This window comes from Diachasmimorpha longicaudata, unplaced genomic scaffold (assembly GCF_034640455.1).
Source record: "Diachasmimorpha longicaudata isolate KC_UGA_2023 unplaced genomic scaffold, iyDiaLong2 ctg00000106.1, whole genome shotgun sequence".
Classification (NCBI taxonomy): Eukaryota; Metazoa; Arthropoda; class Insecta; order Hymenoptera; family Braconidae; genus Diachasmimorpha; species Diachasmimorpha longicaudata.
In genome coordinates this window covers 1,856-146,034 of record NW_026973926.1, presented here as the reverse complement: position 1 = coordinate 146,034, position 144,179 = coordinate 1,856, and the positions used below count along the sequence as shown (strand labels likewise).

At 43.5% G+C, this 144,179-nt stretch overlaps 9 protein-coding genes and 1 long non-coding RNA gene across 11 annotated transcripts; 5 read left to right on the top strand and 5 right to left on the bottom strand.

Moving 5' to 3' along the window:
• Positions 1 to 60,507: 60,507 nt before the first annotated feature.
• On the bottom strand, positions 60,508 to 61,192 carry LOC135171803 (uncharacterized). Its single transcript, XM_064138359.1, has 3 exons — positions 61,154 to 61,192; positions 60,759 to 60,956; positions 60,508 to 60,648 (listed from the first exon to the last, which is right to left on the bottom strand). The coding sequence occupies exons 1-3, from the start codon at positions 61,190 to 61,192 to the stop codon at positions 60,508 to 60,510; spliced, it is 378 nt and encodes a 125-aa protein (XP_063994429.1).
• Positions 61,193 to 73,660: 12,468 nt separating this feature from the next.
• LOC135171804 (uncharacterized) lies at positions 73,661 to 84,636 on the top strand. Its single transcript, XM_064138360.1, has 2 exons — positions 73,661 to 73,949; positions 82,174 to 84,636. Exon 2 carries the CDS (start codon positions 82,196 to 82,198, stop codon positions 84,251 to 84,253), a length of 2,058 nt encoding a protein of 685 aa, XP_063994430.1. The 5' UTR covers positions 73,661 to 73,949; positions 82,174 to 82,195; the 3' UTR covers positions 84,254 to 84,636.
• LOC135171805 (ribonuclease H1-like) lies at positions 81,554 to 82,166 on the top strand. The gene has a single exon (XM_064138361.1). It carries the CDS (start codon positions 81,554 to 81,556, stop codon positions 82,070 to 82,072), a length of 519 nt encoding a protein of 172 aa, XP_063994431.1. The 3' UTR covers positions 82,073 to 82,166.
• Positions 84,637 to 90,669: 6,033 nt separating the features above from the next.
• Positions 90,670 to 100,709, bottom strand: LOC135171808 (uncharacterized). Its single transcript, XM_064138363.1, has 4 exons — positions 100,633 to 100,709; positions 91,161 to 91,647; positions 90,854 to 91,047; positions 90,670 to 90,779 (listed from the first exon to the last, which is right to left on the bottom strand). The coding sequence occupies exons 1-2, from the start codon at positions 100,633 to 100,635 to the stop codon at positions 91,282 to 91,284; spliced, it is 369 nt and encodes a 122-aa protein (XP_063994433.1). The 5' UTR covers positions 100,636 to 100,709; the 3' UTR covers positions 90,670 to 90,779; positions 90,854 to 91,047; positions 91,161 to 91,281.
• Positions 100,710 to 102,115: 1,406 nt separating this feature from the next.
• On the top strand, positions 102,116 to 103,153 carry LOC135171802 (uncharacterized). The gene has a single exon (XM_064138358.1). The coding sequence runs from the start codon at positions 102,116 to 102,118 to the stop codon at positions 103,151 to 103,153; it is 1,038 nt and encodes a 345-aa protein (XP_063994428.1).
• An 831-nt stretch (positions 103,154 to 103,984) lies between these two features.
• Positions 103,985 to 105,289, top strand: LOC135171801 (uncharacterized). Its single transcript, XM_064138356.1, has one exon. The coding sequence runs from the start codon at positions 103,985 to 103,987 to the stop codon at positions 105,287 to 105,289; it is 1,305 nt and encodes a 434-aa protein (XP_063994426.1).
• Positions 105,290 to 114,541: 9,252 nt separating this feature from the next.
• Positions 114,542 to 119,429, bottom strand: LOC135171800 (uncharacterized). Its single transcript, XM_064138355.1, has 6 exons — positions 117,560 to 119,429; positions 115,469 to 117,316; positions 115,149 to 115,404; positions 114,973 to 115,044; positions 114,694 to 114,928; positions 114,542 to 114,601 (listed from the first exon to the last, which is right to left on the bottom strand). The coding sequence occupies exons 1-6, from the start codon at positions 119,427 to 119,429 to the stop codon at positions 114,542 to 114,544; spliced, it is 4,341 nt and encodes a 1,446-aa protein (XP_063994425.1).
• Positions 119,430 to 119,628: 199 nt separating this feature from the next.
• On the bottom strand, positions 119,629 to 120,783 carry LOC135171799 (uncharacterized). 2 transcript variants are annotated; one of them, XR_010300636.1, is made up of 3 exons: positions 120,553 to 120,783; positions 120,209 to 120,438; positions 119,629 to 120,119 (listed from the first exon to the last, which is right to left on the bottom strand). It is a non-coding gene; the product is annotated as an uncharacterized LOC135171799 (long non-coding RNA). The 2 variants fall into 2 exon arrangements; XR_010300635.1 differs by having other exon boundaries at positions 120,209 to 120,321; positions 120,553 to 120,778.
• A 6,953-nt stretch (positions 120,784 to 127,736) lies between these two features.
• Positions 127,737 to 128,675, top strand: LOC135171806 (uncharacterized). The gene is made up of 4 exons (XM_064138362.1): positions 127,737 to 127,968; positions 128,030 to 128,293; positions 128,360 to 128,497; positions 128,594 to 128,675. The coding sequence occupies exons 1-4, from the start codon at positions 127,897 to 127,899 to the stop codon at positions 128,612 to 128,614; spliced, it is 495 nt and encodes a 164-aa protein (XP_063994432.1). The 5' UTR covers positions 127,737 to 127,896; the 3' UTR covers positions 128,615 to 128,675.
• An 8,107-nt stretch (positions 128,676 to 136,782) lies between these two features.
• On the bottom strand, positions 136,783 to 138,883 carry LOC135171797 (uncharacterized). Its single transcript, XM_064138354.1, has 3 exons — positions 138,690 to 138,883; positions 138,122 to 138,287; positions 136,783 to 137,991 (listed from the first exon to the last, which is right to left on the bottom strand). Exons 1-3 carry the CDS (start codon positions 138,758 to 138,760, stop codon positions 137,377 to 137,379), a joined length of 852 nt encoding a protein of 283 aa, XP_063994424.1. The 5' UTR covers positions 138,761 to 138,883; the 3' UTR covers positions 136,783 to 137,376.
• Between the last annotated feature and the right edge of the window lie 5,296 nt (positions 138,884 to 144,179).

Genomic DNA, 144,179 nt, shown 5'->3' with positions numbered 1-144,179 from the left:
CCTGGTCGCACTCGCAGTTGCGTGACTGGGCAAGGCCCCGGTCGTGAAGATAGGACCGGAATTGCCCATGCCCTGTCAGGACCTGCGAGACCCAGTGGTCGCACTCGACCCACTTAGCTTCCAGGCGCGCCGCAGTATCGGGGAAGAACGCGAAGGTATTCCTCCCTGTTGAAGCCCGCTCGAACCTACTCCGCCAGAGATTTCGCATCTCTGTTTTTATTTCCTCAACGGCCTCGATCGGGCGGCCGTTGTTACCAACGCGCGGATTCGCAGGGTCTATGTCAACATCTCCTATTCTGACCGGAAGGCCTTTCTTGGCTTGGTAGCGCGCTGCTCTTTCCCTCAATAATAGGTCCACAGGAAGCACCCCCGCCGCTGCGCAGAGTGCTTCGTGTGAAGCCGTCCTATACGCGCCAGTCACTGTCAGCAGCGCGCTCCTCTGCGCGGTACGGAGTTTCTTCATGTCGTACGGTGTGCACCGGTCCACCCACCCGTGGGCTGCATACGACGCGACAGCCTGAAAAACGCCCTGAAATACTAACTTAACCGATCGGTATCGGAGTCCCCAATGCTTGTGCATTAGGGCCGATAGCCGAGTGAAGAGGACCCTAGCTTTTTCCTGGATGTATCGTGTATGGGTCCGGACCCGCATGTTCCTATTAAAATGTACCCCGAGGTACCTGACGCTATCCTTAAACTGAACCTTCTCCCCGGAGAGCCTAATCTCGGGTGGGCGGATATCCAGCACCGGTTTCACGCGTCGGCGTGTCCTTCGCGCCCGATCCCACCTGTACCGCACCAGCGGCGCTCTCTTCTGCGAGTTGCATGACAGGACAATTGCCTCTGTCTTGCTCCTCGACAGTTCGAGCTTCGCTGATGCGCACCACGACGCGATGTGCTAGGCGACGGCTCGGCCTATCCTCTCTATTTCCTTACGCGAGTCGGCCGATACGACCGCGATAAGGTCGTCCGCGTAGGCGACTTCGATTTCGCCAAAATTCTGCTCGATGCTCTTGAGGAGGGCATCGAACATGAGATTCCAGCAAGCGGGGCCGAGGACTGATCCTTGCGGACAGCCCCGGGTGGCCGGCTTGGAAACCTCTTGGTCACTCCAGGCGATCTTGACAGTCCGATTGTCGAAGTAGCTCCGGAGCACTTCAAAGACATTCTTCGGGCAGTCTCGATCCGCCAAAGACTGGAGGACTAGGGGCCACCACACGTTGTCAAAGGCTCCTGAGATATCGAATAGGAGTCCAATGACGTACCTCTTGTCGTTACCGCGCTCGACTAATTCACGCAACTCTACTATCGCGTCTTCCGTGGATCGTCCAGGCAGAAAGCCATATTGACGTCCTGATATTTTGTCCTCGGTAAGGACTTTCGCCGTAAGGATCCCGTGAAGGACCTTTTCGAAAAATTTCCCGACAACCGACAAGAGGCAAATGGGACGGTACGATTTGGGGTCGGACACATCCCTGTGAACTCCTTTGAGGAGAGCACGAAGTGTGCCGACTTTCCAAACGGTGGGGAAAACGCCGTGCTTAAGGCAGGCGTTGAAGAGTCGCGTGAAGATGTGAGGCATCCTCATGACGGCGACTTTTAACACCCTAACTTCTACTAAATCGCATCCTGGGGCTTTGTCATTCTTAAGGGTCTTGACGAGACCCTTAAGTTGGTCGTCCGTCAAGTCTCGTGCGTCCTCTGTCTGGACCGTTAAGTTCCTCGCGCGTTCACGGATGTCAGTCTGTTCGGGTGTGTCTTCGTTGGGGTCATCGTCAGGTACGTGTGTGTCCAACAGTACCTCAGCAGTCTCACGCATTGTAAGTGTCGTGCCATTCGCGGTTCTAAGGGTGCTGAGTACCGTGCCTACACGCAATTTATCAGCGGCATATTTGTAATGGAAGCCCCAGGGATTCGCGTTGCTTTCCGTTGTTATGTAACCGCGCCAGCTATTTTCTTTACATGTCCTAAGTAGCCTGGTGTACGACCGCAGGACTACACGATACCTATTCTGTTTAATTTTTCGCGCGTCAGGGTTAGTCTCCCTTCGGTAGCCGTTTCGGAGACGACTGACCAGTTTGCGTTTGCTGGTCAGCTCCTCGGTCCACCACGGATTCGCGCGACGGTAATGTCTGCGGCGCGGCATCGAATCTTGGCAGGCTTTGGTGAGTACGTCACCCAGTACTTCTGCCATTCTCTCAACATCCGCTGTAGAATCCAGCGGATGGTCCACGAGTTTCTCACGGGCCTCCTCATCGAGGGTCGCCTCGAACTTTTCCCAGTCGGCCCGACGAACGTTGAACCGCATGGTAGAGCCCTCGCCGACTCCCGAGTTATTGACGCGCTGTGAGGAACTCCGGATCGCTAAGCGAAAGAAAACCGACGTGTGGTCACCGGTGGACCACTCGTCCTCCAACCTCCATGCACGTATGAATTTATACATGCCAGGGGTGGCCAGTGTGACGTCGATGAACGACGTACCCGCGGCACTCCTGAAGGTTGGGCCCTGCCTAGCATCATTCGCGATGCGGAGACCGAAAGACTCGATGAGCTCGCCCAGGAGGACACCACGGTCAGTGGTCCTGGGGCTCCAAAGGGAGTGTTGGGCGTTGGAATCGGCCGCCACCAGAACGCGGCGACCCCTGAGACAGCTAAGAACCTTTTCAAGCTGCCTCAGGTGGATTTCTATGTCGTCCGAGTATTGAAAATAACTGGAGACGACGAAGAAGGATCCACCGGGGACGCGGGCTTCAGCACAAACGCAATGTGCATTACTTAATTGGGACACGTAAGCAATCTCCACGATGGAGTTGCACGCAACGACGGCCGCCCACGGTCGCTCCGTTGAGCTCGCGGCAATACGCATTCCGACTCCTAGGCCGCGGATGGCCCAGGTGTTCGCCTCACGAATGGCATACGGCTCTTGGAGCAACAATATGTCCAGACGCTCTTTGCGAATTAACTGGAAGACCTCCCCGGTTACTGCAATTGAGCGGGACATGTTCAATTGCAGTATTCTAACGTCGCGTTGCGCGCCCGGTCCCTCGATCGCAGGGGTCCGGGGAGGATGACCTATTGGAACGGGGGGTACCGGTGAGCCTCCGGTCGCGACGCGATGACTATCGATCCTACTTAAATTAACTTGGCACTCGCGGACCCTACCTAATAAATGAGTGGACTCACCGGTTGATGATCTTGAAGATCCCGGCGTTGGCTGGCTCGGCTGCGCAGTCAATCCCTCGTTGTGTGCGAAGTCCTCGACGTCCTCGTGGACAGCACGAAGGCTGGAACCTTTCCCTCGTCGGGAGGGCAGTACCCCGGCGCACGGCGGGCGACTACGAACCCTTGAGGGCACCACCCTCCTTGGGTCCCTCGATGTAGTCGCTGGTGATGTTCCTCTGGCATGCTGGGAAGCGATGCGCAGACTTCGCCGCACGACGGACGCATTATCGTGCCCCCCCGGAGATCCGATTGGGGGCAGCTTAGACTCCGGAAATTTCTTGCAATAATGCTCTGCCATGGTTGAAGTTGACGAGACGGTCGCCGGCCGTGCCAAAAGGCATGAGCTGAAAGGCTGAAAAGTAAAAGAAAAGAATGAATAAGAAGATTAGGATTAGGTGGGACGATTCCCCGCGGCCCGAGCTGGGTAGCTCGAGACGCTGGGCGCCGTCCCTGGGAGGGGGCCTTCCGGTTCCCGCCGAGCTGGGGAGCTCGGATCAGGGCCCGGTGGAGGCGCTGAAGGAGTGCTCCCCCTCGACTCCCCTCGAAAGAGGAGCAGAGAGGGAGCAGACCCACAGAAAGGGGGAACCCACCCATCCCACCCGACGACCCACCCCGCGAACCGTCCCTTTCCCGAGGGATACCCGCCCCCACCCCCTGAGACCCAACCCCACGTGTGGCGTCGCGTTTTCGCCGGCCTCCACCGTTGCGGGAGGATCCGACTACTAACACGTGGCTGGAACAAGTTGCGAGAACCGCAATGTCCATGCCCTTCGCACTGCGAAGCAGCCAGTCCCCCCTCCCCCGCACCACCCCGCGAACCGTCCCTTTTCCGAGGGATACCCACCCACTCCCCCTGACCCAGCCCCCACGTGTGGCGTCGCGTTTTCGCCTTGCCTCCACCGTTGCGGGAGGTTCCGACTACTAACGCGTGGCTGGAACTACTTGCGAGAACCGCAGCGTCCATGCCCTTCGCACTGCAAAGCAGCCAGTCCCCCCGAACCCCCACCCACGCGTGGAATTGCCCGTCCACCAACCGATTCCGCCCTCCACCACGTGGAACCACCCCTCCACCGGCCAATTTCGCCCTCCCTCGCGTCTCCCGAAGTCCGGCCCACCCCACCGCGACCCTCCCCCTCCAAACCCCCCAATAGGTAGGGCTCGCGGCCCTCCACCCGCCGATCTCGCCCTCCACCACGTGGACCCGCTCCTCCACCACGTGGAACCACCCCTCCACCGGCCGATTTCGCCCTCCCTCGCGACCCAATTCGCGACTCCCCCCTCCTCCGAAACCCCCCCTGGGCACAGGGGTTCACCCTGCACCCGCAACCCCCCCTTGGTATAATTATTGAGACCCCCCAAAAGGGGGATCCCAATCCTTACACCAAGTTCGACTCAGGGACCGCGGGGTCGTCACACCCCGTGTGTAAGGGCGGTTTTACCCGCCATTACACCCCCTGCGGAATTTCGTTAGGGACAGTCGGATACTCGTCAATCAACATGAAAGCTGTGTTTATAAGCGTAATTTGATGTCAGGAACGCAAAATGACCGACATTTTGACTCGCCAATTACCCGCTGGCCGGTTTTCGAGGGGAATTGAGAATGTGGACCACCATTTTGACGTACCAACAATGATCGTATCAACTTTTTCTCTGTCAATATGTTGTCTTGGTTATTCAGGAACGAATGGGTATACTCGTTTTTCGTATTTGAGATATTATCTATGTGACCATTTCGATTGTTGAAAAATTTTCCATGTCCCATGACGTAGGATTTTTCAATTCTTGCGCTTCGAAATTTTTCGTTAGGGACAGTCGGATACTCGTCAATCAACATGAAAACTGTGTTTATAAGCGTAATTTGATGTCAGGAACGCCAAATGACCGACATTTTGACTCGCCAATTACCCGTTGGCCGGTTTTCGAGGGGGATTGAGAATGTGGACAACCATTTTGACGTACCAACAATAATCGCATCAACTTTTTCTCTGTCAATATGTTGTCTTGGTTATTCAGGAACGAATAGGTATACTCGTTTTTCGTATTTGAGATATTATCTATGTGACCATTTCGATTGTTGAAAAATTTTCCATGTCCCATGACGTAGGATTTTTCAATTCTTTCGCTTCAAAATTTTTCGTTAGGGACACTCAATGCGGTATTATGAAAACAACCTTGCCAGGTTATGGTTTTCGGAAACCTCGCATGGCCTATTAATCTACTCTATTTACATAATAACAAACACTTAGGCCATTACCCACTGCCAAGGGGGGGGTTGGAAAAATCCATACTGTCGGCCGGTTCAGATGGCCGAAGGACACTTTGCAACCATGACGGCGCCAGGTCACAAGTGACTGACGCAGGCATGGCTCCCGCGGGGAACCTCGGGGCGGTGGTCCTTGGTGTCAGCCTGACACCCAGAATGTGAAAGGTGGATAAGGGTATTTGGGATTAAAAGAAATAGAGTTAAAGTAGTAGAATTAAAGTCATAGGATAGAAGAAGAGGAAGAAAGGAGAAGAGGTGAATTTAATTCTCATTCATATCTCCAACCGGGACGGGGTTACCCGGAGAAGGTTACCGGGTTCCTGTCCCACGACTCTCGTCTCCGACAACGAGAGCTGGTTGGTCCCATTCATTCCTTCACTCATCGTCGCCGCGACTTCTTATTTCCGCGTACGCTTCCACGCATTTCAGCCACATACATTCCCTGCAAAAATCCGCGAACACGGCGAATGACTCCCTGGACGACACTAGCGCTTGTGCCGCCTGGGGCCATGGGCGATTCCCGATTATTCCCGCGATGCACTCCCGCTGTGGTGCATATATCGGACAGTCCATAATAAAATGCTGGACTGTGTCTTCAGCCTGGTCGCACTCGCAGTTGCGTGACTGGGCAAGGCCCCGGTCGTGAAGATAGGACCGGAATTGCCCATGCCCTGTCAGGACCTGCGAGACCCAGTGGTCGCACTCGACCCACTTAGCTTCCAGGCGCGCCGCAGTATCGGGGAAGAACGCAAAGGTGTTCCTCCCGGTTGAAGCCCGCTCGAACCTACTCCGCCAGAGATTTCGGATCTCTGTTTTTATTTCCTCAACGGCCTCGATCGGGCGGCCGTTGTTACCAACGCGCGGATTCGCGGGGTCTATATCAACATCTCCTATTCTGACCGGAATGCCTTTCTTGGCTTGGTAGCGCGCTGCTCTTTCCCTCAATAATAGGTCCACAGGAAGCACCCCCGCCGCTGCGCAGAGTGCTTCGTGTGAAGCCGTCCTATACGCGCCAGTCACTGTCAGCAGCGCGCTCCTCTGCGCGGTACGCAGTTTCTTTATGTCGTACGGTGTGCACCGGTCCACCCACCCGTGGGCTGCATACGACGCGACAGCCTGAAAAACGCCCTGAAATACTAACTTAACCGATCGGTATCGGAGTCCCCAATGCTTGTGCATTAGGGCCGATAACCGAGTGAAGAGGACCCTAGCTTTTTCCTGAATGTATCGTGTATGGGTCCGGACCCGCATGTTCCTATTAAAATGTACCCCGAGGTACCTGACGCTATCCTTAAACTGAATCTTCTCCCCGGAGAGCCTAATCTCGGGTGGGCGGATATCCAACACCGGTTTCACGCGTCGGCGTGTCTTTCGCGCCCGATCCCACCTGTACCGCACCAGCGGCGCTCTCTTCTGCGAGTTGCATGACAGGACAATTGCCTCTGTCTTGCTCCTCGACAGTTCGAGCTTCGCTGACGCGCACCACGACGCGATGTGTTCGGCGACGGCTCGGCCTATCCTCTCTATTTCCTTACGCGAGTCGGCCGATACGACCGCGATAAGGTCGTCCGCGTAGGCGACTTCGATTTCGCCGAAATTCTGCTCGATGCTCTTGAGGAGGGCATCGAACATGAGATTCCAGCAAGCGGGGCCGAGGACTGATCCTTGCGGACAGCCCCGGGTGGCCGGCTTGGAAACCTCTTGGTCGCTCCAGGCGATCTTGACAGTCCGATTGTCGAAGTAGCTCCGGAGCACTTCAAAGACATTCTTCGGGCAGTCTCGATCCGCCAAAGACTGGAGGACTAGGGGCCACCACACGTTGTCAAAGGCACCTGAGATATCGAACAGGAGTCCAATGACGTACCTCTTGTCGTTACCGCGTTCGACTAATTCACGCAACTCTACTATCGCGTCTTCCGTGGATCGTCCAGGCAGAAAGCCATATTGACGTCCTGATATTTTGTCCTCAGTAAGGACTTTCGCCGTAAGGATCCCGTGCAGGACCTTTTCGAAAAATTTCCCAACAACCGACAAGAGGCAAATGGGACGGTAGGATTTGGGGTCGGACACATCCTTGTGAACTCCTTTGAGGAGAGCACGAAGTGTGCCGACTTTCCAAACGGTGGGGAAAACGCCGTGCTTAAGGCAGGCGTTGAAGAGTCGCGTGAAGATGTGAGGCATCCTCATGACCGCGACTTTCAGTACCCTAACTTCAATTAAATCGCATCCTGGGGCTTTGTCATTCTTAAGGGTCTTGACGAGACCCTTAAGTTGGTCGTCGGTCAAGTCTCGTGCGTCCTCTGTTTCGACCCTTAGGTTCTTCACGCGTTCGCGGATGTCGGTCTGTTCCGGTGTGTCTGCGTTGGGGTCGTCGTCGGGTACGTGTGTGTCCAACAGGACCTCAGCAGTCTCACGCATTGTAAGTGTCGTGCCATTCGCGGTTCTAAGTGTGCTGAGGACTGTGCCTACGCGCAATTTATCAGCCGCGTATTTGTAGTGAAAGCCCCAGGGATTCGCGTTGCTTTCCGTCGTGATGTATCCGCGCCAGCTATTTTCCTTAGATGTCCTAAGTAGCCTGGTATACGATCGCAGGACTACACGATACCTACTCTGTTTAATTTTTCGCGCGTCAGGGTTAGTCTCCCTTCGGTAGCCGTTTCGGAGACGACTGACCAGTTTGCGTTTGCTGGTCAGCTCCTCGGTCCACCACGGATTCGCGCGACGGTAATGTCTGCGGCGCGGCATCGAATCTTGGCAGGCTTTGGTGAGTACGTCACCCAGTACTTCTGCCATTCTCTCAACATCCGCTGTAGACTCCAGCGGATGGTCCACGAGTTTCTCACGGGCCTCCTCATCAAGGGTCGCTTCGAACTTTTCCCAGTCGGCCCGACGAACGTTGAACCGCATGGTAGAGCCCTCGCCGACTCCCGAGTTATTGACGCGCTGTGAGGAACTCCGGATCGCTAATCGAAAGAAAACCGACGTGTGGTCACCGGTGGACCACTCGTCCTCCAACCTCCATGCACGTATGAATTTATACATGCCAGGAGTGGCCAGTGTGACGTCGATGAACGACGTACCTGCGGCACTCCTGAAGGTTGGGCCCTGCCTAGCATCATTCGCGACGCGGAGACCGAAAGACTCGATGAGCTCGCCCAGGAGGACACCACGGTCAGTGGTCCTGGGGCTCCAAAGGGAGTGTTGGGCGTTGGAATCGGCCGCCACCAGAACGCGGCGACCCCTGAGACAGCTGAGAACCTTTTCAAGCTGCCTCAGGTGGATTTCTATGTCGTCCGAGTATTGAAAATAACTGGAGACGACGAAGAAGGATCCACCGGGGACGCGGGCTTCAGCACAAACGCAATGTGCATTACTTAATTGGGACACGTAAGCAATCTCCACGATGGAGTTGCACGCAACGACGGCTGCCCACGGTCGCTCCGTTGAGCTCGCGGCAATACGCATTCCGACTCCCAGGCCGCGGATGGCCCAGGTGTTCGCCTCACGAATGGCATACGGCTCCTGGAGCAACAATATGTCCAGACGCTCTTTGCGAATTAACTGGAAGACCTCCCCGGTTACTGCAATTGAGCGGGACATGTTCAATTGCAGTATTCTAACGTCGCGTTGCGCGCCCGGTCCCTCGATCGCAGGGGTCCGGGGAGGATGACCTATTGGAACGGGGGGTACCGGTGAGCCTCCGGTCGCGACGCGATGACTATCGATCCTACTTAGACTAACTTGGCACTCGCGAACCCTACCTAATAAATGAGTGGACTCACCGGTTGATGATCTTGAAGATCTTGAAGATCCCGGCGTTGGCTGACTCGGCTGCGCAGTCAGTCCCGCGTTGTCTGCGACGTCCTCGACGTCCTCGTGGACAGCACGAAGGCTGGAACCTTTCCCTCGTCGGGAGGGCAGTACCCCGGCGCACGGCGGGCGACTACGAACCCTTGAGGGCACCACCCTCCTTGGGTCCCTCGATGTAGTCACCGTAGATGTTGCTCTGGCATGCTGGGAAGCGATGCGCAGACTTCGCCGCACGACGGACGCATCATTGTGCCCCCCCGGAGATCCGATTGGGGGCAGTTTAGCCTCCGGAAAAGATTTGCAAAGATGCTCTGCCATGGTTGAAGTTTGTTGACGAGACGGTCGCCGGCCGTGCCAAAAGGCAGGAGCTGAAAAGCTGAAAAGTAAAAACAAAAGTGAAAATAAGAGGATTAAGGATTAGAGGGGGCGGTTCCCCGCGGCACCGAGCTGGGTAGCTCGGGACGCTGGGTGCCGTCCCTGGGAGGGGGCCTTCCGGTTCCCGCCGAGCTGGGGAGCTCGGATCGGGGCCCGGTGGAGGCGCTGAAGGAGTGCTCCGCCTCGACTCCCCTCGAAAGAGGAGCAGAGAGGGAGCAGACCCACAGAAAGGTGGAACCCACCCATCCCACCCAACGACCCACCCCGCGAACCGTCCCTTTCCCGAGGGATACCCACCCACTCCCCGTGACCCAACCCCCACGTGTGGCGTCGCGTTTTCGCCGTTCTCCACCGTTGCGGGAGGTTCCGACTACTAACGCGTGGCTGGAACAAGTTGCGAGAACCGCAATGTCCATGCCCTTCGCACTGCGAAGCAGCCAGTCCCCCCTCCCCCGCACCACCCCGCGAACCGTCCCTTTTCCGAGGGATACCCACCCAGTGACCCAACCCCCACGTGTGGCGTCGCGTTTTCGCCGGCCTCCACCGTTGCGGGAGGTTCCGACTACTAACGCGTGGCTGGAACTACTTGCGAGAACCGCAGCGTCCATGCCCTTCGCACTGCGAAGCAGCCAGTCCCCCCGAACCCCCACCCACGCGTGGAACCACCCCTCCACCAGCCGATTTCGCCCTCCCTCGCGTCTCCCGACGTCCTGCCCACCCACCGCGACCAAATCCGCGACCCTCCCCCTCCGAACCCACCAGTAAGTAGGTCTCGCGCCCCTCCACCCGCCGATTTCGCCCTCCACCACGTGGACCCACCCCTCCACCACGTGGAACCACCCCTCCACCAGCCGATTTCGCCCTCCCTCGCGACCCAATTCGCGACCCCACCCCCTCCGAAACCCACCATGGGTACAGGGACTCACCCTGCACCCGCAACCCCCCTAGGTATAATTATTGAGACCCCCCAAAAGGGGGATCCCAATCCTTACACCAAGTTCGACTCAGGGACCGCGGGGTCGTCACACCCCGTGTGTAAGGGCGGTTTTACCAGCCATTACACCCCCTGCGGGATTTCGTTAGGGACAGTCGGATACTCGTCAATCAACATGAAAGCTGTGTTTATAAGCGTAATTTGATGTCAGGAACGCAAAATGACCGACATTTTGACTCGCCAATTACCCGCTGGCCGGTTTTCGAGGGGAATTGAGAATGTGGACCACCATTTTGACGTACCAACAATGATCGTATCAACTTTTTCTCTGTCAATATGTTGTCTTGGTTATTCAGGAACGAATGGGTATACTCGTTTTTCGTATTTGAGATATTATCTATGTGACCATTTCGATTGTTGAAAAATTTTCCATGTCACATGACGTAGGATTTTTCAATTCTTGCGCTTCGAAATTTTTCGTTAGGGACAGTCGGATACTCGTCAATCAACATGAAAACTGTGTTTATAAGCGTAATTTGATGTCAGGAACGCCAAATGACCGACATTTTGACTCGCCAATTACCCGCTGGCCGGTTTTCGAGGGGGATTGAGAATGTGGACAACCATTTTGACGTACCAACAATAATCGCATCAACTTTTTCTCTGTCAATATGTTGTCTTGGTTATTCAGGAACGAATAGGTATACTCGTTTTTCGTATTTGAGATATTATCTATGTGACCATTTCGATTTTTGAAAAATTTTCCATGTCCCATGACGTAGGATTTTTCAATTCTTGCGCTTCGAAATTTTTCGTTAGGGACAGTCGGATACTCGTCAATCAGCATGAAAACTGTGTTTATAAGCGTAATTTGATGTTAGGAACGCCAAATGACCGACATTTTGACTCGCCAATTACCCGCTGGCCGGTTTTCGAGGGGAATTGAGAATGTGGACCACCATTTTGACGTACCAACAATGATCGTATCAACTTTTTCTCTGTCAATATGTTGTCTTGGTTATTCAGGAACGAATGGGTATACTCGTTTTTCGTATTTGAGATATTATCTATGTGACCATTTCGATTGTTGAAAAATTTTCCATGTCCCATGACGTAGGATTTTTCAATTCTTGCGCTTCGAAATTTTTCGTTAGGGACAGTCGGATACTCGTCAATCAACATGAAAACTGTGTTTATAAGCGTAATTTGATGTCAGGAACGAAAAATGACCGACATTTTGACTCGCCAATTACCCGCTGGCCGGTTTTCGAGGGGGATTGAGAATGTGGACAACCATTTTGACGTACCAACAATAATCGCATCAACTTTTTCTCTGTCAATATGTTGTCTTGGTTATTCAGGAACGAATAGGTATACTCGTTTTTCGTATTTGAGATATTATCTATGTGACCATTTCGATTGTTGAAAAATTTTCCATGTCCCATGACGTAGGATTTTTCAATTCTTTCGCTTCAAAATTTTTCGTTAGGGACAGTCGGATACTCGTCACTCAACATGAAAGCTGTGTTAATAAGCGTAATTTGATGTCAGGAACGCAAAATGACCGACATTTTGACTCGCCAATTACCCGCTGGCCGGTTTTCGAGGGGGATTGAGAATGTGGACAACCATCTTGACGTATCAACAATAATCGTATCAACTTTCTCTCTGTCAATATGTTGTCTTGGTTATTCAGGAACGAACAGGTATACTCGTTTTTCGTATTTGAGATATTATCTATGAGACCATCTCGATTGTTGAAAAAATTTTCCAAGTCCCATCCGTGGTTCTTTTCGATGCTTTCCCTTCGAAATTTTTCGTTAGGGACAGTCGGATACTCGTCAATAAACATGAAAGCTGTGTTTATAAGCGTAATTTGATGTCAGGAACGCAAAATGACCGACATTTTGACTCGCCAATTACCCGCTGGCCGGTTTTCGAGGGGAATTGAGAATGTGGACCACCATTTTGACGTACCAACAATGATCGTATCAACTTTTTCTCTGTCAATATGTTGTCTTGGTTATTCAGGAACGAATGGGTATACTCGTTTTTCGTATTTGAGATATTATCTATGTGACCATTTCGATTGTTGAAAAATTTTCCATGTCCCATGCCGTAGGATTTTTCAATTCTTGCGCTTCGAAATTTTTCGTTAGGGACAGTCGGATACTCGTCAATCAACATGAAAGCTGTGTTTATAAGCGTAATTTGATGTCAGGAACGCAAAATGACCGACATTTTGACTCGCCAATTACCCGCTGGCCAGTTTTCGAGGGGGATTGAGAATGTGGACAACCATCTTGACGTATCAACAATAATCGTATCAACTTTCTCTCTGTCAATATGTTGTCTTGGTTATTCAGGAACGAACAGGAATACTCGTTTTTCGTATTTGAGATATTATCTATGAGACCATCTTGATTGTTGAAAAAATTTTCCATGTCCTATGACGTAGGATATCTCGATTATTTCGCTTCGAAATTTTTTGTTAGGGACAGTCGGATACTCGTCACTCAACATGAAAGCTGTGTTAATAAGCGTAATTTGATGTCAGGAACGCAAAATGACCGACATTTTGACTCGCCAATTACCCGCTGGCCGGTTTTCGAGGGGGATTGAGAATGTGGACAACCATCTTGACGTATCAACAATAATCGTATCAACTTTCTCTCTGTCAATATGTTGTCTTGGTTATTCAGGAACGAACAGGTATACTCGTTTTTCGTATTTGAGATATTATCTATGAGACCATCTCGATTGTTGAAAAAATTTTCCAAGTCCCATCCGTGGTTCTTTTCGATGCTTTCCCTTCGAAATTTTTCGTTAGGGACAGTCGGATACTCGTCAATCAACATGAAAGCTGTGTTTATAAGCGTAATTTGATGTCAGGAACGCAAAATGACCGACATTTTGACTCGCCAATTACCCGCTGGCCGGTTTTCGAGGGGAATTGAGAATGTGGACCACCATTTTGACGTACCAACAATGATCGTATCAACTTTTTCTCTGTCAATATGTTGTCTTGGTTATTCAGGAACGAATGGGTATACTCGTTTTTCGTATTTGAGATATTATCTATGTGACCATTTCGATTGTTGAAAAATTTTCCATGTCCCATGACGTAGGATTTTTCAATTCTTGCGCTTCGAAATTTTTCGTTAGGGACAGTCGGATACTCGTCAATCAACATGAAAACTGTGTTTATAAGCGTAATTTGATGTCAGGAACGCCAAATGACCGACATTTTGACTCGCCAATTACCCGCTGGCCGGTTTTCGAGGGGGATTGAGAATGTGGACAACCATTTTGACGTACCAACAATAATCGCATCAACTTTTTCTCTGTCAATATGTTGTCTTGGTTATTCAGGAACGAATAGGTATACTCGTTTTTCGTATTTGAGATATTATCTATGTGACCATTTCGATTGTTGAAAAATTTTCCATGTCCCATGACGTAGGATTTTTCAATTCTTTCGCTTCAAAATTTTTCGTTAGGGACAGTCGGATACTCGTCACTCAACATGAAAGCTGTGTTAATAAGCGTAATTTGATGTCAGGAACGCAAAATGACCGACATTTTGACTCGCCAATTACCCGCTGGCCGGTTTTCGAGGGGGATTGAGAATGTGGACAACCATCTTGACGTATCAACAATAATCGTATCAACTTTCTCTCTGTCAATATGTTGTCTTGGTTATTCAGGAACGAACAGGAATACTCGTTTTTCGTATTTGAGATATTATCTATGAGACCATCTTGATTGTTGAAAAAATTTTCCATGTCCTATGACGTAGGATATCTCGATTATTTCGCTTCGAAATTTTTTGTTAGGGACAGTCGGATACTCGTCACTCAACATGAAAGCTGTGTTAATAAGCGTAATTTGATGTCAGGAACACAAAATGACCGACATTTTGACTCGCCAATTACCCGCTGGCCGGTTTTCGAGGGGGATTGAGAATGTGGACAACCATCTTGACGTATCAACAATAATCGTATCAACTTTCTCTCTGTCAATATGTTGTCTTGGTTATTCAGGAACGAACAGGTATACTCGTTTTTCGTATTTGAGATATTATCTATGAGACCATCTCGATTGTTGAAAAAATTTTCCAAGTCCCATCCGTGGTTCTTTTCGATGCTTTCCTTTCGAAATTTTTCGTTAGGGACAGTCGGATACTCGTCAATCAACATGAAAGCTGTGTTTATAAGCGTAATTTGATGTCAGGAACGCAAAATGACCGACATTTTGACTCGCCAATTACCCGCTGGCCGGTTTTCGAGGGGAATTGAGAATGTGGACCACCATTTTGACGTACCAACAATGATCGTATCAACTTTTTCTCTGTGAATATGTTGTCTTGGTTATTCAGGAACGAATGGGTATACTCGTTTTTCGTATTTGAGATATTATCTATGTGACAATTTCGATTGTTGAAAAATTTTCCATGTCACATGACGTAGGATTTTTCAATTCTTGCGCTTCGAAATTTTTCGTTAGGGACAGTCGGATACTCGTCAATCAACATGAAAGCTGTGTTAATAAGCGTAATTTGATGTCAGGAACGCAAAATGACCGACATTTTGACTCGCCAATTACCCGCTGGCCGGTTTCGAGGGGGATTGAGAATGTGGACAACCATTTTGACGTACCAACAATGATCGTATCAACTTTTTCTCTGTCAATATGTTGTCTTGGTTATTCAGGAACGAATAGGTATACTCGTTGTTCGTATTTGAGATATTATCTATGTGACCATTTCGATTGTTGAAAAATTTTCCATTTCCCATGACGTAGGATTTTTCAATTCTTGCGCTTCGAAATTTTTCGTTAGGGACAGTCGGATACTCGTCAATCAACATGAAAGCTGTGTTTATAAGCGTAATTTGATGTCAGGAACGCAAAATGACCGACATTTTGACTCGCCAATTACCCGCTGGCCGGTTTTCGAGGGGAATTGAGAATGTGGACCACCATTTTGACGTACCAACAATGATCGTATCAACTTTTTCTCTGTCAATATGTTGTCTTGGTTATTCAGGAACGAATGGGTATACTCGTTTTTCGTATTTGAGATATTATCTATGTGACCATTTCGATTGTTGAAAAATTTTCCATGTCCCATGACGTAGGATTTTTCAATTCTTGCGCTTCGAAATTTTTCGTTAGGGACAGTCGGATACTCGTCAATCAACATGAAAACTGTGTTTATAAGCGTAATTTGATGTCAGGAACGCCAAATGACCGACATTTTGACTCGCCAATTACCCGCTGGCCGGTTTTCGAGGGGGATTGAGAATGTGGACAACCATCTTGACGTATCAACAATAATCGTATCAACTTTCTCTCTGTCAATATGTTGTCTTGGTTATTCAGGAACGAACAGGTATACTCGTTTTTCGTATTTGAGATATTATCTATGAGACCATCTCGATTGTTGAAAAAATTTTCCAAGTCCCATCCGTGGTTCTTTTCGATGCTTTCCTTTCGAAATTTTTCGTTAGGGACAGTCGGATACTCGTCAATCAACATGAAAGCTGTGTTTATAAGCGTAATTTGATGTCAGGAACGCAAAATGACCGACATTTTGACTCGCCAATTACCCGCTGGCCGGTTTTCGAGGGGAATTGAGAATGTGGACCACCATTTTGACGTACCAACAATGATCGTATCAACTTTTTCTCTGTGAATATGTTGTCTTGGTTATTCAGGAACGAATGGGTATACTCGTTTTTCGTATTTGAGATATTATCTATGTGACAATTTCGATTGTTGAAAAATTTTCCATGTCACATGACGTAGGATTTTTCAATTCTTGCGCTTCGAAATTTTTCGTTAGGGACAGTCGGATACTCGTCAATCAACATGAAAGCTGTGTTAATAAGCGTAATTTGATGTCAGGAACGCAAAATGACCGACATTTTGACTCGCCAATTACCCGCTGGCCGGTTTCGAGGGGGATTGAGAATGTGGACAACCATTTTGACGTACCAACAATGATCGTATCAACTTTTTCTCTGTCAATATGTTGTCTTGGTTATTCAGGAACGAATAGGTATACTCGTTGTTCGTATTTGAGATATTATCTATGTGACCATTTCGATTGTTGAAAAATTTTCCATTTCCCATGACGTAGGATTTTTCAATTCTTGCGCTTCGAAATTTTTCGTTAGGGACAGTCGGATACTCGTCAATCAACATGAAAGCTGTGTTTATAAGCGTAATTTGATGTCAGGAACGCAAAATGACCGACATTTTGACTCGCCAATTACCCGCTGGCCGGTTTTCGAGGGGAATTGAGAATGTGGACCACCATTTTGACGTACCAACAATGATCGTATCAACTTTTTCTCTGTCAATATGTTGTCTTGGTTATTCAGGAACGAATGGGTATACTCGTTTTTCGTATTTGAGATATTATCTATGTGACCATTTCGATTGTTGAAAAATTTTCCATGTCCCATGACGTAGGATTTTTCAATTCTTGCGCTTCGAAATTTTTCGTTAGGGACAGTCGGATACTCGTCAATCAACATGAAAACTGTGTTTATAAGCGTAATTTGATGTCAGGAACGCCAAATGACCGACATTTTGACTCGCCAATTACCCGTTGGCCGGTTTTCGAGGGGGATTGAGAATGTGGACAACCATTTTGACGTACCAACAATAATCGCATCAACTTTTTCTCTGTCAATATGTTGTCTTGGTTATTCAGGAACGAATAGGTATACTCGTTTTTCGTATTTGAGATATTATCTATGTGACCATTTCGATTGTTGAAAAATTTTCCATGTCCCATGACGTAGGATTTTTCAATTCTTTCGCTTCAAAATTTTTCGTTAGGGACAGTCGGATACTCGTCAATCAACATGAAAGCTGTGTTTATAAGCGTAATTTGATGTCAGGAACGCAAAATGACCGACATTTTGACTCGCCAATTACCCGCTGGCCGGTTTTCGAGGGGAATTGAGAATGTGGACCACCATTTTGACGTACCAACAATGATCGTATCAACTTTTTCTCTGTGAATATGTTGTCTTGGTTATTCAGGAACGAATGGGTATACTCGTTTTTCGTATTTGAGATATTATCTATGTGACAATTTCGATTGTTGAAAAATTTTCCATGTCACATGACGTAGGATTTTTCAATTCTTGCGCTTCGAAATTTTTCGTTAGGGACAGTCGGATACTCGTCAATCAACATGAAAGCTGTGTTAATAAGCGTAATTTGATGTCAGGAACGCAAAATGACCGACATTTTGACTCGCCAATTACCCGCTGGCCGGTTTCGAGGGGGATTGAGAATGTGGACAACCATTTTGACGTACCAACAATGATCGTATCAACTTTTTCTCTGTCAATATGTTGTCTTGGTTATTCAGGAACGAATAGGTATACTCGTTTTTCGTATTTGAGATATTATCTATGTGACCATTTCGATTGTTGAAAAATTTTCCATGTCCCATGACGTAGGATTTTTCAATTCTTTCGCTTCAAAATTTTTCGTTAGGGACAGTCGGATACTCGTCAATCAACATGAAAGCTGTGTTTATAAGCGTAATTTGATGTCAGGAACGCAAAATGACCGACATTTTGACTCGCCAATTACCCGCTGGCCGGTTTTCGAGGGGAATTGAGAATGTGGACCACCATTTTGACGTACCAACAATGATCGTATCAACTTTTTCTCTGTGAATATGTTGTCTTGGTTATTCAGGAACGAATGGGTATACTCGTTTTTCGTATTTGAGATATTATCTATGTGACAATTTCGATTGTTGAAAAATTTTCCATGTCACATGACGTAGGATTTTTCAATTCTTGCGCTTCGAAATTTTTCGTTAGGGACAGTCGGATACTCGTCAATCAACATGAAAGCTGTGTTAATAAGCGTAATTTGATGTCAGGAACGCAAAATGACCGACATTTTGACTCGCCAATTACCCGCTGGCCGGTTTCGAGGGGGATTGAGAATGTGGACAACCATTTTGACGTACCAACAATGATCGTATCAACTTTTTCTCTGTCAATATGTTGTCTTGGTTATTCAGGAACGAATAGGTATACTCGTTGTTCGTATTTGAGATATTATCTATGTGACCATTTCGATTGTTGAAAAATTTTCCATTTCCCATGACGTAGGATTTTTCAATTCTTGCGCTTCGAAATTTTTCGTTAGGGACAGTCGGATACTCGTCAATAAACATGAAAGCTGTGTTTATAAGCGTAATTTGATGTCAGGAACGCAAAATGACCGACATTTTGACTCGCCAATTACCCGCTGGCCGGTTTTCGAGGGGAATTGAGAATGTGGACCACCATTTTGACGTACCAACAATGATCGTATCAACTTTTTCTCTGTCAATATGTTGTCTTGGTTATTCAGGAACGAATGGGTATACTCGTTTTTCGTATTTGAGATATTATCTATGTGACCATTTCGATTGTTGAAAAATTTTCCATGTCCCATGCCGTAGGATTTTTCAATTCTTGCGCTTCGAAATTTTTCGTTAGGGACAGTCGGATACTCGTCAATCAACATGAAAGCTGTGTTTATAAGCGTAATTTGATGTCAGGAACGCAAAATGACCGACATTTTGACTCGCCAATTACCCGCTGGCCAGTTTTCGAGGGGGATTGAGAATGTGGACAACCATCTTGACGTATCAACAATAATCGTATCAACTTTCTCTCTGTCAATATGTTGTCTTGGTTATTCAGGAACGAACAGGAATACTCGTTTTTCGTATTTGAGATATTATCTATGAGACCATCTTGATTGTTGAAAAAATTTTCCATGTCCTATGACGTAGGATATCTCGATTATTTCGCTTCGAAATTTTTTGTTAGGGACAGTCGGATACTCGTCACTCAACATGAAAGCTGTGTTAATAAGCGTAATTTGATGTCAGGAACGCAAAATGACCGACATTTTGACTCGCCAATTACCCGCTGGCCGGTTTTCGAGGGGGATTGAGAATGTGGACAACCATCTTGACGTATCAACAATAATCGTATCAACTTTCTCTCTGTCAATATGTTGTCTTGGTTATTCAGGAACGAACAGGTATACTCGTTTTTCGTATTTGAGATATTATCTATGAGACCATCTCGATTGTTGAAAAAATTTTCCAAGTCCCATCCGTGGTTCTTTTCGATGCTTTCCCTTCGAAATTTTTCGTTAGGGACAGTCGGATACTCGTCAATCAACATGAAAGCTGTGTTTATAAGCGTAATTTGATGTCAGGAACGCAAAATGACCGACATTTTGACTCGCCAATTACCCGCTGGCCGGTTTTCGAGGGGAATTGAGAATGTGGACCACCATTTTGACGTACCAACAATGATCGTATCAACTTTTTCTCTGTCAATATGTTGTCTTGGTTATTCAGGAACGAATGGGTATACTCGTTTTTCGTATTTGAGATATTATCTATGTGACCATTTCGATTGTTGAAAAATTTTCCATGTCCCATGACGTAGGATTTTTCAATTCTTGCGCTTCGAAATTTTTCGTTAGGGACAGTCGGATACTCGTCAATCAACATGAAAACTGTGTTTATAAGCGTAATTTGATGTCAGGAACGCCAAATGACCGACATTTTGACTCGCCAATTACCCGCTGGCCGGTTTTCGAGGGGGATTGAGAATGTGGACAACCATTTTGACGTACCAACAATAATCGCATCAACTTTTTCTCTGTCAATATGTTGTCTTGGTTATTCAGGAACGAATAGGTATACTCGTTTTTCGTATTTGAGATATTATCTATGTGACCATTTCGATTGTTGAAAAATTTTCCATGTCCCATGACGTAGGATTTTTCAATTCTTTCGCTTCAAAATTTTTCGTTAGGGACAGTCGGATACTCGTCACTCAACATGAAAGCTGTGTTAATAAGCGTAATTTGATGTCAGGAACGCAAAATGACCGACATTTTGACTCGCCAATTACCCGCTGGCCGGTTTTCGAGGGGGATTGAGAATGTGGACAACCATCTTGACGTATCAACAATAATCGTATCAACTTTCTCTCTGTCAATATGTTGTCTTGGTTATTCAGGAACGAATGGGTATACTCGTTTTTCGTATTTGAGATATTATCTATGTGACAATTTCGATTGTTGAAAAATTTTCCATGTCACATGACGTAGGATTTTTCAATTCTTGCGCTTCGAAATTTTTCGTTAGGGACAGTCGGATACTCGTCAATCAACATGAAAGCTGTGTTAATAAGCGTAATTTGATGTCAGGAACGCAAAATGACCGACATTTTGACTCGCCAATTACCCGCTGGCCGGTTTCGAGGGGGATTGAGAATGTGGACAACCATTTTGACGTACCAACAATGATCGTATCAACTTTTTCTCTGTCAATATGTTGTCTTGGTTATTCAGGAACGAATAGGTATACTCGTTGTTCGTATTTGAGATATTATCTATGTGACCATTTCGATTGTTGAAAAATTTTCCATTTCCCATGACGTAGGATTTTTCAATTCTTGCGCTTCGAAATTTTTCGTTAGGGACAGTCGGATACTCGTCAATCAACATGAAAGCTGTGTTTATAAGCGTAATTTGATGTCAGGAACGCAAAATGACCGACATTTTGACTCGCCAATTACCCGCTGGCCGGTTTTCGAGGGGAATTGAGAATGTGGACCACCATTTTGACGTACCAACAATGATCGTATCAACTTTTTCTCTGTCAATATGTTGTCTTGGTTATTCAGGAACGAATGGGTATACTCGTTTTTCGTATTTGAGATATTATCTATGTGACCATTTCGATTGTTGAAAAATTTTCCATGTCCCATGACGTAGGATTTTTCAATTCTTGCGCTTCGAAATTTTTCGTTAGGGACAGTCGGATACTCGTCAATCAACATGAAAACTGTGTTTATAAGCGTAATTTGATGTCAGGAACGCCAAATGACCGACATTTTGACTCGCCAATTACCCGTTGGCCGGTTTTCGAGGGGGATTGAGAATGTGGACAACCATTTTGACGTACCAACAATAATCGCATCAACTTTTTCTCTGTCAATATGTTGTCTTGGTTATTCAGGAACGAATAGGTATACTCGTTTTTCGTATTTGAGATATTATCTATGTGACCATTTCGATTGTTGAAAAATTTTCCATGTCCCATGACGTAGGATTTTTCAATTCTTTCGTTTCAAAATTTTTCGTTAGGGACAGTCGGATACTCGTCAATCAACATGAAAGCTGTGTTTATAAGCGTAATTTGATGTCAGGAACGCAAAATGACCGACATTTTGACTCGCCAATTACCCGCTGGCCGGTTTTCGAGGGGAATTGAGAATGTGGACCACCATTTTGACGTACCAACAATGATCGTATCAACTTTTTCTCTGTGAATATGTTGTCTTGGTTATTCAGGAACGAATGGGTATACTCGTTTTTCGTATTTGAGATATTATCTATGTGACAATTTCGATTGTTGAAAAATTTTCCATGTCACATGACGTAGGATTTTTCAATTCTTGCGCTTCGAAATTTTTCGTTAGGGACAGTCGGATACTCGTCAATCAACATGAAAGCTGTGTTAATAAGCGTAATTTGATGTCAGGAACGCAAAATGACCGACATTTTGACTCGCCAATTACCCGCTGGCCGGTTTCGAGGGGGATTGAGAATGTGGACAACCATTTTGACGTACCAACAATGATCGTATCAACTTTTTCTCTGTCAATATGTTGTCTTGGTTATTCAGGAACGAATAGGTATACTCGTTGTTCGTATTTGAGATATTATCTATGTGACCATTTCGATTGTTGAAAAATTTTCCATTTCCCATGACGTAGGATTTTTCAATTCTTGCGCTTCGAAATTTTTCGTTAGGGACAGTCGGATACTCGTCAATCAACATGAAAACTGTGTTTATAAGCGTAATTTGATGTCAGGAACGCAAAATGACCGACATTTTGACTCGCCAATTACCCGCTGGCCGGTTTTCGAGGGGAATTGAGAATGTGGACCACCATTTTGACGTACCAACAATGATCGTATCAACTTTTTCTCTGTCAATATGTTGTCTTGGTTATTCAGGAACGAATGGGTATACTCGTTTTTCGTATTTGAGATATTATCTATGTGACCATTTCGATTGTTGAAAAATTTTCCATGTCACATGACGTAGGATTTTTCAATTCTTGCGCTTCGAAATTTTTCGTTAGGGACAGTCGGATACTCGTCAATCAACATGAAAACTGTGTTTATAAGCGTAATTTGATGTCAGGAACGCCAAATGACCGACATTTTGACTCGCCAATTACCCGCTGGCCGGTTTTCGAGGGGGATTGAGAATGTGGACAACCATTTTGACGTACCAACAATAATCGCATCAACTTTTTCTCTGTCAATATGTTGTCTTGGTTATTCAGGAACGAATAGGTATACTCGTTTTTCGTATTTGAGATATTATCTATGTGACCATTTCGATTTTTGAAAAATTTTCCATGTCCCATGACGTAGGATTTTTCAATTCTTGCGCTTCGAAATTTTTCGTTAGGGACAGTCGGATACTCGTCAATCAGCATGAAAACTGTGTTTATAAGCGTAATTTGATGTTAGGAACGCCAAATGACCGACATTTTGACTCGCCAATTACCCGCTGGCCGGTTTTCGAGGGGAATTGAGAATGTGGACCACCATTTTGACGTACCAACAATGATCGTATCAACTTTTTCTCTGTCAATATGTTGTCTTGGTTATTCAGGAACGAATGGGTATACTCGTTTTTCGTATTTGAGATATTATCTATGTGACCATTTCGATTGTTGAAAAATTTTCCATGTCCCATGACGTAGGATTTTTCAATTCTTGCGCTTCGAAATTTTTCGTTAGGGACAGTCGGATACTCGTCAATCAACATGAAAACTGTGTTTATAAGCGTAATTTGATGTCAGGAACGAAAAATGACCGACATTTTGACTCGCCAATTACCCGCTGGCCGGTTTTCGAGGGGGATTGAGAATGTGGACAACCATTTTGACGTACCAACAATAATCGCATCAACTTTTTCTCTGTCAATATGTTGTCTTGGTTATTCAGGAACGAATAGGTATACTCGTTTTTCGTATTTGAGATATTATCTATGTGACCATTTCGATTGTTGAAAAATTTTCCATGTCCCATGACGTAGGATTTTTCAATTCTTTCGCTTCAAAATTTTTCGTTAGGGACAGTCGGATACTCGTCACTCAACATGAAAGCTGTGTTAATAAGCGTAATTTGATGTCAGGAACGCAAAATGACCGACATTTTGACTCGCCAATTACCCGCTGGCCGGTTTTCGAGGGGGATTGAGAATGTGGACAACCATCTTGACGTATCAACAATAATCGTATCAACTTTCTCTCTGTCAATATGTTGTCTTGGTTATTCAGGAACGAACAGGTATACTCGTTTTTCGTATTTGAGATATTATCTATGAGACCATCTCGATTGTTGAAAAAATTTTCCAAGTCCCATCCGTGGTTCTTTTCGATGCTTTCCCTTCGAAATTTTTCGTTAGGGACAGTCGGATACTCGTCAATCAACATGAAAGCTGTGTTTATAAGCGTAATTTGATGTCAGGAACGCAAAATGACCGACATTTTGACTCGCCAATTACCCGCTGGCCGGTTTTCGAGGGGAATTGAGAATGTGGACCACCATTTTGACGTACCAACAATGATCGTATCAACTTTTTCTCTGTCAATATGTTGTCTTGGTTATTCAGGAACGAATGGGTATACTCGTTTTTCGTATTTGAGATATTATCTATGTGACCATTTCGATTGTTGAAAAATTTTCCATGTCCCATGCCGTAGGATTTTTCAATTCTTGCGCTTCGAAATTCTTCGTTAGGGACAGTCGGATACTCGTCAATCAACATGAAAGCTGTGTTTATAAGCGTAATTTGATGTCAGGAACGCAAAATGACCGACATTTTGACTCGCCAATTACCCGCTGGCCAGTTTTCGAGGGGGATTGAGAATGTGGACAACCATCTTGACGTATCAACAATAATCGTATCAACTTTCTCTCTGTCAATATGTTGTCTTGGTTATTCAGGAACGAACAGGAATACTCGTTTTTCGTATTTGAGATATTATCTATGAGACCATCTTGATTGTTGAAAAAATTTTCCATGTCCTATGACGTAGGATATCTCGATTATTTCGCTTCGAAATTTTTTGTTAGGGACAGTCGGATACTCGTCACTCAACATGAAAGCTGTGTTAATAAGCGTAATTTGATGTCAGGAACGCAAAATGACCGACATTTTGACTCGCCAATTACCCGCTGGCCGGTTTTCGAGGGGGATTGAGAATGTGGACAACCATCTTGACGTATCAACAATAATCGTATCAACTTTCTCTCTGTCAATATGTTGTCTTGGTTATTCAGGAACGAACAGGTATACTCGTTTTTCGTATTTGAGATATTATCTATGAGACCATCTCGATTGTTGAAAAACTTTTCCAAGTCCCATCCGTGGTTCTTTTCGATGCTTTCCCTTCGAAATTTTTCGTTAGGGACAGTCGGATACTCGTCAATCAACATGAAAGCTGTGTTTATAAGCGTAATTTGATGTCAGGAACGCAAAATGACCGACATTTTGACTCGCCAATTACCCGCTGGCCGGTTTTCGAGGGGAATTGAGAATGTGGACCACCATTTTGACGTACCAACAATGATCGTATCAACTTTTTCTCTGTCAATATGTTGTCTTGGTTATTCAGGAACGAATGGGTATACTCGTTTTTCGTATTTGAGATATTATCTATGTGACCATTTCGATTGTTGAAAAATTTTCCATGTCCCATGACGTAGGATTTTTCAATTCTTGCGCTTCGAAATTTTTCGTTAGGGACAGTCGGATACTCGTCAATCAACATGAAAACTGTGTTTATAAGCGTAATTTGATGTCAGGAACGCCAAATGACCGACATTTTGACTCGCCAATTACCCGCTGGCCGGTTTTCGAGGGGGATTGAGAATGTGGACAACCATTTTGACGTACCAACAATAATCGCATCAACTTTTTCTCTGTCAATATGTTGTCTTGGTTATTCAGGAACGAATAGGTATACTCGTTTTTCGTATTTGAGATATTATCTATGTGACCATTTCGATTGTTGAAAAATTTTCCATGTCCCATGACGTAGGATTTTTCAATTCTTTCGCTTCAAAATTTTTCGTTAGGGACAGTCGGATACTCGTCACTCAACATGAAAGCTGTGTTAATAAGCGTAATTTGATGTCAGGAACGCAAAATGACCGACATTTTGACTCGCCAATTACCCGCTGGCCGGTTTTCGAGGGGGATTGAGAATGTGGACAACCATCTTGACGTATCAACAATAATCGTATCAACTTTCTCTCTGTCAATATGTTGTCTTGGTTATTCAGGAACGAATGGGTATACTCGTTTTTCGTATTTGAGATATTATCTATGTGACAATTTCGATTGTTGAAAAATTTTCCATGTCACATGACGTAGGATTTTTCAATTCTTGCGCTTCGAAATTTTTCGTTAGGGACAGTCGGATACTCGTCAATCAACATGAAAGCTGTGTTAATAAGCGTAATTTGATGTCAGGAACGCAAAATGACCGACATTTTGACTCGCCAATTACCCGCTGGCCGGTTTCGAGGGGGATTGAGAATGTGGACAACCATTTTGACGTACCAACAATGATCGTATCAACTTTTTCTCTGTCAATATGTTGTCTTGGTTATTCAGGAACGAATAGGTATACTCGTTGTTCGTATTTGAGATATTATCTATGTGACCATTTCGATTGTTGAAAAATTTTCCATTTCCCATGACGTAGGATTTTTCAATTCTTGCGCTTCGAAATTTTTCGTTAGGGACAGTCGGATACTCGTCAATCAACATGAAAGCTGTGTTTATAAGCGTAATTTGATGTCAGGAACGCAAAATGACCGACATTTTGACTCGCCAATTACCCGCTGGCCGGTTTTCGAGGGGAATTGAGAATGTGGACCACCATTTTGACGTACCAACAATGATCGTATCAACTTTTTCTCTGTCAATATGTTGTCTTGGTTATTCAGGAACGAATGGGTATACTCGTTTTTCGTATTTGAGATATTATCTATGTGACCATTTCGATTGTTGAAAAATTTTCCATGTCCCATGACGTAGGATTTTTCAATTCTTGCGCTTCGAAATTTTTCGTTAGGGACAGTCGGATACTCGTCAATCAACATGAAAACTGTGTTTATAAGCGTAATTTGATGTCAGGAACGCCAAATGACCGACATTTTGACTCGCCAATTACCCGTTGGCCGGTTTTCGAGGGGGATTGAGAATGTGGACAACCATTTTGACGTACCAACAATAATCGCATCAACTTTTTCTCTGTCAATATGTTGTCTTGGTTATTCAGGAACGAATAGGTATACTCGTTTTTCGTATTTGAGATATTATCTATGTGACCATTTCGATTGTTGAAAAATTTTCCATGTCCCATGACGTAGGATTTTTCAATTCTTTCGCTTCAAAATTTTTCGTTAGGGACAGTCGGATACTCGTCAATCAACATGAAAGCTGTGTTTATAAGCGTAATTTGATGTCAGGAACGCAAAATGACCGACATTTTGACTCGCCAATTACCCGCTGGCCGGTTTTCGAGGGGAATTGAGAATGTGGACCACCATTTTGACGTACCAACAATGATCGTATCAACTTTTTCTCTGTCAATATGTTGTCTTGGTTATTCAGGAACGAATGGGTATACTCGTTTTTCGTATTTGAGATATTATCTATGTGACCATTTCGATTGTTGAAAAATTTTCCATGTCACATGACGTAGGATTTTTCAATTCTTGCGCTTCGAAATTTTTCGTTAGGGACAGTCGGATACTCGTCAATCAACATGAAAACTGTGTTTATAAGCGTAATTTGATGTCAGGAACGCCAAATGACCGACATTTTGACTCGCCAATTACCCGCTGGCCGGTTTTCGAGGGGGATTGAGAATGTGGACAACCATTTTGACGTACCAACAATAATCGCATCAACTTTTTCTCTGTCAATATGTTGTCTTGGTTATTCAGGAACGAATAGGTATACTCGTTTTTCGTATTTGAGATATTATCTATGTGACCATTTCGATTTTTGAAAAATTTTCCATGTCCCATGACGTAGGATTTTTCAATTCTTGCGCTTCGAAATTTTTCGTTAGGGACAGTCGGATACTCGTCAATCAACATGAAAGCTGTGTTTATAAGCGTAATTTGATGTCAGGAACGCAAAATGACCGACATTTTGACTCGCCAATTACCCGCTGGCCGGTTTTCGAGGGGAATTGAGAATGTGGACCACCATTTTGACGTACCAACAATGATCGTATCAACTTTTTCTCTGTCAATATGTTGTCTTGGTTATTCAGGAACGAATGGGTATACTCGTTTTTCGTATTTGAGATATTATCTATGTGACCATTTCGATTGTTGAAAAATTTTCCATGTCCCATGACGTAGGATTTTTCAATTCTTGCGCTTCGAAATTTTTCGTTAGGGACAGTCGGATACTCGTCAATCAACATGAAAACTGTGTTTATAAGCGTAATTTGATGTCAGGAACGCCAAATGACCGACATTTTGACTCGCCAATTACCCGTTGGCCGGTTTTCGAGGGGGATTGAGAATGTGGACAACCATTTTGACGTACCAACAATAATCGCATCAACTTTTTCTCTGTCAATATGTTGTCTTGGTTATTCAGGAACGAATAGGTATACTCGTTTTTCGTATTTGAGATATTATCTATGTGACCATTTCGATTGTTGAAAAATTTTCCATGTCCCATGACGTAGGATTTTTCAATTCTTTCGCTTCAAAATTTTTCGTTAGGGACAGTCGGATACTCGTCAATCAACATGAAAGCTGTGTTTATAAGCGTAATTTGATGTCAGGAACGCAAAATGACCGACATTTTGACTCGCCAATTACCCGCTGGCCGGTTTTCGAGGGGAATTGAGAATGTGGACCACCATTTTGACGTACCAACAATGATCGTATCAACTTTTTCTCTGTGAATATGTTGTCTTGGTTATTCAGGAACGAATGGGTATACTCGTTTTTCGTATTTGAGATATTATCTATGTGACAATTTCGATTGTTGAAAAATTTTCCATGTCACATGACGTAGGATTTTTCAATTCTTGCGCTTCGAAATTTTTCGTTAGGGACAGTCGGATACTCGTCAATCAACATGAAAGCTGTGTTAATAAGCGTAATTTGATGTCAGGAACGCAAAATGACCGACATTTTGACTCGCCAATTACCCGCTGGCCGGTTTCGAGGGGGATTGAGAATGTGGACAACCATTTTGACGTACCAACAATGATCGTATCAACTTTTTCTCTGTCAATATGTTGTCTTGGTTATTCAGGAACGAATAGGTATACTCGTTGTTCGTATTTGAGATATTATCTATGTGACCATTTCGATTGTTGAAAAATTTTCCATTTCCCATGACGTAGGATTTTTCAATTCTTGCGCTTCGAAATTTTTCGTTAGGGACAGTCGGATACTCGTCAATCAACATGAAAACTGTGTTTATAAGCGTAATTTGATGTCAGGAACGCAAAATGACCGACATTTTGACTCGCCAATTACCCGCTGGCCGGTTTTCGAGGGGAATTGAGAATGTGGACCACCATTTTGACGTACCAACAATGATCGTATCAACTTTTTCTCTGTCAATATGTTGTCTTGGTTATTCAGGAACGAATGGGTATACTCGTTTTTCGTATTTGAGATATTATCTATGTGACCATTTCGATTGTTGAAAAATTTTCCATGTCACATGACGTAGGATTTTTCAATTCTTGCGCTTCGAAATTTTTCGTTAGGGACAGTCGGATACTCGTCAATCAACATGAAAACTGTGTTTATAAGCGTAATTTGATGTCAGGAACGCCAAATGACCGACATTTTGACTCGCCAATTACCCGCTGGCCGGTTTTCGAGGGGGATTGAGAATGTGGACAACCATTTTGACGTACCAACAATAATCGCATCAACTTTTTCTCTGTCAATATGTTGTCTTGGTTATTCAGGAACGAATAGGTATACTCGTTTTTCGTATTTGAGATATTATCTATGTGACCATTTCGATTTTTGAAAAATTTTCCATGTCCCATGACGTAGGATTTTTCAATTCTTGCGCTTCGAAATTTTTCGTTAGGGACAGTCGGATACTCGTCAATCAGCATGAAAACTGTGTTTATAAGCGTAATTTGATGTTAGGAACGCCAAATGACCGACATTTTGACTCGCCAATTACCCGCTGGCCGGTTTTCGAGGGGAATTGAGAATGTGGACCACCATTTTGACGTACCAACAATGATCGTATCAACTTTTTCTCTGTCAATATGTTGTCTTGGTTATTCAGGAACGAATGGGTATACTCGTTTTTCGTATTTGAGATATTATCTATGTGACCATTTCGATTGTTGAAAAATTTTCCATGTCCCATGACGTAGGATTTTTCAATTCTTGCGCTTCGAAATTTTTCGTTAGGGACAGTCGGATACTCGTCAATCAACATGAAAACTGTGTTTATAAGCGTAATTTGATGTCAGGAACGAAAAATGACCGACATTTTGACTCGCCAATTACCCGCTGGCCGGTTTTCGAGGGGGATTGAGAATGTGGACAACCATTTTGACGTACCAACAATAATCGCATCAACTTTTTCTCTGTCAATATGTTGTCTTGGTTATTCAGGAACGAATAGGTATACTCGTTTTTCGTATTTGAGATATTATCTATGTGACCATTTCGATTGTTGAAAAATTTTCCATGTCCCATGACGTAGGATTTTTCAATTCTTTCGCTTCAAAATTTTTCGTTAGGGACAGTCGGATACTCGTCACTCAACATGAAAGCTGTGTTAATAAGCGTAATTTGATGTCAGGAACGCAAAATGACCGACATTTTGACTCGCCAATTACCCGCTGGCCGGTTTTCGAGGGGGATTGAGAATGTGGACAACCATCTTGACGTATCAACAATAATCGTATCAACTTTCTCTCTGTCAATATGTTGTCTTGGTTATTCAGGAACGAACAGGTATACTCGTTTTTCGTATTTGAGATATTATCTATGAGACCATCTCGATTGTTGAAAAAATTTTCCAAGTCCCATCCGTGGTTCTTTTCGATGCTTTCCCTTCGAAATTTTTCGTTAGGGACAGTCGGATACTCGTCAATCAACATGAAAGCTGTGTTTATAAGCGTAATTTGATGTCAGGAACGCAAAATGACCGACATTTTGACTCGCCAATTACCCGCTGGCCGGTTTTCGAGGGGAATTGAGAATGTGGACCACCATTTTGACGTACCAACAATGATCGTATCAACTTTTTCTCTGTCAATATGTTGTCTTGGTTATTCAGGAACGAATGGGTATACTCGTTTTTCGTATTTGAGATATTATCTATGTGACCATTTCGATTGTTGAAAAATTTTCCATGTCCCATGCCGTAGGATTTTTCAATTCTTGCGCTTCGAAATTCTTCGTTAGGGACAGTCGGATACTCGTCAATCAACATGAAAGCTGTGTTTATAAGCGTAATTTGATGTCAGGAACGCAAAATGACCGACATTTTGACTCGCCAATTACCCGCTGGCCAGTTTTCGAGGGGGATTGAGAATGTGGACAACCATCTTGACGTATCAACAATAATCGTATCAACTTTCTCTCTGTCAATATGTTGTCTTGGTTATTCAGGAACGAACAGGAATACTCGTTTTTCGTATTTGAGATATTATCTATGAGACCATCTTGATTGTTGAAAAAATTTTCCATGTCCTATGACGTAGGATATCTCGATTATTTCGCTTCGAAATTTTTTGTTAGGGACAGTCGGATACTCGTCACTCAACATGAAAGCTGTGTTAATAAGCGTAATTTGATGTCAGGAACGCAAAATGACCGACATTTTGACTCGCCAATTACCCGCTGGCCGGTTTTCGAGGGGGATTGAGAATGTGGACAACCATCTTGACGTATCAACAATAATCGTATCAACTTTCTCTCTGTCAATATGTTGTCTTGGTTATTCAGGAACGAACAGGTATACTCGTTTTTCGTATTTGAGATATTATCTATGAGACCATCTCGATTGTTGAAAAACTTTTCCAAGTCCCATCCGTGGTTCTTTTCGATGCTTTCCCTTCGAAATTTTTCGTTAGGGACAGTCGGATACTCGTCAATCAACATGAAAGCTGTGTTTATAAGCGTAATTTGATGTCAGGAACGCAAAATGACCGACATTTTGACTCGCCAATTACCCGCTGGCCGGTTTTCGAGGGGAATTGAGAATGTGGACCACCATTTTGACGTACCAACAATGATCGTATCAACTTTTTCTCTGTCAATATGTTGTCTTGGTTATTCAGGAACGAATGGGTATACTCGTTTTTCGTATTTGAGATATTATCTATGTGACCATTTCGATTGTTGAAAAATTTTCCATGTCCCATGACGTAGGATTTTTCAATTCTTGCGCTTCGAAATTTTTCGTTAGGGACAGTCGGATACTCGTCAATCAACATGAAAACTGTGTTTATAAGCGTAATTTGATGTCAGGAACGCCAAATGACCGACATTTTGACTCGCCAATTACCCGCTGGCCGGTTTTCGAGGGGGATTGAGAATGTGGACAACCATTTTGACGTACCAACAATAATCGCATCAACTTTTTCTCTGTCAATATGTTGTCTTGGTTATTCAGGAACGAATAGGTATACTCGTTTTTCGTATTTGAGATATTATCTATGTGACCATTTCGATTGTTGAAAAATTTTCCATGTCCCATGACGTAGGATTTTTCAATTCTTTCGCTTCAAAATTTTTCGTTAGGGACAGTCGGATACTCGTCACTCAACATGAAAGCTGTGTTAATAAGCGTAATTTGATGTCAGGAACGCAAAATGACCGACATTTTGACTCGCCAATTACCCGCTGGCCGGTTTTCGAGGGGGATTGAGAATGTGGACAACCATCTTGACGTATCAACAATAATCGTATCAACTTTCTCTCTGTCAATATGTTGTCTTGGTTATTCAGGAACGAACAGGAATACTCGTTTTTCGTATTTGAGATATTATCTATGAGACCATCTTGATTGTTGAAAAAATTTTCCATGTCCTATGACGTAGGATATCTCGATTATTTCGCTTCGAAATTTTTTGTTAGGGACAGTCGGATACTCGTCACTCAACATGAAAGCTGTGTTAATAAGCGTAATTTGATGTCAGGAACACAAAATGACCGACATTTTGACTCGCCAATTACCCGCTGGCCGGTTTTCGAGGGGGATTGAGAATGTGGACAACCATCTTGACGTATCAACAATAATCGTATCAACTTTCTCTCTGTCAATATGTTGTCTTGGTTATTCAGGAACGAACAGGTATACTCGTTTTTCGTATTTGAGATATTATCTATGAGACCATCTCGATTGTTGAAAAAATTTTCCAAGTCCCATCCGTGGTTCTTTTCGATGCTTTCCTTTCGAAATTTTTCGTTAGGGACAGTCGGATACTCGTCAATCAACATGAAAGCTGTGTTTATAAGCGTAATTTGATGTCAGGAACGCAAAATGACCGACATTTTGACTCGCCAATTACCCGCTGGCCGGTTTTCGAGGGGAATTGAGAATGTGGACCACCATTTTGACGTACCAACAATGATCGTATCAACTTTTTCTCTGTGAATATGTTGTCTTGGTTATTCAGGAACGAATGGGTATACTCGTTTTTCGTATTTGAGATATTATCTATGTGACAATTTCGATTGTTGAAAAATTTTCCATGTCACATGACGTAGGATTTTTCAATTCTTGCGCTTCGAAATTTTTCGTTAGGGACAGTCGGATACTCGTCAATCAACATGAAAGCTGTGTTAATAAGCGTAATTTGATGTCAGGAACGCAAAATGACCGACATTTTGACTCGCCAATTACCCGCTGGCCGGTTTCGAGGGGGATTGAGAATGTGGACAACCATTTTGACGTACCAACAATGATCGTATCAACTTTTTCTCTGTCAATATGTTGTCTTGGTTATTCAGGAACGAATAGGTATACTCGTTGTTCGTATTTGAGATATTATCTATGTGACCATTTCGATTGTTGAAAAATTTTCCATTTCCCATGACGTAGGATTTTTCAATTCTTGCGCTTCGAAATTTTTCGTTAGGGACAGTCGGATACTCGTCAATCAACATGAAAACTGTGTTTATAAGCGTAATTTGATGTCAGGAACGCAAAATGACCGACATTTTGACTCGCCAATTACCCGCTGGCCGGTTTTCGAGGGGAATTGAGAATGTGGACCACCATTTTGACGTACCAACAATAATCGCATCATCTTTTTCTCTGTCAACATGTTGTCTTGGTTATTCAGGAACGAATAGGTATACTCGTTTTTCGTATTTGAGATATTATCTATGTGACCATTTCGATTGTTGAAAAATTTTCCATGTCCCATGACGTAGGATTTTTCAATTCTTTCGCTTCAAAATTTTTCGTTAGGGACAGTCGGATACTCGTCACTCAACATGAAAGCTGTGTTAATAAGCGTAATTTGATGTCAGGAACGCAAAATGACCGACATTTTGACTCGCCAATTACCCGCTGGCCGGTTTTCGAGGGGGATTGAGAATGTGGACAACCATCTTGACGTATCAACAATAATCGTATCAACTTTCTCTCTGTCAATATGTTGTCTTGGTTATTCAGGAACGAACAGGAATACTCGTTTTTCGTATTTGAGATATTATCTATGAGACCATCTTGATTGTTGAAAAAATTTTCCATGTCCTATGACGTAGGATATCTCGATTATTTCGCTTCGAAATTTTTTGTTAGGGACAGTCGGATACTCGTCACTCAACATGAAAGCTGTGTTAATAAGCGTAATTTGATGTCAGGAACACAAAATGACCGACATTTTGACTCGCCAATTACCCGCTGGCCGGTTTTCGAGGGGGATTGAGAATGTGGACAACCATCTTGACGTATCAACAATAATCGTATCAACTTTCTCTCTGTCAATATGTTGTCTTGGTTATTCAGGAACGAACAGGTATACTCGTTTTTCGTATTTGAGATATTATCTATGAGACCATCTCGATTGTTGAAAAAATTTTCCAAGTCCCATCCGTGGTTCTTTTCGATGCTTTCCTTTCGAAATTTTTCGTTAGGGACAGTCGGATACTCGTCAATCAACATGAAAGCTGTGTTTATAAGCGTAATTTGATGTCAGGAACGCAAAATGACCGACATTTTGACTCGCCAATTACCCGCTGGCCGGTTTTCGAGGGGAATTGAGAATGTGGACCACCATTTTGACGTACCAACAATGATCGTATCAACTTTTTCTCTGTGAATATGTTGTCTTGGTTATTCAGGAACGAATGGGTATACTCGTTTTTCGTATTTGAGATATTATCTATGTGACAATTTCGATTGTTGAAAAATTTTCCATGTCACATGACGTAGGATTTTTCAATTCTTGCGCTTCGAAATTTTTCGTTAGGGACAGTCGGATACTCGTCAATCAACATGAAAGCTGTGTTAATAAGCGTAATTTGATGTCAGGAACGCAAAATGACCGACATTTTGACTCGCCAATTACCCGCTGGCCGGTTTCGAGGGGGATTGAGAATGTGGACAACCATTTTGACGTACCAACAATGATCGTATCAACTTTTTCTCTGTCAATATGTTGTCTTGGTTATTCAGGAACGAATAGGTATACTCGTTGTTCGTATTTGAGATATTATCTATGTGACCATTTCGATTGTTGAAAAATTTTCCATTTCCCATGACGTAGGATTTTTCAATTCTTGCGCTTCGAAATTTTTCGTTAGGGACAGTCGGATACTCGTCAATCAACATGAAAACTGTGTTTATAAGCGTAATTTGATGTCAGGAACGCAAAATGACCGACATTTTGACTCGCCAATTACCCGCTGGCCGGTTTTCGAGGGGAATTGAGAATGTGGACCACCATTTTGACGTACCAACAATAATCGCATCATCTTTTTCTCTGTCAACATGTTGTCTTGGTTATTCAGGAACGAATAGGTATACTCGTTTTTCGTATTTGAGATATTATCTATGTGACCATTTCGATTGTTGAAAAATTTTCCATGTCCCATGACGTAGGATTTTTCAATTCTTTCGCTTCAAAATTTTTCGTTAGGGACAGTCGGATACTCGTCACTCAACATGAAAGCTGTGTTAATAAGCGTAATTTGATGTCAGGAACGCAAAATGACCGACATTTTGACTCGCCAATTACCCGCTGGCCGGTTTTCGAGGGGGATTGAGAATGTGGACAACCATCTTGACGTATCAACAATAATCGTATCAACTTTCTCTCTGTCAATATGTTGTCTTGGTTATTCAGGAACGAACAGGAATACTCGTTTTTCGTATTTGAGATATTATCTATGGGACCATCTTGATTGTTGAAAAAATTTTCCATGTCCTATGACGTAGGATATCTCGATTATTTCGCTTCGAAATTTTTTGTTAGGGACAGTCGGATACTCGTCACTCAACATGAAAGCTGTGTTAATAAGCGTAATTTGATGTCAGGAACGCAAAATGACCGACATTTTGACTCGCCAATTACCCGCTGGCCGGTTTTCGAGGGGGATTGAGAATGTGGACAACCATCTTGACGTATCAACAATAATCCTATCAACTTTCTCTCTGTCAATATGTTGTCTTGGTTATTCAGGAACGAACAGGTATACTCGTTTTTCGTATTTGAGATATTATCTATGAGACCATCTCGATTGTTGAAAAAATTTTCCAAGTCCCATCCGTGGTTCTTTTCGATGCTTTCCCTTCGAAATTTTTCGTTAGGGACAGTCGGATATTCGTCAATCAACATGAAAGCTGTGTTTATAAGCGTAATTTGATGTCAGGAACGCAAAATGACCGACATTTTGACTCGCCAATTACCCGCTGGCCGGTTTTCGAGGGGAATTGAGAATGTGGACCACCATTTTGACGTACCAACAATGATCGTATCAACTTTTTCTCTGTGAATATGTTGTCTTGGTTATTCAGGAACGAATGGGTATACTCGTTTTTCGTATTTGAGATATTATCTATGTGACCATTTCGATTGTTGAAAAATTTTCCATGTCACATGACGTAGGATTTTTCAATTCTTGCGCTTCGAAATTTTTCGTTAGGGACAGTCGGATACTCGTCAATCAACATGAAAGCTGTGTTAATAAGCGTAATTTGATGTCAGGAACGCAAAATGACCGACATTTTGACTCGCCAATTACCCGCTGGCCGGTTTCGAGGGGGATTGAGAATGTGGACAACCATTTTGACGTACCAACAATGATCGTATCAACTTTTTCTCTGTCAATATGTTGTCTTGGTTATTCAGGAACGAATAGGTATACTGGTTGTTCGTATTTGAGATATTATCTATGTGACCATTTCGATTGTTGAAAAATTTTCCATTTCCCATGACGTAGGATTTTTCAATTCTTGCGCTTCGAAATTTTTCGTTAGGGACAGTCGGATACTCGTCAATCAACATGAAAACTGTGTTTATAAGCGTAATTTGATGTCAGGAACGCAAAATGACCGACATTTTGACTCGCCAATTACCCGCTGGCCGGTTTTCGAGGGGAATTGAGAATGTGGACCACCATTTTGACGTACCAACAATAATCGCATCATCTTTTTCTCTGTCAACATGTTGTCTTGGTTATTCAGGAACGAATAGGTATACTCGTTTTTCGTATTTGAGATATTATCTATGTGACCATTTCGATTGTTGAAAAATTTTCCATGTCCCATGACGTAGGATTTTTCAATTCTTTCGCTTCAAAATTTTTCGTTAGGGACAGTCGGATACTCGTCACTCAACATGAAAGCTGTGTTAATAAGCGTAATTTGATGTCAGGAACGCAAAATGACCGACATTTTGACTCGCCAATTACCCGCTGGCCGGTTTTCGAGGGGGATTGAGAATGTGGACAACCATCTTGACGTATCAACAATAATCGTATCAACTTTCTCTCTGTCAATATGTTGTCTTGGTTATTCAGGAACGAACAGGAATACTCGTTTTTCGTATTTGAGATATTATCTATGAGACCATCTTGATTGTTGAAAAAATTTTCCATGTCCTATGACGTAGGATATCTCGATTATTTCGCTTCGAAATTTTTTGTTAGGGACAGTCGGATACTCGTCACTCAACATGAAAGCTGTGTTAATAAGCGTAATTTGATGTCAGGAACGCAAAATGACCGACATTTTGACTCGCCAATTACCCGCTGGCCGGTTTTCGAGGGGGATTGAGAATGTGGACAACCATCTTGACGTATCAACAATAATCGTATCAACTTTCTCTCTGTCAATATGTTGTCTTGGTTATTCAGGAACGAACAGGTATACTCGTTTTTCGTATTTGAGATATTATCTATGAGACCATCTCGATTGTTGAAAAAATTTTCCAAGTCCCATCCGTGGTTCTTTTCGATGCTTTCCCTTCGAAATTTTTCGTTAGGGACACTCAATGCGGTATTATGAAAACAACCTTGCCAGGTTATGGTTTTCGGAAACCTCGCATGGCCTATTAATCTACTCTACTTACATAATAACAAACACTTAGGCCATTACCCACTGCCAAAGGGGGGGTTGGAAAAATCCATACTGTCGGCCGGTTCAGATGGCCGAAGGACACTTTGCAACCATGACGGCGCCAGGTCACAAGTGACTGACGCAGGCATGGCTCCCGCGGGGAACCTCGGGGCGGTGGTCCTTGGTGTCAGCCTGACACCCAGAATGTGAAAAGTGGATAAGGGTATTTGGGGTTAAAAGAAATAGAATAGAAGAAGAGGAAGAAAGGAGAAGAGGTGAATTTAATTCTCATTCATATCTCCAACCGGGACAGGGTTACCCGGAGAAGGTTACCGGGTTCCTGTCCCACGACTCTCGTCTCCGACAACGAGAGCTGGTTGGTCCCATTCATTCGTTCACTCATCGTCGCCGCGACTTCTTATTTCCGCGTACGCTTCCACGCATTTCAGCCACATACATTCCCTGCAAAAATCCGCGAACACGGCGAATGACTCCCTGGATGACACTAGCGCTTGTGCCACCTGGGGCCATGGGCGATTCCCGATTATTCCCGCGATGCACTCCCGCTGTGGTGCATATATCGGACAGTCCATAATAAAATGCTGGACTGTGTCTTCAGCCTGGTCGCACTCGCAGTTGCGTGACTGGGCAAGGCCCCGGTCGTGAAGATAGGACCGGAATTGCCCATGCCCTGTCAGGACCTGCGAGACCCAGTGGTCGCACTCGACCCACTTAGCTTCCAGGCGCGCCGCAGTATCGGGGAAGAACGCGAAGGTATTCCTCCCTGTTGAAGCCCGCTCGAACCTACTCCGCCAGAGATTTCGGATCTCTGTTTTTATTTCCTCAACGGCCTCGATCGGGCGGCCGTTGTTACCAACGCGCGGATTCGCAGGGTCTATGTCAACATCTCCTATTCTGACCGGAAGGCCTTTCTTGGCTTGGTAGCGCGCTGCTCTTTCCCTCAATAATAGGTCCACAGGAAGCACCCCCGCCGCTGCGCAGAGTGCTTCGTGTGAAGCCGTCCTATACGCGCCAGTCACTGTCAGCAGCGCGCTCCTCTGCGCGGTACGGAGTTTCTTCATGTCGTACGGTGTGCACCGGTCCACCCACCCGTGGGCTGCATACGACGCGACAGCCTGAAAAACGCCCTGAAATACTAACTTAACCGATCGGTATCGGAGTCCCCAATGCTTGTGCATTAGGGCCGATAGCCGAGTGAAGAGGACCCTAGCTTTTTCCTGGATGTATCGTGTATGGGTCCGGACCCGCATGTTCCTATTAAAATGTACCCCGAGGTACCTGACGCTATCCTTAAACTGAACCTTCTCCCCGGAGAGCCTAATCTCGGGTGGGCGGATATCCAGCACCGGTTTCACGCGTCGGCGTGTCCTTCGCGCCCGATCCCACCTGTACCGCACCAGCGGCGCTCTCTTCTGCGAGTTGCATGACAGGACAATTGCCTCTGTCTTGCTCCTCGACAGTTCGAGCTTCGCTGATGCGCACCACGACGCGATGTGCTAGGCGACGGCTCGGCCTATCCTCTCTATTTCCTTACGCGAGTCGGCCGATACGACCGCGATAAGGTCGTCCGCGTAGGCGACTTCGATTTCGCCAAAATTCTGCTCGATGCTCTTGAGGAGGGCATCGAACATGAGATTCCAGCAAGCGGGGCCGAGGACTGATCCTTGCGGACAGCCCCGGGTGGCCGGCTTGGAAACCTCTTGGTCACTCCAGGCGATCTTGACAGTCCGATTGTCGAAGTAGCTACGGAGCACTTCAAAGACATTCTTCGGGCAGTCTCGATCCGCCAAAGACTGGAGGACTAGGGGCCACCACACGTTGTCAAAGGCTCCTGAGATATCGAATAGGAGTCCAATGACGTACCGCTTGTCGTTACCGCGCTCGACTAATTCACGCAACTCTACTATCGCGTCTTCCGTGGATCGTCCAGGCAGAAAGCCATATTGACGTCCTGATATTTTGTCCTCGGTAAGGACTTTCGCCGTAAGGATCCCGTGAAGGACCTTTTCGAAAAATTTCCCGACAACCGACAAGAGGCAAATGGGACGGTACGATTTGGGGTCGGACACATCCCTGTGAACTCCTTTGAGGAGAGCACGAAGTGTGCCGACTTTCCAAACGGTGGGGAAAACGCCGTGCTTAAGGCAGGCGTTGAAGAGTCGCGTGAAGATGTGAGGCATCCTCATGACGGCGACTTTTAACACCCTAACTTCTACTAAATCGCATCCTGGGGCTTTGTCATTCTTAAGGGTCTTGACGAGACCCTTAAGTTGGTCGTCCGTCAAGTCTCGTGCGTCCTCTGTCTGGACCGTTAAGTTCCTCGCGCGTTCACGGATGTCAGTCTGTTCGGGTGTGTCTTCGTTGGGGTCATCGTCAGGTACGTGTGTGTCCAACAGTACCTCAGCAGTCTCACGCATTGTAAGTGTCGTGCCATTCGCGGTTCTAAGGGTGCTGAGTACCGTGCCTACACGCAATTTATCAGCGGCATATTTGTAATGGAAGCCCCAGGGATTCGCGTTGCTTTCCGTTGTTATGTAACCGCGCCAGCTATTTTCTTTACATGTCCTAAGTAGCCTGGTGTACGACCGCAGGACTACACGATACCTATTCTGTTTAATTTTTCGCGCGTCAGGGTTAGTCTCCCTTCGGTAGCCGTTTCGGAGACGACTGACCAGTTTGCGTTTGCTGGTCAGCTCCTCGGTCCACCACGGATTCGCGCGACGGTAATGTCTGCGGCGCGGCATCGAATCTTGGCAGGCTTTGGTGAGTACGTCACCCAGTACTTCTGCCATTCTCTCAACATCCGCTGTAGAATCCAGCGGATGGTCCACGAGTTTCTCACGGGCCTCCTCATCGAGGGTCGCCTCGAACTTTTCCCAGTCGGCCCGACGAACGTTGAACCGCATGGTAGAGCCCTCGCCGACTCCCGAGTTATTGACGCGCTGTGAGGAACTCCGGATCGCTAAGCGAAAGAAAACCGACGTGTGGTCACCGGTGGACCACTCGTCCTCCAACCTCCATGCACGTATGAATTTATACATGCCAGGGGTGGCCAGTGTGACGTCGATGAACGACGTACCCGCGGCACTCCTGAAGGTTGGGCCCTGCCTAGCATCATTCGCGATGCGGAGACCGAAAGACTCGATGAGCTCGCCCAGGAGGACACCACGGTCAGTGGTCCTGGGGCTCCAAAGGGAGTGTTGGGCGTTGGAATCGGCCGCCACCAGAACGCGGCGACCCCTGAGACAGCTAAGAACCTTTTCAAGCTGCCTCAGGTGGATTTCTATGTCGTCCGAGTATTGAAAATAACTGGAGACGACGAAGAAGGATCCACCGGGGACGCGGGCTTCAGCACAAACGCAATGTGCATTACTTAATTGGGACACGTAAGCAATCTCCACGATGGAGTTGCACGCAACGACGGCCGCCCACGGTCGCTCCGTTGAGCTCGCGGCAATACGCATTCCGACTCCTAGGCCGCGGATGGCCCAGGTGTTCGCCTCACGAATGGCATACGGCTCTTGGAGCAACAATATGTCCAGACGCTCTTTGCGAATTAACTGGAAGACCTCCCCGGTTACTGCAATTGAGCGGGACATGTTCAATTGCAGTATTCTAACGTCGCGTTGCGCGCCCGGTCCCTCGATCGCAGGGGTCCGGGGAGGATGACCTATTGGAACGGGGGGTACCGGTGAGCCTCCGGTCGCGACGCGATGACTATCGATCCTACTTAAATTAACTTGGCACTCGCGGACCCTACCTAATAAATGAGTGGACTCACCGGTTGATGATCTTGAAGATCCCGGCGTTGGCTGGCTCGGCTGCGCAGTCAATCCCTCGTTGTGTGCGAAGTCCTCGACGTCCTCGTGGACAGCACGAAGGCTGGAACCTTTCCCTCGTCGGGAGGGCAGTACCCCGGCGCACGGCGGGCGACTACGAACCCTTGAGGGCACCACCCTCCTTGGGTCCCTCGATGTAGTCGCTGGTGATGTTCCTCTGGCATGCTGGGAAGCGATGCGCAGACTTCGCCGCACGACGGACGCATTATCGTGCCCCCCCGGAGATCCGATTGGGGGCAGCTTAGACTCCGGAAATTTCTTGCAATAATGCTCTGCCATGGTTGAAGTTGACGAGACGGTCGCCGGCCGTGCCAAAAGGCATGAGCTGAAAGGCTGAAAAGTAAAAGAAAAGAATGAATAAGAAGATTAGGATTAGGTGGGACGATTCCCGCGGCCCGAGCTGGGTAGCTCGAGACGCTGGGCGCCGTCCCTGGGAGGGGGCCTTCCGGTTCCCGCCGAGCTGGGGAGCTCGGATCAGGGCCCGGTGGAGGCGCTGAAGGAGTGCTCCCCCTCGACTCCCCTCGAAAGAGGAGCAGAGAGGGAGCAGACCCACAGAAAGGGGGAACCCACCCATCCCACCCGACGACCCACCCCGCGAACCGTCCCTTTCCCGAGGGATACCCGCCCCCACCCCCTGAGACCCAACCCCACGTGTGGCGTCGCGTTTTCGCCGGCCTCCACCGTTGCGGGAGGATCCGACTACTAACACGTGGCTGGAACAAGTTGCGAGAACCGCAATGTCCATGCCCTTCGCACTGCGAAGCAGCCAGTCCCCCCTCCCCCGCACCACCCCGCGAACCGTCCCTTTTCCGAGGGATACCCACCCACTCCCCCTGACCCAGCCCCCACGTGTGGCGTCGCGTTTTCGCCTTGCCTCCACCGTTGCGGGAGGTTCCGACTACTAAAGCGTGGCTGGAACTACTTGCGAGAACCGCAGCGTCCATGCCCTTCGCACTGCAAAGCAGCCAGTCCCCCCGAACCCCCACCCACGCGTGGAATTGCCCGTCCACCAACCGATTCCGCCCTCCACCACGTGGAACCACCCCTCCACCGGCCAATTTCGCCCTCCCTCGCGTCTCCTGAAGTCCGGCCCACCCCACTGCGACCCTCCCCCTCCAAACCCCCCAATAGGTAGGGCTCGCGGCCCTCCACCCGCCGATCTCGCCCTCCACCACGTGGACCCGCTCCTCCACCACGTGGAACCACCCCTCCACCGGCCGATTTCGCCCTCCCTCGCGACCCAATTCGCGACTCCCCCCTCCTCCGAAACCCCCCCTGGGCACAGGGGTTCACCCTGCACCCGCAACCCCCCCTTGGTATAATTATTGAGACCCCCCAAAAGGGGGATCCCAATCCTTACACCAAGTTCGACTCAGGGACCGCGGGGTCGTCACACCCCGTGTGTAAGGGCGGTTTTACCCGCCATTACACCCCCTGCGGGATTTCGTTAGGGACAGTCGGATACTCGTCAATCAACATGAAAGCTGTGTTTATAAGCGTAATTTGATGTCAGGAACGCAAAATGACCGACATTTTGACTCGCCAATTACCCGCTGGCCGGTTTTCGAGGGGAATTGAGAATGTGGACCACCATTTTGACGTACCAACAATGATCGTATCAACTTTTTCTCTGTCAATATGTTGTCTTGGTTATTCAGGAACGAATGGGTATACTCGTTTTTCGTATTTGAGATATTATCTATGTGACCATTTCGATTGTTGAAAAATTTTCCATGTCCCATGACGTAGGATTTTTCAATTCTTGCGCTTCGAAATTTTTCGTTAGGGACAGTCGGATACTCGTCAATCAACATGAAAACTGTGTTTATAAGCGTAATTTGATGTCAGGAACGAAAAATGACCGACATTTTGACTCGCCAATTACCCGCTGGCCGGTTTTCGAGGGGGATTGAGAATGTGGACAACCATTTTGACGTACCAACAATAATCGCATCAACTTTTTCTCTGTCAATATGTTGTCTTGGTTATTCAGGAACGAATAGGTATACTCGTTTTTCGTATTTGAGATATTATCTATGTGACCATTTCGATTGTTGAAAAATTTTCCATGTCCCATGACGTAGGATTTTTCAATTCTTTCGCTTCAAAATTTTTCGTTAGGGACAGTCGGATACTCGTCACTCAACATGAAAGCTGTGTTAATAAGCGTAATTTGATGTCAGGAACGCAAAATGACCGACATTTTGACTCGCCAATTACCCGCTGGCCGGTTTTCGAGGGGGATTGAGAATGTGGACAACCATCTTGACGTATCAACAATAATCGTATCAACTTTCTCTCTGTCAATATGTTGTCTTGGTTATTCAGGAACGAACAGGTATACTCGTTTTTCGTATTTGAGATATTATCTATGAGACCATCTCGATTGTTGAAAAAATTTTCCAAGTCCCATCCGTGGTTCTTTTCGATGCTTTCCCTTCGAAATTTTTCGTTAGGGACAGTCGGATACTCGTCAATCAACATGAAAGCTGTGTTTATAAGCGTAATTTGATGTCAGGAACGCAAAATGACCGACATTTTGACTCGCCAATTACCCGCTGGCCGGTTTTCGAGGGGAATTGAGAATGTGGACCACCATTTTGACGTACCAACAATGATCGTATCAACTTTTTCTCTGTCAATATGTTGTCTTGGTTATTCAGGAACGAATGGGTATACTCGTTTTTCGTATTTGAGATATTATCTATGTGACCATTTCGATTGTTGAAAAATTTTCCATGTCCCATGCCGTAGGATTTTTCAATTCTTGCGCTTCGAAATTTTTCGTTAGGGACAGTCGGATACTCGTCAATCAACATGAAAGCTGTGTTTATAAGCGTAATTTGATGTCAGGAACGCAAAATGACCGACATTTTGACTCGCCAATTACCCGCTGGCCAGTTTTCGAGGGGGATTGAGAATGTGGACAACCATCTTGACGTATCAACAATAATCGTATCAACTTTCTCTCTGTCAATATGTTGTCTTGGTTATTCAGGAACGAACAGGAATACTCGTTTTTCGTATTTGAGATATTATCTATGAGACCATCTTGATTGTTGAAAAAATTTTCCATGTCCTATGACGTAGGATATCTCGATTATTTCGCTTCGAAATTTTTTGTTAGGGACAGTCGGATACTCGTCACTCAACATGAAAGCTGTGTTAATAAGCGTAATTTGATGTCAGGAACGCAAAATGACCGACATTTTGACTCGCCAATTACCCGCTGGCCGGTTTTCGAGGGGGATTGAGAATGTGGACAACCATCTTGACGTATCAACAATAATCGTATCAACTTTCTCTCTGTCAATATGTTGTCTTGGTTATTCAGGAACGAACAGGTATACTCGTTTTTCGTATTTGAGATATTATCTATGAGACCATCTCGATTGTTGAAAAAATTTTCCAAGTCCCATCCGTGGTTCTTTTCGATGCTTTCCCTTCGAAATTTTTCGTTAGGGACAGTCGGATACTCGTCAATCAACATGAAAGCTGTGTTTATAAGCGTAATTTGATGTCAGGAACGCAAAATGACCGACATTTTGACTCGCCAATTACCCGCTGGCCGGTTTTCGAGGGGAATTGAGAATGTGGACCACCATTTTGACGTACCAACAATGATCGTATCAACTTTTTCTCTGTCAATATGTTGTCTTGGTTATTCAGGAACGAATGGGTATACTCGTTTTTCGTATTTGAGATATTATCTATGTGACCATTTCGATTGTTGAAAAATTTTCCATGTCCCATGACGTAGGATTTTTCAATTCTTGCGCTTCGAAATTTTTCGTTAGGGACAGTCGGATACTCGTCAATCAACATGAAAACTGTGTTTATAAGCGTAATTTGATGTCAGGAACGCCAAATGACCGACATTTTGACTCGCCAATTACCCGCTGGCCGGTTTTCGAGGGGGATTGAGAATGTGGACAACCATTTTGACGTACCAACAATAATCGCATCAACTTTTTCTCTGTCAATATGTTGTCTTGGTTATTCAGGAACGAATAGGTATACTCGTTTTTCGTATTTGAGATATTATCTATGTGACCATTTCGATTGTTGAAAAATTTTCCATGTCCCATGACGTAGGATTTTTCAATTCTTTCGCTTCAAAATTTTTCGTTAGGGACAGTCGGATACTCGTCACTCAACATGAAAGCTGTGTTAATAAGCGTAATTTGATGTCAGGAACGCAAAATGACCGACATTTTGACTCGCCAATTACCCGCTGGCCGGTTTTCGAGGGGGATTGAGAATGTGGACAACCATCTTGACGTATCAACAATAATCGTATCAACTTTCTCTCTGTCAATATGTTGTCTTGGTTATTCAGGAACGAACAGGAATACTCGTTTTTCGTATTTGAGATATTATCTATGAGACCATCTTGATTGTTGAAAAAATTTTCCATGTCCTATGACGTAGGATATCTCGATTATTTCGCTTCGAAATTTTTTGTTAGGGACAGTCGGATACTCGTCACTCAACATGAAAGCTGTGTTAATAAGCGTAATTTGATGTCAGGAACACAAAATGACCGACATTTTGACTCGCCAATTACCCGCTGGCCGGTTTTCGAGGGGGATTGAGAATGTGGACAACCATCTTGACGTATCAACAATAATCGTATCAACTTTCTCTCTGTCAATATGTTGTCTTGGTTATTCAGGAACGAACAGGTATACTCGTTTTTCGTATTTGAGATATTATCTATGAGACCATCTCGATTGTTGAAAAAATTTTCCAAGTCCCATCCGTGGTTCTTTTCGATGCTTTCCCTTCGAAATTTTTCGTTAGGGACAGTCGGATACTCGTCAATCAACATGAAAGCTGTGTTTATAAGCGTAATTTGATGTCAGGAACGAAAAATGACCGACATTTTGACTCGCCAATTACCCGCTGGCCGGTTTTCGAGGGGGATTGAGAATGTGGACAACCATTTTGACGTACCAACAATAATCGCATCAACTTTTTCTCTGTCAATATGTTGTCTTGGTTATTCAGGAACGAATAAGTATAGTCGTTTTTCGTATTTGAGATATTATCTATGTGACCATTTCGATTGTTGAAAAATTTTCCATGTCCCATGACGTAGGATTTTTCAATTCTTTCGCTTCAAAATTTTTCGTTAGGGACAGTCGGATACTCGTCACTCAACATGAAAGCTGTGTTAATAAGCGTAATTTGATGTCAGGAACGCAAAATGACCGACATTTTGACTCGCCAATTACCCGCTGGCCGGTTTTCGAGGGGGATTGAGAATGTGGACAACCAACTTGACGTATCAACAATAATCCTATCAACTTTCTCTCTGTCAATATGTTGTCTTGGTTATTCAGGAACGAACAGGTATACTCGTTTTTCGTATTTGAGATATTATCTATGAGACCATCTCGATTGTTGAAAAAATTTTCAAAGTCCCATCCGTGGTTCTTTGAGATGCTTTCCCTTCGAAATTTTTCGTTAGGGACAGTCGGATACTCGTCAATCAACATGAAAGCTGTGTTTATAAGCGTAATTTGATGTCAGGAACGCAAAATGACCGACATTTTGACTCGCCAATTACCCGCTGGCCGGTTTTCGAGGGGGATTGAGAATGTGGACCACCATTTTGACGTACCAACAATGATCGTATCAACTTTTTCTCTGTCAATATGTTGTCTTGGTTATTCAGGAACGAATGGGTATACTCGTTTTTCGTATTTGAGATATTATCTATGTGACCATTTCGATTGTTGAAAAATTTTCCATGTCACATGACGTAGGATTTTTCAATTCTTGCGCTTCGAAATTTTTCGTTAGGGACAGTCGGATACTCGTCAATCAACATGAAAACTGTGTTTATAAGCGTAATTTGATGTCAGGAACGCCAAATGACCGACATTTTGACTCGCCAATTACCCGCTGGCCGGTTTTCGAGGGGGATTGAGAATGTGGACAACGATTTTGACGTACCAACAATAATCGCATCAACTTTTTCTCTGTCAATATGTTGTCTTTGTTATTCAGGAACGAATAGGTATACTCGTTTTTCGTATTTGAGATATTATCTATGTGACCATTTCGATTGTTGAAAAATTTTCCATGTCCCATGACGTAGGATTTTTCAATTCTTTCGCTTCAAAATTTTTCGTTAGGGACACTCAATGCGGTATTATGAAAACAACCTTGCCAGGTTATGGTTTTCGGAAACCTCGCATGGCCTATTAATCTACTCTACTTACATAATAACAAACACTTAGGCCATTACCCACTGCCAAGGGGGGGGGTTGGAAAAATCCAAACTGTCGGCCGGTTCAGATGGCCGAAGGACACTTTGCAACCATGACGGCGCCTGGTCACAGGTGACTGATGCAGGCATGGCTCCCGCGGGGAACCTCGGGGCGGTGGTCCTTGGTGTCAGCCTGACACCCAGAATGTGAAAAGTGGATAAGGGTTTTTGGAATTAAAAGAAATAGAATAGAAGAAGAAGAAGAGGAAGAAAAGAGAAGAGAAGAAAGAGAAGAGGTGAATCTAATTCTCATTCATATCTCCAACCGGGACAGGGTTACCCGGAGAAGGTTACCGGGTTCCTGTCCCACGACTCTCGTCTCCGACAACGAGAGCTGGTTGGTCCCATTCATTCGTTCACTCATCGTCGCCGCGACTTCTTATTTCCGCGTACGCTTCCACGCATTTCAGCCACATACATTCCCTGCAAAAATCCGCGAACACGGCGAATGACTCCCTGGACGACACTAGCGCTTGTGCCGCCTGGGGCCATGGGCGATTCCCGATTATTCCCGCGATGCACTCCCGCTGTGGTGCATATATCGGACAGTCCATAATAAAATGCTGGACTGTGTCTTCAGCCTGGTCGCACTCGCAGTTGCGTGACTGGGCAAGGCCCCGGTCGTGAAGATAGGACCGGAATTGCCCATGCCCTGTCAGGACCTGCGAGACCCAGTGGTCGCACTCGACCCACTTAGCTTCCAGGCGCGCCGCAGTATCGGGGAAGAACGCGAAGGTATTCCTCCCTGTTGAAGCCCGCTCGAACCTACTCCGCCCGAGATTTCGGATCTCTGTTTTTATTTCCTCAACGGCCTCGATCGGGCGGCCGTTGTTACCAACGCGCGGATTCGCAGGGTCTATGTCAACATCTCCTATTCTGACCGGAAGGCCTTTCTTGGCTTGGTAGCGCGCTGCTCTTTCCCTCAATAATAGGTCCACAGGAAGCACCCCCGCCGCTGCGCAGAGTGCTTCGTGTGAAGCCGTCCTATACGCGCCAGTCACTGTCAGCAGCGCGCTCCTCTGCGCGGTACGGAGTTTCTTCATGTCGTACGGTGTGCACCGGTCCACCCACCCGTGGGCTGCATACGACGCGACAGCCTGAAAAACGCCCTGAAATACTAACTTAACCGATCGGTATCGGAGTCCCCAATGCTTGTGCATTAGGGCCGATAGCCGAGTGAAGAGGACCCTAGCTTTTTCCTGGATGTATCGTGTATGGGTCCGGACCCGCATGTTCCTATTAAAATGTACCCCGAGGTACCTGACGCTATCCTTAAACTGAACCTTCTCCCCGGAGAGCCTAATCTCGGGTGGGCGGATATCCAGCACCGGTTTCACGCGTCGGCGGGTCCTTCGCGCCCGATCCCACCTGTACCGCACCAGCGGCGCTCTCTTCTGCGAGTTGCATGACAGGACAATTGCCTCTGTCTTGCTCCTCGACAGTTCGAGCTTCGCTGATGCGCACCACGACGCGATGTGCTCGGCGACGGCTCGGCCTATCCTCTCTATTTCCTTACGCGAGTCGGCCGATACGACCGCGATAAGGTCGTCCGCGTAGGCGACTTCGATTTCGCCAAAATTCTGCTCGATGCTCTTGAGGAGGGCATCGAACATGAGATTCCAGCAAGCGGGGCCGAGGACTGATCCTTGCGGACAGCCCCGGGTGGCCGGCTTGGAAACCTCTTGGTCACTCCAGGCGATCTTGACAGTCCGATTGTCGAAGTAGCTCCGGAGCACTTCAAAGACATTCTTCGGGCAGTCTCGATCCGCCAAAGACTGGAGGACTAGGGGCCACCACACGTTGTCAAAGGCTCCTGAGATATCGAATAGGAGTCCAATGACGTACCTCTTGTCGTTACCGCGCTCGACTAATTCACGCAACTCTACTATCGCGTCTTCCGTGGATCGTCCAGGCAGAAAGCCATATTGACGTCCTGATATTTTGTCCTCGGTAAGGACTTTCGCCGTAAGGATCCCGTGAAGGACCTTTTCGAAAAATTTCCCGACAACCGACAAGAGGCAAATGGGACGGTACGATTTGGGGTCGGACACATCCCTGTGAACTCCTTTGAGGAGAGCACGAAGTGTGCCGACTTTCCAAACGGTGGGGAAAACGCCGTGCTTAAGGCAGGCGTTGAAGAGTCGCGTGAAGATGTGAGGCATCCTCATGACGGCGACTTTTAACACCCTAACTTCTACTAAATCGCATCCTGGGGCTTTGTCATTCTTAAGGGTCTTGACGAGACCCTTAAGTTGGTCGTCCGTCAAGTCTCGTGCGTCCTCTGTCTGGACCGTTAAGTTCCTCGCGCGTTCACGGATGTCAGTCTGTTCGGGTGTGTCTTCGTTGGGGTCATCGTCAGGTACGTGTGTGTCCAACAGTACCTCAGCAGTCTCACGCATTGTAAGTGTCGTGCCATTCGCGGTTCTAAGGGTGCTGAGTACCGTGCCTACACGCAATTTATCAGCGGCATATTTGTAATGGAAGCCCCAGGGATTCGCGTTGCTTTCCGTTGTTATGTAACCGCGCCAGCTATTTTCTTTACATGTCCTAAGTAGCCTGGTGTACGACCGCAGGACTACACGATACCTATTCTGTTTAATTTTTCGCGCGTCAGGGTTAGTCTCCCTTCGGTAGCCGTTTCGGAGACGACTGACCAGTTTGCGTTTGCTGGTCAGCTCCTCGGTCCACCACGGATTCGCGCGACGGTAATGTCTGCGGCGCGGCATCGAATCTTGGCAGGCTTTGGTGAGTACGTCACCCAGTACTTCTGCCATTCTCTCAACATCCGCTGTAGAATCCAGCGGATGGTCCACGAGTTTCTCACGGGCCTCCTCATCGAGGGTCGCCTCGAACTTTTCCCAGTCGGCCCGACGAACGTTGAACCGCATGGTAGAGCCCTCGCCGACTCCCGAGTTATTGACGCGCTGTGAGGAACTGCGGATTGCTAAACGAAAGAAAACCGACGTGTGGTCACCGGTGGACCACTCGTCCTCCAACCTCCATGCACGTATGAATTTATACATGCCAGGGGTGGCCAGTGTGACGTCGATGAACGACGTACCTGCGGCACTCCTGAAGGTTGGGCCCTGTCTAGCATCATTCGCGACGCGGAGACCGAAAGACTCTATGAGCTCACCCAGGAGGACACCACGGTCAGTGGTCCTGGGGCTCCAAAAGGAGTGTTGGGCGTTCGAATCGGCCGCCACCAGAACGCGGCGACCCCTGAGACAGCTGAGAACCTTTTCAAGCTGCCTCAGGTGTATTTCTATGTCGTCCGAGTATTGAAAATAACTGGAGACGACGAAGAAGGATCCACCGGGGACGCGGGCTTCAGCACAAACGCAATGTGCATTACTTAATTGGGACACGTAAGCAATCTCCACGATGGAGTTGCACGCAACGACGGCCGCTCACGGTCGCTCCGTTGAGCTCGCGGCAATACGCATTCCGACTCCTAGGCCGCGGATGGCCCAGATGTTCGCCTCACGAATGGCATACGGCTCTTGGAGCAACAATATGTCCAGACGCTCTTTGCGAATTAACTGGAAGACCTCCCCGGTTACTGCAATTGAGCGGGACATGTTCAATTGCAGTATTCTAACGTCGCGTTGCGCGCCCGGTCCCTCGATCGCAGGGGTCCGGGGAGGATGACCTATTGGAACGGGGGGTACCGGTGAGCCTCCGGTCGCGACGCGATGACTATCGATCCTATCGATCCTACTTAAACTAACGTGGCACTCGCGAACCCTACCTAATAATTGAGTGGACTCACCGGTCGAAGTTCTTGAAGATCCAGGCGTTGGCTGGCTCGGCTGCGCAGTCAATCCCTGGTTGTCTGCGACGTCCTCGACGTCCTCGTGGACAGCACGAAGGCTGGAACCTTTCCCTCGTCGGGAGGGCAGTACCCCGGCGCACGGCGGGCGACTACGAACCCTTGAGGGCACCACCCTCCTTGGGTCCCTCGATGTAGCCGCTGTAGATGTTCCTCTGGCATGCTGGGAAGCGATGCGCAGACTTCGCCGCACGACGGACGCATTATTGTGCCCCCCCGGAGATCCGATTGGGGGCAGCTTAGACTCCGGAATAGATTTCATATAATGCTCTGCCATGGTTGAAGCTTGACGAGACGGTCGCCGGCCGTGCCAAAAGGCAGAAGCTGAAGAGCTGAAAAGTAAACGAAAAAGAATGAATAAGAGGATTAGGGATTAGATGGGGCGGTTCCCCGCGGCACCGAGCTGGGTAGCTCGGGACGCTGAGCACCGTCCCTGGGAGGGGGCCTTCCGGTTCCCGCCGAGCTGGGGAGCTCGGATCGGGGCCCGGTGGAGGCGCTGAAGGAGTGCTCCGCCTCGACTCCCCTCGAAAGAGGAGCAGAGAGGGAGCAGACCCACAGAAAGGGGGAACCCACCCATCCTACCCGACGACCCACCCCGCGAACCGTCCCTTTCCCCAGGGATACCCACCCACTCCCCCTGAGACCCAACCCCGCGTGTGGCGTCGCGTTTTCGCCGGCCTCCACCGTTGCGGGAGGTTCCAACTACTAACGCGTGGCTGGAACAAGTTGCGCGAACCGCAATGTCCATGCCCTTCGCACTGCGAAGCAGCCAGTCCCCCCTCCCCCGCACCACCCCGCGAACCATCCCTTTTCCGAGGGATACCCACCCACTCCCCCTGACCCAACCCCCACGTGTGGCGTCGCGTTTTCGCCGGCCTCCACCGTTGCGGGAGGTTCCGACTACTAACGCGTGGCTGGAACTACTTGCGAGAACCGCAGCGTCCATGCCCTTCGCACTGCGAAGCAGCCAGTCCCCCCGAACGCCCACCCATGCGTGGAATTACCCGTCCACCAACCGATTCCGCCCTCCACCACGTGGAACCACCCCTCCACCAGCCGATTTCGCCCTCCCTCGCGTCTCCCGATGTCCTGCCCGCCCACCGTGACCAAATCCGTGACCCTCCCCCTCCGAACCCCCCAGCAAGTAGGTCTCGCGCCCTTCCACCCGTCGATTTCGCCCTCCACCACGTGGACCCACCCCTCCACCACGTGGAACCACCCCTCCACCAGCCGATTTCGCCCTCCCTCGCGACCCCCCCCCCACCGAAACCCCCCCTGGGTTCAGGATTTCACCCTGCACCCGCAACCCCCCTAGGTATAATTATTGAGACCCCCCAAAAGGGGGATCCCAATCCTTACACCAAGTTCGACTCAGGGACCGCGGGGTCGTCACACCCCGTGTGTAAGGGCGGTTTTACCCGCCATTACACCCCCTGCGGGATTTCGTTAGGGACAGTCGGATACTCGTCAATCAACATGAAAGCTGTGTTTATAAGCGTAATTTGATGTCAGGAACGCAAAATGACCGACATTTTGACTCGCCGATTCCCCGATCGACCGTTGAATCGGGATAATCTACAATCGAATGTTTTTCCAGTAACGATATCACCAACGATTGACTTAATTTCGGAGATTGTACAATATTTTCTCCGAAATTTGTTTATTGCTTTCTAGAAATGAAGTTCGACACCCATCTATCTATTAACTACTCACTTACATACAATTTTTATTTTCTGAAGTATACATACAATGCCGGGCGCGCCAAGTGGACTTTTTTCTGAAAATCGAATTGGCAATTGGCGACGCTAGTTACCGTTGGTGGCGCTAGTTTTTTCAAGATGGGCAGTTTAGCAATCACAGATCTATTAAAGTCTGCTCACACATGGACATATGAGCGCATGTATCATTTATGTGTTTCAGACTCATTGATCAGACTTGAGCCGACAATTTGCAGAGGACGTTTTGTTATTTAGCGTTTAGAATGGCGATTTGCTATTCATAAATGTTCCTGGATTCATTCACTTGAGATATCAGGTTCCTCTAACCAATATGAATTGTGAACGATGTGCTTGGCGTATTTTTTATTTCAAGTTTTTTTTGTAAACAAAAGTAACCATATTTTTTTTGTAAAATAGGATCAGCCAATAAAACGTCAACTTGGCGAAATTTTTTCACAAAAGTTTTTTTGTGATTTTTTTATAGGATTTCACTCATTTTTGCAAAGCATAACAATCACTTGCAAAATAATATGTTTAAATAAAACAATTATCCATTAATAGAATTTCTCCTCAATTTTTTAGTTCTCTATATTTTATTTGGAATTACATCGGAATAAAATCATCTATAATAGTCTTTAAATGGTTGAATCGCATAAAAAAATTTTAGGGAGAGTCATGTCTTCTCAGATTAGTTTCCCCGAGAGGTACTCACGTATCAACCCGTCGTGAAGGGTCTGAGTCAAATTTTAGACAAATACACCAACTTTCATCGCTGGCTTCAACATATGTATTTCTTAGGGACTTGAGGACTGGACCCGACTTTCGCCAACTAGAATTTTGTGTATATCCCTAAGATAGGTTCACCACATTCCGCAACTCAAAATCATATATGTTAAATTTACCACATCTATTACACATGGCATTCTCGTGAAGAAAAAAATTACGTTCCTGCAGTTTTACCCAAATTAATATTTTTTCGAATTTTCATTCTTTTTTTCCAAAAATAATATATATACATCTTTTGCGTTCCGCGGCCATCGAACTTTTGAAATAACTGCATCATCAATGGATATCCAATCATTTTTGTTATCTCTTAATAAGCAAGCATAGTGATCGCAATGAGTAGCACAATGCAGTATAGCACTATTAACATAATATTGATTACTCGGAACAGAACCACAAGTTATCGGCACTGCCTTCAGTTTCCAATTCTGCATTTTCTGCTTAATATTTTTCTTATTTACATTAAATACAGGGTGTCCGAGATAAAATTGTACACCCAAATAACTATTGAATGTGGGTAGTCGAAAAATCTTTCGAATAGAAGTTGTAGGGCTCCAAGTGGGAAAAATAATGAGATATGTTTTGAGCATTTAAGTCTTCATGTTCTTATGCTACAAGCATAAGTTAATTTTTTTCATATGGGATCAAAAATTTTCTTGTAACAAAAGTTGTTGTACTCGATGAGATGAATCTAATGATGTTACACATAATGTGTTTTTTATGCTTTCTGAGCTCCAAAATACTAAAAATGGAACTTGTCAACGATATTCCAAATTCAGACACGATAAACAGAAAAATCAAGGAGAAAGAAAAAGGCGCCAACGGATTGTTCTACTAGAAAGACGTTACAACAAGTGCTCAATGTTCCCACCATTCACTTCAAGACACAACTCAAGTCGACTTCGGAAACTCTGCACAACATTTCGAAGCGCTTGTTGAGGAATGTTGGCAATAGCGCCTCTGATACGTGTTTTCATGTCTTCTGCAGTCGTTGGTCGATTTTTGTAGACTACATCTTTAATGTAGCGCCATAAATAAAAATCAAGTGGAGTTAGATCAGGTGATCGCGGAGGCCAAATAACAGCACCACCTCTGCCGATCCAACGACGAGGAAACAGAACATTGAGATAATTCCTTACACAAAGGGCAAAATGCGGTGGCGCACCGTCTTGTTGGAACCACATTCTTAGTCTTCTGTCAAAGTGTACATGTTCCAATAAAACTGGGAGGTCATCTTGTAAAAACTGTAAATAGCGTTGACCGGTGACTGTTTGGTTGAAAAAATACGGCCCAATCACTTGCCCATCATCAATGCCACACCACACATTTACATTCCACTGATGCTGGTGGTCAACGTGCTGAGTCCAGTGAGGATTTTCCATAGACCAATAATGGGCATTATGACGGTTTAACGCGCCAGTACTTTTAAACGTCGCTTCATCACTGAAAAGGACATTTTGGAAAAACTCGGGACTTTCGTTCAAGATCCCTATGGCCCAGTGTCAAAAAGCAACACGATTCTGTCTATCTTGTGCAGACAGTGCTTGTGTCAATCTGATATGATATGAATAGTAACGGTTCGATTTCAAAATATCGTGAGCTGTGCTTCGTGGAATACCTGAATCTCTCTCCATCTCTCTTAAAGAGATGTGACGGTTCATGTGAACCATGGCCAAAACGGTAAGCGTACGAGGATTGTCAGGATTCATCCGTTGTTGTCGTTGTCGTCGTAGCAGAACTCTTCCTCTTCGACAATTTCTCTCGATGATCCGAATGCATGAAGCTGCGGGATGACGTAATCGGTTTCGGTACCGTTGTCGATACAATCAAGCGGCCGCGCGATATGCACCTCGGCAATCTCCCAAAACCAGTAGAATATCCACAACTTCATTTGCGGAATAAACCATGCTACGCGAAATCACTCAAAAATAATCTGAACTCAATAATGACCCGATTCGTACTAACGAAGAAACAATAAACACTAAGGTACACCAGATAGCTCTGGTATTTACACTTTGGTGTTTACTGGTTCTTATTAAAGGCCACTTTCTGTTTATCGTGTCTGAATTTGGAATATCGTTGTCAAGTTCCATTTTTAGTATTTTTGAGCTCAGAAAGCATAAAAAACACATTATGTGTGACATCATTAGATTCATCTCATCGAGTACAACAACTTTTGTTACAAGAAAATTTTTGATCCCATATGAAAAAAATGAACTTATGCTTGTAGCATAAAAACATGAAGACTTAAATGCTCAAAACATATCTCATTATTTTGCCCACTTGGAGCCCTACAACTTCTATTTGAAAGATTTTTCGATTACTACCCGTATTCAATAGTTATTTGGGTGTACAATTTTATCTCGGGCACCCTGTATATTCAATTGTATAATAAGTACGGCAGATGTTGAATTTATTCTCGTCTTTCGAGTAAAGTTGACATAATCGGCGCAATGATCACAAAATTGAATGGTGTCTTTCCATTTGTCGAAAGTTAGTTTCACTAAATCGTTCAAATCAACAGTATTTTCCAAATCGCTCAGCGAGAGTGTAATGAAGAAACTAACTTCATTCGAAGTTTTTATATAGTTGCATGACTTACAATGATCTAGATGAGTGAATTCTATTTGAGTCGGTTTTTGCATCTCATCTATTTTCTTAATAACCGTTTCGAGAAACAATACAGGGTTTTGCTCGGTATCACAGCAGAATTGATTGCCAATTGATTGTATCAACTTTGTTGCATCCAGAACTTGTAAACCACTATTGTACTGTTGTAAAAATGTTCGCATTCCTAAAAATCCACAGTTCATTATTCGTGAAAGTCCGCAGCGCATCACAGAAGAATGGAAGATGCATTGAATTACTGTATTGGCAAAACTGGAAGCTCCATTGGCATTGCTTAAACCGATAACTGACGATTTGATAGTGATTTTCTTGTTTTCTATTTTTATATCACCGATTACTCCTGTTTCAAATGCCCATTGAAAATGCCACACTTTCGGAAAGTATTTAACAGATACCGATATTTGTGGTAAGTCAGGTCTATATTCTTTCCTTAGTCTATTATACTCTTGTATTGCTATACACGAAGCTTTAATGGAGAATGGATCAAAATTTATTAAATGAACACCTTCCAGTGTTGTGACCCTGGATAAAGCAACATAGCTTTGTCCAGCGGAGAATACAGTGTTGCCAATATTCATAACAGCATTATGTAACCTTAAACCTTGACTTTTGTGTATTGTAATACCATAAGTCAGGCTAATTGGAAATTGCTTTCTTGTTATGTATACACCATCCATAATTTCAAATTTGACCTCCATCCTTTCTATGTCATGGGTTTGTCCCGAATCTAATTTTACGGTTACTGCTTTTGGATATTCTTTTCCTTTCATTATTGATTTTGAAATTGATTGTACAACCGCAATAGTCCCATTGACTAAACCGATGGTGACATCAATGTTTCGTCTAATCATACCTTTTGCGCCTATTTTAAGAGTTATGCATTTCGCTAGTCCTGCAGATGAACGATCATCTTGTTCAGCTTTCTCGAGAATCTTCACAGCCTTATTACGCAAACGCATTGCGACAATCAACTGAATCTTCAGCAGTCAATATTATTTCATCTGACCCAAGTTCTTGCAGCATTATAGTATTCAAACAATCACACTGCTTGCATGTAGCAAACAAACATACTGTATCAACGGGTAATGATTTGATGTATTCTGCTAAAAAACGTAGGCGTTCTGCAAGATTTGATGATTGAATATTGTGTTTACGTGACTGTAATAATTTGCTATCTTCTCCAGATATATCACCAACTCTCAGGCGGGAAAGTAATTCTCCATAAACACGGTCTTTTTTCTGACGCATGTTAATAGTCAGTTCGTCATAACTGAATAAATCCAACCAGAGATTCACACTTATCATTGATCCTAATCTCTTTTCAATTTCTTTTGATGATAGCTGTATATACGTCGGATCTTGTAAAACTGGTGGAAGTTGTAATAAATCACCAAACACAAGTATATGTTTTTTGCCAAACCATCCATCGGTTTCGTCAAATGTGCTAAAGATTTCCATCAATCGTTGGTTAATATACATAAATGTGATATTAGACACCATTGATATTTCATCAATGATAATCAACTCAACATCACGCATTTCTTCACGCATGAGTTTCAGAACGTTATCTGACAACTGTTTGTATTTAGGTGTATCACCATGCTCTATTGGAAGTTGAAAGTACCTATGAATAGTCAAACCATTGATATGAAAAGCTTCGATACCTGTGGGCGCGGTAACTGCGGTCTTGCCATTCATTTCTTGATTAATCCAGGTACGACTGACATCTATAAGGAAACTTTTACCCGTTCCACCTTCACCACTTACATATAAACGTAGTGTTTCATTTTTTGACGAAAGAGTTTGTGTTACTTATTCAAATATTCTATGCTGGTCTACGTTCATTTGTGATATCATGGTAGGCAAATCTGTGTTTTTCGCTACTCGATTAGCAATATCTTGAAATTCTTGCATAGCAGCTTTCCCCTCTTTGAGTTCACACCCCATCTGAGCAATGGGCAACTGGCTATCAGCTTCATCATTTTCTTTGTTTAATTCTTCCTTGACTTTTTCAGAAATGAAATCCAAACCTCGTTGATAATCATCCAGATGATGATGGTATTCACAAGCTTTAAGAACTACGTCTTTTTGCTGTTCAAATACATCTGTGAATGATTCGAAACCTTTCTTCAAGTCATCGGTATCTTTCCATGGTTTGAACAATAACAATAAAGCGTAAAAAAAATTTTCTGGTTGAGTATTTACATTATACCTTGTAACGAGATTTTTCCTCGGGGTTGAGAAAAACCCGTTAACTGCCCTTTCCCCTGGATTCGCAAGCAACATTTGTTGGGCGCCAGCCGTCCTTTTTACCGGGGACGACAAACCGGAGTCTCAATAAATTAATTCTTAACATAAACCAAAATTTACGGTACGAAAAACGTATGACTTTGCCTACGAATCCATGGGAAGACCTTGAATACCCGCGCTGCTCAGGGGGTAGGTTGTGGAGAGAGGGCGTAGTCCGGATGGAGGTGGTTTGTCGGACTTTCATCCGCAAAAGAAAATAACAAAAGCCCTAAAACTTTGAATGAATAAATTTAATTATTGCTTTTGATAATATTTCAATTAATTCTAATACATTATTTTAAGAGATCATCATGACCAGAAACAAAAAAAAAACTATTATCTTGTAAGGAATCTTAAATAACCATAAGTGATACATCACAATCTCTTTTAAACACATACGAGTCCGCCGAGAGAGATAACGCAAAGACGAGGCTCGAAATTTTTAATTTTCAACGTAATTAACCCTTTGAATTGTTTTCTCTCTGAATCACTCAGAGCAAATCCCTACTTCGAATTAACTAATTATCAAATCCTTATAACGAAACGGATCTCCCGGAAATCTCCTCCACCAATGGGGAGGCATCGTAATTCCCTAAATCTCTCTAAATTACTTCAGAGGATAAAAAAAAATATTCTCGTGATGATTCCTTATGGGTATCACTCACGCATCGCGATTACCTTCCTAGCTAATCGCCCTGCACTCGATCAGCACCGTTCACTCTCACTACGACACGCACCTTTCGATAGTCTAACCGACTCTATTTTTCCTGTCTATCAAAAATCCTACCGTGAGTTTCGGAGTCCAAAATCGAACTGTAATTATTCCTAAAGTCTGTGCCGTCCGGCACCATTTTTTTGGGCGATTCCCTCTCCGCCTCCCCTCGCCCAAGGGAGACGGCAAGAACTCTCTCCGCTTCCCGTCGCCCAGGGAAATGGCATATTTCCATATACACAAGATCTTATCCTCTAAAAATAATATGAATTAATTTTAACGGCACCGAGATGAGGAGTTAATCAAAATAAAATCGCAAATACTGTCTTTACTTCTATCCTAGCTATTAATGATGCAATCTCACCTGTGGCTCGTTACCCACGTGTTTTGTTGTCGACCGGCGACGACCGGCAAATATCCACCGGATAGCCTCTCTCACCCTATTCCTCGAACCCAATTCGTTACCGGTAGTCTCCAGGGTGTCTCCTTGAATTGGTACCGCGTCGTCGAGAATATTCACCACGTAATTACACTTGAATTTTACTGTTATTCGCACCTCAATCTTTGGCGTCCGTCACACGTGTTTTTCCGCAACGTGTAATAAATTTATTTAGTTTATGCGATTTAACGAATAATTTAGAAAAATATTAACGGTCAGTACAAAAATAACAACTCATCCATTCAAGTTAAATATTAGCCCACTGGCTTCAGATTTATTTAATCTCTTATTCCTTTTAATTAAAAATAATGGTTACTCACTTGAATATAGCTCATAGAGCACATAGTTTTTTCTCTCATACTCACATACACAGCTATTAATATATGACAATCATACCTATCTCCATACGTCAAAATATTTTTCCGTGGAAGGGAAACTTCGTCAATAAAAATTAAACACACAAATCAATAGCTCCGCGTATACAAAAATATAGTCACTGATCAGTCCTCGCAACTAAGTCGTCGCCTAAATATATAAAATAACGCAGAAGGCTCTCGCTTTCCCAACCCTACCAATATTCGAATATAATGGTGAGCGGATTTGGGAGAATGACCAGACTGGTCGGTAGTCGAGCGGCGAGAGAGCGATCTTCCTACGTCCGATTGTCACCAACCCATCAGGTATCCAGCGCCGTTATCGGTGATGTCTGGAAATGATGATGAATCTCCTCCCTTAGGAGGCGGCATTCTCGTAATAATTTAAAATCATTACATGATCCCCCTTTATCTCCAGGAAGGTAATGACTGGAGATAAATCCTTGTCTCGATGACCACACCAGGCTCGGGTTCCGTTAGTGGGTAACGTCCAATGACTTTCAGCCTGAAAAACAGTATAATACGTGGCAAGACAATTTTCAACTGTATTTGTATTTCTGGCTGCCTCCGAAAGGTTCCATTACATCTGATGGTTTCTCCATTCAATCACGGATTCCATACAAAAGACTCAACCAATTGGGCATATTCCTCAGATTTTCCAAACCGATGGGGGTAGTGGAAGGGTCTCAAATAAGACACCATTAAATTTGTCATGTAAACTTCGAAGGATTGGGGTGTCAACGATTTCAGGAACAATTGTCCGAATTCTGATTCCATGGTGAATGAGGTCATTGACAAGAGTCCGGGTCGTAACAACGACTCCAGCTTCGGTGGCGGCGTAGACGGACGGGTCAATCTTGTCATCGTAGGCTGCACCAATCGCAATATTGATAATGACTCGACGTTGTCCCTTCTCGTTGGGCGCATTTGGACTAATCAATCCCACGGTCCGATATAGCGTGCTCTCTCCTCTATGCAGTTTCCGTCTTTAGGTGACGTCCACAAGCCTTCTAAGAGATCCAACTTTCTCCCATCCGTTCATCCACCCAAATAACCACCACCATTCACGAATTTACATTCAAAATATATCTTGACCGGCTATACTGTTACGTCCAATTATTATGACGTATGATTTTTAACTGCTTTTTCCAACGCAACCGGTTGGAGGGAAATTCTCTCCTCTGTATTATTTATTTTTACCGGGTGTTTTAAATTTGTTTTAATCCTACCTTAATTTTTCGGTTGTTGCAGTTTTTCTTTTAGCCCAGTTAGGAAATCCCTCGTTGAAGGAGTGATTTTAAATAAACGGCGATCCTTGCTGCCAGGAGCTTGGGTCTGCTGGTGATTGGCCACGTAGTCGGTGGTGAAGTATCCCTGCGTCTGGGGATGTAGTTCAGTTCTAGGTGTCTCCTGTTGGGGTTCGGATGCTGGTTCACGAGGTTGGGCCAGTCTGAAATTTCCCTGGCGATCTCTGGTGACTGCGATGTTGAGGGTGTCACTTCGGGTTATTGTCGGTACTGAAGTACTAGTTCCGAACAATGTATCCAAATCCACTTCTTGTGGATTTCTATAGATCGCGGCCAACTTTCGAAGCTGGTATTTTCTACCCGCACGTCTGGTCCTCTTCGGCATGGAAAGGATTGTGTGGGGAGCAGCGAGGGGTTGGGACGGGATATTAAAGAGTGAGCAATCTTCTGCTCCAATCTTTTAGTGGAGTAGGACCTTGATTGAGCACTCTTCTGCTCTAATCAATTAGGCTAAGGGGTTTTAATGCGAGCAGTATTCTGCTCCGCAATAAATTAGGGAGATTTAATGCGAGCAGTATTCTGCTCCGCAAGAAATGATGAATTCACCACGGTGGTAGGATTAAGAGTGAATTTTATTATTTAAATCGGGGGTTTTTATATAAAATCTGCATCCGGTTGTGCATCAGCAAAAGCATTTTTCGTCAGCGAAAAATATTCGTCCGGTGTATTTTGTCAGCGCAAAATCTTTGTCCGGTTCGTTTTAGTTAATTTAGCATTTTTTTTTCTTGGCACGTGCAGTGTCATATTCGGTAAAATTGTGCGCTGGCAAAAACATTACAATATAATTCCTTATTTATATTAGGTTTATAACATTCTTTAGATTTATTGTTATTAGCTCAATTGTTACTTAATTCTACTTCTTACCAACTAGAGCGAGGGTAAATGGTTCCGTACGTCGATAATTAGACTGTCGGTAAAGGTATTCGACGGTCGGTATCTTCGGATGTGGGTAAAACAGTCATAACAGCTTTAAGGGTAACCGGCTCCAAGCGTCGATAACTGGACTGACGGTAATCCGATTCGTCGGTCGGTATCTCGGTAGTGGGTAAGCAGTCGACGAAGTGTGAGGACGTGACAATACTACCTCGTCTCTCAATTCCTATATAATACAGGTTTCCGATTGGTGAAAATCTTAGTCTACTCCTATTTTATGTGTGGATTGCTTAGTTCATTTATCTATTAATTCTCAATTTTATTTACTCATTTTTTTTTTTTTTTTTTTTTATCATTTGTATTATTACTATAACTATTGATGCAATGGGCTCAGAATCTGCCTCAGCAAGCCGACTCCACATACTTCCTCAAACTCGTACGGTTATATGTCCCTCGTAATTCACCCGAAGTCTCCCCATTTTCCAGCACGAAAGCATTACATCCAATTATTTTTTTAATCCTATACGGGCCTTCATAGAGGTGAAAAAATTTATGGATAACCCGGTCGGTATTACTGGATAAGTGTGGGACCCTAAGCAGCACCTTATCCCCGACTTTGAGATCTATTGGAGGCTGAATTTTGTGATATTTCTCTCTCTGTTCAAATTTCGTTTTAATTCTCTCTCTAGCCTGCAAAATCATATGATCGTGTGAAATAGTAGATTGAGAATCCGGGTAAGAGATCAATTCGCGAACTTTATCCTTGATCATCTTTCCATAATGCAACTCGTACGGTGTGAAACCGGTAGTACAATGAGTAGTATAGTTCAGGTATTTTTCGATTAGAGGAACCACCTTAGCCCAGGAGGTGTGCTTATCGGAACATAAGAGCCGAAACATTCTTCCTAACTCACGCATTACCCGCTCAGTGGGATTTGATTGAGGATGTCGAATGGAACAGAAACTCGTCCTAATGTCATTGGCATTCAATTGCAGTGTCCAGGCGTTGGCTCGGAATTGGGTCCCATTATCCGCCAGTATTCTCTCGGGTTTGTTTACCTCCCGACAATAATTATTTAAAATTTTGTTTAATACCGTTTTAGTATTGGCTTTCCTGATGACATATAATTTCACCAGCTTGGAAAAGGCATCCAACACGACAAAAATATACTCAACACCGCCCACCGAGCGTGGTAAGGGTCCGTAGAAGTCTACCGTTGCTAATTCTCCGGGTCGATCTGCCCTAACACACCCATATTCCCCCTCAACACGGTGGTTTAAATGTTTTGTGCGCTGGCACAAATCACAACCGATCACGACTCGCTTGATATCTTTGGTCATATTCCTCCACCAGAAATTTCTTTGGACCTGGGTTTGCGTCTTAAATACTCCCCCATGTCCAATACGTTCATGTTCCGAAACGGTTATCAAATGTTTTAACTGCGGTGGAATTATAACTCGCCAAGTTTCACTATGCCTAGCTTTGTGAAACCAGACCCCCTCATGCTGGTGAAATAAATCCCCATTATCCGTACTTGTCTTTCTTTTTACATACTCAATGCCCTCTGTATCCGCCCTCTGAGCCCCTCGCAGATTTTTCAAGTGCCGATGGATATCAGTTCTCAACTTTAAATAGCTAATAGATACTAGGACATTGTTGACACCATCATTATTTCTGACATCATCACAGCATAAGATTTCTGAGATGGAAAAAGTATTCGAGTGCTGCACATGAAATTTACTATCTGGGTTTCGACTGAAAAAATCAGCGACCACGTTATCAACGCCTTTGCAGTGCTCCACCACAAATTCGTACTCCTGTAAAGACAAATTCCATCGAGATAGTCGAGCAGTGTGATATGGCGACGTGCTCAAGAATGTCAAAGCCTTATGATCAGTGATGATCCTGAACATTCTGCCAATCAAGTACACCCTAAACTTCTCTACAGAATATACCACGGCCAGGAGTTCTTTCTCCGTAGTAGTGTAATTAGGCTCTGCACGTGTCAACCCTCTACTCACTAACGAGATGACTTGATGATATCCCGCATTATCAATTTGGTATAATACGCCGCAAATTCCTATGTCCGAACCGTCTGTTTGCACCCGAAATTCTCGCTGTAGATCATAATGAGATAAATAAATACAGTTTACAAAATTATTTTTTAAATCCCTAAAGGCCCTGTCCTGTCGTTCAGTCCACGTCCACGGTGTATCTTTCTTCAATAAGTCCCTAAATGGGTCGACGAACTTGGCATGTGCCACACTAAATTGTCGATAGTAGTTGCATACTCCCAAAAATTGCTGCAACTCAGTGCGATTTTTAGGGGCATCAAACTCCTCTATAATCTTCAATTTCCCATTGTCAGGACGTATGCCTTTACTAGATAATATAAAGCCCAAAAAAGGCACTTCCTCCCGATAAAATTTTGCTTTTTTCAATTTGATCGTGAAATTGAATTTTTTTAAACGTTCGCAAACAAGATTTAGATGATTCGTATGTTCTGCGATATCGGGTGATGCTATCAGCAAATCATCAATATAATAAGTCAAGAATTCATTAAATTCCTCTCCTAACGCGAGGCTCAGAGCACGAATAAAGCCACTTCCGGCTGTCTTGAGACCAAATGGAATTCGCGTGAACTGATACAGCTTTGATCCATGTAAGAATGCGGTATATTGACGGGAAGTTTGTTCCAAGGGCACTTGCCAGTATCCGCTGGTTAAATCAACTGTACTAAATACCTGACAACCATTAAATTTCTGCATAAGCTCTTGAATAAGGGGGGGTGTTTCGTTGTCTCCTTCGATTACCGCATTAATGAATCGAGCATCCAGGCATACCCGTATCTCACCGTCCGTTTTTTTTACAATTCGCATAGGGTTGCAATACTGACTAGTGGATCGTTCTATAACCCCCATTTCTCGCATTCTACTAATTTCATGATCAACTGCTCCTCTCAATGCCAAGGGGACTGGGTATGACTTTCTGACTACCGGCTTATTTGCAATTACTTTAATACGATGTTCATATACCGTAGTACACCCTGGCTCATCTGAGAATAATTCCGCATGTCTCTCCCGCAATTCCTTCTCCATCCCCGACTGGCCCGGATCCAATGTCGTGGAATCTATAACGCACGAGCCGGGATCACTATATCCGTCATCCGCGTGTAGGTCAATAATATAATCATCTATCCCCACTTCCTCATAATTATTTCCCTCAAACATGTGACCTTCGATGGTCCCTATACTAATATAATTCACTTGATCTGATGGCCCCCGCTCGAACGACACTGATCCCGTAGCCAGCCTAACACCTTGTAATAATAAACAACTCTGCGAGTAATCAATAATTGCCCGATTTCTTCGACACCAGTCGCTCCCTAACAATACCTTCTGATTTAAACCTGGTATAACAAGGACCGGATACTTCATTACGACTTTATCAATACACATGGGAAGTAATATTTGTTGATGTACTGTAATGGATTTCTTGCTTATAGCTAACGTAATTTTGACTCCCGCGACGGGTAATACTTCGAATTTATGTGAACCACTTATCTGCCGATAAAACTCTTCGGACGCGGCAGTTATTTGACTACCTGTGTCGAGGAGAGCTTCTACCTTTTCTCCCATGATATCGACATATACATGTGGACACGCTTCAAATTTAAATTTTTGTTTGAGTGGACCTCTCGCTCCCTCAAATTCCTCCCTAATCTCATCCACAAAATCCACAAAATTACCAGAAGGTGAAGGCTTCGTTTTTTCGGTATTATTAATATTAACTGAACTCTCATTAGGGTCATAATTGGATGTGAATAATCCCGGTTCATTAACGTAATTAATATTTTGTAAGAATCCCGTGGACTGTCTCCTCACATAGCCCTCACTATGTGCGTGATTTACCGGTGGTAGATTTGGTGGGGGAAAGCGCGTGTCCGGGAGGATCATCGCTGAGGCACCCGCTTCGGGATTGTTATTCCAACGATTTTGCTTGTATCCCCCATGCCCTTGATACGGTTGTTTTGGTCTAGAGTTTCCTCGAGAATTATTCCACTCATTTCGTGGGGTATTGCTATTTCTAAAACCTGGTTGATTTTGTGCCTGAACTCGGCCTTGTGGTATCCACTCAGGACCCTGAAAATGATTTGTATGTTCTACTCGATTGGTTGCCATTGTCTGCAGGCTTAAATTGTTAAAACTCAACTGTGTTATATCTAGTTGGGATAGTGCTTGTGTTACTGCCTGCGTATCTAAATAATTGACTGTTGCTAATGCAGTTTTTACATCATCTGGCATTTGTTGAATGATAGAAAAATTAACTTCGTATTCAGAGAGAGGGGGATCAAAAAATTTAGCCTTATTTTTTTGCGAATAAAAATACTCCTGAAACGTTCCATCATTATTATTATATCGACGAACCAGCCACTGACTTTTCCATGCAACTTTCATAGGCACCGAATAAAATTGCTCTAAAAATTTCACCTCGAAATCCGCAAATGATTGTATGTCCGATTTATATGATTGGAACCAGTTCTTTACTCGTCCCGTTAAAAAATTTTCAAGATAAATTAATTGGAACTCCGGCTGAATGCCTTTTAAAAGTAAATAATTCTTCACTTCCTGAATAAATTCCTTTGGATTTACTCTCGCGCTGAATTGGGGAATATTCGGATTCATTTGTAAATATGGTAACTGACTGGCCAAACCTCTAACAATGTCATCATTAAGGGAACCTGATGGCCGTTGTTGTTCTATCTGCTGTGGAGCGGGAGAATTTTGTATAGCCTGCTGTGCCGTCCTCTGAGCCCCCTGCAACAATTCCTCAGCGTACGCCTTCTGAGCTTGTAATGTTTGATTTTCTTTAGCCATGTCCTCGATCTGCTTTTTTCGTTTATCCATTTCCCCGACAGCTCTCTTTACTTTGGCTTGCTCCTCGGCTAGCATTTTTTTCAACTCCTCCATTGTTGGTTCCATTTTTATTTCCTTGTGACACCGTGCAGAATTACTATTAATGTATGACAATAATGATTTCTTTAGCAGCGGTGAATTTGCTCCCTTTCTTATTTTTCTATCAGTTATCAACCCGGGATTTAGAACCGTTTCTTTATTTGACCGAGTAACTCGACTTGATGTCAGCGTTGTTGACATGAACGACTTCTAATTATTCAGGATTCTCTAGCAAGGTCAAGAGTATTGTGCCGTTAGTTGGGCGCCATTTTTAATAAATTTATTTAGTTTATGCGATTTAACGAATAATTTAGAAAAATATTAACGGTCAGTACAAAAATAACAACTCATCCATTCAAGTTAAATATTAGCCCACTGGCTTCAGATTTATTTAATCTCTTATTCCTTTTAATTAAAAATAATGGTTACTCACTTGAATATAGCTCATAGAGCACATAGTTTTTTCTCCTCATACTCACATACACAGCTATTAATATATGACAATCATACCTATCTCCATACGTCAAAATATTTTTCCGTGGAAGGGAAACTTCGTCAATAAAAATTAAACACACAAATCAATAGCTCCGCGTATACAAAAATATAGTCACTGATCAGTCCTCGCAACTAAGTCGTCGCCTAAATATATAAAATAACGCAGAAGGCTCTCGCTTTCCCAACCCTACCAATATTCGAATATAATGGTGAGCGGATTTGGGAGAATGACCAGACTGGTCGGTAGTCGAGCGGCGAGAGAGCGATCTTCCTACATCCGATTGTCACCAACCCATCAGGTATCCAGCGCCGTTATCGGTGATGTCTGGAAATGATGATGAATCTCCTCCCTTAGGAGGCGGCATTCTCGTAATAATTTAAAATCATTACAAACGTAATAATCACAATAGGCGAGTTGTGGTCGTGCTCGGTATTAATGACGCTGGTGTCTCCGTGTCAACCAGAGGCACGCGCCAACCGCATTCAAAAATTTTAATGGGCTTACTCTACCCTCCTAGAATCTCTGGATCGGGAGATGATTTTTCATTGTTATTTTCCTTTTTATCTCTAAACATATTATCCACGGGACGTGATTAGATCCTTTTGGTTGTTTTCTCGAGGATCAGAGGAAAGTGGGAACCCTAATCTTTATTCTAAATTCTAACTCCTTATGATTTATTTAAAATTCAGTCTTTTGGCTATCCTAGGGGTTACTAGGGCTGCTCTAGGCCCCTAGGTCTGCCACCCTTAACCCAAAACGTATCTCCCCCTCCCTCTTGATCCCTAAATCGAGCGGTATTTTTCGTACTCCTACACCTATCCAAAAAAATCTAAACGGGGGGAGTGATCCTCAGGGAATTCCACGTAGCTCGCTAAATTTGGCTCATAACCGGGGATTCCCTTCGGTCCCCGCATCCCTAACGTTCCCGATTCTACTAACTCCTATTACCCCTTTCTCTATAATTCTCGGGTTTTTACCCGCATGAGCTGGGGAGTTGTCCTCCCGGTTACCCTAATGCCCTATTTCGTAACCCTAATTCATCCCTAAGCCTCTCTTGCACTCTCTCCCTCTCTCTCTCTCTCTCGGCGCACTCACCCCTTTCTGGATATCCCCTTCGGATCCGGGAGGTTTGAAGGAATTCTTGAGAATTCCTTACAACCTCCAGTGATTTATCAGGCAAAGTTTCGCGCTTTTTTTAAGAAATAACCCGGATTTCACTGTGTAATATTCAACTTCTGTTTTTGGTTCACTTCTAGGAACTTCATACCACTTGCAAAAATCATACAGACACACAGACTCCAATTTTACAGGTCGTTTAGGGTAATGATCATCCACGACAGATGGACAAAATATATCTGTTGAATTTCCGTTCAGGTTCTTTATTTCGGTATAGTTCTTGACTTTCCGACTTCGAATCATTCTCACGTCAAGCCATTTTATAGTTGTATCAGGATCGGTTCCATACAGTGAAATCCCTAGTAATGTATCTGCAGCTTCAAGCGGTCCGAGCTCACGATTTTGGAGACCTCGCATTCCCAGATTCCATAATGTTTGCCTAACCGTTTTTGTAGATACAACGTCTTGTATGACAGTTGATGTCTTCGATGTTTCATACTTTGTCGAATATTTTCTGCAGTACTGTGTTAGTAACGATGAGGATTCTCCTATAAATTGGATATCCATATTGCCTTCCCATGCCGTTAAAATGGTTGGATTATAATCATTAATATCAACTTCTGATTCAGTACGCGAGAGATAATAAAACCGCGATTGGCTTTCAGTTTTTTTCGGCCAGCTATTGATACAGCTGGATCACGTAATACAAAATGGTCAGTTACGGGTCGTGGAAATCCGAATCGACATTTTGTTGCCACTTTTCCAGAGGCTAGTTTTTTGGACCGTAAGCAATAACTTTTATGTTTATGTTTTTGATGTGTTGTAACACGCCTGTATAAAATCGGAGAAATATTCGCATTTGGTTGCTGGCAGGTAGCATATTTCATTATGAATTCAGCGACTTCTTCATTAGATTTTACTCCCACAATGGGTGAATTTTTAATCCAAATCACTAAGTGAAAATGTTGTACACCGCGCCCTTGATATTCTCGTCGCCAGAAATAGTGCTCAATTTCACAAATGGGATGGCCGCTTGACGTTAGAAAATCGAGCATGGCGTGGAATTTATTATCGATAAATCGAGAAACAGAGACAGGATCAGTGGCGATAACTTCACCACCAGACAGTTTATCTAATCGTGGAGAATTTATTTTACGGACATATAGAATTAGATCTCACCAGAGCCATTCAGCAGGACTTAATGTGAGAAACCATGTAGTTGGTCCATAATGCCTGGCCATACAACTCAAATTGTTACGTGGTTTCCTCCAAAACTGCTCTGAGTTGCGAAGTCGTTCGAATACTGTATTCATATTCGTTTCAAGATCTCCTGTGCATATTCGATCCAAATAACTATGTGCCGTATATTTTTGTCGTGGGTTTGTTACATGGAGAGTATGATAGATGCCATTATTGATTTGACGAATATTAGCATTATTCAATAGATAGAATAGATACTGTTGATTTAGTCGGAATCGTGGGTCTTTTGAACATAATCTTAATTTGATATATTCCGCATCCACCAATGTTTCATTTCTCATTTCTCCCTGACCATTAATGCCATGTGGATATAGATTCGGGAAACACAATAAATCCAAGTTTTCAGCATTATAATTTAGTGGTCTCTTATTTACTTTTTTCATCTGATATAAATTACAAGATGTATCATTAACTCTTTTATCATGCATCGGATAAAATGTATACTGCTCTATATGATCGGTATTATTTTTAATTTGTGTCAGCATTGGTGATGGTTTCACAGGACCCTGTTTAAATTCTTCATCTTCATTTTTGTCACTAATTTTAGCATTGCTTGATTTTGATTAGCGTTGAAAAGATTTTTTCCCTTCAGATTCATTATCCCTATGACAGTCAACATTCATTTCATCATCACCTTCTGCTTCACTTTGGTCAGATTCGATTTGAAATTCGACGTCATTTTTTGTTAACCATTTCATCAGATTTTGAGCTGATTCCGGTCAATGGATTTCACGGTATAATGGATTTCTACTTTGTAGCAATTTCAATGCTTTGAATACTTTATCGAGACTCACCAATTTTTGCCCAACGGTATGTGTTTTTGTAGGAATTCCACGAATTACTATATATAATTCATGATTTTCATTTGTAGGATCAGTAGTTGATGCTATTTTTTCAAGAGTTTGTTCCAAAGGAAGTGGTAAATGGAAACATTGACCTACCAATTTTTGGATTTTGTTGGTGACTGGTACATTTTTTTTCATGACTGTGCCCGCCCGTTGTACTACTTGAAATACTTTCGCTCGTTGAATGATGATTTTCTCGTATGTATTCAAATTACTTATTTTATTCGGGACATCCTCGACAGCGAGGTTATTTAATATACAAGTTGCAGGTAGTCGATTTAATCGAAATTTGTTCAGACAATAATCACATATGTATTCACTCGCGTATACATTGTTTTCATCGATAAATCTCAGTAAATAATCCCAGTGATAATTTGCTATTTCTTTTCGTAAGTTTTCTATGACTCTAACAGACCGCCTACATAGCAGCTTCTGACATGAAATACATGGGAATTCAGGGACATCCATGGACCGTTTGTTATGGGCTATAAAAGCCCTCTTATAATCTACTTGAATTTGATCTTCATTTAGAGGGTTGGTTCCAACAGTAGAGGATAGAAATGATTGTCCAGTCTGTTTCATATCATCTGACATTTTTCTCAAACTGTCCAAATTAGAAGTTTCGAAAGCGCAATCTATGCGACCAATTTCACCAAAAAGCTGTTGTATTTTATAAAGAAGCCTTATTATATTTCTTACGGCGGGATAATGAGGTGCTAACATCTTTTCTGCAAAAAAATCAGACTTACACGAACACTGGTGTACGTAACAGTGAGCGGGATGGCCTAACTTATCCTCAGAATGGTGGAAAAAACTGCTTTCAAAGAACTTTGGGAAACTACTTAAGGTCTGACCTGCCAAATGTTGCAAAAAAATTTCGTAGTTTTGTAGTATATTTTCATTTTTTATGGGTTGACAATAAGAATCGCAACGCCACATTGCCGCAATTCTCTTGTGCACACTAAGAGGCAAAATATTCGTAGCTTGCCCTTTTGCATTCCTAGTGATAATATGATGTTTTAAATCAGTAAAACAGTACATCATTTCATAGAAGTATGCTTCCGTAGCAGATGTATGTCTAGACTTCCCACATAAGTCAAATGTGATATCCAAAACCCATTATCAATAACTTCTCCCGCATTCCCCATAGATACTAACCGACAGGAAATACATTCCTCAAATAATAAACACCACGTCCACCAAAAATCGGTTTCACCACCTCGGCAAGTGCATTCACCCCAACAAAAAGTATGACACATACCAGAGCATTGAACTCCACCGCGGAAATCATGCACTGTCAAAACTGCTGACTGCCAAAACCGCTGACTTGACAGGTCGATCCCCTCTAAGAATTGGTAGTGGGAAAACCACGCCATAATTTCCACCAATTAGAAATCAATTCGTGTAACCACCACGAACCGATCCGCTCCCCAAAATCAAAAATCGAAAGCAGTCTAGAAGCAACCGTCGGAGCGATAGTTTGACTTGGTGGAAATTACTTTCCGGAATCGATCTGTCTCTTTCGGGCCTCCCATACTATAATTCGCGATAGAGTCGATATAGTGCGCGGTAATCTATTCCACCATAATAAATAGCTAAACGGCCGGAAGTGTACAGGGATACTGCATCCTTTAATCGAAAGTAGGAGTGTTTCTTGCAATTTTAAGAGGACCAATTAATCAGTTTCCGTGGTTGTGGACATTCTCAAAAACTTATCCAAAAACATTGTGCATTAATTATAAGCGAGTGGGTGAACGTGGCATGAATAAGAAGTATTCATGATAGGATCAGAGGCCATTCTGATTCTGGTGAAGAAAGACGATTGTGTCACCGAAGGATCCACACATCCCCAATACATAAGGGATAGTATACATTTACACACTTGAACTGTGAGTCTAATAAAAATAATTATATTCTTCGCCAATTCCAAATTAATTGGCTAATCAACTCTCTAAGAACCTATTCGGGGATAAATATTTTACCGTTATTACTTTCTCGTCAAATAAAATTTACATAAAATTCTAGATAAGAATTAATTGTTGTTAATTGTAATTCAAAAAGGTTCGTAATAGAGAATATCATTCTTGAGAATAAAATTTACTCGGAATCATTTGATTATTCCTGATTCCTTTATTCCCCTTTCCCTTTTCATTTAGATTAACAACATAATTAAGGTAAGAGCGAAAAAACTAAACCTAGCGTCGTCCAAACAAAATCTCAAATATAAAAATACTTAGCTTCATTCCATATTTTCAATTTAGCTATTTCATATTTTTATATCAAAATTTCTAGTTCTTGTTTTCCGCAAATCACTCAATTACATAACAGTTGTCCTCCGACGCTGACAACGTCTCCGGACATAACAGCTAGAATTTCATGGCGCAGTCGGTAGGACCGTTCTAGGCTTCCTTTCACTCTTACCGCCAAATTTATAATAAAGAATTTTCCTCAGATATCGAATAAATTCAGTTTCCTTTTCAAATCATTCATTAAATTTTCTTTTGAGATCGACTCCTTCCTACCTAGAGTAGGAATTCTTTTATTCCTTTCTGAACAAACTCGGCTTATTCTATTGGAAAATTCATCCTTTTATTTTTTCTCGTGAAAATTAAGCTATACATATTTTCAGCATCAAATGCAACAATTTCAAAAGTTTTAAAGAAGGAGGTAGCCTAAATTCTATTCGAGATTTTGCTATCACAAACAAATTTTCATTTACTTATTTTTATTTATTTTTGACCTCCTTCAAAACGATTTTTCAATGGCTAATAGTTCCGTCAATATCACCTATACAGGTGATTCAAATGCCACAGGGCTTGTTGGGAACCATGAAGATTATATTAAAGCAAGAGATATCGCTAGTAGTATACCAATTTTTTCCGGTACCTCCCAACACGCTTCCCTAGATGAATTTGAATATGCTGTTAGAGCAAATCTATCATCGATTCCTACTGAAAATGGTAGAAAAGAGGAGTACATTCTTCAGATATTGAAACGCCTCCTACCCCCCGCTAAGTTCGCCGTATCGAACAAAACCCTGAACTCCGTTGAAGACATCCTCAAAATCCTTGTCAAACGATTCCGAGGTCAATACGGTTTCACTTATTACGTTAACCAAGTCCGTGGTCTATGCAAATACGCAAACGAACCCCTAGAATGCTTCTTAGAAAGATTGGCAGCTTTGGTTCAATTTGGGTTGCGAACACTCGAAGGTGAAACAGAGAATAAGAGAGGTGTTCTGGAAGAATACCTGAACAATGAGGCTCTGGCCAGGTTTAAAGAGTATGCAACACCTGGAGTTAAGGATACGATACGTCGGCAGAAATGTAAAAAAATTGATGATGTACTGAGGGTACTCGATTCAGAAGAGTTCCGACCGAGTATGACCTTGCCTGCACCTGAGATACAAGACCAAAACCAATACCGGTACGTGACGGAGTATCCTTCAGTTGGGATACACAATGATATGTGGGCGAATGAATCAACACCGCAGTCATTCAAGGCGTATCCTCAAGCACAAACGTCAAGTCCTCGATATGCAGTCCCTCAGCATCATCAGGGACGTTATGGCAACACTCCATATTTTACACCAACACCCAGTAGAGGCTATGGAAACCCAGGATTTCAAGTCAACTATGATGGGAGAAATCAGCCAGTCAACAAGGATCTGGTAGCTTCGCTGCTGCAAGACTATCTGCCTCCGAGACGTCCGCCCGGACCGTCAAGGGGATCAGCGAACTCAGAACCATTTTCATCCAGGGGTCCATTTTCACCACCTCGCCTCAACGGGGGTAACGCTATCGCCATGGCAGGAGGATCAGAGGACAACCCGGCTCTCCAAGAGCTACTCCAACAGCTCGAGCGACAACAGTCCAATGAAGATTTAGCCGATGGAGCCTCAGCTGAACTCAGTCTTCACCAATTAGCTGCAATCTTGACTGGATCTTCGCAACCACCGAAAGAGCCTGTTCCTAAGAGGGAGCAGAGGAGTGAGCGACGAAACGATGACCTGGCTGAAATAAAGCAGCTCCTCCAAACTCTAGTATTGAAGATGAACCAACCGCCCGCCATACCCAATCGAACACGAGATAATTCTCGAGAACGGGGTCGGACAGATTATCACCAGAGATCTGGGGGAAATCAAAACCCACAAGTCCTGAACTCCACTGTGACACCTGGACTTCCCATCCAGGCTTTAAACGAGTATCTGACTCGTCAAGCGGGTGCGATGACGAGCGACCAGGGTCAGAACCAATACCATACCCTGACGAGCACCCACCGCAACCACCAATAAAGGAGATGGTCCTGTGTGGCCCCAAGCGAGGTCCCCATATTCGGATTCAGGGTCCATACCTGACCAACGATGGGATCAGTGCCCTGGTGGACACGGGGGCTTCCATAAATCTTATAGCCATTCAGTCGTTACAACCAGAGGTCATCGTGGATATAAGAGAGACGTGTAAAATTGTGGGGCTCTCCAATGATGTTATGGAATCGTTGGGGACTGTCATGCTACCCCTTCACCCAAAGGTGAAAATTAAATTCCACGTCATACCTCACCAACCTGGCGGATATGGAGCAATTGTTGGTGACGATATGCTGAACAAGCTGAAGGCGCATCTATCTTTTAGCACACGAACCATAACATTCAACATATCTCCGTTAAAACCTCTGCATATGTGTGTCCCGAGTTGTCCCACAAGAAAAGAGTGCAGGATATCTCTGACCGGGGGTGGACCCAGAATCAACTTACGAGTTAAAAACTTAGTGGGGAACTCACACCAATTCCTGATAGACACCGGAGCGGAGATAAATCTCATCGAGCGACGCGCAATTAAACCTGGTGCCAAGATCGAACCTCCCATCGTGAGGTATTTAACGGGGGTAACAGAAGATGCATTGCCAACGTGTGGTTTGATTCGCCTCAGAATCCTAGGAGCGGAGGTCCCCTTTCACATAATTGATGGCGAATTACCAGTGCAAGGATCCGGACTTCTCGGCCTAGAATTTCTGATTCAGGAAAAGGTAGACATCCGGTATCTTCAGAGGACCATCACTACCGAGAGAAGACCGAATCTACCCATTCATTGGTTCGATTACCACCGACCATACGGACCTAAGATAATTCCTGCCAGAACGCGGATGGTCATAGGAATCCCAATACAAAACCCAGATTTAGAAGTTGGATACCTACCCAAGGTCGATACACCTCAGGGAATATATCTAGGCCGAAGTGCAGTGACCGTCACAAATGGAATAGCCTGTGCAGTAGCCATTAATACCACCGAAGACCCCATCGAACTCAACATTCCCCCACAACGGATAGAACCCTTTGATGAGGAAATTTACTGCCCTGGAACCGACGTCACAGTTTGCAATATGGCAATATCCTCAGAAGAAAATGAAAGTTTACACCAAAGAGCAGCTGACATTGTTCGAGCGTTACCTGAACAAGAGCTCAAACTCTTTGAGAGGAAGAAAGTGATCGACTTGATTAAAACATTTGATGATGTCTTTCACCTCCCGGGAGATCAACTAGGGAAAGCTAGACACTTCAAATGCAAAATCCGTACAATAGACAACAAGGCTATCCATAAAAGGCAATATAAATTCCCTAAACAACACAAGGATGAGATCAGGACTCAATGCAAGACACTGGAAGAGCAAGGTATCATACGGCCGTCTGTCTCCCCCTACAATTCTCCACTTTGGATTGTCCCCAAAAAAGCGGACTCCAGAGGACGGAAACGATGGAGGATGGTGATCGATTTTCGGGCTTTGAACCAGAAAACCATCGGAGACTCTTACCCACTGCCTGACATCTCGGAAATCTTATCACAGCTTGGAGGAGCGAAATATTTCAGCGTTTTCGATCTTGCAAGTGGTTTTCACCAGATCGAGATGGATGAAGCAGACAGCGAAAAGACCGCTTTCACGGGTCCCGACGGACATTATGAATACGCCAGAATGCCGTTTGGCTTACAAAATTCCCCACCGATCTTCCAGAGGATGATGGACCAGACTCTCGCAGGTTTGAAGGGCACGGAGCTTTATGTGTATCTGGACGATATTGTTGTCTACTCCAGAACATTTGAAGAACACACCCATAGGCTTCACAACCTGTTTGAATGCCTTCGAGACAAGGGACTTACCCTCCAACCTGACAAATGCAAATTCTTCATGAAAGAGGTAGCCTATTTAGGACATATCATTGATGAGGAGGGGATTCATCCTGATCCCTCCAAGGTTAGAGCTCTAGTGGAAATGCCCAAACCAATCAATCAACACGGGATTCGGAGATTCCTAGGTTTCAGCAATTACTATCGTAGATTCGTTAAGGACTATGCTGAAAAATCGGAACCTCTGACCCGGCTACTGAAGAAGGACTGCCAATACCATTGGAGAACGGAACACGATGAAGCCTTCAATTTCCTAAAACATGCCCTTACTGAAGATTCCCTGCTGTACCATCCAGATATGAACGAACCTTTCATAGTGCACGTATCGAGCACGGAAAAGGGACTAGGGGCAATATTGAGCCAAAAAGACGAAGAAGGGGATGAACACCCGATCCTCTATGCATCCAGAACCTTGCGAGGAGCTGAAAGTCGCTACACATCCGCAGAGAGAGACTGCCTAGCTGTGGTATACGCTCTAGGGCAGTTCAAACCTTACATTTATGGAGTGCCTTTCACCATTATCACGAATAGTCCAGCCCTCAATTGGCTGCGAGATTCCAGCAATCCCACCTCCAGACAAGTTAAATGGAAAACTTATTTGAACGATTTCGACTTTGAGGTGGAAATAAAGAAGCAGAAGAAGGCACAACTGGCCGATGCATTTGCCGAGAACCCATTGGAGGACGACCAGCCTGGTGAAACTGTGCTTATTGTTTGTCTACCGGCAACCAATGCATCACGTCCAACCCTTAAACCATCAAGAACAGTGGGAAATCCCAATCTACGGGTTCGTTTCAAATCGCAGCCTGAGGTCATCCAAACACCAGTCCCTGGTAGTTCAGTTGCAGAACGAATTAAAACAAGGAGAATGACCGACCTCGCCACGGGCAGGAGAGAACCTATCTCTTATCGAGATAGTCGTCAGTATCAGTCCGCACTAAAAAAAAAAATAAATCCGAGTGGCAGCGCTACGCCAGAAAAGACTCCGGAAAACCTCGATACCGATGCCACAACAGTTACACCTAGTTCAGCGGAAATAGGGAACGAGTCAATAGTCGAAAGCACAACACCAACCCCCTCTGCCCCAGGAAGCCCGGAATCAGGAAGGGATAGCACGGAAACGATTCACCTTGACAAGGAAAAGGAATACTCCAACTCTGACACCCCAATCCTGAAAGAGAATGATTCCGAAGACACAGAAGACTCCCGAGGGTCCACCGAGAGACCTGATGAAATGAACATCTCTCTGGAAGGAGAACCAATGGAGGAGGACGTGTTTGAAGAAAGAGAGCAACTGGACGGCCTGAATCAAGGAATAATTGAATCAGAATCTTTAATGGAAGAACAGGACGATGACCCTGAAGAACCATCAGAAGCTGAGATAAGTAGGCTCAAGGGCTTACAGCTATTCGAAAAATTCCTAGAAAAAGCTGAAGAGTCACAAAATGAAAGTCTACCAGAGTGGGACTATTACCAACCACCCCCTCTATACCAGCTGAAAAGAGCAAATCTGAGCCCAGGTTTCCTCGACGAGCTGAACGCTTCTACCCAGCTGTTCGACCAGAAGATAGCAGATCTCGAAGAGCGATCGAAACCCTTGATCAATTTGTCCGATGAGTTCGAGGAGGACGACACAGCGTCACCGGGGGTGAAGGTTAAATCCACAAAGCTTTCCCATCTAATAGCAGAGCAATTAGAGCCCTCACTCATCACACCGTCCCCCTTTTCCTCTCAGGGTACCTCCCGAGAACAAGTGAAGACGGACATCATAAAAGACGATAAGCTCAGCATTCCCCACGATGAGTCCTATCAAGCTGCACCCAACATTCACGAAACAAGAGATGGGCTTACGTTCTCGAAGGGAAACCTTGCACATTTTCTGGCCGCGGATGCAGAGCCAACTAAACAGAACACAAAACTTCTCAGAGATCTGAACCTCATAAATTTAGAGCATATCAAAAAGCTTAAGCCTCTACCAGGTCAGGTAATAGTCACCAAATGTGGAAAATTCTACACGTTCACACTAATAGTGAAGCAATGGCACTTTGAGAAAGTCAAGAACAAAAACCTCAAACTCTGTTTGAAGAATCTACACCAGGCCTTGATAAAATACCAAACAACAACGGTTAAAATGGTAAATCAGGGAGATGAAATCGATGAAGACATCCGCCTTCGATTCTTCTTAGAAAGGGAATTCTACGAACAACCGATCGACATAACCCTGTGCCATGGAACCATTGGAATGCCACCGGTAGCCCTGAGACAGGAAATCATCAAGGAATGTCATGAAACTCTGCCAGCCGGCCATAAAGGGATCGTCAAAACATTCCACCGAATTAGAGAACGATTTTACTGGCCAGGAATGAAGCAAGAGGTTGAAAGGTTCATCAAGAAATGCAGAACCTGCCAACTGGAAAAGATACGACGCGTAAAATTCCGACAACCAATGCTGATCACGGAAACACCTAGTGAATGCTTCGAGAGAATCTCGATTGATACCGTTGGTCCACTCCCAACGACCTCGAAAGGGCACAATCACATCCTTACGATCCAGGATAATTTTGCCAAGCATTGTGTTGCCGTACCCCTTAAAGATATCAAAGCCCATACCATCGCACATGCTATAGCAACCAAGTACGTAGCACAATATGGTTGCCCGAAGATCATTCTCTCCGACAAAGGCACAAGTTTCCTCAGCAAGCTTTTCGCTCAGTTAAGCAAAATCATGAGGTTCCACCACATCACTACTTCAGGTTATCGGCCACAATCCAATGGAGCTTTAGAGAGAAGCCATCATTCCCTTGTAGAATATCTTAAGGCATACACCAACGAGTTCAACGAGTGGGATGAACTGCTACCCTTTGCTATGTTGTCGTACAACACCACGGTTCATAGCGCAACAAATTTTACCCCTTTTGAATTATTATACGGCAAACCAGCCAGGATACCCTCCAATCTTAATGAGACAGACCAGGGGAAGGAAACCTACTCGGACTACATGATTGAGCTGATTACTAAATTAGAAAGAATCCATGAAATCGCCTACCTACATCTTCAGGAATCGAAATTCAACTCAAAAAGGATTTATGATCTAAAAGCAAGACCTTTAGAGTTAAAAATCGGCCAGTTCGTGTATGCCGAGAAAGAACCAAAAACCGGAAAATTGGATCAAGCTTATACTGGGCCCTATGAAATTGTAGACATCACCGCAAAAGGGAATGTATATCTTGAGACAGAAGATGGGCACAGGTTCATGAAACATCCCAACAAGCTGAAACCATGCGAAGAAGATTAGGAAAAGAAAAAAAAAAAATATGACAATATCAATCTCTGGTTACAGGAACATGCCCCCGAGAGAAATCCAGATTCAAAAGAAAACTTGGATCACGGCCTATATCGATGGTTCATGCTCATACAATGGCACCACCAACGCCATAGCTGGAGTAGGGGTCTGGTTTGGAGACAGACACCCCCTGAATACCTATCAGACCCTGAAAGAAGAAAGAGCCACCAATATCACGGCGGAAACCGCAGCGGCCATAGAAGCTTGCAGAATATGCATCAGGCATGACATAAAACGAGTCAAATTAATAACCGATTCTAAATACCTGATCGACTGCATGACCAAGCATTTGCCCAAATGGAAGCTGAATGGTTGGCTCAATGCAAAGAGCAAACCAGTCGTCAACCAGAAATTATTGAAGGAATTAGATACCCTGACTCAACAACTAGAGGTCCAATTTGAATATACACCTGGGCATAAAGGAATCTATGGAAACGAAAGAGCTGATGAACTAGCTAAAGCAGGATCAAAAATCTACGCATCCACCTAATGCGAAGCAAAGCTGTCAATAAAAGAAAAAAAAAAAACACAACACAAACCTCAATAGACAAACATATAGATTTGTGACCCCAATTTTTCCAACCCTTTCAGATCCATCATAACCGGGCCCAAGATGACCAGCATCCCATTGATGGTAATAATCGGGAGTATAAGTTTCCTGGTGAGAATAGCCATAACGGAACGGCTCTATCGAAAAGATCCCCTTGCATATAATCCGGGAATCTACTATGAGAAAATCGATCAAATAAGGAGAATAAACCGGAACTGGCGACTAATGTTGACCATCGATCTAGAAGGCTTATCAGGTCAACCTTTACCCGGACAGATTATGATCGAGAAACATTACAAAGACTGTGCTGCTCACCAAGAACCACGGAATTGCCGACAAGCCCTAGGACTAGACAAAATGAATGACCTCGCAAAGGAGCTTCGATATATCCAAGAACATGGACAACAGGTTTTACAATCCAACCCAGCGCACATGCGAGCACCATCCCGAACAGCCAGGGCGCCGTTCTTCGGCTTTATCGGAACAATTGCCAGAAAAGTTTTCGGAACAATGGACTATAACGACCACGAACATATTACTAAAGAAATTAATCGATTATACCAAGACCAACGCCAAATAACACATCTGATTGAAAATTCCACACACCTGATTCAGGCTGAGATAAACTCGATGAAAATGATTAATAACAAGAACATTTTAAGGATGAGACAAGCGGAGGAACAACTGGACCGGCTGACCAACAAATCAAATAACATGATTACACACATCAACTCTCTGGAATACCTGCAACATTTGACACAAATAGCAAATGAAGCAGAGTATGGCGCCCGGAAATATCTAGAAACTACTCACAAAGTGGTGCAAGCAGTTGAGGAAGCAAAACATGGGAAACTAAATCCAATGCTAATAAACAACGAACAAATTAAAAACGCCGCTCAAGAAATAGAAAAGGCTGCAGAGGATAGTCTCTTCCCCATCAACAAAGAGAAACTAGACATAACCCTTTTAGCCCAGATAAGCAAGATGGAAACAGGACACAGCAAAAGAAAATTTCTAGTTATTCTGAATATACCCCTACTAGCAAGAGAATCAATGGATCTATTCAAAATCATATCATGCAAAGTTCCACAAACAGTGCAAAGAAACAAAACAGTTGCAGCATATATCCAACCCGAAAAGGAATACATCATGACCTCCAAAATCAGTCCAAAATTCGCCCTCACTGACGAAAGCTACCTGAGAACCTGTATCCCCCTAGAAAACTGCCTTGCTTGCCCCAAAGGATTGCCAATGCAAAAACCGGGAGCAACCCCGAGTTGCGAGTATCAACTCCTCACCAACGCCGATTTAAACCCAACACCAAAAGCATACCAAAATTGCAACATACGTCTGAGCAACAACTTGAACACCCAATGGACAAAATTAACCCACAGTGAAGGATGGTTATACTCAGCCATACAACCAGAAAGGCTAGAGATAACATGCCAGGGGCTGGAAGTCGAATCGACCATCATCAATGGAACAGGAATCCTTCACCTCAACAACAGATGCTCGGCAGAAACAAAGACCATCATATTGGAAGGGACCGGCCTCATCGAGTCCCAACTACCAACAATTCATGGCATACCCATCACCATGAATATCACCGAAATGGCTCCTAGTCTGAGTGACGCACCAAAGAAGATGGGTATGCTTACCCAAGTTGAACATCATGCCATCCCAGATATCGATAACACCAAAATGTTCGATGAATCTATGCAGCAGACCATTGACGCAGCAAAGAAAATAGGCCTACACCACCAAGAAGAATACACACACCGCATATTCACAGCCGCAAACTGTAGTATCACAGGTATTCTCTCCGTGGTCACCATTATCGCAGGAATTGTGGCATACACAAGAGGGTGGAGTATATTACCGCTGCTAAGCTACTGCTGCCGCAGAAACAGGATAAAAACCACCAGAGAACAACAATGCAAAAACCAGAAACGACCAGCCATTGAACGATTCGAGGAGGTACCAATGGCCACTATCAGCATGCCCGCCGTAAGAATAGCCCCCGCGCTACCAGCACTCCCACCACCAATCCGAAAAGAGAACCAGGAGACCTCCCCACCAGAATCACCTCAACGGACAGGCGTAACTATCAGCTACATCTAATAAAACATCAGAATAAATGAAGTAACAATAATAGTATCAAAGGCAATAACAATCAAAAACAACCAAAAAAAAAAAAAAAAAAAAAAAAAAAAAAAAAAAAAAAAAAACACGTGTGTAAGAGGAAATCCATAGCCACTGACAAAACCATTTATTTTTCAGAAAATAATTATAATAATATGATCAAACACTCGTGGTATATCCAAACACATCCAAAACTCGTAGTAAGCAACAGAAACACTCCGAAATCGGGGATAGAGTCTCCATAAACATCGTCAATACTGGGCCGACTTTCGGCCGACAGTCCCAAAAATGCCTCCATTCGATGCATAAGATCCTCACACTGCTATGGCCTGCTGTCCCAGAAATAGTAGAAGAATCCCTCATCCCCAATCACCCCTCCCAAACCTCAGACCACCCGATCAAGCTAAAACCGCGAAAAAGAACAGGGATTGTGAAACAAAACAAAAAAAAAAAAAGAAAAATGAAGTAAAAACAGCAAAAGAACATCTTACCTGCCAAACCAAAAGTACCCCCACATCTCCTCCGATGACTCTCATACCAAGGATAAAAATCATCCGGTCCTGGTGGGCGAGTTAAGACGCGCGACACCTTCTTCCGACACTTGTTACAGATAAAAACCTTATCCAGATTTAAAATCCGTAGCCTATCCCAAGAAACGTCACTTTCATCCATCAGATCACATCCCAGCAGCTTGTTTATCCGGGACACCTCCCTCATCAAAATCGGTCCATGCCCAGAGTTCTCGTTCCTATCCGCGCCAGTGTTATCCAAAAACGCATGGATCATCTCATGAAAGAGGGTGCGAACTAACACTGTCCTACACAACCCCGCGGAGAACATGAACTCTTGCAAATAAATTATCTTCGTCGTAAAATCTGTATAACCGAAACAGTCCTTCTTTCGGTTAGATCGAAGATAGGTGAATCCACGCACCCCACCTCCAAAAAACTGCTTATTCAAAACTCCACTCAACCTAAAAATATCAGGATTCTCTCCCAAAACCATATCGACATATGGCAAAAGACCAAGAGACACTTTCACCCCATCAGGTCCAGGTTGATCACACCGCGACAACAAAACTCTCAACTCCCGAGGAGCATTTCGAATACGACGGCCTTTCGAAGGCATATTAACACTCCTGCCACGAGAAAAGACAGCAGCAGACTGATCCAAGAGTACCCAAAGAACTGTCACAGAAACTCATTACACCGGATGCACCATGCCAATCTGCAGAAATTTGATCGCAATCCCCGACCGAACGAGACGAAACAAACAGTACCCACGATCCGAACAATCGCTGACAAGAGATAAACAGGAAACCCAATAGATCAAGTTACACCCGACTATGTGAAATTGCAGACACTTCTCAAAATCAATTCCAACCCAGTGCAATAATGATTCCGAGCGGGGGCTGTGATATCCAAAACCCATTATCAATAACTTCTCCCGCATTCCCCATAGATACTAACCGACAGGAAATACATTCCTCAAATAATAAACACCACGTCCACCAAAAATCGGTTTCACCACCTCGGCAAGTGCATTCACCCCAACAAAAAGTATGACACATACCAGAGCATTGAACTCCACCGCGGAAATCATGCACTGTCAAAACTGCTGACTGCCAAAACCGCTGACTTGACAGGTCGATCCCCTCTAAGAATTGGTAGTGGGAAAACCACGCCATAATTTCCACCAATTAGAAATCAATTCGTGTAACCACCACGAACCGATCCGCTCCCCAAAATCAAAAATCGAAAGCAGTCTAGAAGCAACCGTCGGAGCGATAGTTTGACTTGGTGGAAATTACTTTCCGGAATCGATCTGTCTCTTTCGGGCCTCCCATACTATAATTCGCGATAGAGTCGATATAGTGCGCGGTAATCTATTCCACCATAATAAATAGCTAAACGGCCGGAAGTGTACAGGGATACTGCATCCTTTAATCGAAAGTAGGAGTGTTTCTTGCAATTTTAAGAGGACCAATTAATCAGTTTCCGTGGTTGTGGACATTCTCAAAAACTTATCCAAAAACATTGTGCATTAATTATAAGCGAGTGGGTGAACGTGGCATGAATAAGAAGTATTCATGATAGGATCAGAGGCCATTCTGATTCTGGTGAAGAAAGACGATTGTGTCACCGAAGGATCCACACATCCCCAATACATAAGGGATAGTATACATTTACACACTTGAACTGTGAGTCTAATAAAAATAATTATATTCTTCGCCAATTCCAAATTAATTGGCTAATCAACTCTCTAAGAACCTATTCGGGGATAAATATTTTACCGTTATTACTTTCTCGTCAAATAAAATTTACATAAAATTCTAGATAAGAATTAATTGTTGTTAATTGTAATTCAAAAAGGTTCGTAATAGAGAATATCATTCTTGAGAATAAAATTTACTCGGAATCATTTGATTATTCCTGATTCCTTTATTCCCCTTTCCCTTTTCATTTAGATTAACAACATAATTAAGGTAAGAGCGAAAAAACTAAACCTAGCGTCGTCCAAACAAAATCTCAAATATAAAAATACTTAGCTTCATTCCATATTTTCAATTTAGCTATTTCATATTTTTATATCAAAATTTCTAGTTCTTGTTTTCCGCAAATCACTCAATTACATAACAGTTGTCCTCCGACGCTGACAACGTCTCCGGACATAACACAAATAAGCCATCATTTTGTTCATTAGCCTTTGAACTTGTTAAATAGTGATCTGCAGTACGTTGCACACTTGATGACAATCCATTAAGTGTTCTCACAACTTGTTTCCTTTTGTCTAAACACCATTTCACAATTTTTCCTGCTTCCACTCTGCTGTCTGCGGGAATTTTATTATCAGTTGTGCTAATTATGTATGTCAGCTTTTCGATGTATTTTTCAGCAGACTGTTTTAGTTTGACAGTTTCTACTTTTGACTCATTCTGATCTTTCACTTTTGTACTCTTCTTTTTAAGAGAGATTTTTCTAGATTTCAGCAGTCGTTTCTTCCGAGGAATAATGTCTTTTTTATGAATGACTTTACGCTTCACATTTATCGACGAAGTTATTTTACTGACGTTATTATCGGTATCCTTCAGAATGACTTTATCGTGAATCTTGACACCGATAGGGGGACCAGGTTCAGATTTGATTATTTGCTCGTGGATTTCTGAATTTATCTGTTGGCAACTGCCTTCAGAATAATCATTTGATTCCATTTTCGATGTTTGTGTTTGCTCATCGGTAAAATCACGAAGATATTCCCTTGATGTTTCTTTGGAATTCTTGATATCATATTGGACACTAGATATGAGAGATTCTCCTCTGCGATGACAAGTAATATTGGTTTATAACTGGAAGATACGTTGCCTATATGCAATACGTTCTTTCCGTTGAATTTCATGCAGAGAAATATCTTTGGAGTTGTTGTAATTAGAAGTACTAAGAAAACGAGTAATTTCTGTTTACTCAAACATAGTAACAAGATGTTCCCGCATCTGGGGAATACCATACTTAATTAGTTGTGGTTTCTCACGGAAGAGTAAGGATACGGCCAAAGCAATCGCAAATACACCGCAATCGGTGCCATTTGTTTGTTGTTGTACAGTTCTAAAATAAACCGTTCTATCAGTTACTTCATAGAATGGATATAAATTTTGCAAAAAACTTTTATGATCTTTATGAAGCAACTGTGTATTTAAAGAATCATAGATATTAATGTGATTGCCGTCATAAAAACTACAAATCCAGTGGCCAGAATCTGGCTTACCGCTATTGCTGTATAATATTTGAATATGTTTTTGGCCTACTGGTATTGGCTGAATTAGTTCAGGCCGTTCTAAATATATGGTATCCTGATGACGATAGTCCGAATGATTTGCTAGAATTTGACCGAAAAAAGTTATATGCTGATCCTGCAACTGTTGATTTTTGCGGATTATGTTCAATGACTCATCCGATAACGATTCATAATCAATTCGTGAATTCTTTCTCCGTTTTGTTCGATTTCCAGTGTATCTGTCTGACGATAATTTATCAATGTTACGTTTCATTGTACTATCAGCAGGTCTCTCATCATTTATTATATGACATGTCTTATTGCTCTTCGTTTTCTTACACTTACTTATTTTCACATTCTTCATAGGTCGATGATCATTTGGTGTTCCGATCACCTTTTCTTTGTATTGAAACGGACGTCCAATATCTTCACTCCGTGAATCAAGTGACAGTGGATCAAAATCTAATTTAAACTTCTTACACGACAACGGTCTTACATTAATAACAGGAAACCGAGATATTCTGCTCTGCTGAAATATCTGTAACAAATGTTGACGCATTTCTGCTGTATTATACGTAATTTGTTCCGGATCATCCCCAAAGGCTATCGAAACTGCAAACGCTATTGCAAAGACTCCACAAGTTAACAAATTAAACGAAATATAACAAATGAAAAAGAACGAAACACGAAAGCTCTCAACCGCGACTAAATTATGCAAATGTTTTTTGGGGTTAAGACAAAACGAGAGGAAAATCACTGCATGTACACACTCACACAACACACACACTAAGTGTGATACACTTTACACAATAACAGACACTCTTCTAATCTAATTAAACTAAAATATTTGACACTGCAGCAAGATTAACCGCTTATTTTGTTTATTGATTGGCAATGGAAAATCTTTTGCCTGATACAACATTGCCATCAATAATCGATGAAGTACATGCTGCCATCTATTGGTCCGTTTAACCGAAATGTTAGACAGATGGCGCTAGTTTCGAGGTGGCGAAATTGGCGGGATTTTCAAATATTTTTCGGATACGTTGAATATTGTTGTACATTTTGTAATTAGTTTTATTCTTTTCGTGCGAATGTAAGTTAAGGAATCAAGAAATTACGAACCATTGTTTATGGTAATATATATTTATCTTATTCATTTGTTGTGTGTGTGTCTCTGTGTGTTGTGTGTAGAATTATTCCAATTTTTTATAAATGTCTATAATTTTTTACAGCAGTAGTTTTAGTCATTTTTTTCAACGATATTTTATTATAATAATATTTTCTATTTTTATGTTCATTTTTAGGTAGTTTAGTGTGTGTTTGTATTTGTGTGTTGTGACCTTTTGTCTAATTATTAATTCTCAATTGTTAATTAGAGGACGGGTCAAATACTAAATAAAAAGGGGCAGAGGCTGTTACAGTGAATATATTTATTTAATATAATAATTCAGGATTGTACAAAACTTGGTCGAAAATACAATGATTGAAATAATGCCTGTTTCTGGGAATTCGCAGGAGTGAGGGGCAGGCAGGTCACTTGTTGGACCACTTTTGATATTATACAAAGAAAAGGCGGTGGCTCTACATTTAAGAAAAAGGGAGAGAATTGATGGAACCAATAACAGTAATATAAACAATAATAATAATGATCTTATTGATCTAAAGAAAGAACAATGTGAATTACCACCGTTGGAGGGGTTCTGGGAAACGTAACTGGGGGAAATGATGCCGCTGGGTAATGAGGGGAAAGAAAAGGTACTCACTCGGCCAATGATGTTGTCCTGATTTTCCCCGGTTTTCCTCTCTGGGTTTTTTTTAGGGGGTGTCCACCCATTTCCGGGGGTCTGTGGGATTGAGCCGGGTCCAGAAGAGCCTCTCTTTGAACTCGGGCGATCCTGGGTCACTTGACTATCTTTCCGCGATTGATTTTATTAATTATTGAAAAACAATGTACTGCTCTTAGCGACAGCTGAACGACGAGTGGGGATCGATTAGCCGCTCTAGGATCTCCTCGAAGTATTCGGGGGTCCTCGGCCTATATTCGTCCATTTCCGGGGTGTAATATTCGCCTTCCCCTGATCAACCGATCGATGCTTGTGGGCGTCTTCGTGGGCCGAGGGGCGGCGGGGAGACGCACTATGCAACGTGCGTGTGCGCCCATTGTCCTGAGTCGCGTGTTGAACAGGGGACTGCGGCGGGGGGGGGGGGGCGCTACGTCATCCACTTCCTCCTTGAGCGTGAGCGTGATGAGTAGCGGACCGCGGGAAGGAGGGGGAAGACCTACGTCATCCTATCCTCCAGTGGTGATTCTCTCCGACGGTTCTCGCCCTGTCCGAGCCCGGTGAGTAGGGGATCGGGGGAGGGGGAAGGACTTATGGGAAGAGGTTCTCCAACGGTGTGCAAACGAATGAGTAAATACTAATAGAATAGAATAGGGGCCGTGCGGAGGGGGGGGGGTGTTAACATAACCTTTAAGGTTTGTTGCCTCGTCACAGTGTGTAAAAGTACGTTTTTTTCCATGTTTTTACAACATTTTTTTACATTAGTATTTTAACATTCATTTTTTGTTTTTTTTTGTTATTTTTAACATTATTATAAGTTTTTAACATTTTTTTATATAATAACTAACTAAATTTAAAGTATTTAAGGTTCAAGTACGCAAAGGAATCCATTCGCTCAGCCATTTAATTTATAATACTGGTGAGGCGCCTTAATATATAGATATGAAAACCTGAAAGAGAGAAATAAAGTTAAAAATATTGATTATTAATTAAATTTCAAGGAAATGGGGCAATTGAGACTTACTTGGATCTAAGAAAATATGAAAAATATGCTATGATATCAGAGAGGGTAGGAGCTAATAAAAGCAAGACTCAGTATTTTATCCACAATTGAAATAAAACACTGAGCCTTTGCCAAACATGCCTTGACCTACTCCAGGAGGAGGTGGAGGACCTGGACGATCATTCCTGGATTGAAAATATTGTGATTTCCAATAGCTGAAGGGGAAAGGTTATTACAATTAACAAGCAGGCAACAGATATTACATAAATGATGTAGCCGGGAAAGATGAATGTGTGTGCCTGTGTGTGTGTGTGTAAACACCACTTACGCTGCATCCCGCTTCTCCTTTTTTTTCCTCCTCGATTCTTCCTCTCTGGTCCCCTGCTTCCTCGCCCTGCCCCTTGTCCTCTTCCTCCACCAGCTCCTTGTTCTCTTCCGCGTCCTGCCCATTACTCTCTTCCTCGTCCGATCTCTTGTTGTCCTGCTCCTCGTCCATCCTCTTTATCGGCTTCTTCAGCCTGCCTTTGCAGAACATCCATTTGTTGCTGCAAATTCTCCATCAGCCGATGGATATGATCCGTACGACGGTAGCCGTGGGGAATTTGCAGCAGACTGCTGCGGACCTGTGCTGGTGGCATCTGGGCTGATGGCACTTGTGCTGGTGGCACTTGTGCTGGTGGCACTTGTGCTGGTGGCATCTGGGCTGGAGGCACTTGGACTGGTGCCACTTGGACTGGTGCCACTTCGGCTGGTGCCATTTGTGCTGGAGGTAGTGAGCCAGAGAGCGAGGCATTCTCACGGCTTTCCCTTTCGCTCTGAAAAAAAAAATTAGTACGAAATCCGCCATTTTCAATTTTGTTTATGCATTTTCGTGCAAACAAGTATGCAAATGAGTGAAAAAAAAACAAAATAAACTAAAATAAGCAACAAAATCACTGAAACATGGAAGAGAATATCGTCATTCAGAAATAATTGTTCAAAATCCCGCGGTCAAACATCAGGATGACCAACCCGATGACCTTGGCCAATCACCTTTGACCATCGTAACGAGAGGTCACGATCGATCTCTGGATCGTTACGATGGTCAGTACGCCATTGGTCCTTCGAGCCGGATTCGGGAGTGAAGTGTGTGAAGTGTACATCGGAAAATTCAACGTGGGAAAAGGGACGCCGGCCACGCGTTAATCTACGGGGCCCACATCATAGACCCCACGGGCTCATCGAGGACATCGGCCAAATTCCTCAAGGGATTACGCACGGGACAACAGCAACGGGCTTTGTTTACGTCGGATTCCACGAGAGGTACCAAGGTCGACCACCCCGGCCGCTCAACTCAATATCGAGCGCGTTATCGATTGACGAGGCGGTCGGTAACACATCGGCGGCATATCATCCACAGTCGGTAAATACTTACCAACGCCGATCGGTAAGTCAACCATCTCAAACGTCCCGTGTCAACGCATGCGCTACACATCAAGTAAGGGATAGACATTCAGTTGGGTCCAAATTTAATACAATTTAAATTAAAATTAAAGACCACCATTGTGGACCACCATGATGGAGGAAAACGACAGGATGCTCGCATCGTTGGGAACTTCGGAAAACCCCGGAACGGAAACTCTCGGCAACGCATAGGAGGAGGCCTCCTTCAGGGAACCGGAGTCGGAGCCGGTTACCAAAACTAGGAGGTCCATCACACCCTGGCCAAGCAGCGTGGAGAATCGGATCGGAATCCAACTGACCCGGATGAGGTCTCTTCGGGAGATTATTGAAAAACTCGGCAGCGAAGAAGCACGAGCTCTTCGCTATGATGAACTCCAAACTCATCGGACCGTGGTAGGGGACACGTGGTCCAAGTTCTCGGCCTAACACGAGAAGCTAATTGAGAAGTTGAGCGAAGAGGTGATGGATCACCCCTACTTCGCCGAAGATATGTTTGCCCAGGCGGACAGAATCTACAGGAAAGCGATGGAAGAGCTAGGCCGCAGAACAGCTAGCTTACCACAACGGGGTTCGGGCAACAATCACGGATCCTCAATTAGCCATCTGGAAAGACTACAGGTGCCGGAGTTCCACGGCACCTACTCGGAGTGGAGAAACTTCCACGACGCCTTCGTATCACTTCTCCATAGCCAGACCGGCTATTCGGACCTGGACAAGATGATAAGGCTGAGGAAGGCCCTAAAGGGATCGGCAGCGGAGCTCATCACAAACATCGGAACGGGAGCTGCCCATTATGAGACAGCTTGGAAAAAACTCGTAGTTCGGTACGAGAACCCAAGGCTGATAATGGCAGCTCATCTCAATCGGTTACTGAAGCTCAAGGAGGTGAAGGAGCTGTCCTCCAAGAGTCTCCTTCAGGTCATCGACGCAGTGACGGAATCATTGACGGCACTTAAAAATCTCGGAGCTCCAACAGATACGTGGGACATCATGGTCTGTCATCTCATCACAAGGGCTCTGGATCGGAAGTCCAGTCAGGACTGGGAGCTTAAGCTGGGAGACTCCACGGATCCCCCGCAGCTGGAGAGTTTTCTCGAGTTTCTCAGGGCCCGAGCAAGGGCCTGGGAAAAAATTGAGCGGGAAGGGGAGAAATGGAGTTCGGAAAGGCCAAAACAGTCGGCAAAGGCCTACCACGGAACTTCATCGGGACGACCATCAGAGGCCTCTAAGGGAGCCTCAAGCAAGAAGACGACATGTGTGGCCTGCGGAGGGCCACACTGGATTGGACCCGAGTGCACCAAGTTCTTCGGCATGAATGCCGTCCAAAAGAGGCAGTTCCTAGTTGACGAGGGACTCTGTTACAATTGCTTGGGGCCTTATCCGGCAACCAAATGCAAGAGCACCAGGAGGTGTCGGCATTGCAACGGGTTGCACCACACACTCATACATGAAAGGAGGCATGATCTACCGGAACCGTCAACAAAGGCCAGCACATCATCGGAGCCAAGCACGAGCGGTTAAGTAGCATTTTATTATTCACTATAATAAATATGGCTACATTAACCGCTGTGTACGTTGACAGGAGACAACAACATCACGGGAGCCGGAGCGAACATCACAGCGGATCCTGTCAACGAACTACCGGGACCAGCATCACGTCAAGACCTACAACACGGCGCAACACCATCGGGGAAGAGGTCGACGACCTCCCAGACTCATTTCGGGGGAGTCTGATCAAACGGAAGTGTACCACCATTCGGAAAATCTATCGGCAAAGCAACATTCTGGTGATCATCTACATTCGGCGGAAAATCAATTCAGACAACCATCCCGTGTAGAAGCCATGCCTCATGAAGAGGAACCACAATCGGAACAGCAACAGGACAATCACCACGGGGATCAACATCACTCGGAACCGCAACCGGTTCATCAGGTGGACACACGCAACGTCTTGGAAGCTCAACAGAGCTGTCAGCGGAAAAATCAACTGGTCGTCTTGGCAACGGCAATGGTTACTGCCCTGAATCACCAGGGATATTCAAGGCCAGCAAGGATCCTCATCGACCAAGGCTCAGAAGTGTCATTGGTATCTGAGCGCTTGGTCAATCAACTGCAACTAAAACGGAGGTCATCATCATTATCAATTATCGGCATCGGAGAAACTTCCTCGGGAAGCACGCGTGGGGTTGTGTCATTCGATTTACAACCGAAACATAATCCTACTGCGTTGTTCAACTTGGAAGCCCACATCATGAGTAAGCTCCCGGCAAAGATCCCACCATTCGCTTGTGACACACGGACTCCCCAGGAGCTATGGGAACTCAATTTGGCGGATCGGAAATTCCAACAACCTGGGGCCATTGACATAATCATCGGAGCTGATTTCTACGGGAAAATTATCACGGACGGAATTATGAGATACAACGGAACGGGTCTCATAGCCCAGCAGACATTCGTTTGGCTGGGTAGTATCGGGGCCAGTCTGCTGTACAGGCTGTGCTAAGAAGAGGTGACTGAGGGTGACCACACGGACCATCAATCAACAACTATTGGACTGCTTAAAGAAGTTCTGGACGCAGGAAGAAATACTGGATACTGTATCAACGGTAATGAGCAAGGCTGACGCAGAATGCGAGCAGCATTTTTTAGAAACTCATAGAAGAGACGCAACGGGACGGTATACAGTACGTCTACCGTTTAAATCGTCGCCTGCCGTCCTAGGGGATACAGCATCGACGGCTCGGATTCGCTTACAGAAGCTCAACAGGCGATTGGCGGCAGATCCAGAGGCTCACACTCTATACCGGAAATTCATTGAGGAGTATGAGGCCTTGGATCACATGCAACGGGCACCATCGACGTCAGAGACACGTCAGGCATACTACTTGCCTCATCACGGAGTGCTCAGACCAGATAGCACGACGACCAAATTAAGAGTCGTATTCGACGCTTCACATCGAAGCTCTACGGGAGTGTCACTGAATGATATTCTTCATTCAGGACCGAAACTACAAACGGAATGCTCTGACGTCCTCATCTGGCTTCGTCGGCATCGGTTGGTCTTCGGAGCGGACATAGAGAAAATGTTCCGCCAGATTCGCGTCCATCAGGATGATTGGGACTATCAACGAATCTTTTGGAAGGACGACGACGGCCAGATCATTGAATATCAATTAACAACGGTCACCTACGGGACCAGCTGTGCACCTTGGCTGTCTCTTCGGGTGCTGAAGCAGCTGGCAGTCGATGAAGGTCATCGATTTCCTTTGGCGTTATCAACGTTCGCACGGGGGCGATATGTTGACGATATCTACGGAGGTGCAGAAACCGAACCGGATTTAGAAAGAATAATTAAGGATCTAATCGGACCCTGCATGGCGGGCGGCATGCCACTGCAGAAATGGTGCAGCAACGCGCCACGGACACTCGGACGACGCGGAATATCAGCAGAATCAGCTCCAACCATCAAATTCGGGGAATCATCAGTGAAAGTGCTGGGCCTCTGCTGGCAGCCTCAGACAGACACGTTCCACTTCAAGACAAGGAACTTCAGCGGAGACACCATCACCAAACGCGTAATCCTGTCCGAGATTGCGCAAATTTACGATCCTTTGGGACTTATAGCACCGGTCATCATCACGGCAGAAATATTTATACAAGAATTATGGCTGCTTAAACTCGACTGGGACGAGCAAATACCAATGACACATGCAAAACGGTGGAGAAGTTTCAGGGAGGAACTTCAACGGCTGAGCAGCCTTTCAATACCACGATGGCTACATCTTTCATCGGGATAGGAACTACAACTACACGGATTTGCGGATGCATCGACCCTAGCAATGGGTGCATCGGTCTATCTTCGCTCCTGGTCAGCATCATCGGGAGCCAACGTCAACATGGTCTGTGCCAAAACCAAGGTGGCTCCCCTCAAGAAGATGACCATTCCACGGCTGGAGCTCACGGCAGCTGTCATGGTCACAAATCTAATGGCCTATGTACAGCGAGCTCTGGAACTTGAGGATGCGGAGCTCTACTTATGGAGCGTCTCATCAGTAGCCATCGCATGGATCAACGGAGATCCATCACGGTGGAAGGACTTTGTGCAGAACAGGGTTCTCAAGATCCAAGATACCCTGCCCTCTGCCAAGTGGAATCACATCAACGGGAAGTAGAATCCAGCGGACTGCGCATCGAGAAAAATATCACCAACAGAATTGGGGGAGCATCATCTCTGGTGGACTGGACCATCATGGCTTGTCCAACCACCAGAACAATGGGTAGCAGCATCATCGGAATTAGCATCCACATCGGAATTAGCATCAGTGGTGGCAACGGAGGCGAAACCACCCACCACCAGCTCATATCCAGTGCACATTGTCGACGAAGATGCACTGATCAACCGGATTTCGTCATGGAACAAGGTAGCTCGAATCACAGCCTGGGTGAATCGAGCAGTAAACAAATTTAAGGGACAACCAATACCGGATTCTCCACAACTCGGAACAACGGAAATAGAGGACGGAAGACTGTTTTGGGTTAAGTACACCCAACAGCGATATTTCGAACGGGAAATCAACACACTGAAGGCTGGAAGATCACTGGCAGCTATGCTTCGTATGACGACGCTGACGCCATACCTGGAGAACGACGTCATGCGCATGGGCGGACGTCTACGGAATTCAACATTGGATCCGGAGGAGAAGAATCCAATTATTCTCCCACGTCACTCACCGCTATCAACACTTATCATTGCCGAAGCTCATCAGAGGAGCTTCCACGGGGGAAGGCAACTCACGTTGGCACACATCCGGCAAAGGTACTGGATCATCGGAGGACGGGCACCAGTACGCTCACACATATTAAAGTGCGTCATCTGCGCACGTCATCGAGCTGTGCGAGCTCAACAGCTGATGGGACAGCTGCCATCGCGACGAGTGACACCATCAAGAGTCTTCCTTCACTCAGGAGTAGACTTCGCCGGCCCAATCAACATCCTGAGGTGGAGAGGCTCAGGGGCAGGCAAAACAATGTACAAGGCGTACATTTGCCTATTTGTCTGCTGCGCCACATCCGCAACACACTTGGAACTGGTAACAGATCTCACGGCGGAAGGATTCATCGCATCATACAAGCGATTTACGTCAAGACGGGGAATTTGCGCGACCCTGACCAGTGACAAGGGACTAAACTTCATCGGGGCAGAAAAGCAATTGCGGCAGATTATCCACCAGGCATCCAGCGAATCAGCAACCATCAAGAACTGGCTAGCAACAAACGGACCGGAATGGAGATTTAATCCGCCCTACTCGCCACACATGGGAGGCAAGTGGGAGGCCGCGGCTAAATCCACGAAACACCACTTACGGTGAGTGATAGGAACTTCAACTCTGACGGACGAGGAATTTACGACTCTTCTGACTCAGGTTGAAGCCATCCGGAACTCGAGACCATTCTGCCCGATAAACAACGACCCGCAAGACACAACGGCCTTGACACCAGGGCACTTCATCATCGGCGGATCGCTGACAGCGATTCCAGAACCAACTCTGGAACACATCAACACGGATCGGCTAAACAGGTGGCGACTTATCACGCAGAAGGTGCAGAACTTCTGGGACCATTGGGCACGCGAGTGCGGGCATCGCTACCAACAAATCTATCGGTGGAGAAAACCAACGGACGACATCAAAATTGGTTCGTTGGTTCTCATATCAAACGAGCAGGAACCGCCAACCAAATGGCCCCTGGCTCGAGTCATCAAGATCCACCCAGGACAGGACAACTTGACCAGGGTTGTGACACATTGGAAAGGCAACAAGGAAACGCAGCGGACAATCCATCGATTTGTACCACTACCAATCAACGACGACCTACTGGAAGGTCAAAACTAACAAGGACAGTCTACATCGTCACCCAGGGGGGTGACGCAGGGCGGGCGGTATGTTCAAAATCCCCCGGTCAAACGTCAGGATGACCAACCGGATGACCTCGGCCAATCACCTTCGACCATCGTACCGAGAGGTCACGATCGATCTCGGGATCGTTACGATGGTCAGTACGCCATCAGCTAGCAATCGGCATAGACATACGGTTTGTCTTACGGAAATTCCAACGGGGAATTATCGGCTACCACTCGGATAGCCAACGGGGTTAGAACCGGCAATAATCATTCGGTCAATACAGTCCACTACTAAAGAATAACCTTTAATACCTCGGAGTGCACATTGTGTGAAATTATTTACACCAAATAAATCGGCTTCTCAACACACCCAGTGTCAAGTTATTCCCCATCCGGAACTTCCTCACCCACCATCCCATCCGGCCCAAATCATCCCCGGAACACCTCAAATTAAAACCAATAATGTCATCTAATCATTTAAATAATTAAAAATGATTAGACAAAATCATTAAAATGTGATGTTTTTCCCTACCATTTATTTTCACTGATTTGTTTACCAATTCATAATTTTTGAAGTGAAAACTTCTTATGGCGCGTTGGGCACTTTTATTGGTGAGCATTTTCTCGTGAACTCGCGACAGATGAGATTTTACAGTGATGCCAGATGCGGGACCCACACGTCTCCCACTGCCCCACTCCGCAGCAGTAGTTGCGCGAGGGAGTTGCGCATGAAACCCCCACGCGTGGGATTTTTGCCCCCGTCGCGCATCACTGCTATTAGTATACGCATAGGTATATATGAGCTGTTTCTTTCTTCCGATAGGGAAACAACTTCCTGTTTTAGCAACAGTTACATTAAAAGTATACAAGTTTGGCGCTAGCGTTTAAAAAGGCGCTGCATTTAAAGTTTGAAGTTGATAAATTTCTACAAAATTACAGAAAATCTCGAAATTTTGGGGAATTAGGAAAATTATAAGTATGCTCATTTCAGCTAACAATTAAAAATTATCGGAAAGCCGGAAAAGTAGGAAAACCTGAAAAATCGAAAATATATTCGTTTTATTAGAGAATTTTACTAGCGACGTGATTCGATGGCCGGAAAATCGCTAAAAATTATGGGAACGCCGGAAAAGCAGGAAAACCCAAAAAATCGAAAATATACCCAATTTAGTAGAGAATTTCACTAGGGACGTGAATCGACGATCGGAAATTCGGATGGTCGGAAAACATATATATGCTACGATTATAGCTTTAAAAAAATCTACATTGTTATTTTTGATTATAGATTTGTCTTGAAAATGGATGCAGTTTTATATGAAGAATTTCATATAACGATGTCCAATGATCGCAATCTTAGTACAAAAAAATACTAAACTCCTAGTGATGCAGTATTTAAAAGAAATATAAATATATTTAAATCAAAATTGTTCATTTCACACTTTAGTTGCCATAGACCTATTGTTTCAGTTTTAGAATTTAATGAAAATGCTGATAATGATGATGTAAGAGTTGTTGAAATTATGGATGAGAAGTGATAAATTTTGTATTTACTATTTACTAATAAATTTTTTTTTTTCAAGTTGTCCATTTCTTTGATGTTACAATCGTTTTACTTTGTTTTACATCCTCTCCAGCCTCTCTTAAACTTTCCTTTCCCGCCTCTCTTCTTCTTCCCCCCCCCCCTGTACGGCATTTGCCGAAAGGGAGGGAAAAACCTCACTCGAGGGAAAACCTGCCCTGGTACAGTCGTCCTTTTGACAGGACTACCGCTCGACAGTGAAACCGTGAGATGAAAGCGCTATAAATTTTTTAAAATTTTGACCGCCGGTGCCCGGGATCGAACCCGGGTCGTTGGCTAGCGAGTCTAGCACTCTAACCGCACGACCACTGCCGTCGGTTACTATTTACTAATATTTACTCATTTAAATAAAACCACTTCCTTCGAATATAGTTTCTATATTATTATACTTCATATCCATTCCAAAAGTGCCCACATTGCTTCGATAAACTTGATTTTTTTAGGTATAATTTCTCATATCGCGAGCGCACCTAAAGATGCTCACCCAAAAAAGTGCCCAACAAGCCAAAAGTTCAAGATTTCACTTCTGCCTGCACTCCCGGAGTGCAGCGAGTTTTTTTATTTGCTATTTGTGTTTGCATCATTTTTTTCACTTATTTTTATACAGAAAAGCATGTAAATTATTTAAAAAAATGTTAAAAACATCAGTGACAAAAAATAAAAGGCCAATATTAATTTTTTTAATGATTTTAACTAATCATTTCCACAATAACAACATTATGCAAACGACTGACAAAGTAACAACACCTGTATAGGTTAGGTTTTCTGTCAGCCGGCTTCATTCTTTTTGTATTGGTCAATGGTCTCACAAAATCATGAAAAATTAATAACAAATTAAGGATGCTATCAATCAACAATAATAAAACCACGTATACATACCATTTTTGCAATTATTTCACTATTGCGTGGCCTCTGACGTTAACTGCACGGATGGCAAGCGAGAAATAGGAGATTGCGCGGGAAGCTAGTAATGCTGCCAGCGCTACCGGTAACAGCTGTAAAAGGGAAAGACCGCAGTTACTAGATAACCGAGGTTGGAACAGTAGTCGGTCGCTGGGAGCGCGATGCGAATCGGCCTTTTTCCCGATTTAACGTCGATTGTGATTGGTCCCGTCATTTTTCCCCTAGAATGAGCCCAGCGACAGAATTCATCATCGGAACATGTACTGTGCCAACCTGGTTATCTAGTAACCTTGGGGAGGAAGAGGAAATGGCATACATTATAATTGTTGCCAACTTTGACGTACAAGTCTAACGCTGAAAAAATACAATCGCGAAAATATTACATTATGATGGTTGCTATGGGCGGATATTTTTATTTATTATTGTTTATCAAGAAATAAAAATATCATTAGAAAGCTCATAGTCAACTTATATAATGTAACTAAGGACGGATTTTGCCAGAAATTTTCATATAACGAGAAAAAAAATGAAAACCATTCGGGGAGTAGTTGTGTCGCGTATATTATACGCGACAGCATCGGCCTATGACGTCACACGGGTCTAAAACGTCAACTTGGCGGATACGCTCTCGCGTATCTTGATAGTTGGAGTTCGATTTTGGACTCTGAAACTTGCGGTAGGGTTTTGATGGAGAGGAAGAAAAGAGTCGCTTAAACTACCGAAGGGTGCGTCGCGTAGTGAGAGTGATCGGTGCTGATCGAGTGCGGGGCGATTAGCCAGGAAGGTAATCGCGATGCGTGAGTGATACCCATAAGGAATCACCACGAGAATTTTTAATCCTCTGAAGTAATTGAGACAGATTTGGGGAATTATGATGCCTCCCCATTGGTGGAGGAGATTACCACGAGATCCGTTCGTTTATAGGGATTTGACGTTTTTCTAATTCGAAGTAGGGATTTGCTCTCAGTGATTCAGAGAGAAAACAATTCAAAGGGTTAATTAGACCAAAAATGAAGAATTTCGAGCCTCATCTTTCGCGTTATCTCTCTCGGCGGACTCATATTACTTAAAAGAGATTGTGATATTATCACTTATGGTTATTTAAAATTATTTAAAAGATAATAGTTTTTTTTTGTTTCTGGTCATGATTATTTATTAAAATAATGTATTAGAGTTAATTGAAATATTATCAAAGGCAATAATTAAATTTATTTATTCAAAGTTTTAGGGGTTTTGTTATTTTCTTTTGCGGATGAAAGTCCGACGAACCACCTCCATCCGCCTACACCCTCTCTCCACAACCTACCCCCTGAGCAGCGTGGGTATTCAAGGTCTTCCCATGGATTCGTACGCAAAGCTATACGGTTTTTGTTTCGTAAATTTTGGTTTATGTTAAAAATTAGTTTATTGAGACTCCGGTTTATCGTCTCCGGTAAAAAGGGCGGCTGGCGCCCAACAAATGTTGCTTGCGAATCCAGGGGAAAGGACAGTTAACGGGTTTTTCTCAACCCCGAGGAAAAATCTCGTTACAGACCTCATCAAGGAATATGAGGATCTGGGATACATGAGACGGGTCTCAGGGCAATCAGAACCATCACTGAGCTACTATCTGCATCATCACGGTGTCTTAAGGGAAGACAGCATCACCACAAAACTCAGGGTCGTCTGCAACGGTTCCAGCAAAACAACATCAGGATTATCACTCAATGAGATACTTCATGCAGGAGGAAAATCGCAAACGGAAGGCTCAGACGTTCTCATCTGGTTGAGAACTTTTCGATTAATCGTCGGAACGGACATTGTGAAAATGTTCCGTGAAATCAAGGTTCATCAAGAAGATTGGGATCTCCAAAGAATCCTGTGGAAGGACGAGGAGGGGAAAATCATCACATATCAACTGACAACGGTGACGTATGGGCAAACGTGTGCACCATGGTTGGCTCTACGAGTTCTTCAACAACTGGTGGAGGACGAGGGACATCAATATCCACTGGCGGCTGTCTCTCTAACAAAAGGGAGATACGTCGACGATATCTATGAGGGAGCTGATTCTGAGGAACAGCTCAAGGAACTCATCACGCAGCTCATCAATCTTTGCATGGCGGGCGGCATGCCACTGCAAAAATGGATCTCGAATCAACAAGGAATCCTACAGGATCGTCAGTTATCAACAAAATCAACATCGGCGGTCGAATTCGAGGACAAGCCGGTCAAAGTATTGGGACTGTGCTGGAATCCTCATTCAGACAGCTTCATCTATAAATTAAGGAAGCCATCAACGGAACAAATCAACAAAAGGGCAATCCTCTCAGAGATCGCCCAGATTTACGATCCTCTGGGACTCGGACCGGTTATCATCAGGGCGAAAATCTTCATCCAAGAGCTGTGGCTTCTCAAAGTTGGTTGGGATGGTTCACTGCCCTTGAGTCACATCAAGCGTTGGAAAGAATACACGGAGGAATTCTCAAATCTGGATCAAATATCAATCCCACGGTGACTTCAAACATCATCGACTTCAAGCAACATCCAACTTCATGGGTTTGCTGACGCTTCGAATCAGGCAATGGGTGCCGCAGTATACATCAGAGTGGACAATCATCAATCTGAGCCACTAGTCATCTTGGTGAGTGCAAAAACCAAGGTCGCACCACTTAAGAAAATGACAATTCCTCGCTTGGAATTGACAGCTGCTGTCATCTTAACCAATCTGGTCATCTACATCAGGAAGATGCTGGAGAAAGAGAATTTACCAGTCTTTATTTTGTCTGACTCCACGGTGGCGCTCACATGGATCAATGGACACCCATCAAGGTGGAAGCATTTTGTTCAGAATCGAGTTATCAAAATCCAGAACTCATTACCAGCAGCTGAATGGAAACATATCAGGGGAGTCGAGAACCCACCAGACTGTGCATCACGGGGATTATCACCAGATCAACTAGTAAATCATCAGCTGTGGTGCAATGGTTCATCATGACTGAAATCATCAATGGAAAACTGGCCATCATCATCAACATCAATCGAATCTACGGCAGAAGCAGCACTGGAGGAAAGGCCAGTGTCTGCACATCCGGTGGCACTGAATCTGGAGAGACGTCAAGATTTCTTGGAGAGGTACTCTACACTCGACAGGTTGCTCAGGATCTCGGCGAGAGTCCTGAGAGTCATCAACAACATGAGAAGGGAGCCAGTCCCAAGATAATTAGATCTCTTGCCAGAAGAACTGGAGGAGACCAGAATCTTTTGGATCAACTATACACAACAGGAGAGTTTTGGACCAATCATCAATCGCCTCATCAATGGACAAGACATCGCAAATAATCATCCAATGGCACGGTTGATTCCTCATCTGGATGAGAATCAGACCATTCGCCTAGGCGGGCGGCTGAAACGATCAACTCTTCAGCCAGAACCCAGGAACCCATCAATTGTACCAAGACAATCAAGGGTCACATCACTGGTCATCGAGGAGGCTCATCGGAAAACTTTTCATGGAGGAGTACAGGCGACGTTGGCACACATCAGACACAAATACTGGATCATCGGGGGTCGTCATCCTGTAAAATCGCATACTCGCAAGTGCGTGATCTGCGCACGACATCAAGCCATCAGGGGACAGCTGCTTCCAAGAAGAATCACATCAGCACGGCCATTCAAACACGCAGGAGTGGACTACGCAGGTCTTATCAAAATCAGCAGATGGAGAGGATCAGGAGCTCGACACTATCATGGGTACATAGCAGTTTTTGTGTGTCTTGCCACATCGGCAATTCACCTTGAACTACTCACAGATTTAACATCACAGGCATTCATCGAGACATACAAACGATTCACTGGAAGGAGAGGTATCTGTGCTACACTTAGCAGTGATAATGCTAAGACATTCATGGGAGCAGACAATGAGCTGGGCAGCCTTTTAGACGAATCAAGGAAGGAAATTCATTACATCATCAACGAACTCGCATCAAATGGCACAAAATGGATCTTCATCCCACTGCAATCATCCCACGTGGGTGGGAAATGGGAAGCTGCGGTGAAATCTGTGAAATTTCATCTAAAAAGGCTCACGGGGAATTTGGGACTCACGTACGAGGAACTCAATACATTTATCATTCAAATCGAGGCTCAACTTAACTCGAGGCCTCTCTGCGCTCTATCAGACGATCCTGATGACTGCAGAGCCCTCACACCTGGACATTTCATTATTGAGGAACCCATCAACGCAGTTCTAGAGCCATCACTTATCAATCAGAAAATGGAAGGTCTCACAAGGTGGAAAATGATCGCAAGGATCGCTCAGCAATTCTGGGACAGGTGGTCTCGGGAGTGCATGCATCACTATCAAACCATCTACAAATGGAAAAGATCAACGGATGATATCAAGGTCGGAACACTAGTCCTCATCATTGACGAGAGGTATCCACCAACAAAGTGGCCTCTAGGACGAGTATCAAGGGTTCATCCAAGTGATGACAATCTCACAAGGTTGGTAGACATCACCACTGGGGCAGGAGGTGCAACTACCTACACCAGACACATCAACAAGGTGGTTCCGTTACCAGTCAGCACAGAGGAGGAAGTACCAGAGGATCATTCGTCATCCTCCGATGACGAAGGCGGGCGGAATGTATAAATATGAGGCTGATCCAGACTACTGGGTCGATCGGACAATATCGGGAGGATTCCGTAAGGGGCTCGCATGTCAAGGGGGGATTCGCTGACCTCACTTCACTTCGTGTTCATCTTTCATCAGTATCACAACGCAAATATAGGATATTATCAGGTTTTTGTATCTTGGCTTTTATCGGATCGATTTATCTTTTCTTATATCATTTTTGGTTCATTATCATTGAATAATGTATAATTATCATCATCATCATTATTGGAAAGTTATCACGTGAAAATAGTGTACATTTGGGTTAAATTATATTTGTTTGAGGAGTGACTATGTTTTTTGCCGGGATTTAGGGGAAGTGGGACAATTGGTGGTAGAAAATAATGTTTTATCATAAATGGTCCACTAAACCTATTGCTGATTCACTTTTATTAGGCGTGAGCCTTGTGTCCTGATTATACAAACTATTCCTCGTGGAAATTTATAACGTTGCGTATCTCAATAATAATCCGTTGAATTATTAACACTCCGATGAATTTACAAAATAAGGTTTTAATAGATGCTGTACTCAAAAAAAACCCGATGAACTTATACGTTCCTCATAACAGGTCTAAACGCCCGACTCTAGATTCTCGATAGGGACGTTAGATATAATTGATAGATAACAACTGCTCTGATAAAGTTTCCATCACGAACTGAATGCTTTGAGGTTGTTCTGCATGAACTGGCCCCGAATCTCAATGCCCTCAAGGTCGCCAGAATTTTCTCGAATGTTCTGATGCTAAACTTGGCGATTTTCTGTTTACGTTTCAAACAATATTGGATCGCCTTACGGCATAATCAACGTGTTTTTTGTCACCATCCCGAGTTGGAAAATCATCTCTCCACTTCCGCTTCCAATCCACCCTACCCGGTTAAAATCATCAAATCCCTAACAAAATGAACACCCAAAGAGAAAAAAAAATCATGAGCGATTGATCATTCTTTTTATTCTTCGCTGAAAGAGAAAATGAAAATCTCATAAAGGGCCAACGGGGCTTTAGAAAATTAAATCGCCGGGTTTTTTTTTTCCAGCGCTGTAATTTTCAACGCTGTTTTTTTCTTCTTTTCGATTAGATTAAGGGATGGAATGGGACTCAATAGATGAGGAATTTATTCTTCCATCGAATGCCCTTGGTTTCATCCCTTGGCATTAATTAGGGGAAGAGTAAATAATTTTTATGCAGCGGGCGGGTGTTCATTTTTTCCATTTCCCTTCCCTTCCTCTTACCCACCGCCACCAGTCATCTCTTTCTGCCGCCGCAGGGGAGTAGTACCGTATGGTGGGGACCAAAGAGGATAGACCAAAGTAGAGGCTCAGTTCTGCGGGTTTGACTGACGCCAGTTTCTCCATGTTACCGACATGATTTCACCCCCGAGGAGACGGGGCGCCACGAGTCCTACTGGGGTATCTGCATATCCGCCAAGCCGGTAACGCCTCAGTAGCAGTCCCGCTGCTACGGAGACAAGTCGAGAGTGGAGATATAGGTTTTTGCGCCTTTGAAATGTTTCTTTATGATTTTTCAGCCATAATATGTCGTTTTTAGCTTTGCAAAAACTAATTTAAAAGATCTATTTTTCCCGGTCACGTGAGAAATATTTTCACCTGGCCAATTAGTTAAACATGTACCAAGAGCTAGATAAAATATTTAAATTGATATGTTGGCGCGCAGTCAGCGTACTCAATTCGCACGCTGTGGACGCGGGTTCGATCCCAGCCCCGATTTTTTTTTATTTCCTATAAATTGTTGTAATTTTTTTTTTAAGGCTACCATCGCGTTCCATTGCCGCAGTTATTTTGCAGCATCCCCGTTTAACAAATAAAAAAATTCCATCGGGCAAGAAAACAGTGGGGCAACAGATAAAGTTGTCTAGAATTACTCCCCCACCCATTCTACTTTTAAATTACTTATGTGTTGTCTCGTTTCCACATGGGGTTTATTATAAAGCGAATTAAAATAAAAAAAATTAATTTAATTAGCCAGGAAGTGACTACCCTAATTAACCCTAAGGGGGTAACTGTTTGCCAATTAGTATCTACTACCAGGGAAATATTGATTTTCAAGTTGATACGCTGGCTCATAGCTAGCGTGTTCAACTTGCACGCTCTCGACTCGAGTTCGATCCCAGCCTCCATCGTTTTTTTTTTTTTTTATGTATATTATATCAATTTTTTTTTTATAAATGGTTAATCATTAATCGAAATACCTCATGAGAATAATATCAAACGGTAATTCGATTGATGATTCACCATTTTTGAAAGATAAAATTACGTCACGTTACGTGAATAACGGATACACAGCATTACAATATTTATTGCTATTTCAATAATCTTCTCGTTATCACACAAAAGTAATAAATGATTTAAATACTAAATGTTTTTTTCCCCGACAAATTACTCTGAATTTCCTCTCTGCGCGGAGATTTCTATTTTTTTTTTACTTCGATTCGCGCCCGTGTTTTATTTCGCGACCGTCGATTTCTGCGAATTCTCGTGCCTTTTAAAAACATGAAAACAATACAGGGAGAGGATTTTAAAGGCACGAAAAAGTCGCTCGACCGATTTCAGTTGTCGATTGATATCGATGAGGAAACGACGAATCATTCCGAGCTCTTTATCGTTATCGTTATTGTTTTTTACCAATCGCGAACGGTTTCAGTGGGTGAACAATTAATAAGTATCACTGGGGGTTGGGCAATGCCGTCATTTAATAGGTGTGTGTATAGTGGGTGTGATAATTCCTCTAGTGACCAGGATGTCATGTTCCATCGGGTGCGATAAGTAAGTAAATCCATTTCCATCACCATTATTTCAGGCAAAACGTGCATGGACTGGTAATCTATTGGCATAAGTCGGGTGGGTTGTGCGGTGAATTTTGGGGTGAATTTTGTGGTGGGTTTCGTGGTGGGTTTAGCTGTGAATTTTGGGGTGAATTTTGTGGTGAATTTTGTGGTGGGTTTCGTGGTGGGTTTAGCGGTGGGTTTCGTGGTGGGTTTAGCGGTGACCCACCACGACCCACCCAATTCCCAATTTGACGGAATTCGTAGGCGATATAGGCCTACTACAAACGGTACAGGTTGGACAGAACGACAAGGACAGCGTCACAAGGGACAGTCTTGGGCTGCAAGTCATTATCGATAAAGCCCGAGCGCTGTCCAAACAAGGGGATACAAACAGAAGACTGAGGAGGGTTGAACACGGGTTAGGATACGCGGGGATTTCGCTAGGAATTCTTGGGGTGATTACCGCGGCATGTTGGAAATTCTCTCTATGGTCGAAGGTCGCGACGCTATGTGGGGGACTTGGGGTTTGTTCAGGTACTCGAAGCAGGGAGAACGAGCCCCGCCGACCGAGAACCAGGACCCCAACGCCGCAGACGCCACCACGACGAACACGCGCGATAAAACCCAACCAAGAAGTACACCTTCCGATGAGGACGCTCGCTCGGGGAGTACGACCGGCGCCTACAGCCACCATCACGGAGATTGTGGAGCTGGACGAACACTTGGAGCCCGTCGAACCAGGTCGCCCAGTCGAGACAGCCGCCCCCCTCACCCCCCAGCGTGCGCTGATCCCCCAAAATCGAGTCACACACACCCAACAATATCAGGCCCTTCCGTTGATCAGCGGCCCGCCGGAACGAACAGGAGCCCAGGGTTGGCAGATCGTCAGACCATACTGGAACGGGGAGATGTCTTACTCCAGACCACCCCTCCAACACGACGTGGGAGGACGGTAACCAGCAGAACCAACCCCGAAAGCACCTATCAACCACCTCACTAACTTGCTCTTACGCTAATCCGAAAAGAGATAAATACTCTTCTTGATAGGGATTTTGGCAATAAGAAAAACTGTAAGGGTCCGGTCGATAGGGATAGCTTTAAATTCGCTCATAATATTGTCTTGCGTCAATGATGACACAAGACAAAATTGGTGCAAAAAGCCGTGTAACTGCTTAGAACAGCGATTTGGACTTGGAGGAAACTTAGAGACTCGCAGAGAGTCAGATACCTTCCAGCAGCAGACCAAACCGGGTCTTCCACCGCTCGCAATCGCGCTCCAAATCCAACTCAGGACAATCTAATAACGCGTTACCGACCCACTCGCGCAAGGAGTGTATAACATTAAAAGTAAATATATACATCTTTAACATATTCCGCGAGTGAGGTTATTCGTGTTGTTCCCAATCTGTCATCAAGACACCCCTCCTAGAAGAGTGAACCCGGAGGGGTCACCGACTTCTAGCCGGACGGGGCACGACGGCCCACCAGAAGGGGACAAGACACAGGAGTGTCCCATCACCACCACTGTAGGGCTATTGCATAATGAGATAATTAACATTTAAATAATTAGCTTTGGAACGCCAAGGGGGATGCCCACGATTTTCAGAATTTGTCCAACAAAAAACCCGTTTTGCCAATTATCTTGTAAACAAATGGGTTTACAACATTTTGTCAAGATGGTTTTTTTGTGAGAAATCCAACTTTACACATTAATTATCTTATCGAAAAATCGCGTAGATGTCTTAGTTTGATAATTAATCGCGGATTGTTGTTTAAATTTCAAATCCAATTATTACATAAACAAATGGATTTACGGGATTCCACCAGAAGACATTTATTGTAGAAAATTTTATTCTCTGCAAAGGATGTCTTGTGATAAAAGGCCGTAAATCCATTTGTTTACGTGCTAATCAAGATAACGCGGTTATTGCTCCGGATTCAGCGAAAATCGCGAGCTATCCCCTCTGAAATAATGAGATAATTAACATTAAAACAATTAGCTTTGGAACGCCAAGGGGGATGCCCGCGGTTTTCAGAATCGCGTCTTTTAATAAATAATACTAAGGTAAATAATAATCGGTTTTTAATCATCCTAGCGCCCCCCCCCCCCCCGAAAGGATTGTCATGAAATATCTTTCCCCCTGTCTCTCTCTTACTCAGTAGCGGAATGGAACGTCCGCCCGAGGGAAGCACGCACACTGCTTACCCGCGGCACACGGACGGAGAGCCGCGAAATGCTCGCGCCCCATTGGCCGTTCTTTTCACCCCCATATCTTTGCAGGGGTGAGTCCGATCGAAAAGTAGAAACGGACTTTTCTGCTCAGAATCACCCCCAAAACATGCCTATTCACTTTTCGCGTCTACCCGCTATACACCCTGTATACTAGCTGACCCGGCAAACGTTGTTTTGCCATATAAATAATTTCCTAGTAATTTCTAAGGTAGACAAAAAATAGCTTACTTATTCGTGCAAAATACATCCAAAATTGATAATTTAATTATTATATTATCCAAAATTGATAATTTAATTATTATTGATAAAATAGGAATGATTAAAAGTTAATATGAGAGTTACACTGAGATAGCTCAATAATAATTGTCAACGTTACTACTACACTTGATGCATAAACAATAATGATGGCCGACAACTGTGTAGAGAGTGAGAAAGAAAGGAGACCGGCTTCGTTCTCATCCCTACTCCGTGCTGTTTACTGGGTCAGAAGTGACACCCGTAGACATGTGGCAGGGATAACTAATTAAATGACGATGAATCAGTTCTCGACCGGAGAGGAAAATGATGAAATTACTGGAATGGCTATTAAAAAATAAGGGTTGATCGTAGAAGGGTGAAAATTGAGGATTGTATGTATTTTTGTATGTTGTATCATAAAAAAATAGAAATTAAAAATTTTGTGTAAAAAATAAAAAAAAAATTTAGGGGTGGACTACCCCTAACATTTAGGGGGATGAAAAATAGATGTTGGCCGATTCTCATAGATACCGAATAAGCACAAGAAATTTCATCAAAATCGGTCACGCCGTTTCCGAGGAATATGGCAACAAAAACTGTGACACGAGAATTTTATATATTAGATAACCCCTTGGTGAGTAGTCTGGGACTATTCACTACCACTAGGCTATCAAAAGGATCATCGCAGTGGACAGCCGAAACCCAAACGTCACAGGGTGAATTTTTGAGGTGACTTTTGTGGTGGGTTTCGCGGTGGGCTTAGCTGTGAATTTTGGGGTGAATTTTGTGGTGGGTTTCGTGGAAGGTTTCATGGAGAATTTTTAAAAATGAAAAACGAATGTGAAAACTATAAATTAATTTTTTGAAGTTGCAAAAACATTTTTCATCTGGCTTTTCAAAGAAAATATGGATTTTAAGCCCCAGATTCTTATAGGATATTATGGATGTAGGTGTAATTATTTTCGCAGTTCGGACGCGTGGATCGACCGGATGGGAAATGAACAACTTCGCGGTTTATCTCTGACCCAATTACGTGACTGTCGCATTTGTTCGGATCATTTCCAGGACTCGGACTACATCACTGTAGGGGCTGGTACGAGACGACTAAAAAACGGCGCCACAGCTATTGCGGTAATTAGCAAACTAAACACTACAATCCCAGCTCTATCCAACGTTCCTCTCAATGAGCGTATTCAGGATGAACCTTCTGCTCTCAGAAGAGAGGCGCACAATGCTCATCCTGAAGTTGCAAGTTACACGGTTGAAGCAATTTCTAAACGTAAATTAGATGCAATGTCGGTAAAAATAGATGTACACCGCGTACTTATTGACGAACAAAGGCTAAAAGTCATTGAGCAACGCGCGAAAATTAAAGTGTTGATTCGGAAAAATTCACGTTTGAGGAAGGCTAGACTGAAACCGAAGAAATTATCAGTACAAGAGGTAATTTCCGGTGCAGCGCAGCATTTAAGCGGAAGAAGTCTTTCCATTGTTAAAATGCAACTTCGTCATTCGCGGAAACGGTCGTGGGATAAGGAAGAAAAAGATTTCGCGTTACAAATTCATTCCAGAGGACCTCGAGTTTAGCGGTATTTACGGAAAAAACGAGGAATTGCGTTACCTTGCAAGACTTTAGTACGGCAATGGATGAATCAAACGGTTATTTCTCCTGCCTTCAACCCTGTAGTTTTCGCTAAATTGAGAGAGAAAGTGGGGCAAATGATAGACTATGAGAAAAATTGGACACTCATGTTCGATGAAATGTCACTTCGCGAATTACTAGAGTATGACTCGCGTTTGGATTGCGTTACGGGTTTTGAAGATTTAGGCGAGTTCGGTAGATCGAGTAAAATCGGTAATCACGCGTTAGTTTTTATGATTCGGGGGTTACGATCGTCTTGGAAACAACCCATTGCGTATTTTATTGTGAATGGCTCAATTCGAAGTCACGTATTAAAGTACATTATAGATGAGGCTGTACATCGGATCCATGATTGTGGGCTTCAAGTTAAGTTTATTGTTTGTGATCAAGCGCAGGCCAATATTTCAGCCATTAACGCTTTGATGACAAAGGTCCCCCGAAAAAAGGAGGCCAGTGTTCTTGCTAGCTCGGCAGATGATGTGACGCAAGTTACTAAGAATTCTGACGATTCTTTCGAACGGGATGCACAATATTACTTATTTGAAGGTCACAAAATCCATTTTGGCTTCGATCCACCTCATCTCCTCAAAGGATTGCGCAAAAATCTCTTCGCGTACGATTATTTGCTCCAAGAAATCCAAACTCATCCTTCGACGGAAGAAACTTGCCTTTCCGAGAACGAAGCGATGCTTTCGGACCACGAAGGAATGGCTTCTAATGGGGAAAGTATTGTTTCTGACGGAACGGGTCAGTTTGTAACGCAAACTATTTCTTGGGGGGCAATCAGAGAGCTTCGCGAAGTCGAAAAATCGAGTGTTGTTCGGGCAGCGCCGAAGCTGACCGATAGACACGTCGAAATGAATCGTTTTTCAAAAATGAATGTTTCAATGGCGGCTCAAATTTTTAGTCATTCCGTGGCGCAAGCTCTACGTATGGGCCACGTGAGTGGAGATTTAAAGCACGAATCGTGTATTGCAACCGCGGACTTTCTGGAAAAATTCAACAGACTCTTTGATTGCCTCAATGCACGCGCAAATTCGTATTCGAATCCGTTTCGGCGGGGTTTATCAATTAACGATACGCGTGTAGAGGACGCATTAAACGAGGCTTTACTTTGGCTCGCGAAATTAAATGTTAAAGGTGGGAAAAATCCACCTACCTTCAACAATTTTCAGTTCACGATCAAAAGTATTCTAGCTTTATGGCAAGATCTTGGAGCAGAGGGGGTCCCATACCTTCTGACTTGAAATCTCAATCACGATCCTCTAGAAAATCAATTCGGTTTTTGGCGATCTCAATGGGGTAATAATGTCAAACCATCCGCGAGACAGATTCGATTTTGTGCGCAACGATCTATGTTCCCAGAGGCTGTAATTTCACCTCCAACAGGGCATATTGCCAGAATGATAGAACCGCTTGTTTATTGGCCAGTGATACAGCAACGACCAGTGCGTTGAATAACTCATTGCCCAATATACAAGTAAGCGACAACGCTAATCTTTTTGCAGGCGATAACGACGAAGATTTAGAATTCGAGCCGGTCGAACTAACTATCGATGATGTTCAAACTGCTGGTGATCGCGCTTCCCTCAAAGAGTCCTCCATTCGTTACGTTGCGGGTTCTATTGCCCAGACGTGTTCGAAAAAATTCCATTGCGATAACTGCCAATCTTTCATGTCGAAGACTAATACGCAACTCGAGATCGCGAATGAAACTTTAATATTCTGGAGAGCGTATTCGTGTCAAGAAGGGGATCATTTTGGGAAATTAATCGTGCCGACCAATGATTTCAATAATGTAGTTTCTGCCGGTTTCAAAATTTTCGAAGTTGCGATCCAGCCAAATCTTCATAATAAAAAACTTCAAAATACTGTCCGTGGGGTGTTTTGAACCGTGGCTTAAACGCGAGTATCCTCAATGGTTTTCAGATGTTTCGGGAACAGTTTGCGAGTATCATCGGTCATTTTGCATCAAATTATTGAGTAGATGCATCGTTTTTTATAATTTGAAATGGCTATCGCAAGATCTTCGCGATAAACCGAACGGGAAAAGACAGTTGGGAAAGGGTATGAAACAAAATGCGAAATTGAAGTTATTTTGCCATCGGTAGTTGTAGATTGTTTGCATAGTTTACTAGGAACATATATCGTTCGGCACGCGCTGGGATCGGTAGCGCACACAGGACAATTTTTCATCCAGGAATGCATGAAAAATTGTCTGTTGATGGTTAATTTTTTCCCATCCGCGAATTATTTGTGTCTTTATTTTATCAAAAGAAGAGAACGGGGTCAAATGGGATGCGAAACAATTTTTCAATTGATAACGATTTTTATTCTACGAGACTGAACCGCGCGCCCCAGCGCGCGGGCACTCAATGAATAACTGTCTACGACTCTATTACGAAAGAAATCCTACGAATGATTTATCAATGGGTTTTCTCTCTGTTAATAAATGGAATAAAACACAATAACAACACCTAATCATACTATGATGATTGAGATATCTCCACAGTAACTTGTACTTAATGAACACTTCGAAATGTACTGGGGACCTGAGCATATTCGAAAGCGGTTTCCATAATTTAAGGAATTTCCTATCCAGTTTTGATTAATAGATGAAAGTTGAAAAGACACCGAAACTGAATTAATAACGTGTAACTCAACATTGGTGTAGATAGAACCTCCATAATCTAGGCAATCGTTTCGGAATGCGCTCAGGAAACTATGATGAAAATATTGAGTTTTTATATATTGCAAAATTTTAACTAAGTGTAAGTGACTGTCCAAGTATTTAAAGGTATGATCGCAACTCTCATATCTAATTCTAGCGATATAACTCTTTAAAGACGTAATTTTTTATCATATTGTTGGTCCTTTGTTCACCAAGGAAGAGTTGCAGTGACCGCCAAGATCGAACACGTGAAAACGCAACATATAATTGCCCATGATTAAAGACATCTTTTCGAAGATCGAGTTCAATTCTATTGAATGTTTGTCCTTGACTTTTGTTGATTGTCATCGCGAATGCCAGTTTGATAGGAAACTTTCGACGTTGGAATGTAAAAGGGTAGACGTCCTCACAATAGAGAATGATGCGATGAATGAAAACGATCTCTCCGGCCTTGTCGCCCGTGAGAATTCGACATCGTAGGAGATTATTTGCGAGTTCTAAAATTTGTACACAATCCTTCATTGATACTAAGATTTCGAATGAGCATAACGATACAGTTGTGTCTAAGTTTCAACTCATGCGGCGGGAAACCTGGTGGACTTAATGAATTCAAATACTCTGGGAGTATTGCATCTGAAATATCTCCATTGTCACAGTTTTTCACACTGTCTATGCTGGTATAAATCTTTTCCGTTGTTTTATCGAAGTGTTCTACAACTCGATTGTTTATTTCTTCAACATCAATGTTTCGTGCAGATAGTATTGCGACATTTGCAAATTCATCGAATTTTCTCTTCTCTATGAGTTCTTTGCATGTTGATACAACTATATCAGCTGTTCGTGGAGCTATACACTGTTCTGGTGCTAACAAATTATTGCTGGCATCAGTTGAACATCCATCACCTACAGAAAGAAGATATCTGGAGAACTCAATTTCTCCTGGGAGAGTACGCATATTTTCAGTCAGTGCAAATATGGAAAAATGTTTCCACAACACACTGAATTTGATCGATAAATTGACCATCTCAGAGCGAGTAGCGTGAGTTTTCACTGGTAATAACTGCCTGAAATCACCGCCCAGAATCATAATTTTTCCTCCGAATGGCAGGTTCACATTCGTAAAGTCACGAAGTGTTCGATCGACCAATTCCAAAGCGTATCTCGGTGCCATTGGAGCTTCATCCCAGATGAAAACATCAACTCCTCGTAGATAATCAGCGTTTTGAGACTGATTCTTAATGTTTGAAACAGAATGGGAGAAAAGAGGAACCGGCATACCAAAAGTTTTATGCACAGTTCTCCCATGCGGTAGTAATATTGCCGCAATACCTGTAAACGCCATTGTGCAAATTTGTTTTCCTCTTCCTGTCAGTATATGATAGATTGTGGTGTAAATAAATGTTTTACCTGAACCACCGGGACCATCAATGTAAAAACATGTATTTGACGAATTATTTACCTCCGAAGAAACTACATCGAAAATTTTATCCACAATTTCCTTCTGCTTGACGTTCAATCTTCGATATTGATCAAGACCAATTTCTGTATGCTGTTGGAGCATTCCTGCATCTATGGACTCGGTAATATTATTTGGCACCTCTTCCATCGTAGGCATGGTAGGAAAACGACTCAAGTCTGAACCTTCTTGAGTGAGAAATGTATTGATTTCAGCATACGCTCTTCTTTCAGCTGTTTGAACATCGGCATCTCGTTGAAAATCTTGAGACATGGCATCTTTGAATTTCAACCATAATTCTTCTGGTTGGTTTGGCTGACAATATATCAAAATTCGAGCGTACAGACGACGGAGTTGTCGAGGCATCATCCATATTTCGCCATCTGTCATTGCTCGTTCCCATTCTGTATCATCTGCGATAAGTCCTAATGCTAGACAGGTACTGAGATACGTATCATACAGATGTCCATTAACAGTTCTCAAATCCTCAAAACTAATTGCTCCGTTGCTTTTTATCAATAATAATCGCAGATGAAACAATTCAATTTGAGTGGGAGCTACCGAATACATTCGTCCGATAACATTGAATTGAGCTTTCCGTTTCTCCCATCTTGAGATCCCTGAATCTCGATTTTTCTTGAAAACGTAATGGGACGGAATTTCTGAATAAGTGAACTTCCTAGCTTCGGGATCTCGTTGATTTAGAGTGAAATAATCCATCAACATTGTTTCTTTTTGCAATGCAGACCTTATAGCTTCATCATCGGCTACATCGGAAATGGTTAGAGTCTGTTGATTAGGTAGATGCACAGGTAATCTCACGATTGAATGACTTTTTTCTTGTAATATATGACTTAATATACGATCACTGGCTTCGACTGGGCTGACATATCGAGCCTCCACGAAATTACGAATTTCATCATGATCGATCACATTTTCACCATAACCAGGATCGGTAATCTCAACGGCCGCCGCATCATGGCCTTTGTAAACATATTTATATAGATACTTTACCGATTGGATAGATGAAACGACTTCAACGTTGATATGACAATTGTATAATTTCAATAGTGTGGAATTCTAGGGAACTACAAATTTATTGTCAATTGTTTGTCCATTTCCACGGTTATAAACACCAGTGTTTCTGCGACGATACGTAGGATAACCGTTTTCATCTAGGGTAGTTTCGGCTTGAAAATCTTTGGGGAAATGTTTCGTACCCTTACCTTTTTCGTTTTTACACCAACTGCCACATGGACCGTGAATCATGTTCTTCATTACGATTTGATGTAACGTGGGATCTTCGTCTGGATTTGGAATTTCTGCAGAAATATATTTATCAACTACATCTGGAGTAGTTATTTTGTGATTCTGTTTCAACGTTAATAATATGTGCACATGAGGTAAACCTCGTTTCTGATATTCAACGACATACACGTATTCAAGCACTTCGCCGAACAATTTATCTTTTATGATGGTTTTTTCCATCAACTCATCTTTTTTCCTGTGAAAAACACGTGAAACTAAATCAGGTCGATCAGATGGTGTTTGAGCGGGTAATAAATTTTCTTGTATTTCACGCCAGTTTGGATTGCACGTCATCGTAATGAAGAGATCCGGTTTACCGAATTTCCTTACAATTGACATGGCATCTTGATAGTGCTGCATCATGTTGCGTGGAGAACCCACAAATGATGAAGGAAGAATGACCATTTTTCCAACTCGACCATGAGATTCATCTGCTCTTCTTTGTAAATGATCTCTTAAACCTTGATACGAGTCAGAACGTAGCTTTTCTTGATTATTTCTATCAAATGTCAAACGGTCTCTCTCAACTTTGACGTGGCTGTCAACAATCCATTGTTGGAATAATCTGCCGCCTTTGAGAATCACATTGTCGTCTCTGTCAGCCATTCTGTACTTTGTATAAGCATTGCGAGTAACTCGTCCAGACCTGTTCGTCAATGGCATTTTGTCATGCCATCCTCGAGTTCCGTTGGGATAGAACAGTGGATAAATCCACGGTTCAACATTGGGATCCATGGTGCTGATATACGTGAGTTCTTTCGTAGCTTTGACACGGATTGAAACGTAAGACTCTGGGATTTCGCCGTCCGCAGTAGTAGTGAATATCGCTGCGACTTCATTAATCTTCTGGAGATTATATCGTCCACGATCCATGCCTGGTTTCAAAGAAAACAATAGTTGCATTTTAGGTTCCACTCCTGATTCTCTAGAATTTAGTCTCGATTGCAATAGTTCTTCGTGCATCATTTGATATGATCGTGCAAAGTCATTGCATTTCCGAAGTGCGCTATCGATTTCACCTACCAATTCTGCATCCAACGTTGACATTTGATTGCATCGAACATCAGTTGCTTCATTTTGATCAACTATGAAGAGCTGACCATATGAAGGACATTCACTTTCAGAAGGGTACAAACTCGTATTAATCTGGTAATAAATTTGGCCGTTAATTTTAAAACAATATGGTCCAGGGCGTCTTTCATCAAAATTCACCAAATTTGCATTGAACGAAGCGAATGCAAAAGAATTATTATAACTACGTATATGCTGAAGAAAATGATTGGATTTTTCATGCTTGCCGTCGAATAATTCACGCAATATTCCTGGTGGTTCAGGTAAAGATTCTAATCTCACCGCTCCGTGACCACAACAACTCTGGAATGAATCTTTCTTACCTGACGTTCGCTCAAATGCAAAATGCTTCGCGTTGCAATGACAACAAATCATGTCCATGGGTCCTATATAGTGTTCAGCAATACTTCTTTCACTTCTTTCTAGCCTGGGACCTGTATTTCCAATATTTGTATTAACGATTCCTGACACCATTGACATGCGTTTTGCTTGTAAGGGAATCCATTCTGAACAAACTGCCGAATCTTTAATGGTTGGCTGTTTGACTGAATGTTGTATGGGAATATCTAGGTCAATTCTATGACCCCGAAGGTTAACCATCTGATCAACTCGACGTTTTTGTCGACGTAATTTCTGCTGGGCTATATTCTTTTCACGCCTTACCTTTTTCAATTTAGCTTCTTCTTCTGGTGTTCGTTGGATCTTTCTTCTGGGCATTTTATCAATCGAAGTAATGACTACAATTGTTCAATACTACTAATTGATAGGGAAAACGATGATTTCCTGCAGATTTATTGATTTTTGTGGCTAGATAAATCAATTGTGTTTGCTGAAACTGAATGATAATGGTTGGTTTTAAGGGAAGAAATTATTAGAACAGGTTATTTCAGAAAAAAAAATCATTTATTTTCTTCTTGAATATCAATAGAACCTTTGGACTCAAACATTCAGCGTGTTTATTCTGTTATTACAATTGCAAGTAAATCTCGATCTATTTTGTTTCGTTCAATATCTAGTGTTTTGTCATATTAAATGGAAGTTTCCGTATCTGTATTCAAAAACTTGAAACTGAGTTTTCGGTTTTGAATCTCTGGAAAGTTGGATTCTTGTATTGGTTGTATGTTTCAGTATCTGTATGAAAAGACTCGTGACTGGTTTTACGGTTGAAAATTTCTGGACTCTGAAATTTCTGGCTCCGATTCTGTACGACTCGATGTGAGTTCTAGGACCTGAGTTCTACGATTTGTGTTCTAGGATCTGGTTTCTAGGATCTGAGTTCTCGGATCTGATTCTCTATGTGTGAACTCTTGAAACTATTTTTTCTTGAAAATCTGTAAATGTTTCGATGGGATAATCACTGCAATGTTCTTGATGCTGACAATCACTTCGGGAAGGAGTGCGAGGAATCTGAAAAGAAAAACATTCAATTTTAATACAGAAAAATTTCATTCGTAATGAAAATTTCAGTCGAATGCACGAAAAAAGTATCTGCTTACCTTGACTGAGTGATTGAGGATATGAACGGAGCACAGGATTTGGTTCTTGACAACTCGAGTGAATAATGAAAGAATTAGCCCATCGACCCCTCAGCGCTCTGAAATTTATTTCCCTGCAAGAGAATCACGTTTTGTATTCGTTGTGCATCGTTATTATCATCTAAGAGTAGAGAATTCCATGCAAGTAGGGCGACATGAACTGTGAATGGAGGTTAGGCGTATTTATTTACCTACAGACATGAAATTTTGTTTCAGAGCCTAATTTCTCGTGGAAAAGAAAATTAAAGATCATGTAATTTATTGGAGTCATCATAGATATAGAAAATACAAATGAATCTACTTACTGTAGTTTTTTTCTCCTACGAAATTCAATGGACCATTCGAATCGCTTCGTGAGTTATCAATTTTTGATATTTTAACATCAAAGAATGAAACTCGATGCTTTTTGGTGTCTCACAACTTCCGGAACTGTTAAAATATGATTTCTGAATTGTTTTTAGACTATAACTATTCAATAATGTGGGAAACAACAATACTTCTGTTTTATATTGACAAAATAGCACCCAAAGTCTCGTGTAGCTCATGCTCTTTCCATGAATATCCACCCCAATCCGCATGAACGACCGTCGCAAATTTCTCCTTCCCGCAATAATTCCTTTCCCTCATTTCAAAATGAAGAGAAAATTGTACCAAATTCAATTAAAAGTGATGTTCGTTTATTTATTTCTGTTTTTTATGACAAAAAATTTCTGTTTTATGACAAAATCACCCATTATTTTCCATACAAACATCTTACAAACGGGAAGAAAATACAAAGAAACATTACGTTACATACATTATATGGCAATGAGGATAATGGGATTATTACAATTTTGTTTCACTCATTTTTTCGCTTTTGAATAACAATATTTTTTCAAGTGCATGCTGTTTGCTTGAATCACATAAAACATAAAATTGAACTTTTTTGACGTGACAACGTCTTAAATTAGGTTGCGGCTGGGAGTCACTTATGAAAAAGTGTAACGCCCGGTAACGTTACGATGAGTCACCGAACGAGAGAGAGGCCCGCCGAATGCCTTGCGTCTCTCTCCCACTCAACTATGATCGGTCTGCCGCGCATTGAATCGGCGCATGCTTGTCTCTGTCTTTGTCTTTCTCGAACGTTCTTGGCGTTGGAAAAACAAGAAAGCGTCATAATACAAGTTCACACGTGTGGTTAAAGTATCGTCTGCTGTGTCTGTATTGAAAATGTGGAGTGCTTAGATTCGTCATTTACAACAACTACAACAATAAAGGTAAATAATTGTACACTGATATTTCATTATCGTAAACTATGATTGATTGATTAATTGTTAGATTGACACAAAAGTTGAGAAACTGAGTTTATAGGTTATGTCATACCATTGATAAATGTTGATAGTGACGAAAATAATTCTGTGTGTGCGGATGTGTGTGTTTACTTGTGTGCCAGAAACGATTTGCTTTGCTGGCTTCTAGTGGCTGTTGGTCGGTGGTGGGAGTGTTTTTGTTTTTTGTTTTTTGGCGTTTCTAAGTCAACTACGTTAAAAGGAACAACTATCGACTTGACTTTCGCAAGACACATTACAGCAGAAACACTTCCTTTCATTTCATATTTCTCGTATCATCGTCCTATCCTCAACAAAATCACTCAAATAGGAGTTAGTTAAGTTTAAGTTTACATGTACAATGTTTTAGTAAACAAAATATATTTCTATAGTTAAAATTTGTGCAATTCTTATTTTCATTCAATTCCTTGTTCCTATTGTGCAATTTAATTATATTCATATCAATAAATATTCTACCGAGAAAAAGACGTTGTCACGTAAAATCTTCGCCCGTAAAACCGACTTTACAGGCAACAATTTTTTTTTAACTGAAAAAGATACACAACTATCTTAAAGAATCGATTGAAAAAAAGTGCACAATTATCTTAAAGTATCGATGGAATACAAACAATCTTTCCATCTATGTATGAGAAAATGGAAATTCGATTCTACTCAAGATGTGTGTGACGTTTGAGGTTTGGCTATCCCCTCTTTTGGTGCTATGGCTAGCCAAACTGATTCGTATTATTCCCAGTGTACTCACTAAGGGGTTATATATATATTTCTGGATGCTACTAGCGGTTACTAGTAGCTGGTGTATATATATATCCCCTCTTCGGACTGAGGGTGATGGGACACTCCTGTGTCTTGTCCCCTTCTGCTGGGCCGTCGTGCCCCGTCCGGCTAGATCTCGGTGAGCCCTTCGGGTTCACTCTTCTAGGAGGGGTGTCTTGGTGACGGGTTGGGAACAACACTTAATAATCTCACTCGCGGAATGTATTAAATGTATATATATATATATATATTTGATCTTAATGGTATACACTCCTTGCGCGAGTGGGTCGGTATCGCGATATTAGATGGTTATGAGTTGGACTTGGAGCGCGGTTACGAGCAGTGGAAGACCCTGTCTGGTCTGCTCCTGGAAGGTATCTGTCTCTCTGCGAGTTTCTAAATCTCCTCCAAGTCCAAATCGCTGATCTAAGCAGTTCCACGGCTTTTTGCACCAATATTGTCTTGTGTCATCATTGACGCAAGACTCATACAGTCACACAGTATACTGGACGTGCCAAAAGCCCTGAAACTGCTTTATTTGATCCCTGCTGTGGCGTCATTTGGGTGCTGACAATGGTCTAAACATCCGTTGGATTGTTCAGTCCCCTGTCCAAATGGCGTTGCAGGGAGCAAACCGATCCTCCAAACACTGGGGCAGCTGACCACAGCGTCTCCAAGACATCGTGGGACTGCTGACCCATGTCTGGGCATCGATTTTCAAAAACGACGCATTGGCGGAGGCCAATACGTCACACTCCCCTGATAAAACTATTGCTACCCTGGTTCACAATCAGGTGGCAATAGTACTAAACTAAGAGAAACGAATTTTAATATAGTCTGTGCCTTAAGGGCCTCGGCTTATGCCAAAAGGGCTATCAACTTCCCTGCCATAAGGGCCAAAATCCCTGCTATATGAGCAAATTTAAAACTATCCCTATCGACCGGACCCTTACAGTTTTCTTATTGCTAAAGTCCTTATCAAGAACAGTATTTAACTCCTTTCGGATAAGCGTAAGAATAAGTTAGCGAGGTCGTTGATAGGTGCTTTCGGGGTTGGTTCTGCTGGTTACCGTCCTCCCAGGTCGTGTTGGAGGGGTGGTCTGGAGTAAGACGTCTCCCCGTTCCAGTATGGGCTGACGATCTGCCAGCCCTGGGCTCCTGTTCGTTCCGGCGGCCCGATGATCATCGGAAGGGCCTGATATTGTTGGGTGTGCGTGACTCGATTTTGGGGAATCAGCGCAAGCTGAGTGGTGAGGGGGGCGGCTGTCTCGACTGGGCGACTTGGTTCGACAGGCTCCAAGTGTTCGTCCAGCTCCACAATCTCCGTGATGGTGGATGTAGGCCCCGGTCGTACTCCTCGAGCGAGCGTCTTCATCGGAAGGTGTACTTCTTGGTTTGTTTTTCTCGTGCGTGATCGTCGTGGTGGCGCCTGCGGCGATGGGGTCCTGGTTCTCGGTTGGTGGGGCTCGTTCTCCCTGTTTCGAGTACCTGAACAAAACCTAACTCCCCCACATAGCGTCGCGACCTTCGACCATAGGGAGAATTTCCAACATGCCGCGGCAATCACCCCAAGAATTCCTAGCGAAATCCCCGCGTATCCTAACCCGTGTTCAACCCTCCTCAGTCTTCTGTTTGTATCCCCTTGTCTGGACAGCGCTCGGGCTTTATCGATAATGACTTGCAGCCCGAGACTGTCCCTTGTGACGCTGTCCTCGTCGTTCTGTCCAACCTGTACCGTTTGTAGTAGGCCTATATCGCCTAAGATTTCCGTCAAATTGTTCGGTCCGAGTCCGCGTATTGTCTTGTTTAGTAGGGTCGGGATGTCGAAGATGGCTCGGTCCACGAATTTTAGGTCGAACTTCGACGTCAGTTCTTGGAATGGGGTGAGGGTGACGGATCGCGATCGAATCTCGCAGTCCGGCGCTAGGGTGAGTGTTCCGGTTCCCGTAATGATGATCGTGGCGGGTTCGCGTCTTGTGCATTTTACCCGTATTTCGTCTTCCGTGACGACGGAAAAAACCCATGTGTTGGAATTTCCTATTCGGGCCCAATATGTTCGGTCCATTGATTTTACCCGTACATCGCATATTTCGGAGCTCGAAAAACGGGGATTGGAGATCATTTGTACCTCACAATCCTTGTTCCCATTGACCTCGTATAGGGGTCGTGCGGTCTTGCATATAAGGCCGATCATTCCCGTTTTACAGTGGTTGATGTCTTCACTGTCAAGCTTGAGATACGTATTGGCTTCCTCCGAAATAGCGGTGTAGGGATAACTTGGCGTTATAAAGGCCACTAGAGACGTTGAGGTATTGTTAATTTTTGTCGGCAATGTCAAGTGTCTATACACGATATATTTTGTTAGCTCAAGTATCGGTATCGTGATGACGAATACGACCTTTTCCTTATGAAAATAGGCCGTCAGATCCGCGAGTTTTAATAATTCGGTGATATATGGGATTTCTAGGGGGACCGGGAACTCCGCCCCCCGATTATGTTGAATTACTTCGTTAGCCGCGTCCAGGATATTTTCTGGCGACATAATTGACGGGTGCAATTGTCCTCTTTTCGCGAATAGGATGGCGTTAATCAGCATTTGGGTGTCGAGCTCATATTCGCTCAGTTCCGCATCGAAAGCTGATATAAGGCTCGCCATTTTCCCATTAATCCCTATAGTGTCGATACGTTCGAGGATGTTTCCGATGGCTACGTAGACTGTCGCGTTCAAGATCTTAATTTGTCTTGGTCTTAAAAGGTCTTAACTGGTCTTTCATTCCCAACCAGTGTCGTGTGAGGATTTGTTTTTTCTCTAGGAATTTTGTTATGTCGATATGTGTAATCATATTCCACACCGTGTGATAGATTCGCAGGTTCGCATATTTAGTGGTTAGGATTCCGTTTCCTCCCTCTAATCGTGTGATCTCCACGCCTGGAGTGTCCGGGCTCCCTGCGAGCCTGAAACATCCAATCATACGCGGCTATTTTGTTGTTTACGTTTCGTCCTTCACTCCCCTTCTTATTCCTGGCTGATTGTACTCTACAGTTCATCAGTCAGAAATAAGAATATTTTTCGGGCGAAATGTGAAAACATTAAAATATATTCCTGACAGAGGTAGGGATTATGCGGGATTCTCTATTAAATTTCCTGGTAACATATTTGTATAACATTTTATAACTAAAGGGGCTGTGATCAGCTCAAAATAATTATTTCATTATCCCAAAAACTATAATTTATTATTCTCGAAATTTTAACGGGTTCAAATGACCAAATTTTCAGGCGCAATAGTTACTAGAACTATTGATTCATTAAAAATACCCTGAGAGCGATAATTAATATTCTCAAAGCCCCTTTTTTTTTTTTTTTTTTTTTTTTTTTAAAAAATGAGTCTCAGATATCTCCGCAATCACCAAAGTGAATTAAAAAAATTTCTAACATCCCACGCATATATTCACCCCATCTCTTTATTCCCTCTAATTTCTGGAATTATATTCCAGTAAAATACGCAATATATTTTTTTCCATGCATCAATGTATAACCTTTACCCCAAAACCGTAAAATTTCTCTCAGCACCCGATAATCATCCGTATTATCATTTCTGGGCCCAATTCCATTCATCTTCTCGCTACCCTAATTCACAATTCTAAATAGATTAATGTTTTACAAATTAATGTAAATTTACAATGAACGAGGGTGTCTTTAGGGAATTTCGAAATTTAAATGATCGTCGTTGGTGCGCCAGCGAGATTGATTGGTAATTTTTCTCGGTATCAATATCGGTCGTCGCCCGACGTCTTTCTTGGTGCCCAAGAGTATGCTCTTCCGGTGGGGGGGGGGTGTCAGATTATCGGGTCGCAATTGCGGGGCGTATGTCACCAGTCGTTTGACATTTGACGAACAGTGAAGTTTTTGTGAATATTTTTGTGAGTGCGTGTCTAAATATTTTTGTGAGTGCGTGTATAAATATTTTTGTGAGGGTTTTTCTCTTTCGATTGGTGAAGGATGTCTCAGCACGGATTACTAAGCAAGGTGTCCCGATCACCAAATGGGGATGAGCCTATTTCCACCGGCGGTGCTTTTACCGGTAAGTCCCTTTTTTTTTTTATTATTAAATTGCATTAAATATATATAATTTTGGCCGTGGGGTATTTGAGAGAAAAAGAAAAATGTTTTTTTTTTTTTGTGATAAATTGGCTCGTCTATTTATGGCGTAATAATTTAAATATTTTGATTTGGCTATATCCAAGCCTGGTAGATTTATGATTAACAAAAAAAAAATTTTTTTTTGTGAGTTTATTTTCCCTTTTTTTTTTCTAGTTATTAATTATTAGGACGGGTCAATTTAACATTAAACGTATTTACGGTGATATATGCTCAATGTTGATTTCCGATTGTGGTTAAAAAGGGGTGGCTCTAATTTTTTGGGAATTGAGGGGTCCATTTATAATAAGACTGGCGAACAGGGGACTGTGGGGGGGGGGCGCTACGTCATTTACTTCTTTCCTTAAGCGGGAGCGTGGTGAGTAGGGGACCGCGGGAAGGAGGGGGACGGCCTACGTCACCCGCTTCTTCCTTCAAGTGGGAGCGTCGTGAGTAGGGGACCGCGGGAAGGAGGGGGACGGCCTACGTCACCCGCTTCTTCCTTCAAGTGGGAGCGTCGCGAGTAGGGGACCGCGGGAAGGAGGGGGACGGCCTACGTCACCCGCTTCTTCCTTCAAGTGGGAGCGTCGTGAGTAGGGGACCGCGGGAAGGAGGGGGACGGCCTACGTCACCCGCTTCTTCCTCCTTCAGTGGTGCTTCTTGGGGAAGGCTTTATGTCTCGTCAAATTTGGTTTAATTTATTACTCATGATAATTTATTCCCCTTCGTTTTAATTTATTTTTTGTTTTCTTAGGGATTCGCGCCGAATCGGGGTATGGATCGGGTCGACAGACGGCTCGTCGGTCCCGTCGATTCACGCCCGGGGACTGGATAAGTCGATTATCCATTTGTCCTGATCTCGCCCAGGTGCCGGGCGTCCTCGAGGTTCCGGTCGTCGACGAGGATCCGGACGTCGTCGTGGATCCGGACGTCGTCTCCCAGAATCCCGACAGTCGTCGGTGATTCCGTCTGACTCAGGTGTTGCTCCATAGTTGGTAAGTTGATCCCCCTTTTTTTTTATCATTACCCTCTATGCTGTGTGGGGTGTTTATAATCTCTTTTCTAGGAATCTTTCCTTTTCTTCTCCCATTTTGTTCTTCGTTGACGTGTGGTCATTCAGTCGTTGTCCGTCTGTCACGTCGTTCGTTTGTGGTTTGTTTTATTATTATAAAATGGTGTTATCCGCTGGTGATCCGATTGTGCGGGTGTTGGAGGACCTTATAGAGACGGTTCCCTTCGTTGGGTCCCTGATTCGTGGTGGTTCGCGATTCTATGATTTCCACGAGTTGTTATTAGAGCCTCTTCCCTCTTGGGCTCCACGGGAAATTTTTGAGTACCATATAGCTCTTACTCTTCCCGCCATCCGGTCTGGCCAATATTTTGGGTTGGGGTTGGTCGATCTTCTCAATAGCCAGCGAGATTCTAGTGAGATGACGGGCCATCCTTTCTGGATTCCGGGTTTTGAGGTTGGGGATTTTGACGTAGTTCTCCCGGTATCTTTGGTAAGTTTTTTTCTTTTTGTTTTTTTTTTATGTTTAATATATATTCCCCTTTGTTTTTCAGGAGTCCTTTCCCTGGGAAACCGTGCAAGAGGTCACTGAACTCTGGCTTACCCTGACGGTGGAGAATTACTATCGCGTCCCTCTGTTCTCCCATTCTGCCCCGTGTCTCCTGTTTGACCTTCTTTACGATGCTTGTTGGGATCGTGTGGAGAGTATCCTCAGGATGGGGATTACTCGTGAGGTTCGGCGACAGGACAATCTGCGCCTGCGGTTATCGGGTGATTTTTGTCTCCCCCGTCTCTTTATTGAGGGTCCCTGCCCGGTGGTGAGTTATCCTCCCCCCTTTTTTTTTTTGATGCTAAATTTGTGGTATATATATTTTTTTTTTCAGGCTCCCCGTATGTATCAATACGGGGATGATCCTCTGGAATATCTACGATATTTGTCCGGGGATCCTACTCTCGGGGAGGAGATCGTCGACGAGTACGACTGGTTTGCCTTCTTTGAGCATGTTCGTGGGGATGCCTTTGTATGTGTTTATTTTCCTTTTCTATTTGTCTCTCCTGATCATGATCCTCGTTTTTTTTTTTGCCAATCTTTTTATACTTTGTTTTTTTTTTTCTAGGATCGTCTTCGCGGTGTCTAAGGCTGAGGGAATCCTCTTTTCTCCTGATGCGGCCATCGTACCCGGTTTTACCGCGTCCAGGATCTACATTTTTTCTTTAATTTTTTTCTAAAAATATTTTAATATATGTTTTTTTTATTTTCTGAAAATTTCATTGTTGTTTTTTCTTTTTCCATCCAGCTCGTCTCCAGTTCGGTTTCCGGAGTCAACTGCTGCCAAATTAGATGATGCCCCTTCTTCAATTTTGGTCAGTTATTATTTTATTTTATATCCCCCTTTTTTTTTTTTTTTTTTTTTATATACCGGAAATTTTCGAAAAACGGGTAATATTTCGTCGTTTCGTTTTTTCTCTAATTTCGGTTATCGGGGCGGTTTTCGGTTTCCCTGAGACGCGCTTTCTTTAGTTTGTCGCGGTGTAGAATTTTTGATCTTCTTTCCATTTGGATATTCACGTTGTTGTGATCTAAAATTTCCAGAATACGGTATGGTCCTTTCCAATCATCGTCCCTTTTTCCCGTTCTGGGCTCTTTTAAGAGCCAAACATATTCTCCTACTTGAAGCGATATTTCCCTCACTTTTCGGTCATAATATTTTTTTGATCTTTGTTTCGATTTTATGAGGTTTATCCGGGCTTGTTCGCGTACTCTTTTTAATCCTTCGGTTAATTCTTGGAATAATACGCGATAGGGTTTGCCTCCGATTCCCTCCATCGATCTTGCTGAGGGTACGCGTGGTTTTACTCCGAAAACTAGCTCGTGAGGGGTGAATCCCGTGCTTTCGTGTACGCTCGTATTATACGCAAACATCGCCATATCTATCCATTTATCCCAGTCTCCGCTATCTCCGATTTGGGTTTTTAGAAATTCGGTCAGGACATGGTGACTGCGTTCGAGGGATCCGTTTGATTGGGGGCGGTACGCGGTAGTCAGACAGTGGCGAATTCTAAATAATTTACAAAATTCCGCGGTGATCTGACTTGTAAAATTTGTGCCTCTGTCCGACAAGAGGGCCTGTGGCGCGCCGAATGTACATATTAATCTGCGTGCGAGAGCCCGTGCTACGTCTTCCGCTCGTTCCGTTCTCAATGGCACGGCTAAGGCGTATTTCGTTAGACAATCCTGCATTGTCAATAGGTATGCATGTCCCCTGTGGCTCCTGCCGGAGGGCTCATAGATGTCCATAGACACCTTCTCGAACGCGTCGATTGGTGTATCAGTAATGATCATGGGGTGGCGGGCCTTCTCCCTCGTTAGTTTCTTGCGTTGGCAGGTCTGGCAGAGGTTCACGTATTCTCGGACCGTTTGGGACATGTTTTTCCAATAGTATTGGAGTTTCACTCCGTGTAGGGTTTTGGTGATACCTTTATGTCCTCCTATCGTTGATGTATGTTTTTCTTCAACGATGGAAATGCGATCTTCCGTAGTCGGTACTTCGAGTAATCTTGCGCATAATATTACTTGTATGTTGGTTCTGCGTAATTTTTCCTTCAGGGTCGTTCTGATTGTTCTTCGTGATCGTCCCGATAGGCAATCATAGTCGTGTGCCATTCTTATTATTTCTATATTTTCGGCTGTTATTAGTTCGAGAAATTTTTCTAGGGTTCGTTCAATGTTATCCTCGAGGACTTCTGCCTCTGAGTCATCTTTAATGACCAGGCCAAATCCCCATTTGTCGGATTTCCTTATTTGAATTACCTCTCCCGTTTGACACCGTTGTGACGTCAGTTCTTCCGCCTGTATCCATTCCTTTTCGATTAATACCCTAAGGCATGCGTTATCCGGCTCTCCGGATGCTGGGAGAAAAAATGCGAAGTTTTGTTTTTCTTCCGTCACGTGCATTCGAGAGTGTCGGACATTCTCGTTGTCTTCTTCTTCAGACAGTTGATACTCTGGTGCCTCTTCGTTGTCGACGAAAGGGGGGTCTTCTCCCTCGCTGTTATCAGCGTCCGTCGGCGGCTCCCATGCATCGTAATTTGCGTCATCCAGTGGTTCTCTGTTTTGACTATTGTCGATCTCGTTTCGGTTGTCGAGTGTCGTCTCGTTTCCCTCGTCAGCTGTTGCGTTATCTTCTTGGTAGTTTTGTCGACCCATATCTTCATCTGACGTTGGTATTGGCTCTTGTGTGGGGTCGAATACACTTCCGGGTTCGCTTCCGGGGTTAGAGCTCTCTCTTTCTGTTTCCGGTTCTTCATTTGGCTGAGGGGGTTGCGTGTTTCTTTTTGGGCGTTTTGCAATATTTTCCTCTTCTGTAGATATTTCTTCAAGTGGGATTTTTCGCGGTCGTCCTCTTTTTCTTTTAACTGCTGGTAATTTCGAGGGCCGTTTTCGTATCCCTGATTTAACAGGAATTTTCCGTGGGCGTCCTCGCTTCGTTTTTGTCGGCCGGTTTTCTTGGGTTTCTATTGGTTGATCGGCGTCTTGGCTTCCGTGTGAAGTCGTTCTAGGACCCTTATTTGGTTCTTCGTTTACTGAGACGACTCGGCATTTTGACACGTGTGTATCGACATTCCCTGTTCTGACTTTAATTACGTCGGGCGAAAGGAGTGCGATAACTTCGTGTGGTCCCACCGTGTGATATGGTGAGAATTTCTTGTGCCATACCATATCACCGACCTTTATGTCGACGTAAGCTGAGACCGCTTCAATCCCGGTCTCGCTTGTGTTCCAGTCTGTCGGGGGGGTATTCACTGCCACAATGTTTTCCCCCCGAGCGATATCTGGTCTATCGCCGCGCATGACCAGTACTTTGTTATCTGACCATATTTCTTCGATCACACATGGTCCTATTCTTTGGCCACTTGGTCTGATAGTGTACCATATCGCGTCCCCGACCTCTACGTCCCAAATTTGCGCGTTCATTCCGGCTATGACTGCGACGGTTTTCTCCTGAGTGAGTTCTTCTGTCTCCTCAGGTATCGGGTTTCGCGATAGCGCGTCCGCGTTTAGATTTAATTTTCCCGGTTTATATTTGATTTCATAATCGTATTCTTCTAATTCATTTGCCCAACGACGTAATTGGGCCCCTGGGTCTTTTGTTGACCTCAGCCACACTAGTGGTTGGTGATCGGTTATCAGGGTGAATTTTCTTCCGTATAAATATGGTCGGAATTGCTTAATCGCGAATATTATCGCTAGGAGTTCCTTTTTTGTAGTTGTATAGTTTTTTTCTGGTTTTGTCATTACTCGCGAGGCATAGCTTATAGGCAGATCTTCGCCTATATTGCCTTGGCTGAGGATTGCCCCGATCGCATAATCTGATGCGTCGGTCGTGACGATGAACGGTCGAGAAAAATCTGGGTGTCGTAGTATGGGGTATGACGTTATTTCTCGGGCTATTCCTGTGAATGCATTTTCTTGTTTTTCTCCCCATTCAAAGGGGACCTCTTCTTTTAAGAGTTCCGTTAGGGGGCGTGCTTTTGTCGCAAAATTCTCCATGAATTTCCGATAGTACCCCGCCAATCCGATAAATTGTCTAATTCCCTTCCTATCCTTAGGTTTTCGATATTTTAGGATGGGTTCTATTGTTTTGGGGTTAGGTTTTATTCCCTCGTAGCTGACGCAATGCCCCAAAAAGGCTACCTCTTCCCTTAAAAATTCACATTTAGAGGGCTGCAGGCTCATTTGTGCATCATGGAGTCTGTCCACGAACGATTTATATTTTTCTCTATGATCTTCTAAAGTTTTTCCATAGACGACTATATCATCCATGTAGACAAATAACCCTGCCCCCTGTAGTCCGGATAATACTACGTCCATTGACCTCTGGAAGGCTGGTGGACCATTCGCAATGCCCATTGGTATTCGGGTATAATGATAGTGTCCTCCCGTGGTTGAGAAGGCTGTTTTGGGGCGACTCTCCGGGGCTAGAGGGATTTGGTGGAATCCGGATACCAAATCGAATGTTGAGAAGTATCTCATGCCCCCTAATTGGTCGAGTATATCCGTGATATTGGGTAGTGGGTATGCGTCCGCGACCATTTTTTCGTTTAGTCGACGAAAATCGACTACCATACGCCACCGTTTCTCTCCATCGGGGCCTGGTTTTTTTGCAACCATCCACGCTGGCGAGTTATACGGTGAGTCAGAGGGTTCGATGATACCGGCTTTCAGCATGGTATCTATTTCTTCTTTAGATTTGTCTCTGATGTGGAAGGGCAGGCGGAATTGTCGGACTACGACGGGTTCGTCGTCTTTTAGTTTAATTTGATATCCCGGTATTTTGGCTTCTTTTAGTTTTTCGTGATCAAGCTTATATACCCAAGGATTATATTTTATTAAATTTTCTGCCTCTTTCTGCTCTTCCTCATCCAGACCTTCCAGCCGGAGCATTTCCATTATTTTGTTGGTTCTCTCCGACCGGTTTTCCGAACTCTCTGATTCGCTGAATGCTTTAATTTCCGCTTCCGTTGCAATTGACTCTATTTCTTCTAAGTCGACAAATGGAATTTTAAATCGTTCTTCGGTTTCCCGGGTATTGTACGCGTATGAAAAAGCTACACCTTCCCTAGGTTTCACTATCGCATCCCCGAAGTACACCCCTGATTTGATGTCCCTTCGCGGGAGGTAACCGACTTCTGCGTCGAATTTACCTACTCTGACGTAGACTAATTTAATTGTCCTAGGCGGAAGGGAAATTGATTCCGTATTTAAAAATGTGTGTATCCCCTCCCCTATTGTAAGGGTGTCTTCCCCGTAGTCAATTTTGACTGCCCTGCTTTTCAGAAATGGCCTGCCCAGCATTCCATCTTCTGAAAGGGGAAAACTCGAATCGACGACATGGAATTTGTCTTCGATTCCTTCTACGTTCAGAGTTACGTACCCTATCGTTCTCGATTTCCCCGGTGTAACCCCTTTGATAATTATTATTTCTTCACGATTTATCCTTAATTCCGGACTGAGTTTGTCTGATCGTACTAGATTGACATCAGCTCCCGTGTCTACAAAAAATTTCCCCTCCCTTCCCTTCATTCGATCGACCTTTAGATGTACTTGGGTGGGAGGTATGTCCATTACGCGGAAATTTACATGGGCCGTTTTATATATTGTTTTTTTCTGCGCTTTTGACTCGCCCATGTCTTCGAGTCCTAGATCGCGCAGCTCTTCTGGACTCGTTTTTAGTTTAAATTTTGGCTAGTACTAGCGACCGCCTCTTGGTCGTTCTTTGTGTCTTCTCTTTTTTCTTCAGTCGCGATTTTATTCGTTGGACGTTGTTTTTTTATTAGGTGAGCGGGGGTTCTACAATCCCGTGCATAGTGCCCCGGTTTGGCACATCTGTAGCAAACGTTATCGTTGGTGTTAGGTTTCGTCACCCGTTTGTCTGACTGTTTCCCCCCTCGGTACTCGGGTTTGTTCTTTTCGTTTCGGACTACACGTTTCTGTCCGTCGGATTTTGTGGAGTTTGTGAACCTGATGTTCATTGCTCTCATATCAGCCTCAATCGCGTCATCATCGATTGATTCGATCCTTCGAATCTTCCCTTGCCCTTGAGACTGTTTTGGTTTTGCATGCAGCCTCCGTAGCTGTTCGAAATCCTCGGTTTCTTTTATTTTCGACTCGATCGTGACCGCGAGTCCGACGGTCTCGTCAAAAGATGCTGGAGTCAGGGGAAACATCATACTCTTGATGTCTCTTCTGAGTCCGGCGAGAAAGGCTTCCCTCATATTTAATTTAATACCGTGGATCGTGATCCCGTAATCTGCCGTCGGATCCGTGTCAAGTCGACTTTGTGCTTTTAATTGCAGAGCCCTGAATCGCGCTTCGTAATCTGTGACCGATTCTCCGTATTGTTGATACAGACGCGACATTTTTCCCAGAATTTGACGTAGGTTTTCCCTAGTTCCGAGTGATAAGCGAAGCTTTGTGACAAGGTCATCGAGCGAGTTTATGCTTGTTAGCGCGCTTTCTACCGCCAATCTTGCTTTCGGACCGAATTTTGGCAGGCACTGGTGCAGAAAATTTAGCTCATCTCCCGGCCTCAAAAGTCTTCGTGACATATTCAGGCTGGTGATGAATCTCTCTACATCATCCCCTACCTCATATTTCGGCAATGGTCTTATTGCATTCCTCACTCGTTGATCTTCTCCGTAGCCGTGATCTGCCCATGGATTGTATCCCAAGCCCAATCCGTGAGCTTGTGGTGCGTGACCTGAGAAAGCTCCCTGTCCTACATTCCCGTCTTCGAAGGTATTTTGAGGGACCGTATTCGGTCCTCCGAGACCGAAATTGGCCCTTCCAAATCTCGCACTCAATTCCGACATAGGGCTTCCGGGTACCCTTTCCGATCTACCGATTCCATTGCCCCTGTGAAATTGTTGTCCCAACTCTTGTCTCCCCATCGCGTAATTCATTCCTAGCATAGGGCTAAATGGTCCTAATCGCAAATCCGATCGATTATTTCTGTAGGGCGGACCCATCTGTCCCATTTCTGGTCTAATGTTCCCTGGTATTGGGGAACTGAACGCGAAAGGTTGGGGAATACCGACTGATGTTGGTGCGACCGTACTTGCTGTTATTCTCGACTGTAAGGTTGTGAATGTGGTTGTCATGTTTGCTACGCATGATATTGCCGTCGGGTTACTTGTTGTCGTCTCGCGGTTGACCGGTTCCGTCGGTCCTCCCGTGGTGGTTTCGTTTGACGCGCCGTCCATGTCTATTGTATTTGATTCTGTGTGTGTTAAATATGGTCGCGAGTCTCGGTTCTGTCGGTCGCGTCGTTGGGTCCGACTGGCCAAAGATCGCGGTGTGCGAATAGGAGGAATTTTTAAGCTTGTTCAGTACTTACGCGAGTCCCATGACGATTGTCAGTAGTCCGATATTCATCCTGTTGTCCCGGATCTCGTTTGTTGTCTCTGCTAATGATGATTTTATTTTTCAGGTTTGGCGCTGAGTTGTCTCCGGTACCGCTGTTGGCGAGTTGTCCTGTCCCAAATTTCTCCTGCTGCTCCTGGCTTGGCGTTGGGTGGTTCCTGGTGTTGGTGTCAAGCGTTGTCACTGCTATACTTCCCGTCTCGGCTATCGGTCTGCGTTGTCGGTTTAATTTTCTCTGGTGTTGGTTGGGGTTCTGTGTTTTTATTTATTAATCTCCTTCCTTCGTCGACCGTCGGCTCCGTACGCGTAATTCAGTGTGTTCCCACTTCTAGTGTCACATAATTCTTCTGCACTATCTCCTGATGAGTGCCAAAAACTAGTTGGGCGCCAATGTGACGTTTGAGGTTTGGCTACCCCCTCTTTTGGTGCTATGGCTAGCCAAACTGATTCGTATTATTCCCAGTGTACTCACTAAGGGGTTATATATATATTTCTGGATGCTACTAGCGGTTACTAGTAGCTGGTGTATATATATATCCCCTCTTGGGACTGAGGGTGATGGGACACTCCTGTGTCTTGTCCCCTTCTGCTGGGCCGTCGTGCCCCGTCCGGCTAGATCTCGGTGAGCCCTTCGGGTTCACTCTTCTAGGAGGGGTGTCTTGGTGACGGGTTGGGAACAACACTTAATAATCTCACTCGCGGAATGTATTAAATGTATATATATATATATTTGATCTTAATGGTATACACTCCTTGCGCGAGTGGGTCGGTATCGCGTTATTAGGTGGTTATGAGTTGGACTTGGAGCGCGGTTACGAGCAGTGGAAGACCCTGTCTGGTCTGCTCCTGGAAGGTACCTGTCTCTCTGCGAGTTTCTAAATCTCCTCCAAGTCCAAATCGCTGATCTAAGCAGTTCCACGGCTTTTTGCACCAATATTGTCTTGTGTCATCATTGACGCAAGACTCATACAGTCACACAGTATACTGGACGTGCCAAAAGCCCTGAAACTGCTTTATTTGATCCCTGCTGTGGCGTCATTTGGGTGCTGACAATGGTCTAAACATCCGTTGGATTGTTCAGTCCCCTGTCCAAATGGCGTTGCAGGGAGCAAACCGATCCTCCAAACACTGGGGCAGCTGACCACAGCGTCTCCAAGACATCGTGGGACTGCTGACCCATGTCTGGGCATCGATTTTCAAAAACGACGCATTGGCGGAGGCCAATACGTCACAATGTGTAACAATCATATTCGTCAGAGAACTTAATTAGTCTTTTTTTCATATTAAAAGTATTCATTATGCAAGAACTGTTTAAAAATATTTTTTGTAGGCTCTAAATTATCTACGATTCGAATCTGTGTTTCTATTAACGCTTTGTACATTTGGCCCTTGAATATCACGATTAGTTATATTTTGATAAATTAAATTATTTTTCACGAATGAATGTCACAAATTGGAGTTTCCAATTAATTTAAGTCTCTAGTCTTTCTCTAGTCGAGTTTAGGTTAAGGAAATACTGCTCTAGTGCTTTGTACATTTGGCCCTTGCATATAACGATTAGTTATATTTTGATAAATTAAATTATTTTTCACGAATGAATGTCACAAATTGGAGTTTCCAATTAATCTACGTCTCTAGTCTTTCTCTAGTCGAGTTTAGGTTAAGGAAATACTGCCCTAGTCAATTTATAGTTTTTTAGTCTTTGAAAAGAAGTTATCGACAAATCTAGTCTTTCTCTAGTCATCTCTAAGTTAATGAAATTCTAGCCTCGAATAATTTTTTTTTAGAAAGTTAAGTCCTTTACGTGACGAAATTATTTTTTACATTATGATTGTTCTCTTGAAAATTTTTTTCTCAATCTCCATGAAATCACAGGGAATTTAATTTGAGAAAAATCTACGAAAAGATTAGTGATAACAGCAATAAATATTGTCTCTCAGTTGAAATAACAGTACAGATAATAATACCCCTTTGAACTTAGTCATTCTTCTCAATTGACATCGCTCTCTGAATTTCTTCTACACCCTGACCGTTCGAGAAACGTTTTGGTTCCGGTAAATCTCCAGTCGAGTAGCGTTTAGAGGTCGCTGAGATGATCGCTTTTGACATTTCTTCCTCCGTAGTCGTTTTACCCTGGATCAAAACGACATGACTCATGTCTGGAACTTCGAAGTAGTACTCGGGATATGCCTTGTTTGTCTTCAAGACCCTGGACTTCAGTTTCCCCATGAGCTTGACACAGGTTCCAACCTTAATCTCTTTCGTCTCCTTGAAAATAGCAATTTGGACAGCGAGTCTGTGTTTGCCATTGACAATGCTGCCTCCACCGTACGAAGCTGAGAAATGAACAACTTCAACGAATGGACTCTTGATGAATCCAGTAACTGACACTGGAGCGTTTTGGTGACGAAGTAGAGTTTCCATGGCAACTTCAGGGTAATTTTCTGGGACAATTATTCCAGCTCCATCGAGACTTCCCAGATATTTTATGGTGCTCGCTGCCTGAACGTTGAACTCCACATCAACAACGTCTTCGTTCCCATGATAAGCAGTATTGACAGGAGTAATGCAACCCATAGTGATATACATTTTCTGTAGGGAATTGTTTTTTTTGTAAACATAAATGTGTTACCCATAGTTCACGGTTTTCGATTAATGAATATGAATATTGATGATGAAAATTCTGTTGTGACAACTAACTATTATTAACATGAAGAAACACCTGGTAATGAGAAATTTTCGGTGAGTTGACCTTGGTGACATTGTCCCACATCAGTACACGAATCCTCGCTCCATCCCCATTGTTCATTACGAACTTTAGCAAAGTTTTTTTTCCATTGCTGACAGTTTTCATCCCATCAATCTTATCGACGTAACCTGAGAGTATCCTGTGAAATGAAAAAAAATCGAATTCCTCGATATCCCACAATTTCTATGTCAATCTTGTTTAGTTTTCTACCATGAAAACTAAAATCTTTTTTAGTTTTCTACCATGAAAACTAAAAAAGAGGTCGTTGATATTAATTCTTGAGTGTCGATGAAACGAATTTGTTAATGCCATGTGACTTGAGAGGTTATGGTGCGTACTTTTCTATATTGGTTTGCAGAGAAATTAACAATTAGATTAGAATAAAAAAAAAACATGGAAACTAAAAAAGAGGTCGTTGATATTAATTCTTGAGTGTAGATGAAACGAATTTGTTAATGCCATGTGACTTGAGAGGTTATGGTGCGTACTTTTCAATATATGTTTGCAGAGAAATTAACAATTAGAATAAAAAAATACTTACACAGCTGTGTCTCCCGTCTCAAAATTGATAATTTCCTCAGTAGAGGTAAATGGATGACTTTTCACTGACATTTTTCACGTGGATTTCGTTTCGAAAGATCACGTAATTTGGAAGAACGGTTGCCTGGTGTGATTACCGAATGGTGAAAAGGAATAGGTTGGAAATTGGCGTGGGCACGTGAACGTACGTTGACAGCTGGCACACCAGGTGGAGCGAACGTCTAACCAATGATATGAGAATATTTCAAATGAAAAATCTCGCGGCACTGTCAGTGAACCAATAAGGAATCGTGCCTTCACTTTTGCGAGATTTTCGATACAATCGATTGTGACATGTGTGTCCCTTTTAGAATAGGACTGAATGAAATGAACTCACTATTCTCTTATTCCGAATTCTGTATTCCAGCTACAGATTTGGAGAAGATTTAGTCAATTCCATCCAATAGCCCTGGAGCTATTAACATTTTACACAAAACTTTCGCGTTCAATTGACCCCATTGTAGTCTTACAATATTTCAGTTAATATATCTATCAGTTGTATCTATCAATGTAAAAATATATTTCTTTGTTGGTTGTTCTGATTTTATTTCAAAATACCATCCGAACTCTCCTATTTCCATATCCTTCCTCTCCCGGTGGAACATACCTCACCACCTTCTCGTGGTTTCCGCTGAACAATGATGTGAAACTGTTGTATTCTGAGACAATGACAATAAGCGGTTTCATATCATTGACCAAGAGTGAGGACAAATACCCGATTGCTAAGTAGTGATGTCCGAAATGGATTAAAGTATCGATATATATTGTATCGGTAATTTTTGAATATATCGATATCGATATTCTTATTTAACATGTCGATATATCGGTATGATATGAAAAAAAAAATATTTGGCCTAATCTACTTTCATCATCTCACATTACTAGATAAATACTAATCAATAGACATAATTGTTAATAAATCAAGAACAACAATTCACTGCAGCAACCATGTTAGCACCACCATCAGTGGTAATTGGTAAGATGCAATCCTTTACTATTGAAAACTCGTCGGTAATATTTTCAAAGCATTCTTTTATATAATCAGCAGTGTTTGTCTGCAGGAAAGAAGACCAATATTAGTTCACTTTATGAAACTTTTTATAACTTACTATTTTTTTTTAATTTGATGCTTTTATTTTATACTTTACTTACCTGATACATTCTTCGTGCTATCAATGTCACCATCTCATGTTCAGATTTAGGAGTGTAGTTATTTGCTGTGTTAAGAAAATGCGCTGTTACTACGATGAAACTTCGTGTCGAGTTCATGAGAGTTGATATATCACTTGTTGAAGCAATATTATTTATCTCACTTAATTTTTGTGTTACAATGGCTTTGGTAGTGGCCTATCTTTGTTCCATCAAGCCAGTTATCTGTAATGAGGAATGAATCATAAAATAACATTTAAAAATAAAAAGGATAAGATAATAATTTTATATTATAGTTTGCTTACTCTAGTTCGTGATGGAGCCTTATAGCGTGGGTAATAACGCTCATCAGTCTTTTCAATCCTGATTTTTCCACACAAGATAGATGTATGTTGTCTTTGCAATCATGTAGACCAAAGCTTCATTTATTTGGCTTGTTTTATGACCCTCTGTTAAATTGAGAAAAATAAAAAAATTAGAGCATTCTTATGAACTAAAATCTAAACAATACAGCAATTTGATATCAATAAAAAATACCTTCAAACATACCTATGAGTGTAGTCTGTTGCCCCAAGCCTTTCCTCTGACTATCTTCGTAGGATTCAATCTGAAACAAACATATTGAACATTTTGTATATATTTCATTACACTTGTCGTCGGAAATAGTATTAAGGTTAAGTGAAAACACTAAAATGTAATCACACATTATTAGGTGACTGGTTACTGGTTATGAAGAAGAAATATATAGATTCTGAAGCTACAAACTTACACAAATAAAATACTTACACCAGTATCATCGTAAATCGCAGATTCAGACAATTCCATGAAGTTATTTTCTATCTCAGCAGTCCTATTACTAATGGTACTAGTTGAATTAGTACGCGAAACGGGTGCACAGGTTCTTGATGTAATATTCACTTCACTTGACCTTGCGTTTTTATTTTTAAGTTACAAAAACGCATGATGATGCTTATTTTTTAGATGTGTAAATAAATTCGTCGTATTGCCACTGGTTTTATATGATTTTCCACACCCATTACATGAAATGGTTTGTCTGTCTATTTTTTTGAAAAAGTTCCATACAACATTAGACATGACTGGAATGCTCGAATTATTTAGTTTACGTACGTGAATTGATTATTGATTGAATTACTTAGTTACATTGTTTGACAACTACAATCAGAATAAAAATAGGTAAAAAAACTTTTTAAGTTAAACGGTTTTATGTTAAACATACATTGCAATGTTTAAGATAAATGTACTAAAAACCAAAAAATAATAAAATAGATACAGTCGTGGGAATTATAAACATATGCATAGACTAGACTAAAATAAAACCGTAGGGCACGTCAATAGTCTACAAATTATCGAGTTAATGTGCGACAGAAGAATCGTTTAATTCGTCGTTAGGCAGTTGGGCCGCAGACGGTGAGAAAATTACTTACTATTTTCTTTCGCATGGAAATTCCAATAGTTCTACACTCCATGTAAATGAAAGAGATGTTTCAACTAGTTTATCGTTGGACATTCACACTGCTGGTTGGCGAGGAATCGTTTCACTGCTCGTAGTTTGTTTTTAATCGACAAAACATATGATAAAAGTTCTACTCGCTCACCACTATGAAACCCTAAAACTCGCTTATAATCGAGCTTGCTAGCTTGTTTCCACATCCTAGCCCTACTTATCACACGTCCATCGTTGTCGGTTGAACAACTGCCTAATTATAGTGTAACATTACAAAACAAACATTTTAATCAACAATTGTAGACAATTGACGTGCCCCACGGTTTTATTTTAGTCTTGTCTATGCATATGTTTATAATTCCGACGACTGTATCTATTTTATTATTTTTTGGTTTTTAGTACATTCATCTTAAACATTGCAATGCATGTTTAACATAAAACCGTTTAACTGGAAAAGTTTTTTTACCTATTTTTATTTTCTAGTTTTTAGTTTTTATTATAAGCCATTTGGTGGCTGCGCGCATCTTAAATATTGAGGTTGTATAGTGCACTGTATTCTTCTTGTCAAGCCTTTTTATTTGATACCCATATTGGTGGAATTGATAAAAAGTTGTTATCAGCCATTTGGTAGCGGCGGCCATCTTAGATTTCAATTTTGCATAGTAAATTGTATTCTACTTGTTGAGACCTTTCATGTGATACCCATGTTGATGGGATTGATAAAACCTAAGTTATCCGCCATTTTGTAGAGGCCGCCATCTTGGATTTTAATTTTTTATAGTATATTGTATTTTGCTTTTTGAGTCCTTTCATTTGACACCAATATTGATGGGATTGATAAAACCTACGTTATTTGCCATTTTGTAGCGGCCGCCATCTTGAATTTCAATTTTTTATAGTATTGTTATATCCAGCGAAGAATAAAGACGACACAGGTTGGTAAATGTTTGGGGCGGTTTATTAGTTACAAAGAGTATTACGATGTGACACTTCAGAGCTCCGACGAGAGACATACAAGACTAATGTTATATCCAAAAGACAGTCGTGATTCTGAGGAAGTTCAGATCGTAGACAAATGAAGGAGTCTTCGAAGGGGGACACGTAACACTACTCCCCTCCACAAAAAGATTGCCGCCCCGGCAATTACACCAGGGACTATTTGAGGTATTACAACTCTAGGATTTGTTGCTTTAATTTATGACAAACTGAAAAATTTGAGCGTTGCAAGATCCCACATAGGGAGGGCCCTAGTCTGTTCTTTATCTAAAACCTCCCAGAAATCAACGCTAAAGAACAGCCGATTAATATTTGTTTGATTCTATACAATCATAATTTATCGAAAGTGTTTGTTACAATTTTCCATGGGTTATGTTGAGTAAGAGGAATAAAGTGTTCTTAATTGACTTATTCATTAAGGGTGTGAATGTCAGTATTTGACTCGAACTTTCATTGTTCATTTTCTGAAACAGCAGAATGGTTCACTTGAAAATTTCCGTTATGGGTACAGTATCTGAAAACAACTCAAGACAGAGATTTCCTCAAATTAGAAAAGAAAAGAAAAACATTTAAATGAGAATGTCATTCAATGAAAATAACAAGCAACTACTTTTTCAAATTACTTGTCTGCAGACAACTACTAGTAACTAGTTTAAAAGCAACTACCAAAAATTCAAACTTCACAAGATTGCAGTTTTTCGAAAGCTTTCGAAATTATTACACGCATTATGCAAAAATAAGCGTATAAAATTCATTTTGACACATACACACATTCATTCATCCTGAAATAACTCAAAGGTGATAGAGTAAAGTGAAACAGGTAAAAATAAATAATCAGGCCAGTCTGCTTCAACAGACACAAGTAATCAGGCCCGTCTGCTACAACAGACACAAGTAATGGGGCCCGTCTGCTACAACAGACACAAGTAATGAGGCCCGTCTGCTACAACAGACACAAGTAATGAGGCCCGTCTGCTACAACAGACATAAGTAATCAGGCCAGTCTGCTACAACAGACACAAGTAATCAGGCCCGTCTGCTACAACAGACACAAGTAATGAGGCCCGTCTGCTACAACAGACATAAGTAATCAGGCCAGTCTGCTACAACAAACATAAGTAATCAGGCCAGTCTGCTACAACAGACACAAGTGATGAGGCCCGTCTGCTACAACAGACATAAGTAATCAGGCCAGTCTGCTACAACAGATACAAGTGATGAGGCCCGTCTGCTACAACAGACATAAGTGATGAGGCCGGTCTGCTACAACTGACATAAGTGATGAGGCCCGTCTGCTACAACAGACATAAGTAATGATTCTAGATCATGCTCCATTGGCCATGGACGGCTGAACTAGGATTAGCGAGGATGAACTAGAACGGTTGAACTAGGATTAGCGAGGATTAGCGTTAGCATTCGCAGCATCATTACAATTAGTAAAAGCAAAAGAGTGAGAAGGGAAATAATTCAAAATGTTATCTGTTGTGTTCCTCCGAGAAGGGTATGGTGGCGTCCGCTTCATGTTGAAGAGTCATGTCTGGGACTGCTGGAACTGATTGTAACGTGTTTGGTTTTCTCGAAGTACACGGTTGCAGAGCCGAAGAACACATTGTAGGGCATTGAGGTATCACTGATTTCCTGGTATACGGTTTTGAAGAGTTCCATGGATATTTTGAGTTGTTGAATTGCCAATAAAGGAGAAAAAAAATAATTTTCCACAGCTCGAAGTCAAATTTTTTAGGCTCGTAGGTTTTAATTAATCCCACTTCTGACACCAATGTTATATCCAGCGAAGAATAAAGACGACACAGGTTGGTAAATGTTTGGGGCGGTGTATTAGTT

Excerpts from the sequence above, each read along its gene's own strand:
- LOC135171803 (XM_064138359.1), bottom strand. The coding sequence starts at position 61,192 with ATGAGAGAAAAAACTATGTGCTCTATGAGCTATATTCAA. Across the intron at positions 60,957-61,153 it reads GCTCTATGAGCTATATTCAA|ATTGAGGTGCGAATAACAGT; the intron begins GTGAGTAACCAT and ends CGGACGCCAAAG. Across the intron at positions 60,649-60,758 it reads ACGTGGGTAACGAGCCACAG|AGGATAAGATCTTGTGTATA; the intron begins GTGAGATTGCAT and ends TATTATTTTTAG.
- LOC135171805 (XM_064138361.1), top strand. The coding sequence starts at position 81,554 with ATGACAATATCAATCTCTGGTTACAGGAACATGCCCCCGAGAGAAATC.
- LOC135171804 (XM_064138360.1), top strand. The coding sequence starts at position 82,196 with ATGACCAGCATCCCATTGATGGTAATAATCGGGAGTATAAGTTTCCTG.
- LOC135171802 (XM_064138358.1), top strand. The coding sequence starts at position 102,116 with ATGTTGCTTGCGAATCCAGGGGAAAGGACAGTTAACGGGTTTTTCTCA.
- LOC135171801 (XM_064138356.1), top strand. The coding sequence starts at position 103,985 with ATGGCACGGTTGATTCCTCATCTGGATGAGAATCAGACCATTCGCCTA.
- LOC135171800 (XM_064138355.1), bottom strand. The coding sequence starts at position 119,429 with ATGCCCAGAAGAAAGATCCAACGAACACCAGAAGAAGAAGCTAAATTG. Across the intron at positions 114,929-114,972 it reads TGGACAGTCACTTACACTTA|TTTCCTGAGCGCATTCCGAA; the intron begins GTTAAAATTTTG and ends TTTTCATCATAG. Across the intron at positions 114,602-114,693 it reads GAGATATCTCAATCATCATA|AGTCGTAGACAGTTATTCAT; the intron begins GTATGATTAGGT and ends CTTTCGTAATAG.
- LOC135171806 (XM_064138362.1), top strand. The coding sequence starts at position 127,897 with ATGACGGGCCATCCTTTCTGGATTCCGGGTTTTGAGGTTGGGGATTTT. Across the intron at positions 127,969-128,029 it reads TAGTTCTCCCGGTATCTTTG|GAGTCCTTTCCCTGGGAAAC; the intron begins GTAAGTTTTTTT and ends TTTGTTTTTCAG. Across the intron at positions 128,294-128,359 it reads TTGAGGGTCCCTGCCCGGTG|GCTCCCCGTATGTATCAATA; the intron begins GTGAGTTATCCT and ends TTTTTTTTTCAG.
- LOC135171797 (XM_064138354.1), bottom strand. The coding sequence starts at position 138,760 with ATGTCAGTGAAAAGTCATCCATTTACCTCTACTGAGGAAATTATCAAT. Across the intron at positions 138,288-138,689 it reads GAGACGGGAGACACAGCTGT|GATACTCTCAGGTTACGTCG; the intron begins GTAAGTATTTTT and ends TTCATTTCACAG. Across the intron at positions 137,992-138,121 it reads CGAAAATTTCTCATTACCAG|AAAATGTATATCACTATGGG; the intron begins GTGTTTCTTCAT and ends AATTCCCTACAG.